The sequence below is a fragment of the Pipra filicauda genome, unplaced genomic scaffold (assembly GCF_003945595.2).
Source record: "Pipra filicauda isolate LSUMZ 115617 unplaced genomic scaffold, ASM394559v2 scaffold119_size3216105_pilon, whole genome shotgun sequence".
Taxonomy (NCBI): domain Eukaryota; kingdom Metazoa; phylum Chordata; class Aves; order Passeriformes; family Pipridae; genus Pipra; species Pipra filicauda.
The window spans coordinates 722,179-850,435 of NW_024103651.1; the positions used below are offsets into that span (position 1 = coordinate 722,179).

Sequence of the window (128,257 nt, forward strand, 5' to 3'; positions counted from 1 at the left end):
CGCAGACACCCCAGAGCTGGCCCATATTGACTCAGGGGCGAGGAGGTGCCGCATTTTACTCCCGTAACAGCTTCGTGCCTCAGTTTCCCCACTAGTGATAGTGTTCGCTTTGTCCCGGTGCTGTTCTGAGATGCCTCGGCAGGGCAGCCTGTAAAACAGAGGTATGACCTGCTTATTGCCATGCTTTGCACTGCTGGGAGCACCTGGAGCCTTGGGCATCGCCAACACGAGCCTGCCAGCACCTGGGATAGATAAACTGACTCCGCTGGGCTCATGTTCGTGCCAGTCTTACGTGGATTGCGGGATAAAAGTAGAGCTGGGTATCGCACTTGGGTGGAGTGGGGTGAGTCGCCCTCATCGGGGTCTCACCTCCTCCACGCGCGGAAAAGCTGCTGTGCTAGAGGGCCGATGCACACGCGTTGCATCCTCCAAGGAAAAACTACGCGAATCCCGGGTTTTCCCGGGCTTTGCGTGTGTTTAAACGTACTTGGCCCCGCAGAGTGAAACCGGCGCCCTTCCCCGCCTGCCAGCGGCTCCCATCCCGCCGCCGGCAGCGGGAGGGAGGGACGGAGGGCACCGCCCGCCCCCGGGGCTGCCCCGCGGGCCCGGGGCGGGGGGCGCGGGCGGGACGCGGGGCCGGGGCGGAGCGGAGCGGGGCAGCCCCGCCGCAGCGCCGGGAGGGAGCGGCGAGCAGGGCTGGGCGAGGGATCGCGCGGAGGCGCCTCATCCCCTTCATTCTCCCCGCAGATCTTTCAATGGAGGCAGCTGGAGAACCTCTATTTCCGCGAGAAGAAGTTCTCGGTGGAGGTGCACGATCCGCGCAGGTGAGCGATGAGACGAGCCGGGATGAGCCGGGCTTTGCGGTGCCGAGCCTTGAGCCGGGTCTTGCGGAGCCGCGCTGCCCTCGCTGCTGTGCCGGGGCTCGCTGAGCTTGGGAACCCGTAAGAGAGGGACAGCGGGTGCCAAGCCGGGGGCTGCTGCTTCCTTCCAGCGGGACATTTCTTGTTCGGGTGGGTGTTTTTGAGGATATGTTTCCCCTCGGCTCCCAGCGGTATTTTTTTCTCCTTCCCTCTGTTTTGGCACCTTGTGACCCCCGGGACTGTGCAGCTCCAGTGCCCCAGCTGCGGTTCCAGCAGCCCCTGTGAGTTTAAGGGGGTTTTGCCTTGTCCCCGTGTTGCACTCGGAGCTCAGAGCTGGGCGCCAGATTTTGTACTCACATGCTTCCTTGTAAATAAATATTCAGTAGTGCAACTGAAAGGAATGGCACGGAACCAGAGGTTTACCGGCAGCCTGGATGAAAGCCCATCTGTCTTTTTGGCACAGGAGCCTTGTCTTTTCTTACTTTAGAAACCTGAGAGTTAGTTCAAGGGACTGTGCTGCATCTCATCAGAGTATTCAGCACCCCTTGTGTGTTTGCATTAGTGGATGGTTACTGCAGTGACCAGTGTGAATATGGATCTGTAAGTGTTTCTCACTAAAAGCAATGTCTCACTTGTAAGTATGATACAATTGGTGGAGACCAGCTCTGTTCCCAGGCTGATTTGATGTGCTGCTGGTAGTAGTGTGTTTTGCTGATCACTCAGCTGTGATCCTGTTTCACCTGTTTCCCATGCCTATCTGTGTACTAATATATGTACTTTTGTTAGTGGAATTTTGCATGCAGTTTCTGTGCTTATTTATCCTGATATGAACACGATCACACCAGTACAGTGGTGCCTGTCTGCAGAGGTGCATTTTGTTAAAGCAAAACCAGAATAGAGCAGCTCATATCATTGTGCAGCTCTAGGTCGGCAGAACCTTGAAGCATCTGCTTAATATTAAGCACATAAATAGTCGCATGAAATCTAGCAGAGCGAATTCCCAAAGTCGAGAATCCGCTGGGAGATCTTCCAGCAGCGGGAGCTGGGGGTGGTGCACTCCTTCCCTCACCGAGCCTCCAGAGGTGTCAGAAACCTTGCTGCAAGCAACCAGCAGCCAGGAGCCCCTAAATGCCCTGAGTTATGGCTGTTTCCTGCAAGGAGCAGTTCCAAGGAAAAGAAAAGAAACAGCTCAGGGACTTTAAGAATCATGATGATACTTGCAATTCAATGTCATGCATGAAACGTGACCACACAGAGGAACCTCTTCCGTTTCATTCGTGTTTAGATGATAGGAATTAGTGACACAGAAGAGCTTCCGCTTTTTTATTCCATTGCGTTTTTTCTCTGAATCAACACCGGGAGGACAAAGCCCTGTCCCAGGTTGTCAGCCTGGTACTTTCTCGCTACAAGGGAATTATTGTGGCTGGGTTTTTGATTCGTTTTTGCATTCAGAGCACCACCATCCAGGTCGAACTGGTGCTCTGGCTGTAAAGCAGCACGGCACGTTGCAGTGGCGTGGTGGGAACACAGCTCGGTGTGTAGTCTCCTGGCCAAGTGGGATGGACTCCTGCGAGGAGTTGTTCAGCATGTGGAGGCGGAGGAGTAGCCAACACAGTGCTCTCTCCACATTCCTCTCTGTGTAGCCAAACCAGAGCCTGAGTCAGCGAAGCCACAGTCAGGAGAGCGAGCGCAGCTCCGTGATTGTGGCCAGGGCTGGGCAGCACAATGTATGTTTTTAAACCCTGCCTCTGCCCATGGCTTCCTGTCCCCAACAAGCCATTTAACCTCTCTTCACTGCAGTTACTTATCCCATAAAGGAGAAAAATTATACATTTTGGGGGGATCAGCAGGGTTAATTCCATAGTGCACGTAGCATGCATGGAGGGAAGTCATGTAAAAAACACCCATGGGCCACCTCTCTCAAGTCCTCAGAAGACAGCTGTGAAAAACAAGTCCACAGCTCTGACCAGCAAAGTCTACAGACTTTTGGGGTCTGCAGTTCTGATGGGAAACATGTACAAATCTCAAAGAGAAAAAAAATTGGAAATCACTGCTTTTATGACGAGAAGAGGAATGGTTTGCAGAATATGTTTCTAAGAGTTCTTGGAGTAACTACATTTGAACTGAATAAGGTTACATCAGAATTAAGGCTTCAGCCCATGTTCAAGTGCCTTAATGCCTTGCATGCCAATGTGCTACAGTGGTTTGTGTCCCTTAAACCAACATAAAGCACTCAGAGTTGGATCTCTTTCTCTCTCTAGCCTCAGCTTCAAGATTGTCTCCCAGCACAGCCTTCATTCCCTGTCCAGTGACAGGAATGAGGCAGCTCAGCAACCATCCTCATTAGCACCATCAGCCGGTGTCCTGTTGTCTCCAGGGAGAATTTTGTCATGAGAATAATACTCCTAAATGGGACAGTTGCATGGAAAGGACTCAGCGCAGGGTAACACTGAAACCTGAGATCCCAGTTGTCTCAGACCCTGTTTGCATTGGCCACTGCTGTTTTCTCAGAAATTTCACTCCGATTTGTACCTTCATAATTTGACTTTAACACATTTTGAAGCACTGAAAAGGCCCTGAGACACAAGAGCTGTCAGTCCTCTCCCAAGCTGAACATTGCCAGCAGTTCTCATTTTGCTGCAGAGTTTTGGTTTTCTTTCACTCTTGGCACTGTGTCACAACTTTCTTTGACTGTGTGCCTCCCCTCACCACGTTCACCTCCAAGTTTGGACAGGGCAGTAGCCCATAGGCACCAGAGGAGAGGTAGCCACTGCAGGTGCAGGAGGTGGCCTTAGCAGGCTTGAGGACTTCTAAGTGCCGGTAAAAGAGTCATCTGTCTCTTGCACAGCACAGTGGAGCTCCTGGGCCCTCCTGCAGTGCTACCTCCACACCTGCATGGCACAGGGTCCCTGCTGATGGTGGCAACCCCACTGTAGTACACCTGCTCCCCAGGCTGTCTCTCACTCTGGTCCCTCTTCCAGCATCCACATCCCTGCATAAAAGGGACAAGTGTAACGTTTCTGAGCGAGCCTCTGTAACCATGTCACATCATTTCACGTTGTACTCCACCACAAGACTCTTCTTAAACTGGAGAGGAGGCCCTCATTTGTTTGGGGCTCTGTAGATTGGTGGCGTGGTTTATTCCAGCCAGCTCTCTATCCCTGCAGTGGGAGGAGTTCTGCAGACCAGGGTGCTGTGAGCCTGGATGTGCCAGTGTGCTGGTGTCAGGGGCTCTGCTGGTGGAGTTGAAGTTGAGGGATGGGGAGGAATAATCAAGCAGTTCCGTACAGCTGTGAAAGCACGGGGAAACCTAATCTGTGGGTTTTTTGCTATGTTTGAGAACAATTGGGAGTCCCAGAGAGGAAACATTTAGCTCTTATTTTTCCTGTTTTTAAATTCACTCAGCTAATCATTGAGTACCGTTCTTCTCTCCAGGGTACTGGGCAGCCCCCTCCAAGCCTCACAACTCCCCTCTCCCATACACTTGGCAAGTCCTGCTGTATCTGTTCACAAGGTATCTGAAAAGTTTCTCCCACATTCCCTAAAGTAGCTATCGTTCCTATGGATCTTTAGTTGCTGTGTGGGTCCTAATATTTGAGAACCTCTGTCCAAAGCCAGAGTTAGTGGAGGGTGTGAGGACTTGGCCTCAGGTGTCTCAGCATGTAATGAGACAGAGCATTCACACCTGCTTTGGCCTTGGTGACACCCCTGGCATATGTAGCAAGTCAGCACCAGCTCAGCCAAACCCAGGAGTACAGTCAGAACTGGACAAACTGGATCATCTTTACTGTTAGTCCTCTGGAGCTTGCTGTCTTGAGGAGATACTTAAAGTAAATGCTCTCCTGGCTTGATTAGCTATTTATTGCTGTTTTCTAAGCATTCTTCTCATTAGCACAAGGGCGTGCACAGTAAAGACAGCAGCTTTTACCAGGAGATCTGTGGCAGGGTCTGCCACAGAAAGAAATGCTATGCAGCCTTGGTGTAACCTCAGTTCATTCTTTTCTCCTCTCCAGGGCATCTGTGACCAGGAGGACTTTTGGGCATAGTGGCATCGCTGTGCACACGTGGTACGCCTGTCCGGCACTAATAAAGTCTATCTGGGCTATGGCCATTAGTCAACACCAGTTCTACCTGGACAGGAAGCAAAGCAAGGTAAGCATGTTGGAGTGGGAAATGCATGTTGTGGTTGGTGAGTCCTTCTCACTCCTCACAGTCTCAGCAAGGTCAAATCCAGGTGGTGGCTCCTTTCCTGTCCTCCCTTTCCACCTGAGATTGGGAAAAGGCAAATTGACCCAAAATATCTGCTAGTTTTGGCCAGATTGAGAAAATTGATACTGAATTCATGTCTGTGGGAGTAAGAATTGAGGAAAAAGCTGTACTGAAGTGTGGCCAAATTGGAGGAGCCAAAGTTTGCAAGAAGATAGGGTCACATCCCTGTCTGGATGTTTTCCATGTCTTGAACTCTCTCAGAAAGTTAGGGCAGCTCCCAATAACTGAGTTCAAAGTAGCTTCACAATTTACACCTGTTTCTGAATCTTTCTTGCTGTCCCTTGCATTTTACTATCGTATTTTCCTCGAAAGGAGGGGTAGGGATATTATTTTAGGAGAGGGGCGGGAGGCTGACAGCCTGGCCTTACAAGGAACTGTCTCAATCTGGTGCTGCACAAAGGGCCACGCAGTACACAAAAGAAGCCACCTTGAAACCAGAGGAGTGTGTGTTGTATAATTCCTTTCATCAGTATTTTTAGGCATACCCAGAGCAGCAGGAGATTTCTTTGATCACTTTGAGATCACTTTGAGACAGAGGGGAGACTTCTTGTGCAGACTTCCCTCTCCATATGAGCACACTGGTATAAAACTTTACAGAGAAGACAGAGTCAGTATTGAGTGGGCATGTGCATTGTCCCCTCATCTCTGGAGAAAGGGCAGAATGTGCAGGTGATGTTCCTCCAAATGGCTGAAACCGTCTTAACATCTTGCTATTGCTGAAAGCACCGGGGGCATTTTCAGGCAGGTCCCTATCAGATCCCTCCATGGGCCAGTTCAGCCCCCTAAACTGGCAGGGAAATATTTCTTTTTCCTGCTTTTCTTTATTGCATTATTTTTTCTGCTAGTTAAATGAATTGAACTGGCTTGATGGAATTTTCTGAAGGGCCATCGATGTGCTGTTAGTCCCACTCTAAACCCTTCTGACATTGCTTTCCCCATCATGAGCTCTGTGCTTTATTGCAGAGTGGGTAGGACTTTTGGATGCCCTGGGCAGAACACGCGGTTGCACTCTTTGGCCATGTCCCATCTAATGGAAAAATCCAGGTTTCACCTCAGCTGCTGTGAGCTGTATTGAATTTAAAGACGTAGCCAACTTCCCACCCCTGCCTAAGTGCCAGCTCTGAATATGGACAGAATTGCACGCTCACCCAACACCACAGGATGCTTTCCTGTCCCCCTTCTCTGCTCAGGATCATCAGGGCAGTGCATAGTCTTCTCTGTTAACTCAGCAAACAAACAGAAGTTTATTTTTCTTTACTTTTAGCCAGATGGATTTGCTGATCTAGCTGCAAGGTATTTAGGTCACAAGCAACCAACAAACAAAAGGAGTTTCCCTCCTCCTCTCATTTCTTTGGTAAGAAACTGGGCCTCTGAAATGCCCAGGACTTCCCTTCAGTGACTTCTTTTGTTGTTGGCAGATTGTGTTTCAGTCTGATCTCCCCTCTCTCACACTCCTAGAGACAGCACCACCCACCAGCCCTCATTTGTCAACCTGTCACGTCTGTGACCATGTCAGTGTGCTTTGTCACAATAATCCCGGTGGTCATGCTGAGGCTTTGAAGTTAAGACACACAAATATTTTTGTCTCTTTCTCTAAAAAAAACTGGTATTCTAGTCAGATGTCCTCATCTTTGGCATGACACTGTCAATATTGATAGATCCATCAATTTTAATTGATCAGTTCGTCCTGCTGGTCACTTCAAGGACACTGTACTCATGTGGGCTTCACTTTGGAAAGCCAGTAAATCATATCCCAGAGTGGGGTGATGTGAAATGTCTTGGTTTCAGCTCTCAGGGCCTAGACAAACATTTATTTGAGTTTCAGGTCACATGGGTTTGCAGCCCCTTAAATCTCAGGCCCCACTTCAATTGAATCCCCAACTTCAAAGCAGAACTTAGATATTCCTTCCTTTCATGTCCAAACTTGGCATTTCACATCATTTTGACAAAAGAAAGAAAAATAAAAACAAACTTAGAAGAAAAAGCCTGCTGGAGCTCACTGCAGCTGAGCCTTTGCTCCAGTGATGTAGATTAGATGGCAGAAGATGTGACATAGTGATAAAAAAAAGCTTGAACTCTGTTCTTCACATAAATGGGCACCAGTTGGATCTGGACCTTCTGCATAGCTCCACTGGAAAAAAAACCCCTTCACTTGATTTTAAAAAGAAATAAAATCAGCTTTGCCTCGATTCTGACCCTTTTAAAAGTGAGGTCCCAGCCACCTTTGCAGCCTCACTCTGTGTTGAAGTCCTGCCAGCTCTGGGTTCCCAGAGTCTCGCTCGCTGCTGATCCATCTCTCTCTCCCTGCAATCGAAGCTTTATGCAGAGACTGAAAAGATCCCCAGCTTGCAAGTAAACTTGTCAGTGTGCCGAACTCCTGTCAGCTTCCCTTTTTTGGGGGGAGACAGATACAGCAGGACTTCAAGGCATGTCTTTGCTCTGTTGACTGCACTGAGTCAATCAAACGTTTGGCCTAGAAACCTCGAGAAGTCCCGTTTTGTGGGAATTTTCAACAGCACGTTCCACCAAGTGCAAGGCTTTCTGGCTGAGTGAACTGGTAGAAAATAGGCCACGGTTTTCAAAAAATCACCTCTAGCAAAGCCTCAGCACCTCAGAAAGAGGGATAAATTCATCCCTAGTGTCCATCTACTGCTGCCTTTCACTTATGGATTTTTCTTCACCCTCTGACCCCGTCAGAACAGTGCTGCGGATCTGTTTGGCCTCATGCTTTGAAATGACTCATGAATGAGCCAGTCTCCCTCCATGTAAATGAGACTTGGCAGGTCTGCGCTAAGTGCTTTAAAATTTCTGAGCCTGGAGGGACTGCAGGGCTCGGGGGAGTGCTAATGGGGTGTAATCCAGCTTTTCACCCTTGTCTGCAGCACACAGCCTGCCCAGGCCTCGCACTGGCTGTTGCTCAGTGGCCTGTGTGGAATGAGCTGTTGGGCTGATTCCTGCTGCTGCTGAGAGCCTGTCCAAAGCACGAGACCACCCGATGCTGATTGGCATTGCTGTAGGGAGCAGAGGCAGCATGGAAAATTAACCCTATTCTTTTCAGGAGATGCTACATCCCCGCTGTTTAATGCAGGGCACCGTAAGCACAACTGCAATCAGGTCTAAAACTTTCTTCTATGGCTTCAACAGGTTTGAATTGTACCCTCTGTAAGGGAAGCTCTCTCTGCCCTGCTGATCCTATCTGCTCTCTGCTGGTTCGCTTTTCCTCTCTCTGGCTCCAGGGGTGCCAGGCCTTTGTCTTACATTGTTTTTCCATTTGGCCTATGTAGGGCACACTTCCAGCCACTGCTGGCTTGGTGTGCTAGCCAGGACCACAACAGCACCCGACAGCCTCATTGCCTTCGCTCAGCAGTTTGGTTGGGGCCCAGCCAGACAGGTAGGGCCAGAGTGTACCCCAATTTGCATTCTGGATATGAGTGGAAATAAACCATCGGGCTTCTCGCTGTAACTATCCTACAAATACAGGAAAACCACTACCTCACAGAGCAGGAGGGATGGGTCTGTCTGTGCAGACTTGGGATTTGTGCCTTCCCAAGACATCTGCTGCAAGGACTCAGTGTATTGGGTCAGGCAGACATTGAGTTTGATCAGTATGGCTGTTCCTGGGGTTATACAAGGTACACATAACCCTGCATCCGTGTAGGGTTACATGCAGCATACGTACACCTGCAGGGGATAAATCAGCAGGACAGAGGCAGTCAGACCTCCAGAGGTCTGGATTTGCAGCAAGAACAGCTGTTCATGCTCAGGCTCCTTATCAAGACTTCGGTAGCAGGAAATCTTGTTAGATAAAAGTAGTAACTTTCCTCCTCACCTAGAACAAACCTTCCAGCGCTGTTTGGAGAACATGTTTCACAGGCCTTGTTTCTGACCAGAAACATCTGATCCAAGAAGTTAAAGAGTGCTGTCCTTCTCCTGAAGCTGATTTTAGGGAGGAACTGCTGGGAACGAGAAGTGTCTAACTGGTTGCAACATTAGCTGAAGAGGGTCAGAACTGGTTGACTGATCTGCTCTGACATCTTGGCGGGTATTTCAGCCTCTGCGCTCCAATGAGTGAGAACACACGCCCTATTATTGGTGTTGTTGTGGAAATAGGCTTGTGAGGCATTTGTGTACCTCGGAATGGTAATGATGGAGCCTATAAATACCCAAGAATATTAAATTATTATAATACTTCTGAGGGTGTTTTCAGCGCAAGGCTTTCCCAGTGCTGTCTTCATTTGCAGTCTTAAATCAATCTTAAAAGTACAGCGTGCAACAGGGAGACATTTTCCTTCCCTTATTATTTCACTGATACTCAAACAGAGGCAGGGGATCACTAAGAACTTAACCTTAAGTGTCTTACCCAGAGCCCCACAGCACATCAGTAACAGAGCTAAGAAGCTCAGTGTAGCAAGCACTGAGCCATCAATACAGCCTTAGTTCTTGTTGAAATGGTTTCTTCTTCCTAAGAATGTGAAGTAATACCAAAAATCCCATCATGGCAAGCGTTCCTTGTAATCCTGCTTCATGTCACTTCCAGTGGGAACAGATCACACCCTGGTACATGGATGTCAGTCAGCTTCTGATTTGTCAGCACTGTGATGATGTGCCCATGGCCTGAACTGTGTGGCTGGGGCTGAGTCTTCTCTGGCCTTGAGAAGGTGCAGAGGTGAACACTCAGGTGATCCTGAGCTGAGGCTTCACCACTCTTCATGTGGTTGGAGAGCCTTGGCAAGATGTACCAACAGCTTTCTGCGTTCTGGGAAATCAAAATTACAGGTCAGTGGCCCTGTGAGGCCAAGCTAATTCAAGCTCAGCAGCACAAGGCTTGTGAGATTTGGGTGACGGGCTGAGCTCCAGCTCCCTCCATCCGTGACTGAGGGGTTCACATGAGGGTCGGCAGCAAGAAGCAGATTTCCAGGTTTGGAGATAAATAGCAGTTACTTTGTGTGCCTTGGTACAGACAGCCAGCTTCTCCCTGGTTGTCAGTTCCCTCCTTGTTAACGTGGTGGTTTGTTACCTGAAGTGACTTCAACAACATAAAATAGATACATAAAATAGATGCATAATACATAAAATAGAGCTCAGAACATAAATATCAGTTCAGAAGAGGCAGGAGGAAATTTTCCATGTGGACAGATAATTCCACAATGAAAAGTTTCCTTACTTTTTAAGTTCTTGGAGATAATTCAAGTCAGAAATGAGACAGAGGACTAGAGAGGGTTGTTCTGATGTGGCAGTTGCTATTTTAAGTTGATCCTAAGGCTGTATTGGTCAAAAAAAGGACTGAAAAATTCTTGTGGCCACCCAAGACCTTTGTATGTTGGGTTCTTCTTCCCAGTAGTGCTGGAAGGGCCATCCTCAGCAACTTTGATCAATGTTCTTGATCCTCTTGTTCATGTTAAGCACCTGCTAGAGGCTGTCAGGAGAATGGGCTGGAGGTGGCTGGTGAGTTAGTGACAGTGGGGTTTGCATGGCAGGGGCAAGGCAGCCACTAGGAAGGACTGAGTGAGCCCAACCCTGGAAGCAGTTGCCATGCTCATTTCAGTGCTCAGGGCTGCTGACCCCCTTGCCCTGAACATTTTCTTCCTTTGTTGGCTCTGGAGACATGACCACATCTGAGCTTACTGCTCAACAAAGAGAAAGTTCTGGAGTTATCTCAACTTTTCAGGCATCATCTTGTCTCAAATCCTTCCATAGCCAATGGAAAAAGAGTGACATCTTAGGAAGTCCACTCATTCCCTCCTAAGATAGGAGGAGGACTAGATAATAGCTGGAGGTCCCTTCCAGCTGAAATTATTCTATTCTATTCTATTCTGTTCTGTTCTGTTCTGTTTTATAGGTTTACACACTATGCATGTTTACTTTTTTGTAATTACAGACTACAACTATCTTGTTGACATTTCGTGGTGAACAATGGGTAACTCCCTGCCCTAGTGTGGCCAGTTACTGAGGTGGCTGGCTCTTGTTTCTTACTGGAGTAATGTTAATACTTTGAAGAGGTCCCTCACAACAGGGGCATTGAATGCAGCTTGTTAGTCTGGACAACAAAACCTGAATGTGTTTTCCTGCTAGTATTTTCTTCTAGCTTCTCATGACAGCCCTTTTAAACCATGTCCTCACTGTGTCTTGGTCCAAAGCTCATTGCAGATTTTTAAAAGCCCCTCCTGGCTTCCGTTAGATGCTAGAGATGGTCTTTAGCCTTTGAGCTTTTCAGGTTATTATGCAGGCATTTCTGAAGGTTTCTTATTGTATGTGGTAAAACAGTGACTCCATACATCTTTTGTTTAAGAGGGAAAAATGTGCACAGCAAAGCAGAGAAAAACCCAAACAACAGGAAGCAATGCCAGAATTGTACCCACTAAAGAATGTAAAAAGTGCGGCAATCTGTGCCAGATTGCTTCTATTCTTGTAAAATAATCCAAGTTTGCTTTGGAGGCCTGTTTCCTGCCACAGCGAAAGGTCTTTTTCCTTCTGTGAGCTTGAGAGAAGTGTTAGATCATTACTAACTCCTGTGTCCACCTCCAGTCCAAGATTCATGCTGCAAGAAGCCTGAGTGAGATTGCGATTGACCTGACCGAAACTGGAACGCTCAAGACCTCGAAGCTGGCCAACATGGGGAGTAAAGGCAAAATTATCAGCGGCAGCAGCGGGAGTCTTCTGTCATCAGGTAGGTCCTTTATCCTGTAACTAGAGGGAATATGGTGGGAAGGGCCACGGTCATGGTGTAATGGGGAGCAGCCAGAAGCTGCGCTGCAGAAATGAAAGTCACTTCCCTTCAGCCTTTCTATATGTCCGGGTGTCAGTCTGTCTCTCAGCATGTTGCTCCACAAACAGCACAGGCAGCAGCCTCCCCTTCTCTCTTTACCACCACTTGTTTCCTCCAGGATGTCATCTCCAACCTCTCAATTTCCAGCTGAAACCTGGTGTCTCTTCACAGTTTCTACCCTGACCATCTCTTGGCTCCCAGCTCATCCCGAGGCAGATGGGTTTGTGAAGGAGTGCCCAGCCAGCAGTGAGGAAGCAGTGAGCCAGTGCAGCTCACGAGGGAAGCTGAGGCTGGGAACTGGTGGTGTCCCTCAGCGGTGTTGAGGCAGGGTATCTTCTTCACAGAGTGCACATCTGCTTTGCCTCTCTGTTGCTGGACTTTGGCTGGTGTCCCAGGCCCAACAGAGCTATTCCCTAGCACTCTCTACCGAACCAGTGGCAGAGAGCTTGAAGCTGCTTAGGTGAGAAGGTATTCAGGAGAGCAAGGTTGCTGGTATCACTATAATTAAGAGTTTCAGTCAATTAACCTTCTGTTAAACGTCACATCAAGTTATCAAAACCAAATGTGTTGAGATGTATAACAGCAGAGAAAAACCTTCTCGTGCTTGGACAAGGGGAGAGCCCATATAAGAATGCAAATGCTTTAAAATTGAGCCCACACTGGTGTAGTAAAATAAGCTTTTTATCACTGTATCCTTCATGTCTCTTACAAGCTGCACTTTCCTGCTTGGAAAATGTTCAGCAAGGGGTTAAAATGTGCGATACTTACAGAGCTCCAGAGCTGCCTGCTGTGCAATTCCTTGCCTTGCCTGCAAACAGAGTTGCCTTTCTGCTCCTGAGGTCTTCCTGTCAAAGTATACAATCCACTGTGTGTGCCTCCCATCGCTTAGGGAGTTGCAGTAGCTCAGCAGCTCCCAGACTGGTGTCGGGTTGTTGGAACTCTTTGTTTGTTTGGCATTTTTTCCAGCTCTCCTGCTGGAAAGTAAATAACGTTAAGTACCCCAAGAAAGTTCTTAAGGTCTATCCAAGATCCCAGCCTCCTGGGCACCATTCCCAAGTTTGTGAGAGCTACTTGGTAGTAATCCTGTTTCCGTGTTCATACACTGTCTTTTTGTGTTCCTGGAAAAAAACATGAGGGTCTGCTTCTGCTCTTACACCTGGGGAGAGCAGCAGCCAGGTGAAAGCCAGCAGAAAATCAGGCCCAGAAAACCTACTGTAGGGCCAGCACCTAGCAGGGTTATGTGGTTGGAAATTCCAAACTTGGAGCTGCCCATGCTTTTATTTCTATATTTATGTGCTCCTTCCTCAAATCCTTTCTAGCTGAGCACAGGATTTGTAGACTCAGCAGAACTGCAGTAGTGACTAGGCCCATGCAAAATTCATTGACCAGGTGAGTCATTTCTTCAATCCTGGGTGAATGGATCTCTCTACCTGGATGCCTGAGTAGGACTGTGTGAACCCCTGTTTCTGTCGAGGTGCTGCTGGTGTGCCAGGCAAGCACCAATGCTCCCCTTGGGTTCCTGTCTTCAGAGCTGCCTTTTATGTCCTACCAGCACTGAGGACAGAGCTTTCCACAAAATGGTAAGGAGAGCTGTGGGGTTTGCTGCTGCTGTGTGTCTTCCAGAACCTACAAGCAGCTGGAAGGAAGTATTGAGAGAAGACATCTGGAAGAGGGCAGATACCAGGGAATTGGAAACCTTGGATTGCTTCCACGCAGTCACTCAGACCCCTCTGCTCCAAGAGCCCCTTCCCTCGAGCCTGACTGGCAGAGGTGTCCCATCCCTGTCCCACTGGACAGGAGGGGGCATTCACTGCCTGTCCCACTGGGCACAGTCACTGGCTCTGTCCCAGCCTTTGTGTTTCCTCCCATTGTGCCAAAGATTATCGGCGCACAACCACAACAATGATGGGTTATCGCAGTACAGCCTGCACAGTGGAGAGAATAAGTGCAAATGATTAAGTGGCCACAGTAGATTTCCAGGCTATAAATACCTCAAGTGACTCGAAATCACAAGGGCAGGACCGAGCCTCTGTGTGCCCCCGTTTTCCTACTGTTTTCAGTCCTTTTTTTTCCTGAAAGTTACTTGTAGTCATTTCCTCCCTCCATCTCACTCGTCCTCACTGGAGGGGCTGTCAGCACCACGAGGAACATGCCAAAACTGGCATGTCTCCCCTGGGTTTGCAGCAAGTCTGCAAGGAAAAGTTTGTTGTTGCTTCCAGCTGTCACACTGTCTGGCAAAGATCCTGCCCCACGTCACTTACAGTCTGAAGACACAGCCAAGGGGAGATGGAATCTTACGCTGGGGAGTAGCTTTCTCATGATCACAGCAATTCAGGGCCAAAGCCTCCACTTCTCCGTGTTTCCCAGGTCCTTGATCTCAGCCTGTCCACTGCAGAGTTGTAATTTTGATACCTGATGCTCACAAGTTAATTTCTGACAAACTGAATTTGTAACTTTTGTCCTCATTTTGGATCTGAAGTGGCCTCCTTAGAACAGTGGGCTGCTGTGATTTAGCCAAGGGATCTTCTGCTCAGGATCTATGGGCCATCCCTGGACAACTTTGATTTGTCTGTGACTGAAAGCTTTTACACTGGCAGAAACCTTAATCAAAGCCAGCAGAACAAAATGAAGTTAGGTCTAAGGTGGATTTTTCCTATGGAGCAGTTTGTGCCATAAGAGTTCTGCAGGGCTCTGAGCTAGTGAGGAGTCCTGTAACCACTGGGTTACTGTTGGACTGAACTCCAGACCACCTTCTTCATCACCATGGTCAGAGGAGACACCACAGAGGAGCACCTCTGCTTTAGCTCTGCAGACACATTCAAGGAGCCTCCGGTCCCTGAGCCCCGTTCCTTCAGCAGCAGTGGAGGTTTCCTGTGCAGGGGCCTGTTTAGGTTTGAAAATCCCATGACAGAGCCCAGCCAGCCTTCCCAGGCCCCCACCGCTCCATCCGGCGAGGCCGTATCCCGGCTGGACCGCCCCGGCGGGTGTCGGAGTGGACAAACAGCACCCACATGGTCTCCATCACAGCCCGTGAGCGCAGGGGCTCGCAAAGACGAGTCGCCCACAGGATATCTGAGCGCATCCTGTGCGGAGCAGCTCCAGCTGGGCTCCCGCGCGCCGCGGAGGATATCCTATGTGTCGGGCAGAGACAGGAGAACAGCAGATAGCGGCCGTCTGAGGCTGTGGGCTGTTGTGCACTGACATCCTGGCACGGTGAGTCAGCCTGAGCTCTGGCACGGAGCAGGCGTGGGGGGAACTTCCCTCCCTGCTCGGGGAACAGCCTTCCACGGGGACCTCAGACAAATGCCAGTGAGCCAGAGCCAGCAGCTGGATGTAGCATGGAGGGTTTGCCATATTTAGATGTGTTTTTCCTGAAACAGGAGACTCCCAGAATGAGAAAGAGAAGAGATGCCTGAATGCTTTTGCCTTGCTGCTCCTCGACCACTTTGTTGCATCTCCTCTCCCCTCACAGTTACTACCACCAAGACTTGGCTCCCTCTGCTCTTCACATCCCCTCTGTCCTCCGTGCTTGTTTTCAACCTTCTCATTTATCCCTTTTCCAAGCTGACTCCACTCTGCTACAACAGGTGGAGGAAATAGGGACAAACAATGAGTCACTGGTAGGGCTTCCTTCTGCAAAGTGGTGGCTTGTATTGCTGGTCTCATCCCTTTGACAAGCTTTAAATCAAAGCTTGTCTTGGAGCCAACATCCAGTAGCCAGGACCCCAGCAGACCTGCACAGCACAGCACTCAGTCAGATCCTTTGAATCACTTGCTGGATGTCCCCATCAACACCATCAAGACTGTCCTGACCTCACCAGTGTTGGAGCAATCAGACACCAGCCTGTTAGCACCGATGAGGTTCAGCCATGAATTCTGGTGGAGAAGTGAGTTGGATAGGGAGGACCATGTTTCCCCCTGTTTCACAGTTCATGTTCTTCTGAATGTCAGTGGATGGAGAAATTGCCCAGAGAGGCCAAATGGGTGGCAGATGATGAGTGGTGTTTCCACAAACTAGTAGGGTATTAAGTAAACGTTTAGGTCACCAAGACTTGTGTTCCATCCTGTATGCTAAGGAAGAAAGGGCACATACACATAAAAACAGCCCCTTACTGAGCAGGTTCCTGGTGCCCACCAAAGAGAAGGCCCTGTACTTACTACCTAGTGTGTTTTCATACCTCTTTCAAGGACATCAAATGTGTGTTAAAATGCAGAGTTTGGTAAATCTTTGCACAGCAAATGAGAAGGAGGCTGAATAATAACTTTCACAGAAAGGTTCAAATGTTGTCCGAGAAAATTACCTATTTCAGCAACATTTCTCCTGTTTAGTGTATTAAACAATTGTGGGAGATAGAATACCTGAGAAAGCCTCCCAGTCAACCATTTCTATTTGCAGCAGGAGTCTTGTGTTAGGACTGATCTTTCAGGGCTGATTTTTCTCTGTTGATGATGCCCTTCAGAAGGCACTGGGCATCCGAAACTCAGTGAGCATCATATTTAATAAGACTGATTTAAGGTAGTATCTGCTTCATTGATTTGGTTTGTGCTGGTCTTTGGTTATTTCTTTGGTTGTTTTTATGGTTATCTGATTTGTCCTGACATTTTTGGGTCAATTGCCGCTGGGTTTAGAAGTGGGTCTGGGGTCACAGCCTTGCTCAAGGCTGAATTAATACATATTTATAAATAAAGAGCCTCTAATGGAAGCTGTAGGCACCCAGCAATACAGAGCACTGTTCTCTGCACATGACTGTAATTCTCTTGGCTGATCAAGTTTCCATTTGCTTTTTACTTGTGAGAACAAGCAGAGAATCCAACCCATAAAAATCTAATAATACACCCCAAAATAGTTCAGCTTTTAAATAAAACAAACAAACAGTAGTGCCAAGGAGTGGTTGACCTTGGTTTCAGCAGTATCCCCACTGCTTCACTCAGGATGCGACAGCACACTTCCAGATCTCCCCCAGTTCCTTTGCTTTCTGGGAGGGGTGAAAAAGATGGCAAAATGTGCACTCAGTGGGCACTGCCACCGACGGCATCAGGGGTGAGACCAGTGTGGTTCTCACACAGGGTAAGCACAGCTGGAGCAGATGCTGTGAACTGTCTGTGCTTGACTTGGGTCTGTACCAGCTCAACCAGCAGCCGCTCGTTTCCTTCTTGTCGGCATACCCCAAAGCAGCACAGGCGCCTGGCCAGGCTTTAGGCTCTTCATATGCTTTTAAATGTTTGTATGTAGCTGCTGTGGCAACCCACAGTGCAAAAACGAATAGCTTTTAAAAATAAATTCGAGGCTGGCGTGGAGGTGTGGAGCAGAGAGAGGAAGGAAAGGGGAAGAGGACTTGAAAGGAAAACGTAGGTCATTAAAGTTGTCATAAAAGAAAAAAAAGGTTTGAAACATATGGTGGAATCATGAGCAACTTTTTACCAGGACTCTGCAGTTTGTTGACAAGTCTGTGAAGAAATTCAGCAGTTCAGTTTTGCTAGTAACTGCTCACCAGGGTTACTATTAAGAATTACTAAATGCTGGAGAGGGCTTTCCCTGCCAGTGCAAATACAAGGCTCTGCTGGAAGATCCCATCAAGTTCTTGCAGCACAGGCGTGTGTGCAGAATTGAGTGTTATTGCTCTATGAGGGCAAACCCAACTCAAACAAGGATGACTACAGCAACTAAACAAGCATCTTACCATGAGGGTCTCCTCATTTGTCTGATATTGCTCAACCTGGCTGACCTTTAGAGAGACCTTTTCCACTGCCCCCACCTCAGGACAGCCCAATAAAAGATGTAACAAAGCAGGGTGGTGTTTCATAGAGTAAGTGCCAGCTGTCTTCCTACATGAAAACTGCAGAAAATATTGGTGGGAAAGACTGTGAGATTCTCTGCTCCCCCTGGGCCAATGCAGAAGTGTTTTGTGGCATTTTTTGCCTCAGTCCTCTTTCAGTTTAGCTTTAATGGTCTGCTGGAATAGTAGCAATGAAAGATGAAGCTAAAAGCACAAATTTCACTGTTTTGCTGCCAAAACAAAGAATTGTTCCCAGGTTCCTTCCAAAGCTCTGTGAAATAACAGCTTTTCCAACCTCCTTGGGCTGAGTGTTTTCACTGAATGCTTGGCAGCCAAGCTGCAAATGTATCTAGGAGCCCCTCTCACCCCCACCTGACAGGTGCACAGAAAATTTCATGTAGCATCCCATTGTATCTGATTCCTGCAGATAATAAAGGTCTGCTTTCTCTGCTTCGTTGCTCGAGAGGGGTAGGAGAGCCCCCCAGAGTCACCCTGGAACAGCCTGTGCTGAGTCCACTGAGGACTAGGAGGAATCCCTTTGAAAGCATTGCCAGGTCAAAGGCTTTTCTGCAGGCATAACCCTACAGCATTACACAAGAAGTGTCTACAAAGCACCAAGAACAATCCAGCTGCCTTCACATAGGTGTCCAGTGCCATTTTAGGTAGGTTAGAGGATCCAAGAGTGTGGGTCACACAGGGTCCTGTATCATGCCTGCAAAGGGAGCAATGGTACAACTTCCTTCCCAGTTTGGGTTGGTCCCTTGGGTTGGAAGGGACCTTCAAAGATCATTTAGTCCAACCCCTATATTAATACGTAGCAGCCAAAGGAGGGGTAAGGAGAATCTCCATCCTTTGCTGGATGTGGGGAGAAAGGATAAAGTTACTTCATCAATAAGTTCCCTCAAAGAGATGAAATTAGAAATGTCACAACATCTGAGCAACAGTCTGACTCAATGCATGGACTTACGTCAGTGGAAGTTTCTGGGTAGTTGCCACTTGAAAAGTCAAACCATTTGGACACGCAGTTTAAATCTCTCGACCTACGTCTTCACAAGAAACAGCTACTATCCCAGAAGGACCTATAGTTGTTGTTGTTTCAGTTTGTTTTACAGGAATCTTGCTAGGTAATTTTGTTCCATTACAGTTTTTCATAGAACAGGCCCCATAAGTGGATTGAATTACGTGTTTGCTACCAGGATAATTGCAGTTCTTAAGAAGTAGGCTGTATTGTCAAATGGCTTCTCTTAGGCTTAATTTCCCAAAAATGCGTCTCCAGGGCTTTGTAAACTGTACTGTTACTTGCCATTGGGAACTTTCATGGGAATTGTACGTGTTTTTGTTCTAGGATCTTTAGATGAATAATTTTGATGCTTTTATATTTCCGGATAATGATTGCAAATGTCTTAATGTGCTCCACTGTCCAATCTCTGACTGTTCACTTAAACATTAAGGATTTGCTGTAAACAATCATGACTGGGGAACACCTGCTTCATGTCGTAGTCCAATTTCTTTTTGGAAGGACTGCATCCAGGCTTTGGTAAAATTACAAGCACTCCAGATGTGTATTCTGATGTCAGCTGGCCTAGTGAAATCATTGTTTATTGACAGGTTCCCAAGAGTCAGATAGTTCTCAATCTGCCAAGAAAGACATGCTGGCTGCACTGAAATCCAGGCAAGAAGCTTTGGAAGAGACACTGCGCCAACGCTTGGAAGAGCTAAAGAAACTGTGCCTGCGTGAAGCGGTAAGCAATGGACATTTTATAACCTGTAACACTTTGTTGTTTGCATTGTTATAGCATGCTTCTTGTTTGGAGGTGGCGTGGGGTCAGGAGAAGAGATACCTTCCACAGTCACCTCAGGAAAGTCCAGTTGTTTCAACTCCAGATTGCAATGTCCGGGACATTTTCCCCCTCAGAGAAGGGGACCCCACGTCAGCTGGGTACCCAGTTGGCCTGGGGCTAGGAGGGAGCTCAGTATCCATGTCTGCTGTTTGAAATTGTTCAGCCAGGCTTCTTATTGACTTTGGTGGGAATATGCTGCTACCTAAATGGCAGGTTAGGAAGGACGTCTTATGTACTGGTCATCACTTCTCAAATGCTTTTGACTCCATTTGTGAATAAAAAAACCAACCCAGGCTGACACACCTTCTTTTTGGAGCTGGCCTGACTTTACATGCTTTGCTTCTCCAAGCACAGTCCTTCATACAGCACACAAGGTCTCATCTGCTCCCTGTAGATTCCCTTTATCCAATAGGCTCTGGCAGTGTGGTGGCAGACCTTGCAGAGGAACCACTGTAGTCATCCCAGGACACGCGGGACGTCTCAGGAACTCATAACCTTCCGACTCACTTGCCAGTTCATTTTTGGAGTACACAGGAGGCCATTCAGAGATCCATTTAATGTTTAGGGAAATCACAACCCTGCTGCAGCTGTGTGTGTAGATTAGCAGCAGAGTACTCTTGGGTCATTCAGCAATCTTCCTATGTTTACCAGGGCTGAGTATCTGAATTTAACAACAAATCGTGATGTGTAACACAACAGGAAGCTGGCTGCAGACAGTGGCACGCAGATCTTTCAGTTCTTGCTTAATATTTGATGTGTATCTCGCCTTTGACAAAAATGGGGAAAAAAGGTCACTGATTCAGCTCTCACTGCACTTTGTTTCAATTAGTCTATAGTTTTAATGCCAAAAAGAGTAAGTTGTGGAAAATACCTCTCAACCAAGAATGTCAGAGGAAATCTCTGCTACCCCAGTTCACACCCTTTACTCCACATGAGCAATCCTTTCCCATCTGCAAAGCCCTGGTTGACCTCAGCAAACAACTTGTGCTGATAAAGGTTGCAGGACCAGATCCAGTCTGTAAGTCCACTGAGCTGAGATCATCTGCAGGAAGCAGTCACAGCTCTTCAGGAGCTGATGGTCAAGGTCTGGAGGGCTCTACTTCTCCCTGAGGAATTTACTACCCTAAGCTAACACTCCCTGACAGCCAGTGACTAATCCTTGCAGCAGCACCACATGCAGGGGAAGATGTGCCTATGCCACAGTTGCAGGAGCTCACAGCCCAGTGCCTTCCCTTTAACCCCAGTCCTGTCTTCAGTGCAGCCTTAGACATTACACAGGCAACTGGGATGCAGGCAAAAGCCCCACTGAGGCATGGAGCTGGGGATAAGGAGCAATATCTCTTTAGTGTGCTGCAGCAAGGCTGGCCAGAGCCCATCTGTCAGCACCTTAAGAGCTGGTAGAAAGTGTTCATGCTTTCCGTAGGTAGTTGATGGACACTTGGAATCTGACCCCGTCTTGCAACCTTACAGCTCATCCATCAGCAGCCAGTAGTTGAAAGTATTTCCTCTCAGGCTGCCCTTCATCCTTTCTGCTTTGGCATGGGAATGGCCAAAACAGAGGGAGAAGGCAGCAAACCAGGAGATAAAAAAGGGTTAAAAGTAGGGGCATAATCAAATAAGCATGGCCAGAGCCATTCATAACACTGGCATCAGGTTACTTCGGGCCATCCCTACTCCAGTTACTTATTAATTTAGATTACATTTCACAACCATGCCTGTGAATACTTTTTAGCTTATGGAGGCAGCGTGGTAGCCCACATTAATTTTGTCCTGCTCTGATCTTGGGCATTCTACAGAAGATATTAACTCTTTCACCACTGCCCTCCTTCATATTACCTTAGGAGTTACAAAGAAAGTATCCCTGTTACCCTCGGGATAGAATACAGGAATATGTGACTTGGTGCAGTGCTTAGAGCCAAACCTCAGTAGAAGGAAGACATTTTGAAAGAAAAGCTGAAGTAACCCCACAGGGCTGGAGGGGCGATGCAGAATGGGATTCTGAGACATTGCAGCAGTGCCTCCTGCAATACGAGGCTGAGCACATCGACACAGAGCAGTGCTGCAAACCCGTTTTGCTGGGAATTGCTTAAAGGGAATTTTTGAAAAGGCCAGGTCCTTGTTTCCTGATGACCTGAAAAGAGTAGAAAGAAAAACCCCATTAGGGAGCCAGGGAGAGGCCAGGGCAGGCAAGGACTGGGGCTGTGCACCCACATGCACATTGAGGTCAGCTGCTGTTCTTTGGGATTCAGATGATTTAGGTTACTCTGCCAGCTGGATCCTCTCAAGGCTGATGCTAAGGAACACAAAAGCCTTTTGTCCTTCATGGGGAGACTTTTGAGTACAAGGAGTCGGGCTGTGCTGGTAGTCAGGCTCCTGCCTATTTCTGTAGCCATTTGAATGCCTTCAGTTCGGATCTGTGTGGCTGTATTGTGTAGTCCAGGAGAAAAAACCCACAGCATTAACATCAGTAGTGTCATTTGCTGCTTCCTGTGTTCCAGATATTCCTCAGTTCTGTAGGGTTTGCTTCAGATTTTGAACAAGTTTTTGCAAAAAACCCCATCAGTCTGACAGAGCGTCAGCTAATAATTGCTCCAAAGCTGCCCGTGACATCACTGGGGTTTGGAAGGGGCTCTGATACATGAAGTGTTATCAGACAGGTAATGAGGTACCAGGCACTGCTTTTAGTGGCCGTTTTCACTGCATTCCTCTCAGACACATCATGAATCAGGTGGGAATGTTTTTCTGTGCAGGTCATAACCCGCACAGCTGTTACCAGTGTGGCTTTCTGACTCAGCAGACCTGCATCCTGCAGGAAGGCTCTCTGATCTGCTCACTCCCTCAGAAGTAGCTCAGCAGATGGGAGCTTTTGGTTCCTGCTTACCCTGCAGCAGAGATGAAGGCTTTGTGTGCTGCAGCCGGCTCAGCCTCAGGCCCTGACGCCCCAGGGATGGGCACCACTTACAGACCTGCCCAGGGCAGGCCACGAAGGTCTGTATTCATGCACAGGTTAAAGAAAAGGTTCCCACCCTCAGTGGCAGGTTCTGAGTTTGCAGGGCTGGGCGCTCTCCTGTGTGGTTATCAGGATATATTGTTAATGAATGCCTGTCATTTTAGGGTCATACAAGAGCAGTGTTGTGCATTGCTCTGCTGCAGGATTTCCCAGAGCACTAACAGCATTTTCTGCTTACAGGAGCTCACAGGAAAGCTGCCACGAGAATACCCCTTGGATCCTGGGGAGGAGCCACCTATTGTGAGGAGAAGAATAGGAACTGCCTTTAAATTGGATGAGCAGAAAATCCTGCCTAAAGGAGAGGTGAGGCTGTGCCCTTCCCTTCCAGACCCATGTCCCTACATTAGGTCTCTAAGATGTCCACTGTGCATCACACAAGAGCCATCAGTACCTATGGTCATTTTTGCTATAAATTACTGTAATTGGCCTTTTATTTTATATTCATCAGAATGGGGAAGGAGCAAGAGAGTTGATGGCTTGCTTTCAGACTCAGAATAAAGGTGAAACCCTCGAGGTTCACCCTGCCTTTGCTGGAGGTAACAGAAATAGCCTGGGTGACCAACTGGACCATAGCAGTCCAGGTGCTCTGATGACCAAGTGCAGTGATTTGTGTGAGCAGGGAGCACACCAGGAGCCTCCCTGAGCCATATGAGCCCTGCTTTTGCCTGTGTTATTGCAAACAGCCACTTGCTTTCCACTTCAGTAGCAATCCAAATTCAGGATTGCTAACCAGGGAGAAAAGCATCACCATTATCCATCTTAGCCCTGCCATAGCAAGATAAAAGCGTTTTGCTCCCCAGTCCTTAAACAAAAGAGCCTTCATCCCTACCTATGGGGAGCTGGAGTTACATTTTTCTAAGTTTGCCAGGGAGTGTTTGTTCCCTTCCCTTGCTCCCACAGTGTGCTGGGTCAGTGCCCTGAACCGTGGCTGTGAAAACAGGCCTGCAGCAGCTGTAAGGCGGGACCGGATTCACAGAACAGCCATTGTCTGCGGAGACGCATTTGCAAGGCACTTGTGTGTATCCCAGTCTTGAGTTTCCTTTTTATTTTCGTAGGAGGAGGGACTGAAGCTGGTGTGACTGTGTGGTTTAAGGCTCGGTTCAGCCAGGGAATTAACTGTTTGTCGTTTTGTTGGCGTTTTCCTTCTGCTGAAAAAATAAACAGCTGGAGCTCTTTAGTTTTGTCTTCAATGGAGCCTGGGAGAGGAATTCCAGCGAAGTCAAATATTCATGAACTAGCACATTTAATTAAGCTTTTCAAAGGGAGGCATGGCTTAGCTGAATTACTCCTAAAACCCCTGCAGTCTGTTGGCTGCTCAGTTATAACCTGATCTCCAGCTTCCCCAGGTCTTATTGCTGGAAGGCAGCTTTTGGGGCCAGCGGGTGAGGAATCTCCTTACTCCAGTGGCAGGGTTAGGTGGTGAGAGCAGGAAGGTAAAGCAGCTCCTCCCCATTGCAGGCACTCAGCCTTTTGGCACCAGCAATCCAAACATGCTGACTCAGTTCTTCTCTACCTCCTTTCTCATCTGTCAAACTTTAGGACTATGTTGAAAACCATAAATTTCTGTTCTCGAAGAACGATGTTGAACTGTGTTTGGCTGCCAGTTTGAGAGCATTTAGAGAGGCCAGTGATGATTTTCATGTGTTTTTCAGCAAGTGCAAACACTGGAAAATCAATTTAAAGCAAAAGATGAAATATTCCCTCAGCCACGTAAATCCAGGACTGAAATTACCAACTGTGACAAGGACCTGAAGCAAGGCACTTCCATCTGAAGCCAGATGATAACTCTCATTTCCTAAGGCTTTATTTATAGGGGCCTCACTGGAAGAAAATAGACAATTATGGCCGTGAGGAAAATTAATATGTTTTTCCTATGATATACTGAATGATTTAGAACTGAATCTGTGAAGGTCTGAAATGACAGCTCACATCAAACTCACCGTACCTTCAGCAAGACCTTTGTCAGTGCAAGACTTGCAGGGAAGGGTCCTGTTGTTTTTCTTGGTAATCACCTTTACCTGGCCTGTAATTCCTGACTGTGGGAAGGATTTTACCAGAAGATGATGAATCAGGTTTCAGGCCTTAATACTTCATGGTGTTAAGTTCACTTTTAATAAGTCTGGCACTGATAGAGCTTATAAACTCTTCAAAGCAAAAAGGGATCTGTTAAAAAGACAGGGGGTGGGTTCAGTCTTCAGTGAAGTGAGGGAAATGATAATTATAGTTTTAAGGCAATGCTGACTCATTACTGATAGCAAAGGGATTTTTTTTTTTAAGCCAGAAGCCCAGAATAAAAACTTCAGAGAATGTCTTCAGTCTGAATAAATCCCACAGCATCAGCTCATACAGCACATGCTGCTGCTAAACAAAGAGAGGATTTGAATTTGCGTAATGGGGATCTCCATGAATATGAGGCTGTCCCACCGTTCATTAAAAGCAAAAAAGATTGTCATTTTTTCCCTAATTTGCAATGTACTGTGTTCCCCTTTCTAGCAGACTTACTCCATCCAGCTGGGGAAGGGAGCCAGATCCATTTCAGATTAGCAAGTACCTTTGAAACTCACAGCTTGGAGTCCCAGTGCAGACTGGGAAGCTCAATATCAGCTTATGCATTGGCATAAATTGGCCTAAGTCCCTTGACTTTGGAGGATAACCAAAAGTTGTAGGTAGCTTCCAGGGTACACCTACTTGCATTTAAAAACTCATCTGAGACCCTGCAAGGACTAACTTTGAAGGCACTGGTTCTTTTTGGCATACAGAGAGCTTGCTGTTACACACTGCTGGCTCTGGCTCCTGGCTTGTAACGTGAGGAGACAATTTTCTGGTGCAATCAGTTGCAGCAGCCCATAATTACATCAGCTCATACTCACCTCTGGATTTTGACAGCCATATACTGGGGATGAGTTAGCCCATCTTTGCCCTTTCTACCCCAAAGTGTTTGGTGAGTGCCAAGCAAACCTGTCACGAAGTTTAAAGCTGTAGCTTGGGATCAATATGTAGCACTGATATCAAATGGGACTCAAATATGGAGATAGGAGACAGGGGGAAGGAGCAAGTGGAAGGCAGGTGTTACCCACAGATGGGTGTAAACACATGAATGTGTCAGCAGGAGAGCACAGTTGAACTTGGCCATATTGAACTGCATGAAAAGCCAAACAGCACAGCAGGCTTTAGGGCTGGAGCGCACATGTCCTCTTTGAGTGGGTCATCCCTTCCCCCAGCTGTGCTTCCAGGCACTCATGTGAGCAGGTGAAGTTGTGCTCAGGGAGGCCCTGAGATGAGGGGAGCAGCATGGTTGTGTATGCTTTGCTGATGGGGAGCCTTGATTGGAGGCCACTGGTCAGGTTCAGGAGAGCTTCCCCATAGATGGGCTGGAAGAGTTTGGTGGTAACCAGAATCCACTTGCCTTTCTCCCAGGAGGCAGAGCTGGAGCGACTGGAAAGGGAATTTGCCATTCAGTCCCAGATCACGGAGGCTGCCCGGCGCCTGGCGAGCGACCCAAACGTCAGCAAGAAGCTGAAGAAGCAGAGGAAGACATCCTATCTGAATGCACTGAAGAAGCTGCAGGAGATCGAGAATGCCATCAACGAGTATCGCATCAAATCAGGAAAGAAGCCAACCCAGAGGGCCTCTCTGATCATAGATGGTAAGTGGGACTTGGCACCCACGGCATCACGGGGGGTCTGCAGAGCACGGGGAGCAAAATTCTTGCCCTGAGGCACAGATTTCCCCTCCCTCCTGCTCCCTCTCCTGTCTGGAGGGCTCCAGGGGTGCTGTCAGAGGGGTGCTGGGGTATGTGCCATGCGTTAGGGATTTGCTGGGTCATGGCACAAGGAGCAGGGTCACACCGTGGGTGACAAACATGTCAGGAGAGCAGAATGTGGCTCCTTTGTTCACCTCTTAAATCGCTCTGTTAACGTCTCCTCTGGAGCGGTTCTGCACAAATGTAATTAATGTTAGCAGATTGGGGTGAGCTCTCTAGCTGAAAGGCATCTGTGAAATCAAAGTGGGAGCAGTGTCATTGCTGTGTTCAAATACTTTTCTTTTTCTTTTTTTTTTTTTCTTTTACAATGTAACTCTCAGGGCACTTTATGGTTTACTAGGTTGTTGATTGGTTTTTCATGAAATCCATTAACTTTCTGCTGTGGTTCTTTCTCCCTTGTGGATTTTGCCCTTTCCCTTTAACTTGCAAAGCTTTTCTCTGTGCCTTTGTGGCAGGAACTGAGATTAGAGCTGCTGTATTTGTGACCTGGGTACCAAATTGCACCGCAGTCAGGGATAACAGAGAGCCATGAGGACATGGGATGGGGGAGGCAGCTCAAACCTCTTCACACCAAGGACCTGTGAGCTTCTCATGCTGCTGCAGAGGATGCTCAGAAAGCCTTTCCCTGAGTTCCACAGAACTGGTACTTAGTGTGAGCCTTTAGTTAGCAACAGGATAATCATTTTAAGAAGGTGGATATCAAACCCAGAGTCCTTAAGGCCCGAGATTTAAATCTCATAATGGCACCATGCCATTTTGCATCCTCTGGGGATCTTAGCTCTCTGTTGTGACTCAGTCTTAATCCCCATTAATTGAAAAGGGTTAGCAGCTCCTTGAAAGGCAGCCTGCTACTGAGAGTTCTGGCTGCAGCTCTGCCCTCCCAGACTGAGATTGGGCTGAGTCAGTTGTTTATAGGAATTCTGTGAGGAGGAAGATGTGGGTGACTGCTTAAGGCTAAGACTCGGTGGACAAAGATCATGGTGCAGTTCAGCACGCAGTCACTGCGATTCTTGGGACCATCTGAGCAGCTTTATATTTTCTTCCTTTCAGAAGGAAACATTGCCAGTGAAGACAGCTCCCTCTCAGACGCCCTTGTTCTCGAGGATGGTATGTTGGCTGCTGTATGTTCTAGAGAGCAGGGAGGGAGGTGTGAAGTCCTGGTTGATACTCAAAATGGAATAACTGTTCTGTATAGTAATCCACTCACACATCCCAGTAGCAAAATCACTTGGTTTCCCCTGACTCCACCTTGTAGTCAGGCATCCGACCTGGAGCAATGAATATTGCTGTGGTTACTGAATTATCTCAAAGGACAGTCCCAGAATGCTCCCTTATTTTCCTTTAAGGTTTCAATTGCTTTAATGCATCACACACTCTTGCTGGCCGTTCTCTCCCAAAATGGGAACGTCAGCCAGTGCATTTCTGAAAGTCAGGTCTTCAGCTTGCTCCTGAACACAAGCAGGAGAAGGAGGGAAAGGAAACAGGCTCTGGAAATGTGATGGTGTCTCTCGAGGTTGTACTTCCATTGGAAGTATCACACAGCCATCACCTCTCTCCCTTCTTCTCTTCACAGAGGATTCTCAGGTCACCAGCACAATCTCCCCTCTCCAGTCCCCACACAAAGGACTCCCTCCCCGGCCGCCGTTGCACAACCGGCCTCCTCCTCCGCAGTCGCTGGAAGGGCTCCGCCAGATGCATTATCACCGCAACGACTATGACAAGTCCCCCATCAAACCCAAGATGTGGAGTGAGTCATCCTTGGATGAGCCCTATGAGAAGGTCAAGAAACGCTCCTCGCACAGCCATTCCAGGTGAGCCAGATACCTCGAAGCTCCATCACGGAGGCATTCTCTGCTCTCAGGAGGGACGGGTGTGAGCCCTTTCAAGATTTACAAATAGGTCCCTTACCAATAGGTGAGACTTTAGGTGTTTTGGCCAATATGCAGGTCATAAAGACAGGCTGCAGCCACACGATTGCTGTGTGGTATCTCAATGCTATTCTACAAAACATTTAAATGGGAAGGATGGTGGATCATCTGAGGTCTTTGAGAGTTGACCTCTGGCTGCTGTAGAAGCACAGGCTCTGGGATGCAGCTTAGAGCATGTGCTGGTTTAAGAGTTAACCAGCAGGGGAAATGAACTCAACTCAAAGGAGAGATTATAAGTCAGAATAACAATTTACTAAAATAATACAGTAAGTACAATCATACAAACAAACAATTGGTCTTAACCCACAAAACCCACATGTATAACCCAGTACCCTGGGGCATGAACAACGTGGTGTTCCTTGGGCCCCGCTTGAGTCCAAAGTAAAGGGAGAGGGGAAGAACCTGCTGGTGGGAGAGCTGTTGCAGTCTAGTCAAAAGTGGTGATTGCAGTGAGATGCTGGGGGAAGAGCTGTTGCAGTCTGGTCAAAGTGGTGATTGGAGTCCAGTATAGGGTGGTGGTCCACGTCTGTTTGAGAGCGATGAGCCGCAGTCCTTCTCTGGATCCCACAGAGTGGTTAAAAATGTTCCAAGACTCCAAGATTATATATCCTGCAGTTCAGGCAGGAATGCTCAGCACTTCCCTCAGGGCGGGGCGTTCCACAAAGGGTGTGAGGACAGGAGCATCCTCCTATCTCACAGGCCTCTTAACACCTAGTTTATAGCCTGAGGAGTCAGGTTCTATGGGCAGATGGTGTAAATGGTTCATTGATAACAGTTTCTGGGAAATGGCATGGAAGGCTATAGAATACACAGTTTTGGGTTACACCCATACCCTGATGAACTGGTCTCAGTTGTCCTAACTAGGACAGAGCAGCAGCTGACCCAACTCCCACTCACACCCACAAGATCCCAGGCACATGCCTGAGATCCGGAAAGACGCATGGGAGTCACTTCCCCAAATTCCTGACGGGAGCTGAAGTGGATGTTTCCTCTGCAGCAGTCACAAGCGGTTCCCCAGCACTGGGAGCTGTGCCGAGGCAGGAGGGAGCAGCTCTCTGCAGAACAGCCCCATCCGGAGCCTTCCCCACTGGAATTCCCAGTCCAGCATGCCGTCAACGCCGGATCTACGGGTACGCAGTCCGCACTATGTCCACTCCACACGGTAAGTCTTCCTGGCTCCATTCTCTTTTGCATACCTTGAAATAAATATTCCTTGCTTTATCCTTTCCCCAGGGTATCAATTAATTCCCAGTTCAGGACAGGACACAAACCAGCCCTGTTCACATAAGAGGCTCGCGTACTGTTGCCAGTAGGGAATCTCTCCTGAACTGAGATCCTGAAATCCCTTCAGATGAACACGATCCTGCCCCTCATCCCTCCCTCAAAGTGATCAAGCTTTTGTTCTGCTGAGACCTTTCATCTCAGGGGCTGTTTATAGGCTCTACAAACCCCAAGTCACTTTTAAAACACGTGTGGTGCTGCTACTGCTGAATTCTGCAGTAAATTCTTCCATGGATCCAGCTGGAGAGAACATGTTGTTTCCTATCTGATGCAAAATGTTGGGTAGTGTTAATTTTGTCTCACAGATAAAATGTTTGCATGTGTGTGATGTCATGTGGAGAGGGAGAGGCCGTATAAAGCAATCCACCTGGGGATCCAGGTGGCAGTGGATTAGCCCAGGGTTGACAGAGGAAAAAGCCGAAGTGCATAAGGGAAGTGATTTGATGTGTGTGGCCCAATTTGACTCCAATTTTTAGCAGGATTTCTACAAACTGTTCAGCTTCATTGCTCTTTTGCTTTTGTGGCAAACTCCGTGGACACTGCAGGGAGCAGAGCTGAGCCAGAGCTGTGTGCTAGTTGGTGTCCTGCCCTAAGGGGAAGTACCATCCTCATTTAGCTCAGCATAAATCAAGAGTTGTGCCAATACATCAGCCTCAGGCAGAGACAGTACAAGGCATTAAGACCCCGGGTTAAGTTTGTTACAAGTTATTGGCTGAGAGTACCTTTCAAGAGTGCAAAGTCTGTTAAGTACTGGAGCCAAGCTATGTGAGAAATGAGCCTGGCATAGGGCTTGAGAAGTGACCTTGACCAGGTAGGGGCCATTTGGGTGTCTGAAACAACCATTGCTCAGTCTGTGGCTCATTCAAGAGCTGCATGCCCTGGCCTTGACCATCTGTCATGGGGATGTGTTCCTGTTCCTTGAACGGATGGGTGAAGCTCTTCTAACAGTCGGGATGAATAGAGACCACCCAGACTCGGCCATGAATCAAGCCTTGTGAACTGTGATTTGGGGTGGTTCCCTGGAGGGCTGTCGCCCTCTGACAGTCCTACATGTGCCTGTGGCTGGGCCCCAGTAAAACCGAGCTGCTTGACAAGAGGTGATTTTTTAAACGGCATTCTAGGCTAAGTATGGGCAGTCTGTCTGTCTGTCTGTCTCCCACCAAGTGGATTGTACCTGTACAGGGTATTCGTGGGCCACTTGCAAGGAAATCTCACCACCTTTGGGGCCTGAGGTGTTGGGATTTGCAGAGGTGACACAAGGGGAACCTGGTAGCACAGGGACGGTGCTGATCCAAAGAGCTCTGCCATGCAGCTGCACCAGCAAAGCCAGGGCTTGAGGTCCCCAGGTTTCACCCCTCAGACTGACCCTTTCCTAGGGTGGCAAGCCACAGAGGAATGGAGCTGAGTAAGGGTTTATGTCCCTCATGGTGCTGCAGACTGAATGTCACACCAAGGAACTGGAGAGGAACAAGAATAGGACCTAATTACCCCAAACCCTGCAGCAGGGAAGCAGTTGCATTGCAGACAGCAGCCCTACGCAGTCCTGGAGGGATCCAGGTTTTCACTGCCTCAGATTCCTTTGCCTGTGTGTGCAGGCAGGGATGGGCAGTGCTGTGTTCTGTTGACTTACCAGCCTGTTTTTTTTTTCCTGGTACCTGCAGGTCAGTAGACATCAGCCCAACCAGACTGCACAGCTTAGCTCAGCACTTTAGGCACCGGAGCTCCAGTTTGGAGTCACAAGGAAAGCTCCTCGGCTCAGAAAATGAGACAGGGAGCCCCGATTTCTACACCCCAAGGACTCGTAGCAGTAACGGCTCTGACCCCATGGACGACTGCTCTTCCTGCACCAGCCATTCCAGCTCTGAGCACTACTACCCTGCTCAGATGAACCCCAACTACTCCACCCTGGCAGAGGATTCCCCATCGAAAGCCAGAGAACGGCAGAGGCAAAGGCACAAATCAGCAGGCAACCTGGTCTCTTCCAATTCAGGGAGCATGCCCAACCTGGCTGCGAGGAACGGGACGGGACACCACCGTGTCTACCTGCACAGCCAGAGCCAGCCCTCCTCCCAGTACAGGATCAAAGAATACCCCCTGTACATCGAGGGCAGCTCCACGCCCGTGGTGGTGCGGAGCCTGGAGAACGACCAGGAGGGGCATTACAGCGTGAAAGCACAATTCAAAACCTCCAACTCCTACACGGCGGGGGGGATGTTTAAGGAGAACTGGCACGGAGATGAAGTGGACTCGGTCAGGCTCACCCCCTCCCGCTCCCAAATCATAAGGACTCCATCTCTGGGCAGGGAGGGCCACGAGAAAGGCTCGGGTAGGACTGCGGTGTCGGACGAGCTGCGGCTCTGGTACCAGCGGTCCACGGCCTCCCACAAGGAGCACAGCCGCCTCTCGCACACGAGCTCCACCTCCTCGGACAGCAGCTCCCAGTACAGCACATCTTCACAAAGCACCTTTGTGGCGCACAGCAGGGTCACGAGAATGCCTCAGATGTGTAAAGCAACATCAGGTGAGAGTCCGGCCTGGGAGAAGGGGTGGGAGGGATGGGGGCCTCCTGCAGCCCGGATTCGTGCCAGGCATTACACCCCAGCTGGAGAGCAGTGCCAGACCACAGCATGTTATCTGGCCTTCACGTGCTGCTCGCCAAGCCTGGAGGTATAACACTGGGGGGTAAGCCTTGTCCAAGACACTCATTGAGTGGGAATGTTTTTCTGTGGAAATCATCACTTTGCAATGATAGGCTCAAAAGACAGGGAGGGACTGAAGCCTGGTTATTGCCAGATCTTTCCTCAGAGTTTGGGGTTTTGGGTGAGGGCACTAGGGGCTGAAGGTGATGAAACCATGAGGAGCATCACTCTTCGTAATCACAGGGGAACGATGAAGCAAGCAGGGGTTCAGCACAGAGTAGGAGAATGTGTGTCTTCAGTGAGAAAAAAGCATGAGAAAGGTTAACTGGGGGCATCCCAACCCCTTCACCCCCCACAAAAATGTTTGAGTGATGACATCTTTGTGCACTGCTGAGACTTGGTTTTCCCATGCAGTTCCAATAGCTCTGCTAATAATATCCTGAAAATCAGAGTGATGAAGTTTGTGCAGTATTATGCCTCTGTGTCATGTACAGACCTTTGCACTCTTCTGTGCTGTTAATATTAATGGTAAGAAAACAGTCAAATTCATTACACTTAGAAGGCCACAGTGTGCTGTGAAACAGTCCAAGGTTAAATATTTACTGGCTATCAGTCACCACTGGACAAACCAGTGTGGACAGATCAAGGACTGCTCAAAACCTGAGCCACACACCTCAGCCTTGGCTTGCCACTGGCCCTCATGGCCTCTCTGGGCCAACCAGTGTCCACCCATGCTGGCTCTTGGCTCTCAGACATCTCAGCGTGTCTCCTGGTCCATGGTGACCACCACACTGGCACCAGTGGGGCCCTGTACTCTCAGCCAGCTCCAGAGCTGGTTGGACACAGGCTCCTCATGGGCCACTGACAGCTTCCTGAGAAGAGGCTGATTTATGTGTGGTGCCAATGCTCACAGGAGGACCAGGTGTGGCCCAAGACATAACTGAGCAGCTGCTGGAACCATCCTATGTCTCCCTATGAAAATCTGTCTTCTTCCCTTTGGTTAATGGGCAAGGAATGCAGCAACAGAAAATGCTTGAACACTGGAAAGCTTTGCCTTGGTGGGCTTTGGAAACCTTACCAGTTCAGGAAAATGTGGGATTGGGGTGAAAGAATGTGAAAATCACTGTTAGTCAGTCCATTCCCCCACCCATCTGGGTCTTTAAACCTAAATGTGATATCTGGGCAGCACAGGGGGAAGTGTGCTCAGTAATCACAGCTTGTCCTGACCAGCTGGCAGCATAGATTGGTTTTGTGGATAGAGTCCATTCTCAGTCACAGCTCTGGGAGAACACTGACCTTAGGGGCTGTCAGCTCCAAGGAGCAGATTAAAATTTGGTTTTCACTTCCAGTGTCATTTGGCAGCAACTAAAGTATTTAACAGCACAGAAGGGGATGCCAGGTAGAAATCTCCACCATTTCAGCTGATCAGCCCTAGCTGATAGTTCTACTGGACTGCACACTGTCCTTCAAAGAGGATCAGACTTCTAGGCATGTGTTAACTTCAGAGGGTCAATACTGTGTGGACTTGAGGAGGAGGAAGGAGTAGTCAGGTGGATTTACAAGCTGGATCCTCACCAGGGAAACTCCCTCAAGAACCGCTGCCTATTTTTAGTCCAGTTTGCCTATGTTTTCATTGGAGTAAGATAAGCCTTTCTGTGGTCCCACAGTGGACTGTCAGCAAAGCCAAACTTCACCTTTTACAAAAGCATAGTGAAAGGTGGCTGTAGCCTTTTGAAATCTTCAGAACTGCCTTCCTCCTTTGCACATGAAGCTGTGTACTTGTCCAGACTCTAGCCACTGCCAGCCCTGACTCCTAGGGACACAGAGCATCTCCCACCATCCCTGGAAGCAGGAGGCTGAGCCTGACAGGCTGAGCTTGTCCAGTTCAGGACCCATGGAGTCCAGGCATCAGGAAATCCAAGCTTCCATGCTGCGAGAAGTGTGGTGTCTCCCAGGCAGGCTCAGGAGAGTCAGGGTGGCTGTATTGAGCTGGAGGCCAGGCTGAAATGCAGCATTCCTGCAGAGCTGGGGCCATATCCAGCCCGTGACACGCAGCAGTGTCAGCAGTAGGCTGGTGCTCCTGTGCCATGTTCGGGCACAGTCACCCAGGAACAGGGTGAGGTCTGTCCTAGGCTGTGTTTACTCACAGCCAGACATGTTTCTGCTGGTCTGACCAGATGATTCTTCTGAACCACCCTGACCCTTGTGCCCTCTCCTCACTGGTTGTTTTTCTCCACCCTTGGTTGTTTTCCAGCTGCCTTACCTCACAGCCAGAGGAGTTCCACGCCGTCGAGTGAACTTGCAGCCACGCCGCCGGGCAGTCCCCACCACATTCTCACGTGGCAGACTGGGTGAGTGTCCGAGGGATCAGGTTAGAGAATCCACCTCAGTGCCGGTGGGAAAAACCTCCCCACACACAAGCACAGGGAGAGCACAGATATGGGGAATATTTTCCATAGCCTGCACCTGCACAGAGCATTTCCAGTCTCCCATCCATGCTCTCTTGGTGGTGGAGCTCTGGTTTGGGCTGAACGAGACGTGGCTGTGCCATCCACACCCAGCAGCACCGCTTCAAGCAGTGCTGGGTCCACAGGGAAAGAAGCCTTGCAGGTTCCTCCTGCTTGGACAGTCTCCTTCCTCCAATTGTCATATGTTGAAATAGCTGATATTTCTTTTTTAGCAGCCATCACGCTGGCTGTCTACACCAAGACCTTGTTGTAAAGGCAAGGTTCAGTGCCTGCTGTGCCTGTGTGTGCAGCAACCAGGTTTTCCTGCTCAGTTTTCCCCAACAATGGGTCTTCATGACTGTTAAGTGTGTCTTTTTTCAGCTACCTCTAACCTGAAATGCTTCACCAAAGTGTGAGTCATTACACAGAGGTAGCCATTACTCATGTAAATATAGTAATTGGGTTCTTTAGCACCTCTTTGCAAGGCAGGGAGTTCCAGGAGTAAACAAACAACCATTTGCAAGCTCCCAGGGGTATTCTCTAGCAATCGCCTGTAATTCTGTCCTGCCACATGAAATAAAGGTCATTTCCTGATCCCGACTAACTCAGCACATCCCAGATTGTGGAATGAGATTTTGGTGAGATCAGCTGGAACTGAGACTACAGTCCTCAAAATACCCTAATCCCTTGAATAGGAAAAAGGATCTAATCACCCGAGTCATGAATTGAGACTGGTAACTTTGCAAATATTTCACTGTGCAGCCACTGTGCTCTTTAATAACCTGGTCACCTATGACCAGGCTTGACCTCTGGCTTTACTCCAGCACCGCTTATGACTGCACTTTAAATTGGAGATGAGGAGAACCATAACCACAACCCCTTAGGCCTACTTGGATTTTAAATTCACATTTGACATCCAGCCGCACATGGTCTTTGCATGTGCTTTCAGCTTGAGAACAGGAAAGAGTTCCTGGTCCCATTTCACAAAAAGTCAAGGGATGGCAAAATGGCACCTACCTTTACCATACATTGAAATTTCCACAAGTAAGGGTTTGAGTCTAGACTCAGATCTTAGTCTCAGTCTCCATCCCAATCCTAATTCTTGTAAACATTTCCATGATGATCAGAAGTAAAACAGGTGAGCAGCCAGCTGAGACATCTGTTTGGATAATCCCAGCTTTTCTTATCTTTCCATTCAAGATAAATCCTGCACCCTGTCTCTCACAGCAAAATTGCATCAAGCCAAATTCCCAGCTGGTGAAAGTGAAGTTATCTGGATTTATAGTTTAGGCCCTCTACCAACAACCAGTGCAAAAAGAACTGGAGACAAATCAGCACTTATTTCATGGCTGAGCATAGCACGCATGGCATGTGTATAACTACAGAGAAGCAGGCACAGTCTGCCATTAGATGTACAGCACAGACTCCCCCACTGCAGGGTCAGCTGTGCCCACCTAGCACAACTCAGCAGATTGACAGTTATCCTCAACATGTTTTTGTGTCACTAACTATTTCTAAAGATGAGTCATCAACTTGTTTCCCCACTAGATTAATAAGCTCTTAACAATGTCTGTGTCATTTCTTTTCTTTAACATTTCCTCTCTCCTCTTTCCTCCTTTTTTTGCTCTCCTTTGCTCAGAGAAGCAACAGACAACTCACCCACTATGGATGAGTCTCAGTCTCCAACCCACCAAAGTACTGATGAATAGAGGTATAGTAAGGGAACGTTTTGTTCTTTCCCCCTTCTGCCTTAACAGTCTGTGAGCACAGTGGGAATAACCGGTGTCCCACTGTCCCACCAGAGCAGCCCTTTAATTCTGTGCCCATTTGTTTGCCAACAAGTCTTCCTTCAGCTCTTGGAAGAACAACTTGGAAGCATCTCGAAGCCGCTCTCTGTGCCTTTTCAGCAATTCTGCTGCTGTGGCACTTTCCCCTGTGAAAGGGACTTGGGGCCAGCCTGCTCTGTGCTCCTGCAGGGGCTGCACAGAGAGCAGTGGGGGGTGACAAATCTGTGGCTGGGGACAATTCAGAGCAGGGTGGGCAAAGTGCTGTGGGGACAGTCTGGGAGCAGTGTGGCAGGGAGACGAGCTGGGGTAGGTGGGAGCCTCGGAGGACCTGGCCTGAGCTCCCAGCGCCCCTTCCTCCCTCCTCCCTCCTTACTGCAGAACTGGGAAACTGAGGCTCTAAGCAGCGAGGTTTCCTGGAACAAGGAGCAACCCTGGCCCCGTTCCTGTGGGAAGACAGGAGGGGGGAACGGTGGAGGGAACAAAAAAACCCTCAGAGTATTTCTATTTTAATTAAACTGCCATCTCTGTCTGACACTCTCATTTGAATCTACAACCATTCACAGCTGACATCTGTCAAGTATTTCAAGCCCAACTTTCTAGAGATATAAACCTCCACACTCCAGCACAGTGCTGGGAAACAAAAGGCTTTTTAATATGCAAATGGTGATGCCCTTGCTCAGGTTCCCCTCAGACCAATTCCAGGGAAACCAGGTGGAAAAGAGGGCAGAGGAAGCAGGAACTGAATCAGATGAGAACAGTCCTGTGAGGTGGGGAGGGAGCAGAGGAAGGAGTGAGAATCCCAGAGTACACAAAAAGAAAACACATCTCCCACTTTTGGCCTCAAAACAATCTCTAGCTTAGAAGTCAGTTCAAATCGAAGTGTGAGGGAGAGACATCAATTCTGGCTATTGCTGTGCAGATGGAGCAGTCACTTTTCAAAAGATCCAGATTTTGACCTCAGTGCTTTCCTCTGGCAAGTAGCTCCACAGCCTAAGCCAGGAGCTGATCCTGATCAGAGCTCTTAACATAAATAGCAAAGAAAATTCTCGTGAACTGTCTCATGTGCTCAGTAAAGGCAGTAGAAGAAGCAGTAGCTTGTCAGGAGCCTCGAGTTGAGGACTAGGCTGTCTACAACAGAACACAATCCTTTCCACATCAGACCTGGCACGCTCTCATTAGTTGCTTCCTGGTTCACCCTTGGAAAGCCACATAACTCTGGGATTGCCAGGTGATGCACAAGCCTCTGCCCAGAGCAGAAGTGCTGCAGGAAAGCATCACCAACCACCCTCCTCTTCCCACATTCCCACTGGATAATACAGTACATGGCTGAGAGAGCTGCACTTAGAACTTGCTCCCTGGGGAGCATCCTACCAAAAACCTCCTTACGCCAGCTTAGTACTGGGCAGGACAGCAAGGCAGAGCCCTCAGGCAGAGCCCTCAGGCAGAGCCCTCAGGCTGGAAGCACAGCAGCTCTGCCTGTTGCCATTCCTGCATCCAAATGTCAGGCCACCCTGGCTGTGGAGAAGCTGTCAGAGCTCAGCTTTCTCTTGCCTCCTCACAACGAGCGGGTTACTGGGGCAAACGGGACCGCTGGGCAAGATCAAACTGGGTCAAAGCAGAGTCCTGCACGCTGAGCCCATCCCAAATATCAGCTTGGGAATACCTGCAGAGTGCAGTGGGGTCTGAATATCCTGCATTCCTCTCCACCCACAATACAATGTTTAATGCTCATGGCTGAACTTCTCAAGAGGTCTCACTGTCCTAACAAAGTTTCATTTCTCCTGCAGGAACTACAATGATAGCTGTTTCCTGGATTCTCCCCTCTATCCAGAATTAGCAGATGTCCAGTGGTATGGGCAGGAAAAAGCCAAGCCTGGGACTCTAGTGTGAACCCCTGACCTCAAGTTAATCACATCAATGCCATTCTGAGATCACCTCACTGCCTCTCATTTGCCTTACCCAGATGCACTGTCACCCAGCACCAGCTTCAACTCTAAGCACTTTTCTCACGATGCAATTCAAGGCGACATTTATGGAACACTGGCCCTGAGACATCCACCGCGGCAGCGACGGAGCACAGCACATCCCACGGCCAGGCAGGTGCCCGTCCCCCCCACCGCAGTGGGTGGAGAGGAGCAGACACCTGAACAGCCAGTTGGCAGTTTAAAAATTGGTTTTCCTTTGAAACAATGGAAGCCTTTCAAGGCTTACATCAAATCTTAGTGTTCCACGGCAGGTAACAGCAGTAAGAGTTCCATGACCTGTGAGCTGAAGCCAACAGAATTAGTTTTAAGGGGGTGGGGATGGGACAGAGGCTGAGAAGTGGATACCATAGTCCTGAGAGTGCATCTGTTCTGAAGAAACAGCAACATCCCATCACTGCAGCGATGTGTCAGTGTCACAATCAGATCAGCACTGCCAAAAATCACCACACCACCGCTTGCAGGACAAGTTTGCTCCCAAGTTTCAGCTACAAGAACATCCCCCTCCTTTTAACTCGGTGGCAGACGCGGCCACCTCCTGTAAAATGGCATTTCCTTCTTCGCTTGGAGCCCACCTATACGCGAGTAAAACAACCCCCTGCGCTGCAGACACACCAGAGGCCTGGGCTGGTATCACAGCATCGCTGTCTAAAAGCTACTGTTAAACTGGACAAACATGGTTTACAAAGGCATCACCTAAAGCAGAGGCAATACTGCACTCACAGCATCTCTGTGGCTGGCACAGGGTGCCCACCAACGCACAGAGAGGTTGGGGGTTGCGGCGGTTTTTTTGATAAAAGATAAAAATTGCCAAAAAAAAAAAAAAAAAAAAAAAAAGCCTTTCTGCAAACAGATACAGCCGATAAATTCAAATCGATTTCTGCACAAAGCGTCAAGGTGAAGTCAAAGGGAAAGCACATCGCAGTCGAATCGACACGGTAGAGCTGCGTCAACATATCGGTTCCACTCATCTTCCCTTTGTTAGCACCCGTGTAGCAAAGGGCTCGTCACCCGTGTGCTGCTGTGTGGGAGAACCGGTCTGTCGGGAAACAGGAAGGCTCCGCGGCGGAGCGGGGTTGGACAACCAGCAGACAGGCAAATCTTCCCACTGCGAGACCACAAGGAAGAGAAGCGACTGAGGGAGGCGTTGGACACGAGCGAGAGCTGCCTGCTGACACCAAAAGGAATCGCACGAGCGCGTCATGGAAGGAGCCGCAAGTTTACACATACTTTTGAGCAATGCTTTATACATGTCAAGCCATGGAACTTTAAAAGGCCTCAAAGACACTTTTGTAATGAACAAGTGCACAATCTAGGTGGATGTTGAAGCTGGCACGTCTAGTCTTCACTGCGGTGCTATGCTGTTTTTATTGCCACTCGATGGGGGGAGGCGCCCGGCCTTCCCCCGTTTGTGCGTGCAAACGATGATTTCCTATGGGAAAGGCATTAAAAGAAACGGCTGGAGGGGGTTACTTTGTGAAAAGCAGAAACTGAAGTTAGCTTTAGTTTAAGGAAAAAGGAAAAAAAAAACAAACGTGTGAGTGTGTATGTGTGTGTTGAGAGTGTGTGTGTGTGTGTGTGTTCCAAGAATAACAACAGCATCTACCAGACAAAGTAGGGCGAAACGTTTCAAATTAAACACAGCGACTTGGGGGGCTGCCACACCTTTTGGTATTAAAATTGCTGGAAAACTGCATTCCAGGCTTTAAAAGAGAAGGGTTCTACATAATTAGGCTTTGAAAAACAATGGGGTTTCTAAATATTAATACCTTTCTGCAACTCACACCAGAAATGTTGGCTTCAGTTCCCTGCGGTGCTGCCTCGCATGGCTGGTAAGGCAGGGGGGTGGCCTTGCAGAGATGAGACGATGACAGGCAGAAAGGCTGTTTATTTGTCCAGGGAAATCCAAGGCAGTCAGGATTGGATGAGGCAAAAGCCCAAGCTGGATGGGGCTCTGAGCAACCTGGTCTAGTGGAAGGTGTCCCTGCCCATGGCAGGGGGTTGGAACGAGATGAGCTTTAATGTCCCTTCCAACCCAAACCATTCTATGGTAAGGAGACCCTTTCATGTTCATACATGAAGCATAAATGAATTACTCCTATGAAAAAAAAAAACCAAAAAACACTGGCCAGGGGTTTTCAAAGGTGGCCACACAAACCTTGTGCTTCTGGGCCTCCTTGAGGCATCACCCTGGGAGTGTGACATCCTGTGACAGTAATTGAAGCCTTGTGTCCAATTCTGGAACAACAGCCAGGGATGAGATTGCACCCTTTATCTGCACATGCAAAATGCTGTTTTCACCATCTCTTTGTGCTCTGGGGTCTTTAACATGGGAATTATTTCAAGCTCCTAATTGGATTTTTAGCTGGATAAGAGATAGTACTGATTAATGACATTTGCTGATAAGATTTGGAAGCTAAAGTGAAAGGATTAAATAAGGACCAAATTAAGCAGCAGCAAGTAATTTAGCCCAAGGATTTTTAGGGGCTCTGAGCAACTGTCTGTTTTTTTTTTAATTTCCCTGGTAAGTGGTTTGGGTTGGTTTTTTTTTAATGTGTACCTTCTTTTAATTAAAAAGAATTCAACAACAGCGGCACTATGAGGCCTCTGGGCACTACAGGAAGAAACATTAATTCCTCCAAGACCAGCTCTGCAGTTTTGCAGCAAAGGTTAAAAGGTGGCAGCCCTGAAATTGGGGGGGGGGAGGAAAAAAAAAATGTTTAGCCTGAATTGCAAACAGGCTGGAGTGGAGAAAAAGCTTTCTAGAAACGGATTGAGTTTTGCTTTGTGTTCTGCTTTTCTGGTTTGCAATCAAGGCACACGTGAGCAGCCAGTCTGGTAGTAAAGACAGATTAAGTAAAACAGGTTTTACTGTTTAGCTCAATTCAATTAAACACAAATGTACATAAAATGTTAATCATATGAGATTAACATATTTAAGTATAACACGGAGGGGTATATACATAGCTATTATAGACAAGCACTTGACTACCAACTTAACCCCTCCTTTACTTTTTTTATTTTTCAAGGCTCCATCTGCCATAAAGCCACAACCGCGTTCTTCGTCTCCGTTGTCTGACGCTCCCTCTGTGTGGGCAGGAGCCAGTGGACAGTCCATGCACTGGGCTGTGCTGGAGGCAGGGTTTATTTTTAAATGGTATTATATGCAGTCGAGTGTTGAAAATGTTGAAACAGTCCAATTTGTTTTCACTCTGTATTAGTTTTAGTTTCAGGCATAGCCAATCCCCATTCAGGTGCTATCAGATGACCAGTTACTGCTTAGTTAACTAGATGTAAAGTTTTACATATATATTAATGTCAATAGTTTTATTACAGGTTGTGTAAAATGGACTCTCTAGTTTAAAAAAAAAAGGAAAAAAAAAAAAAGAAGAAAAAAAAAATTAGGTCTCTCCCGAAATTGAACTTTAGAGCATGGAAAATGATTTTACTGGATTCTGTTCAACTGTAATCAAGGAAAAAAAAATATGTATGTTGTAGAAAAAGTCGCAGAATTAAAAAAGATCTGCTTTTAATTTATTCTTTTTGTATTAAGAATTTGTATAGTTACCTTTACATTTTGCAAAACGGTGTTGTCAACACTTCCTTATTAAAGCATTTTCAAAATGAAACCTTGCCGTGGTCTCTTCGGGAGGGCACAGCACACGGGCAGCTCTTACCTGCTCTTAACTGCACTGCCACCACTGTGAGATGCTGGCTCCAGATGTGTACACAGCTGCCCAGGGTGTCCATGAGGCTCCTTGGCTGTCAGGGGGCCTGACTGCAGGAAACATTGGGCATCCCCCCCAGAAAATCCTGTCCTTTAGAGATCCTTTGGGATTCAGTGCTTGTGCTCAGCAGATCCGTGCTTGCTCTGCTGTGTGTTCTCCCGAGCACAGGTCGCGGGAGCTCGGGAGAAGAAACGGTGTGATGGACTTTCCACCACCACGGGAAACAGTCATGGATATAATCCTTACTTCCAACACACATAACTTGAGATTACTAAAATTAACACTCACTTGTATGAATTGAATGCCAAATTGCTGCAAGGCCATTTGCAGCAATGCCAACAGCTGTGGGACTGGCTTGAGCACCAGCACGTTCCCCAGTGCTCCAAGGAACTGCCTGCTCCTTGAATTCCTTAGGGACCACCCCCCCCAGCAGAGGCTGCTCTAGCTCAGGGTGGGGCTTTGCCGGCAGCAGTGACCCCTGCACAGGGTTAGGGATGTCACTTAATACCAGTTTTCCCCTCTGTGGGCAGCAGTGACCCCTGCAGCCACCCACCCCCGTCCCAAACTGCAGACAGCCACACACTCACATGGGACCCATCCACACTTCCCAGCACAGTTGCTTCCTGCTCTTTCCTTTTATTCCCACTGTCCACGGAGCCTCTTCCCACCTGATCCCCCACACACCCCACAGGGAGCCACCAGTGGCATCAGCCCAGAGCCAGGCAGCCCCTCCAGCCATCACCTGGCATTGCTGCATGAGGGACCTTCACAGGCAGCAAATCCCCAGAAGGGTTTGGGATGGACAAAGCAGCCATGATCAAGGTTTCAAACACCCCTGGAACTCTAGGACCTTAACTCAGATTTATCGCCAGTGGCTCCATAGTGCTGCAGGCACCTCCTCCAGCTCCACATCGCCTCAGGAGCAGCTTTTGGGACAGCCTGTTCCAGATCTGACACCAGCACTGCCACTCTTGTGCCAGCCCTCTTGGAAGGCACTACCTTGTGTCCTCATCCCCTGGGTCCAGAAGTTGGAGCAGTCCCTTCCCCCCTGAGAAGTAAAGCCTTTTACATCCCAACCAGGTTTATTCTTTGGGCAAGACTGGATTTATGGTAGTGATTCTATGGCAGCCAGCAGGAGCAAAACCCAGTTCCTCCATCAAAATAAACTGATCCCACATATGCCTGCCCGAAGAGCCCTTCCAGCACTAACAGACAAACAGCAAATAGGGAGTCAAAGACATTTAAGTAGCATCAGGCACAATAATACCATTATCAGGTATTATCTCAAACCACATACCTTGAGAGTTCACCTCACACAGCCCCTTCCACCACCAGGGTTGGGGTCGGGGGCTGCAACAAATGACTGGGGCCACTGAAGTCCCAAAACCACTTCAGACACTGCTATGGCAAATGCATGAATTCATCCCAAGGCTACAAGTCTTCAGATTCAGCCGAATTATTTCCGCCTAATGCAGGAATTATCAGAAATAAACATCTGGAGAAGCCCATAGGGAAAAGTTCGAATTGCTAAACTGAAACATACCCTCCCCACAAAAACCGATGAGCAATGTGACAGCTGCACCACACCCACTCGTCCCTAAACCAGACTTGGGTGGGTTTGGGATTATTTTGGCTGAGAGGCATTATTAACTATTTGATCACGGTCTGGTAGCTGCCATTTGGGGCCATCCGGCTGCAAAGAGCCTCCAACCGGTGATGAAATGCAGCTGCTGTAACAGTGTCCCCCCAGCTCACAATCCCACAGGACCAGGGCTGGCTCTCACGTGCCGGACAGCTGGAAACTCTTACACGGATCTGCCGTGAGAAAGTACTCCTCAGTTCCTCAGCTCCCCGTGCAGCACCATTCCACGAATTGCAGGGGGATAAAGTTCTTCCGTCATGGGATTCATTCGAGCGAGGCGGCTGTATTTCAGGGACTGTCAGCCAGCAAGGAGGCACATTGCTTGAATTACATTCTTTAAACCCTGATCAGACTGAAACATTCCAACCCCAAACTGACATCCCTCCAGGAGGCGCATCCACACTCTAACCGGCACTCAGGGTACCATTAAAACTCTGCTCAATAATTGGCTCTAAAAAAGGAGGGGGAAAAAAATCTATGTAGTACTATTACAGATGCCCCAAGGAATCCACTTCCCCCTAAAGCAGACGACAGAATGCTCCTTAAACCATCCCCTGGCTACTCATTCGCTGCAGTTTCCAGGGAAATTACAGCTCTTCTGAACAAGGGACAATATTGTCCCTCAATTATTTACAGAGTTCAAAACTAAGGTCAAGATGAAGATTTAGAAACAGCTCAGGAAACCGTCTGGGTGGGGAGAGGGATAAGGTTGCGACATTACACGTTTCCCGTTGTAATAAAGCCTCCAAAGAATATCTGTGCAGAGAACTGCAAAAAAAAAAAAAAAAATCACCAGACACCACTGTTAATGAAACCCTTCCATGCTCTTGACATCTGCCCAGCTTCCCCCACAAGCCCCCACCTATACCCCAAAGGCCCCTCCCCGAGCACTGGTGAGGTTTTAGCAGCCTCACTTTTATTACTTCTAAACTGTTTAAGCTCTTGACATTTTCTCTGGGGTCAAACACTCCAGGCTGAAAATCTCCTGTGTCCAGAGAGGCACTTCAGAACCTAAGAGTCTCCAGAAGAACCTGAAGTTCCTAAGGACACTCCTCCAAACTCGCTACCTGCACAAATCCCCCAGTGCCACATCTCACTGGGATACTGGAAACACCCACAGAAGAGGGGGTAATTCCTTGAGAAGAGGGCACCAGCTCCTGCTCCACACTGCCACTCAAGGTGAGGACCCAGACAAACCCATACACTGGAATGTTGACACATTTCTTCAGGAAGTGGTTTTGCTAAAAGCTAACAATGTTTTCAATGTTTCACTACTTACGCAGAATTGGACCATCATTCCCGTGAGTTTCTTCACCATTCCCAGTCAAGATGCACAATGGTAAAGATTTGTGGCTGCTAGAAATACTGTTCATGGTCATGGGAGGTCCTAATTATTTTCTCTGCAATGCCCTGCAGACTGAAATTTTCTCCAGATGTATAAAAATGGGATTTGAAAGCCCCAAGAGCCATAAGATTACGTTCCTCAAGCCCAGAAGGTTCATATTAAAAATGTCATTACCAAAAAAAAAAAAAAAAAAGCCAAATCAGATGCATTCAAGATCAAAAACTCTTTGCACTGAGGCTGAGAAATATACAAACCTTTTTTTTTAATTCCTGATAAATACCACATGAAAGATTAGCCAATAAAGTCTTTATATTTACAGAAATAACCAAGCTTCAGATTCAACTGCTTCCCTCTAATCATCTCCCCACATCAGTCTCCAATGCAAAAGCAGCCAAAAAAAAAAAGCTCCACATATGCTCCTTGCAGGGTTGTGTCTCAACTAAAGCTCTAAAATATGGGAAACAGTTCAGTCTGAATAACAAACTGAAATAAAAGCAAGGCTCTTGTCCACTGTCCCCTGGTCACTGTCCTGCTCTTAACCTCTTCAAAACCCACCCCCTTTGCTGTGTATTGGTTGTGTTCAGCATAAAGCATAGATTTAAAAATAAACCTAAATAAATGGGGCTTGTAAAAAGGAAGCTGTAGAAAATCTCCCGCTTTCTGCTTTTTCACAAAGTTCCTCTTGGTGTCCAAGCACAGACTCTGCCTCTTCCATCCTCTCTGGGTCTTGGAGACCAAAATATGAGTCATGCCTTGGCCCCTGCAAAGCCTCACAAAGCGTTGTACTCCACACACTTGGATGGGTCTGTTGGGAAGTGCTTCTGGCAAATGGTCATGAGCCTCTTCAGCCCCTAGGAATTAACAGAACAAGGACAATTCCATAATAAAGCATCTGTAATAAAGCTGCAGCTGTCAAATAAACATAACGGCCTACAGTATTTTTAAGCTTAACAAGAAGAATTAAATAAGAATAGGCTGCTATTTTGGGCTTGGGATCTTTTTTGGGGGGTGTTTTTTTTCAATTTAACTTTTATTAACCTTTCTCCCTGCAAATGGTCAAGTTCTCTCCGAAATAAGAGAAGTCTGGGGCATAACCATAGAAACATGGTAAGATTCATAGTGAAGGATCACAGAAATGCTTTAATGCCTCTTTATCACCAAGGGAGAAAATGATATCACAACAAAATATATTTAAAAGAAAGTTGAATATTAAAAGTAATTCTAAAGAGTAAATAGCAACTTATGAAACCAAAACAAGCTGCACAGCCAAGAAAATAGAACCAAACACTTCTCAGGAGGAGAAATGTGGTACCACACGTGACACTCCAAAGGCAAACTGAAGAAGCAATCAAGGAGAAAGACAGAATGTGGACTTTTCAGTTCTTTCAAGGCATCCGCTGCCAAAAACCAACGTGACAGAAACCCTGTGATTATTTTCTTTCAAGTCATACAGAAAAGTCTAACAAAGAAGAAAGCAAACTGCTGTGGTGGAAGTGTAATTTAGCAGTGACATGTACTCCAAGATGGTAGAGTCCTGTCCCTGTCATTAGACACTCATCATGGAAGGCAGTTCTTCTGATTCAAAAGAAGATGCTTTGGTCTTTTCAACACAGGCAAGAATGGAAAGTATGTCCCAGCACCAGAACAACTCCTTGTTTGGGATGTTATGATCCCAGGGTCGCTGTAAATCAGAAACATGTTAGCTTCACATAACTGCTGGGAGCACAGTGACAGGACTCGAGGGAATGGCCTGAAGTTGTGTCAGGGGAGGTTTAGGTTGGATATCAGAAAAAGATTCTTCCCCCAGAGGGTGGTTGGGCACTGGAACAGGCTCCCCAGGGAAGTGGTCACAGCACCAAGCCTGGCAGACCTCAAGAAGTGTCTGGATGATGCTCTCAGGTATGGTGTGACTATTGGGGAGAGTCCTGTACAGGAATAAGGGTTGGACTCGATGGTCCTTGTGGGTCTCTTCCAACTCAGCATATTCTGTGATTCACAATGATAATTTTTCAGGTTATGATATTGAAAACTATAGTTGAAGAGAAAGCAAAAGTTATACTTGTAGCCCCAAAACAAAGAGACTCAGAGCAGAAAGGTGAAGTTGCATTTTGCAAGCAATTTTCTTCCAAACATCTGCAGAAGATGAAAAGCAACAGGAGTCCTGCCTCTTCATCGGGAAGACATTTCTGTAAACCTCCCCTGCCAGAAGCTCTGAGCTCCAAGATGCTGCTCTGGAGGATTCAGAGTTAAGCCAGAAGGTCTTTATCTCAGCAAAACTGCAACTAGCAAAAGGCAAATACATTTAACAATACAAGGAGAGAAGAATTGTTTCCTCAGACCTGTCCAACCACTACGCTGAAAGGTCAGAGGAGAAAAACAGCACTGCTACAAATTCCACAACCAAAAGTTCACAACACGACTATGAAGATGCACAGGAGGAACTAAACCTGGAATTTTGAGCCCAGATTGTTAGAGAGACATGTTTGAAAACTGAATTAATTTATGAATGCATTTATCTAGTTGCAGAAATAGTCAGAAGGACTGTATTTCATAGAATTAAATTCTGTGCATGGTGTTTAAACCACGAGTTAAGCAGTGAAGGACCTCAGGAGAATCAAGCATGATTCACAACTGCTTTGGTGTTCAGAAAAACCCATTACACTGTTCCTGGCCCAGAACTGAAGAGCCTTCAGGTTCAGGATGAGCTACCCATTAAGTGGATGTTATTCCTGAGCCAAACTAAACCAACTGTTTCCAGGGCTCTTTTACCACACCACCTGAAACTAGTATTTCTCCAAGATCCCCCAACTTCAAAAGCAAACCTGTTGGATTTCCAAAGCCAACATTACCTGTATGTATTTCCTCTGGGTTTCGTCGTTCAGGACATGCGCTACGTGCTTGGAGAAGATCTTCTCCCGTCCCGTTCTCGCGTGGATGCCGACCATGGTGACACCGATGGGCCAGGGAGCGTTCCCAATGGCCATCTGGAGATAGGCATCGTTGGCCTGAAGAAGTAAGTGCAGGCACTCTCAGCAAAAACAGGAAGAGCAGCAGGGAGCAGAGCATTTTTGCATTGCCAGACACAGTAAAACACCCACTCCAGTCTCCCTGATTTGGGTTTCCTTGCACAACATCAACCAATTACACAACACACCTTCCCAACACGATTCGTGCTGAAATCTGAGGGAAGCAAGGACTATGGACTTGACTGAGGAAAAAAAAAAAAAAGCACTGGATATGGCAGTCTTACTACCTTGATTAAAACTGGGTTTTATTTTTCTGGGTTTTATTCACTTTTTACTGGGACTGTTTTCAGCTCGGCCATCTCGGGTTAAATAAGCACATTTGTGTTTATGACCAGAGCCGTAGCAGCAGTAAATCAATCTGAAATTTCCTGATCAAGATAGCAGATCCCATTTCTAAAGCTGTAGCAGAAAACATCCCTGGGGAAGAATAGGGATAAAACTCAAAAGGAAAATTAACTGGAAGAAAGGGAGAAAGGAAGAGAAATATTGAGCTAAAAAAAAAATCATGCCAACTTAGAAGCAGCAAGTGAGGACAGACACTGGGTTTATAGATACAATTACACAAACAACTTCAAGGATGTGGAGCAGGACATTCCTTCTCTATTAGAGAGCAGCTACAAAACTCACTGATAAAGAGTTCATTTATCACCTCCTATTCAGAAACTAGACAATAAGAAGTAGCAATCATGACCAGTGGGTGTAGATTCTTTCCAATTGGCACTGAGCAAACTGAGATGTGAATAATGAACAAGACAGGGGGCTGCAGACAGAGCTAAAAGTAAATCTAGAGAAGGGACAGGACTTAGTCACCATCTACATGAGGCAGAATCTGAATAGTCTTAGTCAAACACCTACTTGCTGAATTAAATACAGTTTTGTCACGAAACACAGTATGTGAACATGCAATTAAAGACCTCCAGGACTGTCACAACAGGGTTAATTAAGGCTGAGTGGGCAACCTGCATTCTGGCATTTGCCTGCTGTCAACACAAAATTAAAATCATTCAAGCATTTCAACTAACAAAGCAGTAAGAATTTGTTGCTGGCAGTATTCACTAGGATGCACAAAGCAAAAAGCACAGAAGACAACAGCAGGCAAAAAGAGACAAGTCTCTCAAGAAGCAAAATGGAAAATTAGCCTAATTTAAAAAAAAAACCAAAACACCAAAACTTCCAAATGTGCACTCAAGTCCTCCAAAATCTGTGACATTTACTTAAAGCCAAGCACTTCCAGGAAAGAGGAGTACAGCCGATTAACCCAGAGATATACCACATTCCTGCATGCTCCTTACTTTGAGAAGGCATTGGAAAGGGAATTTCCATCTAATGATGACAACCAAAAGAAAAAAAGATGCCCCAAAACAAAACCCCTCTATCTATCCCACACATTCACTTCTAGTTTCACATGATTTGGATTAAACTTGTCTTAGGTCATCTTAAATTATTTTCAGTATCATAAACAGGTTTGCTTGATTACTTGAATAAAAAGAAATACTAAAAATTTAAAGGCAAAACACAGCTCTATTTCCTCTGCATGCATGAGCTGCTTAAGCAAATGCTACCAGTATCTGAGTTCCACTTCAGAAGGCAGCTACAAACAAAACCTAACACTGCCTTTGATCTTGTGTCCCAAGGTACTTCTGCCTCCTCCAGTGAGCAGCCTTTGTCCAAAAAAACTTTTCATTAACTTACCTCAACCTTACCAGGCCAGCTAATGTGAGCATAGCCAAGGAACGGGACAGTATCTCATATTCAGTAACTCAGTTCACCTCAATCAATTTATAATTAATTAATCAACACCTATTACTATTCATTCAATACCTTCATTTAACCTTACAATATCAGTTTTCCTATAGAGGATTCCTCTGCAACTTCAACCATCTCCCAGAAAAATTCTCTTCATGTTTGCAAAGATATGCAGTTTCACAAACCTCAAAAGATCTTCTATCGGGCTGTGGATCAAACTCTACTTGGAGCCTAACATTTATCAGCAGTTTTTCATTTTGTTTGAGTAGATGTCATATTTCCAGCTATGTATCTTCAAAATTAAAAAAATGGGAATGTTTAAGCAATAAACTCCTTCTTTTACAATCAGACAGTCCGAACATGCTGAAAGAGTGCAAACAAACGTACCTTCACATATTCTCTTTGCAACATGAATTTAATAATATCTGTTATTGATTCTTTGATGTCTGCAGGAAGTGTCTACAGGAGAGGGGGGGAAAAAGAAAAAAAAAAAAAGACATTTACTTCAGAATAGCAGCTCTGGAAAATCATCCTACTCAGCATTTATACAAAGTTTAACAACTACCTTTGCTTGAGGACTTTAATAAAGGAAAATATCTTTGTTATTTAGATGAAGGATCTGAAGCAGAAGAGATTAAGTGGTTACACCTGGTAGTTAGTGGCAAAGTGCAAAATGCAACCCCAATTCCCTGTCGTGTTTGCAACCCAATGAACAGGTGATGCTTTAAGCAACACCTGGAAAAGCAGTGGGTAGGCAGAAGGTCTCACTGATCAAGATGAAGTCAGAACTAGGCATCATGGGCTCTAGAGACAGAAACTCTGGTCAACTCGCTTCTCTCCTTCAGAGAAGATAACACTGCCTTAGGAAAGGGTACTAATGGTGGGTTACAGTGACATTTAGAGGTGATTCACCCTTTTCCGGAGTTTTCTGAAGAGTGGCCTCAGGTAGGACTCCGTCTGTTTCTGAGTGGCGCTGTTCAGCTTCCCCTGCACTCCTCGTTTCACATAATCTTCTCTGGCGTTCAGCTCCTTGGCCCAAACTCCAAGAAGAAACTGCACGGGACGAAGCACATTTGTGTCATGGTGCCATCTAGTGACTTCCCCGGCAAATCAGACGGGAACAGCGGGTTAAGCCACCACGGCAAAACTAGTTAAGAATGTAAGAGCCTCCTTCAGAAGGATAGGCAAGGAGGGACAGGAACAACCCTCCTGTCTTAAATGTATACACACACATTAAAGCTTCAACTCTTGCTGTGACTTTGATCATCGTAACAGTTAGACTGAGACTGGCTGACTCAAATGAGAGGCAACACAGGCTTCTTGTCAGGAAACAAGGAAGCAATTTTCTGCTATCCACTTGAACCTGTGGACTTTAAAATTCTCTTATTCCACGTAACAGTATCAGATGACGTTCCAATTCAGTTTGCACTGTTCCTGGGAAACTCCTCAGAAGGTTTTGATGCCACAGGACTACAGAGAGGCAACTACATAAAAGTGCCTCAATTATCACATGGAAACCAAAACTGTGTTTGTTTTGTCTGGAAAAGCAGGACCAGATTTTGAAGAACGCTGCTCTTCCAAGAGCTCTTTCCCAGGTCTAGCAGAAGTCACTGCTGTGACTAACAAAGGCTGTGGAGTGCCAAGCAGGTCAAAAACCCCACATCTTAAGCACAATGTGTGAGTTTTTTCCTCAGGCAGCTTAAACCATTCATGAAATGTATCTGCATGGTGGTAAAAATATGACACGGCTACAGAATAATTAATCCAAAAGAGTTTGTTACCTTCAAGAACTTTGTTATGATGTCCATATCATAGTGGTCATCACCACGTCCTAAGGATTCTCCCAAAGCCTAAAACAGGGGGAAAAAAGCAATTATTTCCACTTTGTCTGGAAGTTTACCACCACCACCACATCAAAGCTCACCACATTGTGAGCTGTAATAAACTCCACCAGAAATCCAAAGCACTGGCTAGGAAACAGAATCAAACAGCTATATATGCTACTGAGATTCATTTATCTATTAAAAACATTTATATCAAAAAGGCCATATGATTTACTTCTAAAAAGTCAATGCAACAGTAATTCTTCATTCGTTAACTACTAAATTATTGGCACAATTAGCAGCTGTCTGACAGCACCATATTAAGGGGAACTGTGGGTGCACAACTTTTTTGAGATCCCCAAAGCCATCAATTAACCTAATTATTTTGTTAAGCTATTTCAATTCTCTGATGTACTGGGGCTTTTTATCATTTAATTGTAACTGTGAATTTGAGGGAAGAAATCCAAAAAAAAAAAAAAATAAAAAAAAAACAAAATAAAAAAAAAAAAAAAAAAAAAAAAAAAACACAAAAAAAAAAAAAAAAAAAAAAAAAAAAATAAAAAAAAAAAAAAAAAAAAAAAAAAAAAAAAAAAAAAAAAAAATAATAAAAAAAAAAAAAAAAAAAAAAAAAAACAAAAAAAAAAAAAATACAAAAAAAAAAAAAAATAAAAAAAAAAACAAAAAAAAAAAAAAAAAAAAAAAAAAAAAAAAAAAAAAAAAAAAAAAAAAAAAAAAAAAAAAACAAATACACAATAAAAAAAAATAAAAACAAAAAAAAATAAAAAAAAAAAATAAAAAAAAAAAAAAACCCAAAAAAAAAAAAAAAAAAAAAAAAAAAAAAAAAAAAAAAAAAAAAAAAAAAAAAAACAAAAAAAAAAAAAAAAAAAAAAAAACAAAAAAAAAAAAAAAAAAAAAAAAAAAAAAAAAAAAAAAAAAAAAAAAAAAAAAAAAAAAAAAAAAAAAAAAAAAAAAAAAAAAAAAAAATAAAAAAAAAAAAAAAAAATAAAAAAAAAAAAAAAAACCAACACAAACAAATAACAACACCACCAAAAAAAACAAAAAAAACCAAAAACAAAACAAAACCACAACCAGCTGTATGCTCCAATATTCTACTTTCCTGCCAAAATCTCAAAACTGTTAATACTAACAGCAATTTTTAGAAACATTTTCCAGTAGGTATAGTTGGATTTATAATGTATTTCCATTGCCCTTACATTTCCAAAGTGAGTTTTATTTTTAAAATCTTCTAGATTGAGAGCACAATTCAGTGTAAGCCTTTATGCTCAAGGTAATGCAGCTGAAGTAGCATAAAATTAAGACTGCAGTGTTTTCAAAGTTTTTCAGAAAAAGATTGCTTTCATGGCTCAAACCAAGCCTGCCCTACTACCCCAAGAAGAGGGTATTTTGAGAACTAACAGATCAATACAATGCAGCTCCATTACAACTGATTTCCATCCTGGTACTGCAGTTATTTTAAACCAGAACTTCTGGCACCCTAACAAAAAAGCCAGACTATTTCCTACTAATAATGTATTCACTTAAGCTTTCAGTTATAAATCAGATTATTTCTTAAACACGCTTTTGGAAGGATGTTAAGATTAACTCCTGCAAAGAGTTTTGAAGATTAAGCATAAAAGTCTTCAGCTCAAGTTAATGTGCTTTTCAAAACATTACCCTAAAATACCAGGTGTTGAATGCATTTCATGGCACTCACTCTCTGCTCACTCACACAAATACTGCAGGATTCTTTCAGAACAGAGTAGCTGTTCGCACTCAAGTTCCTGGGACACATTATCTCTGCACTTCTTGTATTTCCTGTGATCTGCCTCCTGATGTTCACTTTTTTTTCCATCCTGGATGTTTATGTATCAAACATTCTTTCTGCATGTCTGTTTTTTCAGCATCCGTATTTCTTGTACAGGGATAATTCACTGGTACTGAGCTCACTACCCTCTCAAATACTCACTGGAAACACTTCAGAATTTATGACGAGGTAATGTGTTAATAAATTCTCTACCTCTGAAACACCTGCAGAAGGAATCCTAACTGCATCACTGTCTTTTGAGGCAACACCTGTCCCCTTTCTGATGAAGTGCTGTGAACAAAGACCATCTGAGTTTTCACTTGTCTACTGTGAGCCCCTACGATGCATCTCAAAGCTTAGAAACCTAAATTCCCTGTTTAATGATACTTCAGAATGCCTCAGTTAGCTGTTGAAAACAAGGTTAACTTTGTCTAAACAATCCTGAAGCTTTCTCACAACAACATGCTACATCTAAAATCCCTTAATTAAGATATAACCATCCCATACTTCTAGTTCTTCAATAGTAGTGTTCTCCTCATGGACTTTCAGGTCATTCTGGGAGTCGTCGTCTCCTGCTTCTTGGCCGCCTACAATTTCATTCAGATACTGCTGATCAATCTTATCCAAAGCAGCCTTCAGGTCATTTCTCAAGCCCTAGAAAAGATTAAAAAAATGACTAATTTAGGAAAAAACCCTGAAGTAAATAAGAGCAGTTCAATACTGCCACTGTGGGCATTCAACTGCTGTTTAAGAAAAGCCAAATTCTGTAAAAACATGCACTAAGGGTTTAGCCTTGTTATCTGACTTTAAACTAAATTCCAAGGATTGCTTCAGCACTTAACAAAAAGCAGGTGCATGAACTTCTGCAATGTTCATACCTATCAAAAAGACTTTTTACAGTGTTTTTGCCAAAAAAGCACGGAGGACGAAATCAGCTTCTAGGACTTTCTTTAAGACATTGTCTCCAAGCAATGGACTGAACCACCCCAACATAAACAGAAAACAGACCATAACCATCATCAGCTCTACAAGTCTTTAGATCTGTCCTAAAAATAGCTGAAATAAGGTAACACTCTGTCATGGTTTAACACTCCTTCAGTACTATCACAGAAAACATTTATGTTGTTTCCTTTTATTACAAATTATTTAAACATACCAGGGTGTTTTATATATATTAAGTGTTTTAAAGCCTCTAATATAGAATAGGTGATTACAAAACCAGAATCAGTTTAAAACCATATATACAAAGTTAAAAGCTGCTTTTAAATAGAACAAGAGACTCGCCTTAGACACAGTTGGGGGATTTGCATTCCTGTCTTGAGACATAAAATATAAAGCTCCATAAAGGAGTATGACAGTTCTTACCCTCAGATAAATTCAGCCACTCCACAGGGAACGGATATGCACAGTTATTTCCCCTCTTCCATCATCATACTTGGCTGTCTGGAACGTTTCTATTAATCATTCAGTAGTCTAAAAACGTCTGAACCACAAACTGGTGGTGACTAAGCAACATACAGAATCCCCTCCAGACAGCAAAAGGAGTGGCTGAAACATGTAACACACAAATCCAATACAGTCCTATTTATGAACTGACTATTTCCTAATACATCTATTACTGTCATCCGTGCCACTCAAGGGGAAGCTTTCATTAGCAGAATTTTTATTTTTAAACATTCAGATCTGTTTATTTTAAAGACTTGAAGAGGAAAAGGCTTTCCTTTTATGGGCAGCTCCAGCAACAACATTTAAAACAATTCAGGTTGCCACAAATCAGGGAAGAAAATCCAAAACATCACTCTCTTGGTAGGGTTACAAATCTGGTTAACAGTAAATGCAAAGCAAACCCCAACTGCATCTCCTCACTTAACTGATCATTTTTTAACAGGAATAAATTGGTTATATCTTTTAGTCAGTTTTTGAACTGATGGCTACTTAAAAGGGAAGGTGGAAAAACTGAAGTTTCTGTAACAAGCTATAGCTCTGGAATCCAGGGATTTGAAAAATCGTTTATATGCCACACAGACAGGATGCAGTCCTGCTCTTCCTTACCTGTAGCTTCTCAGGGATGCACATAATCACAAACACAGGATTGTTTTAACAGTAAATGACTGTTCTCTGCTGGTTAAAAACAGGAGCAGCACAGGCTGGGGTATTAGTGTCACCTGAAGGCCCCTTTTCCAAATGACAAGGGCCTGGAAGGTTTCTGGGGTTGAATTCTAATGTAATTGTAATTGTGCACAAAATTCTGACATTTAGCATAGTTTCTCAGGCAATGAGATAGAGCAGATAGTTCTCTTTGCACTGTATTATCTTTCTTTCCTAAAAATTAAGTTACTTAAACTGATTTTCAGTAACTTTTATTGGGTTACTCATTGATTATCCCACTACAGCTAAGTAAGTAAGAGCCAGTCTTACCTTGTTCACTTCAGGTGCAAGAATTTCTATCTTCCTCAGACGCTGAAATGCATCATAATCTGTTTCTCCAAAGAGCCTGATGGGCTCACCCCTCTCTCGTAACCTCCTGATAACCTGAAAAGAATCAAAGCATTCCCTGAAGCATAAAGGAAGCAAAATAAAACCCAGAATGATAGATTTATTTACTTTGCTTAGAATAACAAGCTGAGCTGGACTGCAGAGGAAATGGCAGTATTTTAAGCAGTAGAAAAATGTTCCAGACACTTTACAATCTAAATATAAAATTCCCACGGTATTTCAGTGAAAGGTCATTCCAAATATTACTGATCTAAATTTTGCATAAAATCCCAGGCTGTTTGACACAGCCTAACTTCTTCCTGCTCTGACTTGTTTAAACAAATACACAAAAATCATCCCTCTAGCAGAGCCTAAAGACCGTTTTCAAAATCACAAAGGAACTTGATGATTATCTCACTCACTTATTTGCCTGGGCAATAAAAATACCAACTGGGGTGCAGGTTGTCCCAGCACAGCTACAAGATGATCTGCTGAAAACTCCCATCCTTAAGCATTAGGAAAATACGAAGTCCCATAACCTAATGGTTACTACTAAAAAGGAGATATAAACACAGGTGAAAAAAGCCTCCCTCAACGGATTTGCAAAGTCACAGACAGAGCCAAAAACTGAACTTTATTCTCCCAATTCCTTATTTCATGCATTGCTCGATAAATTTCTGTATACTTACCATTATTCACAGATTCATAGAATGGTTTGAGCTGTAAGGGACCCTAAAGATCATATGGTTCCAACACCCGGGCCACGGGCAGGAACACCTTCCACTAGACCAGGCTGCTCAGAGCCCCATCCAACCTGGCCTTGAACGCTTCCAGGGATGGGGCATCCACAGCTTCTCTGAGCAACCTGTTTCAGTACCTCACCACCCTCAGAGTAAATTTTTCTTAACAACTAATCTAAACCTACTCTCTTTCAGTTTGAAATCATTCCCCCTTGTCCTGTCACTACCGTTCCTGGCAAAAAGTCCCTCTCTGGCTTCCTTGTAGGCCCCTTCAGACACCAGAAGGCTGCTACGAGGTCTGCACGCAACCTTCTCTTCTCCAGGCTGAACAGCTCCATCTCTGAATTAACCACTGAAACTAAACAACTGAACTAAATTCACTTAGTCTATCAAACAATAGGCTAATTGATACAATTGATAATTGGGCTTACACTTCATTTCATGTCACCACCTCACTATGCAAACAGACTGGTTGGACAACAAGAAACTAAATTAATATTGAGACCTTATTTCGTTTATTCAGTCTGGGTGTCTTGCTGTATGCTGGCAAACATTTAACTTGCAAATGTATCCAAAACAACAGGGATGGAAAGAGCTCTGGCACAGCAATACCTAAACCTGCACCAACACATGCACACCAAGTGCATCAATAGCAGAGAGAAAGTGTGTAAATAGGACGTACAGACCACACCCCAAACCAAACGTGAACCCAACAGTCTGTGTTACAGCTCTTGTAAAAAACAGTGAGTATCCTGCAAAATTAAGGGGACACGTGACACTCTTGGATGACCTCAGCTGTGAATTTCAGTACTTCCAAGATTAGAGTTAATTCTGCACTTCTGAACTTCCTGCTTTGGGGTATGGATCTGTTTGTGAACGTACATCCACACGGGCATTTTTATCCTCAGAAAGGCAAAGAAAACCCCAGCTGCTCTGGCTTCAGGACTGTTTCTTCTAGAGGTCAAGGTGAACTTCCAAAACTTAGTTTCTAAATTTGGTTCAGACCAATATGCTACAAAGAAAAGAAGCTGGAGGAAAAAAGTCTTGGAGAAAGTCAGCATGCCATCATCAGTACTATCCAAGGATAATGCTAATATTCAGAATACTACTCCAGAAGTCATCTGAAAGAGCTGTAAAATGTTATAAAGCATCTGTGTAAATCCATATAACAAAAAGGCTCTACCCATCTGTATCTCCCCATGCATTCACTTGGAGAGCAGGCCCTTGATGAGCAAAGCTAATCACTAATTGCTGACTGTAAAAATGGAAGCTTATTATTTAATAAAACTGTCGTAAGAACTACAGGTCACTGGAAGAAAAATCAGAAGAAATTTCAGATACATTTGCTTTAAAGTCTAGGGGTCTGTTTATGGAGATTGATTTTTACCTCCTGTCTGGAAAGGGTCATTGGTAACTTTTCTTCTGCCAGTTCCAGTTCCAGCACTGGATTTGATGCAGCCAGTGGTTTCTCCTCCTCTTCCTGCTGCTGTACCTACATTCAACAGACATAGTTACTAATGTGTGATGGAAATAAGCCCATACATTGATGCTAAATGAGGTAAGTCAATGTAAAGATACAGAACTCCGGGACACAAACTTTAATAGGACAATATAAACCTTTAGTTTCATAGTTCATAAAACTATGTAATTGAATTTCCCAGAACAATAAAAGTTCTTGATACTATCAGTAATTAACTAACACTTCTGCAGGTTGCAGGAAGTAGTCTCTAGAGCAAACAGAAAGGACAATTGCTAAAGTCTGGTAGTCACTTTAGCAGGCAGATGCCAGCACTGGTGCCAAAAATAGCAAATCCACCTGTTGATTCCTGCCCCTGCTTCATCCTCCTTACCCATGCAAAAGCATTTGCATCGCTGTGTGATAAACCAGAGGGGGAAAATGATTCAAACAGAAAATAATCTGACGACCACAAATACAGGTACCATTCCCAGGCCACTTCACCTCCTCATCCAGCTCACCAGGCACAGCACGTGGAAGGACACAGGGGCAAGAATGAAAACCGAAGGGCAAGGAGAGAGTGGAGCTGCTTCTTCCAGTGTCAGTTAAAGTGTTTATTACCTACAGCTTCACTGACCTGAGCACAATTAGCAGCGATCCACAGCTCCTGTTGGGTTTTGAGGGGTGCTCGTTTTGGGTAATGCATCTTTCTAATAAGTTTTCCAGGTTCAAAAGAAAAAAAAAAAAAGATGCCTATAACTCCTTATAGGAAGAGGATCTCATTAACAACTCCTCTTAATCCAAAAGAAGGTCCCTGACTCAAACAGAGCATTCCTTCTTCATTACACAATATTTTAATAATGCAAAGCAACTCTTTGATCAAAGTTACTTTGAGACAGCAGCCGTGTAGCTACAGGTCCCTGTATAAGCTCAAATTCAACACTTCTGAACCAGGAGAAGATTGCTGGTGGAAATATTCCTGTAACAAGGGAATATTTCCAGTGCTCACTCACATCTTGGCTCTTCTCAGATTCCTCATTAGAATTTATTTTCCTTCCATACTTGCTAAAAGGGAAACAATCCAATTAATCCCACAGCACCCTTCAGCATTCCCTGTGCATGGGCAGCACACTGTCAGCTCCAGTCTGCATTTGGGTTGACCAGTTTGATTAATGTACTAGACAGAATTTTTTTAAAGAAGCTTTTTTATTCTTTCACGCCACCATGCTAGCCTTGCACTCAGGTGTCAGTCTGACTCCATGTGGCTGGAAAGATCCATCCCTGGGGCTCTTGCTACAAGATTCAGCCACATATCTACATTCAATGCTGTATTAGCAAACACAGAAAAAAAATCAATCCTACAAGCACACGTTTGGAACAAACAAGGAAGTACAATCAAATCAATGTTTAACACAAAGGGAGGGGAAAAATAAAACTTCCATCAATGCAGGAAAGGGGGAATTGACAGAGGACAGAAAATATGGAAGAACTGTGTAAAAAAAAAAAGGTATATGTAAAAAGAAATATACTCCCGTGGCAGAAGGATACATACAAATTTTAACTTACAAACATTCTTGAAATCATAAAGAGACAGCAGCATTGGGGGAAAAGGTTTGATCCACTCTGTCAGCTGGACTCCAAATTACAAGCAGTATTTTTACCACAGTTATTTTTCTTTCAGTGCTTTCTTTAAGCAAGTGAAATTATTACAACTTATCAAGTCTAAGCAAAGCAAAAACGCACCTGCATTTAAAAAGAAATCAGTCTGTGTTCCACATCTCACTAACAGAGTGAAGAACAAATGCAGAAATCTGGGAGGCTCTAGAAAGGTACTAAGTTTAACAAAGTAACTTATTTTAAAATCATTTTCAGGGTTACATTTCACACCAAAACTGGTGCTGCAGCAGCACAGGTGACACCACTTTAGCCACCATGTGAGGTTCTGAGGGACTCAAGCTAATGCTCAAAAAGCATCATGCAGCCATTTCCACTTGGAAGATTCACTGAACTTCCTCATGATTATCTGCTGCAGGTTCCAAGAATGGTTTTGGCACTGATGTTCAAATATTCACAAACAGATCAAGGTTTCTGAATAAGTCACTAACTGGGTAAAGGTCACTTGAAAACAAAGCTCCTATTTGTGCCTTGTAAGAGCAAACAAGATTATGAAACTCTGTCTTCCACAGGGAATGCATTCCCCCTCCCAGACATGTCCCATCAGGCAGGCAAGGCAGGCACACACACTTGTAAATGACAACAACATTCTTTCCATTTCAGTAAACTCTTGCCCTGACACCATTACAAGGCAGATAAAGCCTTCCAGATCACTCATTTGTTGCAAAATGCCCCCGAGGTCACCAATTGTTTCTAATATTTTTGCCAGCAAGAACACAAGTGCTGTTGTTGCACAGTTCCAATGCTGGATGGTCGATGGCCAAAACCCAAATACAAACACATGAAAGTTGGCAGATCTCTTTGATGTGCACCCACACTATACTGATTTCTTTTGTACATTTTGACAAGACCATGAAAATTGTCCAAATGGGTAAAATTATCCAAATGTATCCATTTATTTCCCGGTAAGGGTGGGGAAGGTGGCTATATCAGATCCAATGTTCATGCCTAACAGCACAATTTAAAAAATAAAGGAAGACAAGCTTTGATCCCGAGCCACTTCATGCTTTCCACAAAAAAGAAATAAATAAAATAAAAGAAGAAATAAAAGCCAAACCATAACACAAACTTAAGTAGCTGCATATCATGCATATCTTTTTCCTGCATTGAAAATGGTTTTGGAAACTCATACCTCTCCAGGTGGCTTCTCATTTACAGGCTAATGTATAACATTAACAGATTGAACAAAGAACAACAATTATCATTAACAACATTGACACTAAAATTGATAATAAAATGCAGACTTTAAAGCAAACACACAAAGCCCTGGAAGAACAGTTTCCATACCTTGTAGCCACATCTCTGGAAGTAGGCCTCCTCTTCCTTTTTAGCTAACTCACTGCGCTTGAAATACTTCTTACTTCCCTAAAAGAGAGGAGAGCTGTCACCAGTTCACAGTTTCGTGTGGTTATGTAAAACCAGCTCACACTTTCTTACTTTGTTTGGTGGATTCAGCTACATCCTTTCCCAGAGACAGGAAAGGGTCTTTTCCACGGAAACAGAACTAGCTGGAAGCACCTCTGAAATCAGCAATACAGAGTGACTTTACAGGTTATATGTGTAAGCAGATTCAAACACACAATGTGCTCGCCAGCACTTTAAAAGGAACACATTTTTTGCCATGTAAAGGCCTTTGTGGTCGTTGTTGTAAAGCTTCACTTCAGATGTGCACAACTGGGCCCAGGCTGTTTAGATAAACCACATAAGAGGCATCATTTTACATTAAATCAAGCAGACAGGAGAAATAACCTTTGTACAAAGTATTTTACAAGCTTTCTTGTAGAAATGTACTTGAAGAGACATGCCAGACACACAACAGCTAGAAAAAGTGGTCACCTCAAGGTATTTTGTTTCATTAGGATGAACTGTGACTTCTTCCTTCGTGATTTGCCTGCCTGACCTACAAGAGCCTCTGATGCCAAACCCAAATTCGGACAGTGCTCTGCTTTGCTGTGGGGTTTTTAGGCACACACACAGAGCTCTCAGACCCTCCCTCTGCCGCGGACAGGAAGGACTGCGGTGAGGACACAAACCACGCTCTGCTCACCAAAGGCCGCTGAAAGAAACAACTAAACCCACTCCCAAAGGCCACAGGACACCCAAACTCCTCCTGGCTCCTGCCCGATCCCATCCTGGGCCACTCCTGCTCCTCCTTCCCAAACCTCATCCCGGGTTTGCGAATCCCCGCCCTGGGCAGCTCCGACCCCGCTTCCCGGGCCTGTCCCGCCTCACTCCCGCCGCCCTCCCGACGGACCGCGCCCCAGGCGGCTCTCGGTGCCCATCCCGGCCGCCCTCACCCCCAGGAGCTCCTTCTCCTCCAGCTGCTGCCGCTTCCTGCTGATCTCGCGCTTCAGGATGTCCATGGCGGCCCCGGGAAGTGCCGCTGGAAAACAATGACGTCACTTCCGGGGTGGGGCGCGCTGCCGCGCGGCGCCCCCTAGCGGCTGGGAGGAGCGGCGGGGGGGGGGGGGGGGGGGGGGTGGGGTCCCTTCTTCCAAGGGACGAGTGGCAGGACGGGAGGGAAAGGCCTCGAGTTGCGCCAGGGGAGGTTTAGATATTAGCAAAAGTTTCTTCAGTATCCATGTAATATCATCCACTGTCGGGAGCAGAATGTTTAAAGTGATGTACAGAGAGTATAATGGCAGTAATTATGACACAGAGCCAAAATACAGATGCTTTGTACTGAGGAATGTAGCAAAAGAGATGGAATGTAAGTTTTGCAGAGGTCTTTCCCTGTTTTAATACAGATGGTTTTATAAAGGGGTGTAACTGACAGGTTCTTTAAAGAGAGGCTTCATGCAATTTATTCAGGTGTCTTCTCTGTTTAGCTTGAAAAATCTTCGGGGAAGAGTCTCTCTGACTGTGTGTTTGTGCAGTGCCTGGTGCGATGGGCCTTGGCTGCAGACGACAGCTAATATCAGATAAATCATGGCCTCAGATATTAGGAAAAATTTCTTCACCAAAAGGGACCCTGTCAAGCATTGGAGCAGGAGGCCCAGGGAAGTGGTGGAGTCACCATCCCTGGAGGGATTTAAAAGACATGTGGATGTGGCACTTGGGGACGTGGTTATTGGTGGGCTTGGCAGTGCTGGGTTAATGGTGATCTCAGAAGGCTTTTCCAACCTAAATGATTCAATGAGGCTTGATACTGAGCAGTCATAGAGAGTGCAAATGCCACCTGGGAAGGCAGGATGCTTTCCTGGCTGCTCCTGGAGTGGATGTGACTCTGCCATCAGCCAGCTCAGTCCAAGAGGCCTAACAACACCCCAGGGGAAATCATAGCATCGTTTTAGTTGGAAAAGATCTTTAGGATCATCGAGTCCAGGTGAAACTACACCAGCAAACAGTGAAGGGTTTAACTGCAGGGTGCTCCATTATAACTTGCTCCTTCCCCAGGTGCTGGTATTAAAAACCACTGAGAAGATGGGAAAGGTTTGCACTCCCTGTCCCCTGTGCTGTCTGTGCACCTGAGACAGCATGTTGGGATTTACCCATGCCTGGTTTCTGCCTCCTTCGGGCCTAGAGGACTGAGGCAGCTGATAGGGACTGAGCTCCTCAGTGTGTATATCCCAGAGGTAAATGCCCTTGTCACCAGGCACACAGCATTTGTGACACGGTCAGTAACACGAAGAAATCTCTTGTTTTGCTTATTTTCCTGGGTTTGTCCAGCGTTTTCCATCCTGTGGCTTGTAAAGTCCAAGGGGTCCAGAAAAACTTTGAAGAATGAGTAAGAACAGCCAGTTCTCACTATGTTTTAATTTATCAGGGCCATACCTTGCTGGAAGCAAAGGCCACTGAACACTAAAGGGTGGAACTCACTGTAGCTTTAGCTCCTCTTAGGAGCAGCCTGGCTAGTGGCAGCACCTCTGTCTCCTGTTGCCACTTGCTATGGCACACAGCAACTTCTCCCTCCCTAGGTCCTTCCAGATTTTTTTTCACCTTTTGGTCCTCCCAGATTTTCTCCTTGCCTTTCCCCACTGCAAGTTCCATTGCTCCAGTAGCTATTTTGGAGGGCTGTAACCAGAGCTGGCTTTTCACCTGCTTTAGATAACCTGAGCCATGTGCTGTTCCTTGCAGAAAATGGCCTGTTGGTTTACAGGTTTTCTTTAACCCCAGGCTAGAGGGTTCTGGATTTAGAAGTAATGCCCTGCTTTACCTCAGGCTTGAATGCAATCGCTTTGCAATGAGGAAGGAGGAACAGCCCTCCTACGCTTTTTCATAGTTCTTCTAAGAGGAAATTATATGACATCTGATGGGGATAGGATCCAAGAATGTCTCAATGTGAGAGTCCCGGGGTAACATGCCCACATTTGGGTAAGGGCATAAATTGGGAGGCTGTGGAAATTCTCTGTAGTAGATCCTGCAAATGAATCCAGGTGCTGTGTCAGAGCACCAGCTCAGTTAACTGGAGAGTAGATATCACCTTAGACCTGGCTTCATTTCCTGCTCCTGTTTGACATTGGCCTGGCTTTGGCTGGGATAGAGTTAATTTTTTTCCTAGTAGCTGTTACAGTTCTGTGTGTTGGATCTAGTATGAGAATAACTGATAACACACTGATGTTTTAGTTGTTGCTAAGCAGAGTTTATACAAAGTCAAGGACTTTCAGCTTCTCATGTCCTGCCAGCGATGAGACTGGGGGCACAAGAAGGCAGGAGAGGCCAGGGCAGCTGACCCCAGCTGATCAGAGGGATATTCCACACTGTATGGCATCATACTCAGTGTATAAAATGAGTGGGGGAAAGCTGGTCAAGGGCTGCTGCTTGGAAACTGGCTCAGCAGGTGGTGAGCAATTACATTGGGCATCACTTATTTTGTATATTCTAATATTATTATTATTATTACTACCATTATTATTATTATTATTTTCTTTCTTTGCTGTTCCATTGAATTGTCTTCTCTCAACCCGTGAGTCTTCTCACTTTCACTTTCCCAATCCTCTCCCTCTGCAGTGGAGGGGAAGGTGAGACATTGGCTGTGTGCTGGCTGGGATTAAACCATGACAGACATTATATCTCATTCAAGACAGTACAAGATGAAGGAGAAAAGCCAACTCACACACAGAATTCACACGAAAGATGCAGTTACTGCCAGGTGACTCTTAGACCAAAGATCTCCCAGTTTGTAAAAACCAAAACAAACCAACAAGGTGTCAGAGAGGTGCATAAGGGACAAGGAAGCAGCTGAAAGATGTCTAAAAGTTCACTAACAATGATTCAACCTTCTACAATTGCCCTTCTTCCAGTACTCCTGGTTCTGTGCTCTCTTGCCTCCAAATCAAAGCATCCTGTAATGTAAATCTCCTCTGTTATCGAGACAGTTGTCTTGTCCTGTGAAGAAGAAGTGGCAATCTACAAAGTGCCACATCTCCTAAAAGAGTTACTGTATGGGCCATTCACTTAAGAGTTGGACTTGATGATCCTGGCTGATCTGATCCCTACCAGCTCAGAATATTCTGTGATTCTGCATATATGCAAATATGTAGATATGTTGGCATTCACCAACATATGAAGGAAAGGGAGAAAAAAATCTTTGGTGTCATCCATCTCCTCAGGATTTCTCTTTTTGAAGAGATTACAAAACCCTCTTATGTATAAGAAGTGGTGGTGTCTTCTTTTTCTTTCATTGACAGCTCATGGGGAGATCCAGTCTTGCTTCCTCTCTGATTTCCAGGATGGCACATCTGTTTGTCTCCTCTTCGCCTCGGGGTCAAGGAAGCATTTTCTGATGGACATTGAGACTGTTGGATTGTTGAGATCATTGGGTCAGGTCTCGGTTGGACACTGTTCAAAGCTCCTCTGTTCCTCAGAACATCTTCCTCAGGCCATATCTATGCTGGCAATTCATTACGGCCCCTGCCTGGTTCTTATGGATCTCTCATCCTTTGACTGTCTCCATTCACACACATTCCTTGGATGTAGGGTGGATATCTGGAGCACCACTTGCTGGACAAGCTCATGGCACACATGAAAGCTCCTTGGATCATGCAATGGAAACTGTTCCTTCACACCACAAGAGGAGTTCTCCAAGTCTCTATTGTTCTGAGGAGCCCTCAGACTGTGGAGACTGTTTAACTGTGTTATGAAAGCAGACAATTCCTTCCCTGTGCCGGTCCCACATCCAGGCAATGATCCCTTTGATGACATCACTGAATAAGATATTTTTAACGTGGTGAAATGTGTGTTTCTCCAAGCTGTATTTCAAACTATCAGTTTATCATGTATGGCATTACTCTACTCATTAGAGTCAATTAGATCACTGTTATAAATCCTAAGCTTGACTATTTGTTTTCTACTGCTCCTGTTTTTCTTTTCAGGGCAATCCTGCTGGTTTGGTACCACAATGGCTGCATCTTTCTGTCTCACATGTGATTAATAAATATGATATTTGCTGTCAGGGCTGTAGCCAGGCCTTTAAGCTCTCCCAAAACCACTTGCAGACTCTTGAGAGCTCTCGGCAACTGAGCTTGGGTCTGGAAGCAATAGTGTTACCCGTGTTTTTCCTAGATCCAGGTTTCCGCAGACCTCTGGAACAACCCCACGGAGTTAACCACAAAGCTACTTTTAAGTAATTTGCTTCATAACATTCCATATGAAATCAAGGCTGAGAAGGGAAATCTAGAAGTTACTCAAAATCTTGGAACGTTCGTAAGAGCCTTGCAAGTAACAGAAATACAAGCTTAAAACATACACGAGGTGTTTCATTCCAATTTCTTGCTGGTTAAGTGATTGCTCAGCTTTATCTGCTGCAAGCCAACTGTCAACTTACAGAAAGATTATTGAAGGCAGCTCAAATAACCCAGTTTCACTCAAATAACCCACATGTCATCTATTTGTCACAGTGGTAAAACGGATCAGAATAATTTTGGTTGCTCTCAGCTGTTGTAGTCAGTTTATATTTAGTTAATACTATATGGGCACACAGTTTCACTTATCTATTTTATATTAAAACAGGGGAAAACCCTGCCCAGCTCAGCCAGCATATGCTTTCACTTGCACACCGGAGGCAGAGCTGATGCTTTACAGCTGACCGAGATTGCAGAAGAACTCATTTCAAGCAACACAGGTCACAGATGACTCTTGGAAACCTTTTTCAGACAGGTACATGGTTCATTTTATTCATTTTCAAAACAAAAAATAAATCCAAAAATTGAATAAAATTGCCTTTAGACCATGACTAAGAAAGTCCACTTCTGGAAAAGGGAGCTCCACATCAAGCCTCGCTCCTTTCTTCTTTTATTAAAGCTTCCCTTCCTTAACTTTTGGGAGGGATTAACGCATCCAGTTCCCCATTCTCTGCCCCCACATTCACTTTGCCTACAGGTATCTCCGGCTTGTCACATTCACAGGGCATCTCTGGGTGCACGACCATTTGTTCCATCAGACTTGGCACCACATCTGCTAAGAGCTGCAAACTGCGCTTCCCTACCATTCCGACTCTGGAGATGTGCCCATCCCCTTCATTTAGTGAATCCAAACCACTCATAGTAGGTTTGCTATTTCTTATTTACCTTTCCAAACAGTAGCACACAATTTCCAGCAGGTCACAGTCTGAGAAACACTCAGCCAGAGAGAAGGCTGGGGAAGAAGCTGGGGGCAGTGCTCCACCACAGATGTCCAAATCCCACTGGCAAAGACAAGAAAAGCTCACGGGGGATGCAATGGAAGAAAAAGGTTCTCACATTTCTAATAAACAGAAGTCTCCCAAAGAGTATGACATCCGTGCATCATGAGGGGTAAAGGAAGATGCCTTTTGATTTTGGTTTGTTTCACTTTTTAAAGTATCACTCGATTAGTTCTCATGACAAGTCAACCCCTGCAGTTCCTGTCTTGCAAGACACACCTCTGTAGTGCACTGTTAAAAGAGTTAGGAAAGTAGTGACATCCATATGGATGTTACCAGTTAGTAAGGCTAGTGTGGCTTCCAGAAACATGCTTGAAATAACTGTTAGAATGATAATTAGCCTCTGGTTTTGATAAAGGAATATTTAGCCTCATTGTCTAAGTTGTCTGTAGGATGCATGGGTCGATTCCTATCCCAGCAGCTTTATTATCTGTAAAATTGAGGTGGCATAAAAACTCACTATTGCTTCTAAAAAGCTTTACATTTAAGAATAGCTAATTATTGCCAAACTGGGTGGTACAGGAGATACCTGAGGAAAATTCTGTTGTTTCAGGAAAGAGTATTGGTAGCTCAGCTCATGGCACTGTGTCATCAGAGCCCCTAATGAATCAGTCCCCAGATGCCACCAGGGAGACTGCGCTTTTTTGACAGCAGTGGTCATTTGTGGCTGTTAAAGAATCCAGAACACCTTGCAGGAAAACCATCGTGCTGCCTTTTCTTGCTGTTTTGGTTTGGGGTTTCTTTTTTTTTTTTTTTTTTGCTGTTATTGATATTTTTGTAGCTGTTCTTTCTACTACTTCAGCAGTGCGGGGCAAACGATGTAAAAACGATGTAAAGCATTGAACATACTCCTAGCACCAGCCTGCACCACAGATAGCCAAGCAGCAAACTCTTCCCAGGAGAGATGCAGCTACAGGACTAATCCCTGCAAATGCAGACTGGGTTGTCAAATTCCATGCACTGAGTTTTAAATCCATAAAATTGTCTCTTTCTTCAGTCTTCCCCAAAGCAAAGTCTATACTTAACAACCCTTGGTTTTGAGACATTTTAGCTGCATTAACAGACACCGCCACCCCAAAACACTAAATAGATTTTGCTGGATGGTAGAAAAGCTCATAAAAACATCCATTTTTCTTTCATTTTAATGTGTATAGAAGATAAATGGTTGAGCATAAAGTATTGTACTTCTGAGTTCATTAGCTTCTATTCAACACAGGCAAGAAATCTCTCAAAGTTATTACTAAATGATCATAGTTCTGTGTTGTCAGTTTGATCCCTGCAGGATGTGTCCATCTCAAAGAAAATACCCATGCAGGTGCACTGGTTGCCTCAGCAGAGAGGTCAGGGTTTGAATGGGTGATGGAGTCTTCGGTATCTACACATCTCTGAGGGTAAATCCAGGGGGGGCACGTTAATGAAAATGCTGCTGTACATATCTTACTGCTGAACAAAAGCACCATTTTCAGATGTTGTCAGTCTCTAGCCTGACAGAGATATTAAATTCACATAATCTCCCTTTAAAAAGTGCATGTGTGAGTAGATTTTGAACTCCACAGTACCTTGAAATGAAATTTCATTTTTTAGAACTGAAAAGCAGGCAGGTGGTTATGAACGTGTCTGAAGCTATTTCTCCATCCTGAAATGCAAGTACTGTTTGAAAACGTTTAGGAAAATAGAACATCTTAGTAGGAGCCGCAGCAACTTTTCATGAATTTATTTTAGCTTGCATCAGTATTCTGAGCTACAGGGATTATAATTTAGTAGAGAGACTCTCATTGGGAGAGGGGATTGACGGCGTCGAGGCAGCAGCCCTGTGAGTTGACAGGGATGCTAATATAGCCACGGCAGAAGTTTAGAGAGCAGATCAGAGCAGCTGGGTGGGCTGATAGAGAGGATCAGGGCAGCCCAGAGGAGCAGTAAGAGGATCCAAATAAGTGGATTAGTAGCATACCAAAGCACACATTACTTTTAGTTTTCAAACTCCCATTGATTTTAGTGCAAGTGCATTTACTAATGTGTTGCAGGAAAAATGGGAGAGGATCAAGGCAGAATCGAGATGTGGAGAGCAGGTCCCTGTGGCAAGCTGGAAACAGAGAGGCCAGGCTGGGGAGGCACAGAGTAATGTCGCCTCTTCAGTCTCAGTCAGGACTTAGAGGAGGGTGGCTGTTGTCTGGGTTTCTTCATTCTACAGCCTCCAGGGCCTGTCTAACGGTGCTAAATGCTATTGTTCCTGCAGCTGATGCTGCACTCACTTTCCATCCATAGCTCCAGTGATTGCATCACTGCACTCCTACATCTGCCTTGAGCAGCTGTGACTGAAGCAAACTGACACAAAAATGGAGGTATGATCAGGAGCATAACCCTTGTGGAGCTCCCTAGCTGGGGACTCCCTGAGCTGAGCTTGCTGCAGTTTGTGCCTGCAGTGCTCCCCAGAACTGGGACTGCTGACCCTTGATGTGCTCGGGCTGCCATGACTGACATCGACTCCAAACGACCCAAAGCTCAAACACGCGCCTTCCCAGGACACCAGCCTGGCTTTACACTTCATTGCTTTACACAGAGGTGGTAGCAATGCAAAGACACATCTTGACTAAAATTTCTAAGCACTGTTATTCTTCATATAGCAAAAAACCTGAAAGTTCTAGGCAAAATAACAATCGCTACTCACATTACTCTCAGCTTCCTTGAAGCCGAGGTTGAAAGGTTGTAAGGTTGAAATTTGTGCAGCCTATGGTTTCTCTATGTTACAGAGGAAGCAGAGGACATCCATGCATATGAGCAGACTTCTTTTACTCTTCCATATTCACTTTCATAAAAGCATTGAAACCTTTTCTTCTTTACCTTTTGACCACATCTATTGCTTAGACACCTTGGTCTCCTCTGCCACTCCTCCCAGAATTCAAATCCAAACACTGGTTTGTCCTAGGGAAGAGTTAATACCTTAATATCCAATTATCCCACAAGTATTGGATCAGAGTGTATGACCATCAAACTTTGACACTTAGACTATAGTGCCCTTTCCTGCAGCCTTAATCCAAGCTGCACACAAAATGACAGAGGGGAGGAAAAGCCCTTACAGTCAAAAGGGGGTTTGCATTCTGGTATGAAAATATTCAGAGGGTTTTTGACCACACAAAGAACACTTTGTACATAGATTTGGTTATATTCTTTGTTGTTTAAACAGTTCTGGAATGTTTTGGTGTCCCTGAGCCAGCAAACAGATGAAAACATTGGTCTGCCCTGTAGTTTTCTTCTTTTAAATTTATATGAGGAAGATTAACAAGCAGCAGAATGGACAAGAAGCCATTTCAAAGCAGTGTTCCAAAGGAAAATTTTAGCTTAGTAAGGATAGAGATGTGAAATGTCAAGTACTACAACTGAAATGGTACAGGAAAAACTAACAGGGAATTGGAAAACAAGCTGAACTCCTGGCTTCAGACTTCTTCAGGACATCCAGAAACCCTCCTTTGTACCACCCCAGTCCTTGGATATGCCGACCTGAAAGCCTGCTGAAAGGGAAGGTTTGTAGTAAGACAGCTCAGCATCAATGTGGCCTATTGTCACCTTGGGAACTGAGAAGTACTGCCTACATATGTCGTATGACCACAAAAACATCCCTGGAAACGCTGTCTCAGTTTATAAAATCCTCAGTGACATTCATTACACATAACTAACCAAAGAGCTCACCTATTAACCTGTCACCTGTGGAGCTCCTGGTCTCCAATTTACCTCTTCACCCTCCTGCTTCCTAACAGCCCACTGAACTTTGTCAGGCTCCAAGATGAGTAGTAATCACGGTGCCATTAACATGACAGTCAGCAGCCTCTTCCCACTTCACCCGGCCTCACACGGATTCCTTGACATTAGACTTTAAGCCTCAGATCAAATCATCGAGTTTATGAGGCTTTCTCCAGTATAATTTTTCCAACTGAAAAGCTGAAGGAGCTCTTAGTACACTCATATAATTCTCCTCAGCTCTCGGACTCTTTAGTCTTCTTTGTCCTACACCATTAGACTTTCTGAATAATAATCAAAATATTGTAAGGAACTGGACACACCTGGAAGCAGAGAAAAAGTCTGGGACATCCTGGTGTGAAGAGCACTGCTGCTGTTAGTACTGAAGTATTACTAGATTAATTATATTTAATTGGTTAGCTCGTGATCTAGCGTCCAAAATGAAAAAGCATTTTACACACCAGAAAACTGTTGGGAAAATTAATATCAGTTAGAATGGGGAGGGGATATTTTGAAAGTAATTTGCAGCATAATAAATTGGTAACTAGGAAATAGTCAGGGATGAGCTGACTTGGGATATGTTGCAAGATAAAGCCCTTATTTAGTTGGCTAATTTCATGGTATTTTGAAAAACACATTACTCAATTAATGGTTTGAGGAAATACTTTGCAATTGTTCATGAATATATACAAAACACTCTGAATTTTTCATATTTTCACCAGAAAAAAAAAAAGGAACTATGGGTTAATATGCGATAATAACAATCTGATACTGAGACATGAACTGAAACAAAAGATGAAATTAAAAGCTGGCTGCCCCCACCCAGCCAATGCACTTTATCCTAAGTCACTTGGCTGCCACAGCGATGCAGCCGGCGACTATCTCGGGACACAAGGCAGCCATTCTAACGGGATAAAGAGGACTTTCATCTCGGGATTCCTCCAGCCTGAATAATGCAATGGTGGCCTGTGACAAACGAGCAGATGAGCCCAGCCCAGTTGTAGGATGCCCACCCCAAAATGCCCCACAACAGGCTCACAACTCCCTGTACACGGGAACCTTCGAGTTCGTGTAGGTTCGTTCCTAAGTCCCAGCTAAGAAACACCAGCAGCACAGGACAGAAAGCTTGGTTTCCAGCTACCGGATCCTCCTACGTGTTGTGTGGATAACTAGAAGACTTTGACCTGAAGTCACCTTGTCCTAGTTTCTAATTCACTTTTATGCAGATGAGATGGCAGATCGGGGCCAAGATATCCATACTGGCTCATAATTTCAGAAATGAAAGCTGCAAGATTTACTCATCTGAGTGGCCACAATTAGGTTTGCTTGCAGGATCGGGCCTTATTTTGCATGTAGGAAAGGATGGACCTCTCTAATTCAAAAAAGCAAAATGAGAAATACGGATGAAAAAGGGGATGTGCTAACTCCTGTAAAACATTACTGGAAACTGCAGCATCCAGACTGAACTGTCACTTCAAACCATGAGTGTCCCTTTAAGCCAAAAAATCCAGCACAGAGAAGGAAGAAGTAAAGGGAGTAAGAGAGGAGCTGATAAAACACTGCCATCACTATCTCATAAATTAGACCCCAAAATGTTTCACAAAATTGAGTAACAGAGGAAAACAGAAAAGACCTTTTTATTTTTGCAGTACATTCCTTTGGCAAATGCAGGATAAAGCCCATCATGTGAGCTGAACTGTAAATGAAGGCCTTATGCTTTATAAAAATTCTCCTATTGTCCCAGGAAGGATGAGAATCAAACACAAGAGTTTCAGCAATGCTCTAAGTCTTGTAAATAAAGTTAGCAACAGGAATCAGCAGACTGCTTGGGGTGAGGGGGAAAAAAAAGAAAGAAAGAGAAAATACTCTTTTTGTATACAAAATTTAAGCACACTGCTACTGCATTTCGGACCCGACTTCACTGTGCTATACCAGAGATTAATTGGACCCACACAATTCAGGAAACAGCATATGACACCCATCTACCTTTGCTGCTTCAGCATCCTCCCAAAAATATATAATGCAGGATTTTAAATAGTACGTTAGCCCAGTTTCCTTTCAAAAAGTCTTACAGAGAAGTTTAGGAAAATTCCAAAAGTAGCATATTGATTGCCTCTGGGATTTTCCACTTAGCAATTTAATAGAAAATTACACCCTTACCCAATCTGTGAGGTTTCCATAACCTCCCTCATGAATTTAATTTTCCAGCATGTAATAAACTTTACCATTAGGCATATTTGCTGATATTGCTTCACCATTAAGGATATTTCCCGATTTTGCTTTTCAGAACCACGTATACTGTCTGTGTGGTGTTCGGACAGCACTTTGCACTGAAGAGTTCAGGTCTGACTATGTCTACACGCACAATTAGGGTACAAATCACTATTGTTGGTATTCAATTTGCTTTCCTCTTGCTAATTTTATGTCATTATTCCAAGCGATAGGGTCAGTCAGTATTACAGGCGCCAACGGGATTCTCCTAGGTACTCTGAGGAGACCAAGGGAAGATCTGCATTTGCATCTGTTCGAGTAGGCGTGTGCAAGTATCACATACTCTCCTCCTTGTCACAACACAGCCTGACTACATGTAAAAACACAAGATGACGATCGGAGCTGTGTTTGCAGTTATCAGTAGTCATAACTGTAAACGCCTGGGTCCCTCCTCTACAGGCAACAGGCAAAAAAGCACTCCCGGCTGTAAATAAACGCTCCACCCGCAGTGAAATTTAGCACAGTGAGCGAACTGGAAGTGTGGCTGAAGGCGTCAAGTGGTGAATAAATCAAAGCACTAATTTCAGCTGTGTTTGGGCCAGCCGTATGGCTGCGGTGACCTCGCGGTGACCGGCGGGAGGGCTGCCAGACGCCCTAAATCTCACTCCTTTGGAGAGGCAGAGACTCTTCCTCTTGCTAAGGCGATCCCGGTTTGGCTAAGGGACCGTCTTCCTCTCGCTGAGGCGATCCCGGTTTGGCTGAGGTCGGCGTCCCTCAGCCCAGCCGGGGGCTCATCGCTCTCCTCCAGGCCTCGCTCCGTGACACCAGCGGGCACATCCTTGTGGTGATTCCCGTGAAACACGGCAACAAACAGCTGTTGCTATCAGTCCCTGCGGTTTGCCCACTTTCCCGCACGCCAAGTTCAACCCCGTCCCCGCCGGACCCGGCCCGGTCCCGCCAAACCCCTCAGAGTTGCCCCCGCTCAGCCCCTCAGGGCGCCCGCGGGAAGCGCCGAGGGGGAAGCGCCGGTGCCCGAGTGCGAGAGGGCGGCGGGAGGGGGACACAAAATGGCGCTGCCCCTCAGCCCCTCGCCCTCAGCCCGCGGCGGGGCCGTGTGGCGGCGGGCCGGCCCCGGGGTGGCGGCGGCGGCTCCCGGCCGGCGGAACCGCCGCCTTCCTTCCCCCAGCAGGTGGCACCGGGGTCCCGGCGCCGGCGGCGAAGCCATTGCGGGCCGCCCTTCGCCGCCGGGCCGCGGCCGCGCAGCCGGCGGGGGGGAAGGCGGCGGCATCGCCCCCGCGGGGCTCCCCCCGCCGCACCCCGCTTTCCCTCAAAGTTCGGGGCGGGAGCGGGGGGGAGAGCGGAGCCAACTTGTCCCGGATCCCTTTATTCGCCGCCGGAGCCGCCGTGTCTCCCAACCCCCGCGTGTGTTGCTGATCGGAGGGACGGAGCTCGGTCCTGTGTCCGCCCCGCTCCTTCCTGCCCGCACCATGGAGTTCGCCCAGAGGAAGAGGAGCAGGAAATCCCAAAGCTTTAAACTGGTCAACGAAGGTGAGGCGGGGGCGGCGGGGCTTTGTTCGCTGGCCGGGGGCAGCCCCGACTTTTGCCCCGGGGGGAGCGGGGCGTTATGAAACGCCGGCGCCCCCGGGCCGCCGCTCCCCCGGCTCTGTTATTGAACTCCGCAATCCTCCCCTGGAACTCCCCCAAACCATTGCACGCCTTTTATGTATTTCATTTCTTTCACCACCTTCCCTCTTTTTTTAATTTTTTTTTCATTATTTTTTTGCATGTGTGTTATGTGTTGTTTCCACCACCCCCCCTTCCCCTTCCCCCCCCCCCCCCCCCCGCCTCCCCCAGAAAGGTGGACGTGTTTGGTTTTCTTCCAGGCAGATCTTGCACAAAATAAAGTTAGATCGTGTTTCGTGCTAAATCCTGCTTGGGCGGGGGTGGGGGGGAAGAAAAGGTAAAATCGGGAAGCGAGCAAAAAAAATAATGACACTTGAGCGGCGACGGACCTTCTTAGTATTCAACTCTTGTGGATTTATTGTGTTTGGGGTGTTTTTTTTCGTCCCCTCGGCTGTGTACATACGTGTATTTCAAAGAAAAGCTGAATCGAGGTTGCTTTATTAAAAATCCACGCAGGTAATTAATTGTACGTGGGCAGGGGAGAGCCGGCGGCGTGTAACTTGTTCGCTCGGGGTGTGTTTGCTTTTGGAAAAGAGGATATTTTAAGAGGGATCGCGAGGGGGAAATATTTGAATTCATGTCGGGGAAGAAGCACAGCTCTGTGTTTCAGTCTTGTTGTTGTTTTCTTTAATTAAAGGGGAAAAAAGATGCAGCCTCTGGTAGGCATTTTAACAGGTGGACTTCCCACCCCTAGGAATTTATTGTGGTTGGGGATTTTTCCCTTTTTCGGCCGATGAGATGTTTTTGCCCTGATGGATTTGATTCGAGATCGTTTTTCCTTTTGTGTTTTCAAGTATTGGACGGGAATATCTCCATGAAGCCCCGTGTGTGTCCTGCATGCCAAGTTCAAGGCAGGTGACTGCTTGGGTGTAATGTCACACTGGTGAAAGGGGGGACCCACATACGAGAGTGTCAGGACTTGCTGCCTAAAGAATGATGTCTTTGCAGGTGCTTGGCAAAATTATGTTCGATGGGAAGAAATTCAAAGATGAAAATAAACTCAGTAGGAATAGTAAATAATGACTGCTATATAGTGGTAGGGGGGTCTGGAGCATCACACATGCTCCCTGTTAGAAACTAGAGGGTCAGTGACCTGTCAGATGTGTCTGAAACTCTATATGCTTTAGCAAACCTATCAAGGGTTTGATTTTTGCAGAGAACAGGTTTGGTTTTTGGGTTTTTGACAGTGAACGTGCTCCTGACTGGGAGGCAGAGTTAGTGCAGGACGGGTCTGGAGCCTCAGGGTTGGTGAAAGTGAAACGTGGAAAAACAAAACTGAAATTGAAGACCTGGTTTTATTTCTGTCCTAATGGACCTGTAGAAAGAATACATGCACTATCAGAAACAGGTGATTATTTTGCCAGTCTCAGTTGCACTGCTTACAGGTTTAGATATGCTTCAGTGCATGAGACAATCTGTTTAACATTGTTTTAATAGGTAAATTCAGCTATGATGATACATTATTAGTAATTCTTATTTTATCTGGTGTCTCTTTTTGGATGTAGAATGTCAAATAGAAAGCTACACTAAAAGCACATCCTAGAGAGAAAATTACGTCTTTGTACTTTGAGAATGGAGGAGATAAAAATCACATTTTGCATGTGAGTCTGCACCCGCATACTCTTTTTCTATCACAGTTGATTAGAAAGATAATTATGTATAAATAGTTGTCTCTTGTAATTGGCCTTTGCCTCTTGCAGGAGTCATTCCGTAATGTCACAGTTTAGTGTTTACTGTTGTGAAATTGATATGGATTTTGCAGCGCCTGGACTGTGACATCCAAGGCAGAAGGAGGAAACCAAAGAGAAAAGGGTATGGTGTGCCAATTCATTGGTAACACACCATCTACCACACTGCTAATGGTGTGTGCCTGTACAATGCTTACTCTGTCCCAAAAATAACTTCAGAGCACCTTATCGAGATGATCAATAGTGACCAGATCAAGAGGAAATCCATTCCTGCGCTAAAACGCAGCCACCTCTGGGCTGACATGTGGTGACTTTAAGGCATCAGCTGCAGACCAGAAGAGTGTTGTGACCAGCTGGATGTATGGAGGGAAGTGCTAGAGAAGAAACCGTGTGTAATCTACATATCTTAGGACCATGAGTCTGTAAGTCATTTAAGTCCTAGTTTCCATGTACTTACTCCCAGCAGATCTTGGAAGCCCTTGAGAGGATGAAGGTGCAGAGTTGGTGGGTTGACCCTGACTGGCCATCAGGTGCCCCCCAAGCCACTCCCATCACTCCCCTTGCTCAGCAGGACAGCTACTGACCGTGGAAGGCAGCCCAAATCCCGTTGTTTTAGCCTTGTGAAAGGAGTCTGCACTTCCTTGATGTCATATCTCAAACTTCACCTTTACCCGTTCCACTCACTGGGTGTGCTTGGGAGGCAGAGGAGCCCTTTGTGCAGCACCTCATCGCTGACCTCTCCAACTCCCTGCTGTGGTTTTTTTCCCCTCGTTTTCTTTCCAGGCCTTCTCTTTCTGTTGCGCCACTGTGTTAGGATTGATTTTAGTTTACTTACTGGGTTGTTCCTCCTCTTGTGCCCTCGAGACAGTCGCGCTATACAAATAAACAGCACATAACAAAAAAAGTTTGACTTCAGGAGACCTTTCCAATCCTGTAGCTGTTTGGTCAGAGGTGCAGGTGTGCTGCTTGTGGGAGGACAAGCTGCTTATGCTGCCCTCTGTTTCTGTTGTGCCTTTTAAGTGAATCCCTCAAAGTGCTTTCCCATGAGTTAATCTCTGCCTCGCTTTTTGTGAGGGAAGTAAACATAAAAACCAGTTTACGGAGGGAGTAGCTGAGAGCGTTGGGAACTGGGAGGGCGTTGAAGGAGTGAGGTGGGGAGGTGGCTGTTTCAAGACACTGAATATATTGTTCGGTCTTGAGCGATTTGCCGAAGGACAAAGTGTGTGCCAATAGCAGAGTCAGAAATAGCATCCAGGAGAACTGCTTTAGACGCTTTTTTTTTTTTCCTTGGACTTACTATTCCCTCTGTGCACACATGTAAACAAAGCTCTCGTTCTGCTGAACACCTGCCTGGGGTTACAACAGAGACCTTCACAGCAAAATACTCTTTTATTTGAAATAGAAATTCAGTGGTGAATTTTATTTTTTTAATATCCTGTAACATCTCATATACAGAGATGCCAATGTTTATTCTTAGAGTCATCACAGACATGGATTTCTAGGGGTGAATATCCTAAGATGTCCCTGACCCTCCTTTCTTCAGAATTTGAAGTCTAGTGACACCGGTATGAGTCAGGATAGCTGAACAATACAGCCCTGATGTACGTTGCCGATTTCCTTACTGAGGTGAAGTTTGAAAGTTTCCCTTGGTCTCTGGGAAGGTAAAGTTTTCATTATAAATCTGCTTTCCATCTGTAAAACAAGAAGCCAGATAATTGGCATCTGGTGGGATAATTTGCTGTGAAAATGAACACAGTAATTTAGGGCAGGCGTAGCTGTTCCCTAAAATCTGTGAAATATTTGAGCTGAGTCTCTCCAGTGTGAGCAAAGGTTTTTTTAGGAGGTGCTGATACAGAGCACATTTTCTGTGGTTAATTTGATGTACATGAAATAAACTGCAGATATATTGATAAATTATGTAGTAAAACTGTAGCAATGTGTTCAGTGTTCATTTTTTCCAGATCACTTGAGTTCTAATTTTTTTTATCGTTTTCATTCCAGATTACCATCATGAGATATATAAGATCTCTGACTACAGCAATGATGTTAATGGGGAGACCAAAGAAACACAACCAGTTTTTTTAGGTATGTGCTTGTGTTGATTAATTTCCAAGCAACATAGCGTGGCCATTTGCAATTAGGGAGGAAAAAAATCTCTGTGCAAGCACAGGAAGCGCCTGCCATTGTTTAATATGACGTTCTTTTCAAGACCCTTTTATTCTACGAATTGCCAATATATCCTTTATTAACACTGCTAAAAGTTGTAATTTCAGACATAAATGTTTATTAGTGTCTACACACAGTGCTAATTATCACTCACTCGGAGAGCCAGATGCTGACTCTGCAGTTTTGCAGCTCTGTGCTCACCCCATTTACATTGCATATTCCCTGGCATGCTTCACTGGCAATAGTTTGTGTAATTGGGGTATTACATCTTTGACATCTGGATAACAGAAATTCAATTTCCAGGAAGCTGCTATTTGTTTGGTTTTGCTTCTGCCTTGGGTGGGATAGAGGATTAATGTGCTGTCTTAATGTAATGTCCTTTCACCTCTGGAGCTTGCCTGCTAATCCTGCCATGGCAAAATTAAATTAAATCAACAGTTACAAATGTGTAAAGAAAATAGAGAAGTAATATAGAGTCTGCAGCATGATACATACTACAGCATGATAGGACTGCTAGGACTGGTTATCAGTGAACCTTTACCTTTCCTATGTGCTTTTTGTCCCGTATAACTCCTCACCTGCGGAGTGCTTCTTCCTTTCCTGTTTCCCTCCTGTCACATCCAGGACCTCTCCTGAGTAAAGCACCTGTTGGCAAAAGTTTGGCAGGCCAAATTCATAGAGGTAAGGGTCAGATTTTTGAACTACCGTGACTCTGGCTGTGTGAAGTAAGCTCTTGGACACCTTGTTTGGGCTTAGGAGAAAGCACGTGCTTTTGCAGCAAGAAATCTGGAGATGTCTGCCTCTCCTTAACAGCACCAGGAGCCTAAATATTGTTGTGGGGTGATTTTAGATTTCTGTAGTCAGTGCATGTTGCCCCCTGCAGCCGGCAAGAAGCATTGGAAAGTGGGAGTCAGCACCTGAAGTCAGTCTGAGTGCAAAATGCCCTTGTCTCCTAAATTCATAGTGTCACATCCTCTTCTAGAGGTCAGCAGCAAATTGGAGATAACAGGAGGATGTTTTGGGCAGTGTGGAATCTTCTGATGATTGGAACATTTACATGGGGGTTGGAGCTGTGTTAAATTCCCTTCTTAGCTTCTCACCATTAGGATATTGAGCAAATATTTCTTCCCTACACCCCTTTCCAGGGAGAAGCAAAAGTGTTTACTGTGCTTTGTGTTTGGATTTCGTGTTCTATAAGCACTTTCAGTGAAGTCTGATAAACCTGATGGAGTGAGCTCCGCCAGAGGTTTACTTCAAATACTTTCTCTTCCAACCCTAAGTCATGATAAAGATTTGGCAAGAATTAGGCTTCAGTCTGCTTAAGCCAGGGTACTCTAAGAATGTGCAGGAGTCTATTCTTTGACATCTGTGCTGTGAGTCAGACCAAGTGATTTTGAGTTTGGTTTGGTTGTATTGTCCTTATATTTGTTTTGGGTTTGTTATTTTTTATTATGCTCAGCTTTTCATTGTGACCGATGGTGCTCTGGCATTTAAGTGCCTCAAGTTCACCTATTTCAAGAGTCAGTCAGAATTTAACCTTTAAGAATGTGAGTTCTATCAAGGATCTTCCTTATCAGGTATTGAAGCACAGAGTTGCAGTCCTGGGAGCTAGCCCTCAGTTGCTATGGAAAGGAAAAGATCGTATTTCCCAAGTGTCCAACCTTTAGATTTCCTCAAAATATGCTGGGTTTGACACTGTTGAATGACGTGTGACCGTGCAAGATTTGCAGACTGGTGTTAGGGACTGAATTTAGCAGAAAGCACTTGAAATCTGGACTCCCACTTTTTGACGGGGATCTGGTGTACGTGGCATTTGGCATTCCAGATTTCCTTTTAGAAAATTCTCATTGCAAGGGGTAATATTTCTTTGTTGTGCTTCAGGGGTGATGGGATCACAACCCTTTCCCCAGCTCTGTGTCCTCTCTGCTAATAAGGTGCTTCAGGGTGCTTCACTTGATCTCACTTTTTCATGCCAAAATTTACCCGAGGAGGATGGTTTTTTGTGACTTTTTGGTTTAGAGTCGAGTTTGTTCTCTAATTGAAGTGATCCATGGGATCAGCTGTTGAAACCTCAGTGTGATGCAGCCTTTAGCATGGAATGGATGCTAAGATCCAGCACTGAAGCTATTACCTTTGAAGAGGTGAAATGTTAGTGGCAGTGTATAAATGAGTGAACATTTATCAGGAATGGGATGTGCAAAATGTTTTGGCTGCGCAGCTGAGCACAAAGAACTCAAACTGAAGAGATGTGCTGTTGAGAAGAGCTAGGGTAAATAAGTAAATCAGAAGAATCCAGCCTGTTTAACATACAGATAAATTAAGGATCAAATGTCAGCAAAGACCTGTTAAACCTAGATAGTCTTTTTTGCATCAGCACAGGTGGGCAAAATATGGCTTTGTGTAAGTGTGGGGTGAAAACTAGAAGAAGCTTCACTGCAGTTAAAGGAACATGGTAGTGGACATGAGTTCTGATGGTTGTGATGGTGTAAATTCCAATTGTTTTTTGAAGGGAGCTTGTGAAGTTGTCTCGTGGTGGAGTGTTGAAGTGGGAGATGTGGTGGCTTGTCCTGTCCTCTGATCCTTTGTTCTGATAAGATGATGAACAAGAAGTCACATCTTTCTAGATGAAGGACATGCTTAAACACAGTCTTTAAAAATTTTTGGGGGGCGTGTAGAATATCCCCACTGCATTTTGCAGATGAGCACTGGAATGTCTTTTGTTTTGAAGGGAAGGGCTTAGTTATCTGATACCAGAAGAGGCTGCTCAGTCTGAGAAGGAAGAGGCATCCCAGAGTGAAGTGCTTAAACCTCAAACATGGACAAGATTTAAGACAGACCTGACTTGAGATTTTACTAGTTATCAGCATAAATTTCCTGTCATAGGGCTGCAGGCCCAGACTTGGAATTACAAACCCATGAGGGGACTGTGTTATGGACAGTACTGGTTAAGCTTAGCTTGTCCATTGAAAAAGAAAAAATCTTTTGCATACACCATACTGCTTTTTTTCAGTCTCAATATTTTATTGCCATCACAAAAAGGTAGAAATATAGTATACCTCCTTTTTACAATGCTTTCAACTTGAAATTCAGGCTCTATGTTTGAAAGGTTAATGTAGAAAACTAATTATATTATCCTGGTAATCAAATGTGTGATGAGACATTTGTCTGTGTAATTAACAGTGAAGAACTTTTATAGTTTCATAAAATCGAATGCTACGCACAGTGTGCTTGGAGCATTTGTTTTGAAGAGATGTCCAAAACAGAGATGTTTATGACTGATATAAAGTGGAACTGAAATGTACTGTAATGCAGGTGTCTGTGCATTTTACAGCATTTCGCATTGTTGAAGTGGAAGGCAGCAGATTAATAACTTCTCTGTGTCATGGTAAAAATAAATAATGTGTTCTTGGAGCAGGGGAGCGATGCATAAGTTACTCACTAATTTCAAGAATTTATTCTGTCCCAGAAATTATATCCTTTGCAATTTATTCACAGAGAAAAAGTTGACTTAACAAGTAACTTCACACACCTGTGTTACTGTTAATAGGATTATATCCCAGGTCTGGTGGTAGCAGTAGTGGCTTCTGTAATTAAGACTGCATAAAGTTTATTTTATTGTATCTGTGGTCTCTAATGATCTAACTTTGTAAAGCATTCCTCCTTGGGGATGAAGCATGATCTTGACCTGGGATATTTCCAAGAACTGGGGGAAGTTGTTGCATATCTATTATTACTTTTTTTAATTATATGACCCCATTAATATATACTTTTGTTGAACAGTTGCTCACTTGTCCTTTCCCGAGTGATTTAGCTGTTGCAGTGTGGCATCAAAGTGTGTAACCTGGGCTTCTGTAGCTGCTCCTGTTAGGTGTTTCTGAAACTTTTTCACCAGGCTCTTCCAAAGAGTTGTTTTGTGGTGGTAGTGATGGCTGTGCCATCTAGTCTGACCCAGCTTCCAGAGAAATAACCCCCCCCAAATCCTGAATGATCTCAGGGTCTGATCCCGGGCTTGATTCTGCAAATTGCTTTGCTTACATTAGTGTTTGTGGTGCTTATTAATTTTGTGTGTCTCATGGTAGGCAGGGTTATCAACCCATGTACTTCCGTGCTGGCTTTGGGAGTAGGGGGTCTAATTTGAGAGTGATCCAGCTTTCCTGTAAATACAATGTCAGTGCTTTGTGTGATGACATGAAGATAGGCAAGTGCTTTTAATTGATGCTTTAGAGCACTACTAAGATGCTTCAACTGAGACAGCTTAAATGTCCCTACATGTTAGCTTGGGGTAGTCAAAGTCCCCAGCTCATAACTTGTGTTGCCTGTGTGACCCTCTGACATGGTGCGTGACGACTGCCCTCCCCCATGACTTGGGGTTTAGATTTTGCATTTGCTGAGAGTGTTGTTGCCCATGTTCTTTCTTCAGTGTAGGTTCTTATATGCCAGCACAGACTAGGTATCCCTTTTTTGGGAATTTGTGCTTACCCCATGAATTCAGCTACGCAGATGCCCGATTCCAGTTATGCACAGGGCAGTTACAGCAAGTTTCCACGTGATTTAGGAAACCTTTGATCCGATAAGGAACCACGCACATGGCTCCTCTGTTCCCCCCGTGCTGACCTTCACAGCTTTCTGTTTCAGGATCATTTCTGGTATGGGATGACAGTGACAAAAATATCTTGATTTTTGAAAATTATTATTTGATGTGGGTATAGTTTTTGCTGAGAAGGGATGCTGGGCTCCCTTCTGGGATAACTGTCTCTGAAGGAAACACGTGAATACCCTGTAGCATTCCAAGAGGTGTTTGGTGAGTTCAGCCTGGCTGAGCAGCAGGGTCGTGTGCCCTGTGTGCAGGTGCCTCCTTGGGCCGCTCTGAATCAGCCCTTACAGAGTCTTCAAACGCGGCAGCTGAGTTTTGCTGGCCCCCTTCCAGGGAGGGCAGCATTCAAGTGGCATCTAATAAATTGCAGTTTAATGTTTGATTATATAACCCGTTGCAGCTATTTTGTTGTTGTTGTTGTTGTTGAGCTTTCAAGCCATATGCATCGACTTCCACTTTTTCTCACCTCTGAAGCCTCGCTTCCCTACAAAGCAGGCTGTTGTCAGCTCACATGTGCTTGTCTGGCTGCCTGTTGCTGCTATTCCTCCCCTCCAGATAACTCCTGAATTCATCCACTAATTTCAGCATAGTTGGACACAAAGATGGAAATCTGAAATACAAAACCTGATGGAGGAAAAAGCCCTATTTGTACAGTCAAGAAAAGAAAAAGTTCCATAGGAGTTTCAGCTGCCCAAACAACATAAAATTAGACACTAATTAATAGAAAAACTATATTTTAAAAGTCAGCTACCCATGAATATTTCCCAAAACATGAGAGAAACATAAATGTTAGAAACAAAGAAATTAATTGCAAAATGTTGGACCAAGAGAACATTATGGCCATTTGTTTATGTGAGTCAAAGGAAGAAAATATCTAACACAGACAATTGTCCAACTTTAACTCTGTTTACCCACTTATACACTTTAAACCACACATTATTACAGGTGTGGTTACCACTTCTCTGATAGTGGGATAAAAGTAATATTTGAACATGTGGGTACGGTTATATATCATTTTATAATTCTTTGCAGTGCTGTGATAATATTTGACAAACTATTTGGGAAAAGTGTAAGAACTTGTTGGTAGGCGATGTGCTATATCTAGATTTGGTTTAATAAACATAATAGTGAAAAGATGGACAGTCATATAGAGGCAAAGAGTGTAATGAATTATTATTAATATTTTGTTAACTGCAGTTGTTTACAGGTCTATTTCTTCAGACAGCTGCACACTTAGCAAGTGGATTCTACTACATCCTGGGACAGTTCTGGTTTACATTTGTGCCTTTGTAATTTTATACATTTTTGCAACTTTCAAAGCAGGAAGTTTTTATGTTCTCTATACTTTCAGCAAGGAAATAGATTGAAACGAATTTTGTGAAAATTACTTTTCAAAGTGTAGCTTTTATTGAAGAGCTTTGTTTTACTTTTTTTGTTGTTGTTTTATAAGATTACAGGTCAGGTCATGTGGAAAAAAGTGGGTTGTGTATAAGGGTCCGTTATAGAAACACCTATAACAGTAACTATTAAAAATTGTTATGTTTTTGTTGTGACAATTACTACCTGTATATACAGCCCTGAATAGGGCTGTACCTTGTCATGGTTCTATTTTGAGTAGCATTTTGTAAATATTTTAGTGTTTTGCAAGTAACTTCATTGGTTTCAGATAAAACCCAAGGGTTTACGTAGGGAATCCAAGTGGCAAATCCTGTAGCCGCCCCTTTGAAGGCATTCCCATCTCCCTGGGAATAGTGAGGACTCCTGGTATATGTACAGGGAGAGGCTGAAATAGGCACCACTCTTCTCAGGCCTTAACATCTATCTTGGAAGGCTTTTCACAGATAGGTAATGCAGATTTCTGTGTAATAAACTATTTTTTTTCATATTGATTATCCTATTCAGCATTTAAAAAGGAAGGCTGGCTCTTCTGTAGGACTAGCTTGAGTAGTTCTGTTTTCTCTGTGCCCCATCTTTCTTTTTTTTTTCTTTTTAGCTTTTTAAATTACATGTTTATTATCTGTGAAAATTATCAGCGGTGGAATAGCTGATAACAAAATGCTATCACGGGGCTCTAGAGCTAATAGCCAAATGAGATAACCAGGGAGCAAGAAGTTAAATCTGTTTAGTTAAATCTGTGTTGCTCCTGTCTGCAGGTTCAGATGGTGTAACATCAGCTGCTTTCCACTCCTGTTGGGCAGGATGCTGCTCTTCCTGGCCTGTTACAAGCTAAAGCTGTAAAAAGTCATGACTGGGAAAGGAGGGATGTAAATTTGCACTGAAGACTTAAGTCAGGCTTGTAGTCCTGTAGGACTCGATGATCCTGATGGGTCCCTTCCAACTCAGCATGTTCTATGATGGTTTATTGCCCTTCCTTGTAAAATAGAAGGCATATTTAAAAACCAAATCAAACCAACAAAAGAAACCCAAACCACCACCAACAACAAAACAAACAGAAAAATTCCTAAAAAAAAAACCCCAAAACGCAAACCCCAACAAACAAGTTTACAAAAGGGGACTCTCCTTTAAGTAAGGATTTACCTAAAGTTCAGGGTTTGTTTTAACATAAATTTAGGGGTTTTTATTTGGAGTTAAGTATGCTCGTGTCACTGTATAGGAAGACTTCTATATGAAGGAACAAGGGAACAGAATCAAGGCTGAATAAGCTCAATTAACATTAATATTTTATGTAATTGGGTAACGGAAATTTAATCTTTCTAACAACATGTCACCCGACCAGACATGTAGCACAGTCACTGCACCCGGCAGGAGGGGGTGGGTGGGAAGCTGTTCTGATACTCACCTACATTTTGCCATTGAATACAAATCCAAATTGCCAACATAAAACTCTGAGAGCCTGGTGTAATGTTAAATGGTACAACAGTAAGGGTTTGCTCCAGGCTCCGGTGTGGTGGGAGTGTTTGGATCTGGGCTATGAACAGGTACAGCCACGTACAGGAGAAAAGGCAGTCTGCAGTGTACGGGTCTGAGTGCCTCAGTAATTGGAGTCCGGCGGTACTCTGCAGCCTCTCAAGGCTGGGAACTGCAAACAGCCAACCCCTGGCTGGGCTGAAGCCAAAAAGTGTCATTTTAAAGGAATTGGTGCTGTGATTTGTTAATTAAATCACACCCGCACACATAAACCTGCGGGCAAACCAACAAAATAAATAAATACAGCGCAGAACTCCCTTGCAGAGGGTTTTTCTCGCCGCTTTAGCTGGAGTGGAAGCGGTGCTGGAGTGTCGCTGTACGGAGTTGGCAAATATTTTTCTAAGTTTGGACTGGAAGCTGTCTTGCAATCCACCCACTCTCCTCGCTGGATCGGGGTGGGCTGGAGCCAGCTGGCACCAGCCCAGGGAACCGGTGCGCCAGGTCAAGCAGGAGATGCTGGGATCCAGCAGAGGCTGGAGTGGATCGTAGAGCTCCTGTTCCCTTCTGCTTATTCGCCTCCTAGAGCAAAAAATCCCTCTTTCAGGTGCTGCACATCCCTAGCTATGCCGGGCTTGCAGTGTGTCCCAGCCACACTGAGCTTGGCCTGTGCTGGGGAGGGGTTTGCTGCTCTTTCATCTGTCTGGTGTAGCTGCTCGTAGGCATGCATCTAAGTTTAAGGAACTTATTAGAGCTGTCAAGTTGATAAAATTGTTCACCTGCCTCGAATTAGCACACTTTCAAATAGCTTGTTAAACCAGAGACAACACACCTTGCATCTTGGATTTTGGAGAGTTGAGGTTTTGTTCTTCTGAGATTTCCTTTGCACTGTAGCTTTGCCAAAAATAGGTTTATTTTGGGAAGCACGGATGTCAATTGACTAGAGGATACCAGACATTACTGTATTAAGAATAGTACAGAGGAAGGTTGATTCGTCAGTTTCTACATCTTCGTTTTCCCATTTGCTTAGGGTGTTTCATTTTTCTATTACCAGTAAAAAAACCAGCAGCTTCTTATTTCAGAAGGGGCAATGAACACTTCCTTATTACTCCTGAAATATAATGTATGCTTTAACGAGCAAAATAGCTGCTATCTGCCCAAAACACATCTATTCATTGTGCAATCAGCAGTTTCATATGTAAAATTAATACTTAAATGGTGCCAGGAGTATTAAAGTGTATAACTGTTGTTATTTAAATGCCCTGAATTTATTTGGAACAGTCACATTTTTCTTGTGTATATTTTCATTTTGTCTTTATAATCTACATTTTCCAGACATCCAGCAGTTCAGCTATATACAGTTATACACGTTAGCTACTGTTTAATTTATTCCTGTATAATCCAGTATTATTAAATTCTGTAGACTAAGGAACTGATTCTGTTCATTAAAATCAATAGATGCAGTGTTGGTGTGTGCCTATGTGTGATGTGGTGCTTTTTGTGTTAATTTTTTTTTTAGGATCTATCCTTCAGCATACAGCAAACTGATACATAAAGGGTCTGATCCTTTAGGCTTTACTCGGGGAAAATATCCACTGATGTCAATACCTGAATAGGATCAGTCTCTTAAAAGGACTGTTTATTTGAAACTGCTGTAGCTATTATTATTTCCTTCTGGCAAAAAATAATCTCACTCATCAAAGCTTTAGAAACAGCATCAAGAAAGCCAAGTTCAGCAGGTCTTTCAGCCACGAGAGCTGTCAGCCATGGCTGTGTGAAAGCGTAGCCTGGTACATCCCAGCGACCACTCAACCATCCCTTTTCTTTCTTGTCTTTATTTATTTAATTCTGTGCTCCAACTCTTTTTGGTATCTAAAATCACTAATCTCTACCCATTGCTGTTTTTGCTAATTTACAGTGATAACTGTGGCTCTGTTTTCATTAGGAGATGAAAGCCGGGAAATTAAAAAACAAATTACAGGGATGAGAAGATTACTGAATGACAGCACTGGAAGAATCTATCAACGAGTTGGCAAAGAAGGAGAAAAACTGAAGGAGGAGCCCCAAGATTTAGACTTAGCCTGGGCCCAGCGCCTGAATCCCCCTGCAGAGTCCCAGGCGAGCCTTCATCCTTCCCAGAGCAGTGCATGGAATGAATTATCACCCCAAGCCAGCCATTTTTCAGGGCAATACGGAACTCGATCCAAAACGTTCCAAAATCAGACTCGAACTGTGGCATCCAATGGTATGATCTGTGTTAGATACTGAGAACAGTACTTTTTTTTTCCCCTCTCCTTGTTCTGTACTAAATATCTGCCTTTGTTGTGATGATATATTGTACCACTGCACTGAAAGTAGTTACAGTTCAGAGTCTACAAAATGAGCACATAGTTATCACTTCAGAAAGGTGTGAAAGTGGGCACAGTGCGTTCTGCTACCATCTGTCTTAGCTTTTAAAATGGTTTCCTGGTGATAGGACAGAATTACTCAATGCTTAATTTCTCTACAGTGCTTACTAAAACAGCTTTTGCCATTGTTATTAAGTTCATGGGTAATTAAATGTCAACCTCTACCACTCCTCTTTGCCATGAGTAGTGTAGCGCTGTTGTGACACCACTCGTGGAGCAGGATTTTACTGCCTTTCACGAGGGGATGGCATCAGCCTTATAACAGGCCACTGAACTGCAGGGACAAAATTCTATCACAGCCGTAGGCTTTTGTTCCTATGAGACCATTGGAGAAAAGAAGTGATGAAGTCTACCTGTGAACAGTGTGTACTAGAGCGTGGCCCTTCTAGTACTGGCAGAGGATTCTGCCCTGAGGTAGATGGCAGTGTGCCTTTAAGATGCCTTTCTCTTGTTGTGTTAAGTCCCAGAGAATGAAAGTCTTGCTACCACGTTAAACTGTGCTGCCAAAGTCCCACCATAACAACCTTCTAAATATGAAAGGACACAAAATTCATCACACATCTGCCTCCTTGCCCTGAGAGGCCCTGAGCACCAGCAGGGACAGTTCTCTGCATGCACAGAAGTGCCCAAGCCTGCACAGATTAGGTGCCTGGTTCCCAAATCCAGAAAGTGGGTGGAGCAGCACCTCTATCCCCTCCGGGGCCTGATTCAGCATGTGAGCTAAAACACGTTGACAGGATTTGGCCCCATATGCAAGAAAATGTCAGTGCTTTGATTTTTTTTTTTAATATGAGAGGAAGGGTTCAGCTGATTTATGATACCTTACAGGTTAGAGTGGCCTGTGGGACAGTGAAGGAGTTGGGTTGAGCAACCCCCTAGGCTGGACAGGAGGAATGCCCAGGCTCCCAGCTCTTGGGGAAGTGCCCCAGGAGGCACCTCCCTCTGCAGCTGTCCTGCTGCAGAAAGGAATGCAATCTTTTGGGTTATTACATAAAGATGGGTGTGGGCCCTCTCCGCTGGCCACCTTTGAAAAGACAATCTGCGTAGCAATTTGGTAAGAGGTGTCTGCCTACAGTGAGATGTTGTGATCAGGCTGGGCAGTTTTGCTGCTTTGGCTCCGAAGCATGGACTCTAGGAAAGGAAAACTTTAGATGAAGTTCTGGGCTATGAGCAAGAGCTCTAAAACTGCTTTTCACCCAGCATACAGCTCTTCTGGGCATTGTGACATGCCTGATTCCCCCTGTCCCGTGCATTGAAAGCATTGAAAGCCTGAGCATCTAACTCAGCATTTTAGATGTTATTCAGCGGATGGACAAAGGCCCTAAAAGCTGGGTGTAGAGATGCTGAAAAATATCTCAAGGGAGATACTCCTCCTTGGTACTTACCATGGTGTTTAACTTACCAGAGCAAAACTGTTCAGGCCTGACATAAGGTTGTTTGTTACCTGGGGCTGTCAGGCTGAGGTCATCACTGGGAAGATGTTCAGGTATCTGTAGCAGGTGATCAGAGTCCAGAAACTTTCTGTCCATTGTGGATAGATACTATTTAGGAAGTAAAGGTACATCCTGTAGGCCCCCTGAATTACTCAAATTTGGATGCAGTAGGCACATCAAGTCCATCTCACTAGTAAGTTACCTACTTATGGGATGGATCAAGGAGAGGCTGGAATGGATGTTTAACAGAAGGCATTAGTGAGAAAGGTACTGACAAAAATAGAGCAAAGGAGGAATGAGGGGAGCCTAGACATTGCTGCAGCAGAGGAATGAGTAGGAACATACCTGAAAAGCAAAATGATTTACTCCAAGCCAGACTTAAGGTGGCAGTTCCACAAGTCAGGATGTTGGGTAGACACGTGTGACCCACTGCATTTAGTGGAAGCCCCTTGGGGCTAGAGTGAGCAACATGTCTGCCCTGTTTGAGACAACAGGCTCACAGAGTCTTTCTAAGACATTTGAGTTTCTTGTGTTCTGTGGGAAATCCAGCAGTGATGCAGCAGCTGAATTGCTTCTGGGCTATATCAGGATCATTTTCAATGGGTAGTACTTGCATGCTCTTCAAATATAAACTGGTAGCAATGTTACAGCAGGGGAATTCCCTCTCAGTAGATCCAGCTTCAAGAACCGCTGTTCTGGGCTACTTACTGCTCACACAGGGAAAGCAGCTGATGTATTTGTGTCATCTCCTTCTCTCAGTCATACAAGCAGGTATCAAATTTGCCTGCTGGCTAGCTTCCAAAAGAGAGGGAGATGGCTCTTTAAAGACTCTTTCATAAAAATAAAAAGTCTGATCTCCTTTTAAAATTAAAAATTGATTTATAACAAGAAGAAAAGGGTTGCTTTTGTCCTCTAAAAATGATAAAGATAGTGCTTGGAACAATGACTGAGAACACTCTACAAGATGTTTCTTACAATACAATAACTGATCAGAGGAGGGAGGATAGAAAGAAAATAAAAAACCTTCATGAATATGTATGGAGTCAGTAGAACCCTGCTTTGATTTGAAATATTGGTGGTCTCTTTTCCCATTCCCAGTACCTATGGTAGATTTACATGGGTAATTTCTATCAATTATAATGGGGATTGTAATGTAAATCCCCTATGCCTCAGTGGGAAAATAGACCTTTTGGTTTTCCATCAGGAGCCTGTGTGCTTTCATTAGGAACACGTAACATTGCAACAGGAAAGATGTACAGGTATTTACTGATACAATTTGTCCAAGTTTTCACATGCAGTTTACCATGATGTAAAGTTTTTATTAAGAAGGAAACAAAAGCCACCAGCCCTGGTTCCCCATTATGGTCTTTTAAATACTGTTTCCGGAAGCCCACTAGAATATTGGATTCTGATCAAGAGAGAGGGCTGGGTTTATCTTGAGAAGCTGACTAGTCTTTAAACAACTGAGAAAGCACTGAAGGAAGGATGTTCTATTAATAAAACTCTCCTAATTTCCTGGGACTCCCATTTCGGGGGTACCTGCTTGTCTTACTGAAAGGTACAGAGTTATGCTATTAAAGTAGTCTTGAAATTCATCCACCTAAAAGTCTACCTCTAACAGGTGGGTAAAGGGTATTGGTGGAGTCAAGGTGAGGGATTCTGAGTAATCTGCTGTAAAGCTAAAGATAACATTATTTTTTTCCCTCTCTCCCTATAACAATAGGCTAAACACTTTATGGACCATTGAAAAGGTAAAATCCTATCCATGCCCCAAGGAACTTCCAGTGAATAGACAGTGTACAAAGGAAGGGTGAGATCAAACTAGGCAGAGTCCTGCTGAGTCAGAAACCTTTTTGTTTCAATTGGAGACTCACAGCCTGTTTTCCAGATAACTTCTTAGTTCTAAAAGGTTGTTTTATTTGCAGCTGAAACTTCAGAGAGGTGAAGCCAGTGGTGCTATTGCATTTGTATTTGCTCGATTTGCAGAGATTTTTGAACTAGTCCATTTATCTCAGTGCAGTTTTAACATGGATGATATCTTAAAATACCAAAATTTATAGTGTGGACAGTCTAAATATCTGAGGAAAGGAGGAGAGTGACACCCAGAAGATGTCAACAATCTTTAAGGGATACATCAGTTCAGCTTTACAAGTAGCTCACTTTTGGTGCACGACCATCAGTTTGCTCAGGTCTGATAGATGTTGCTTTAGATCTGAAGGACTGAATGGAAGGAGGTAGAGAACAAGTGCTTGGGAAGGGAGATGTGAGGATGGAGGGACACACTGGAAGAATTAGGAAAGAATGGTAGTGATTTAGAGGTGGCCAGATTTTCAGCCATTTCAAGTGAGGATTGAAGTCAGGGGATCTCTGTGGGTCTGACATCAGGGAGCTCTGATGAAAGAGCACTAACCCAAACCTAAAATGATATTTGGCTGGTTTGGCTTCAGAGGAAAGCAAAAGTAATAACTAAAAATGGGAGGATTTATGAGTGGAGATTAAATGAGTTGCTTATGTTCACTTTATCTGGGTAATGATTAAAGGGCACCTGATAAGTGTCAGGCTATGGAAGAAAAAGGAAAATACACTCTCTGAAGTCCACATGTGACACCAAGTGAGGTGATTCTTGTTAGGTCCATTTGTACCTGTCCTTGTAAAATGATCATCCCTCCTCTTGCATGCTTTGATGAGCAGTAAAATACCCATCAATTTAAATGACTGTAAGCATATTTTGAAAGGAAGGGAGGTGCATCCCATCTGGCCTCAGTTTCAGCCAGATACTGCTAGGTGTTTTGTTGAATTTTGAAATTTTTATTTGCAGCATTAAAGCTGGGGATACAGCTATTTTAAATTAAAGTGCAGGATACAACTATCCAGATAAAGCCCAAAATCTGTCAGCTGTTACAACTTGTCCTAATTCAGGACCTACAATGCAAAACTTCTGGAAAGCAAGGCAGTAATAAAGGCAATGCTGAGGACTAGAAGTATGTAAGTCAAGCTAAACCCTAGTAAGAATTACTAGAAAAAAAGAATGTCTTGAACTACTGTATTAATTTTCAAAGGGAAACTGTGGAAAGCCCATCTTGTAGGTCACAGTGCTGGAAAACATATCATAGAAAACAATCCCACCCTAGCAAACAGAAGGGCAGATTTGAAAGCTTTCTTTGCTGGTGGTTCTTTTCTGTCCTGTTTTTTTGGGTATTTTTATTTTCATTCTCAATTGTTCACATGGTAAAGAATCACATGTAACATTCAAGCAGTTTAAAAATTCCTAGACCCTCATTTGATGTACAGTATTTTATTACACAGAGTGTCTTCATTCTTTGTAAGACTGTTCCAGGAGATGGACTTTTTTGTATGTGTGTGATAAAGTGAGCATGTTTATAATGAGGTTTGGTGCTTTTGTTATTCAAGATGAACCAGCCTGACAATAGAGAGCCCTGCTGTGAGGAGTGCATTGTATTCAGGCTTTTCTCCAGCCCATGTAACATTGCATCCCAACTCTATATGATTGCACATGTTAGTAACTGGATAAAAACGAGTGGCCCTTTCCCCTGAAAAGGGACCATGTTGAAAATTACTTGCTTTCTTGCTTTGGATCTAGTTTCACAATCTGGTATATTGATAATAGTTTCAAACACCTGCAGCTAATTGTTGTTTGGGTGGTTTTGTGTGGGTTACATGATCTTTTCCCCATTTCATTCCTCTCTCTTTCAGGAGAAATCCCAATGGTGAATTCATCAGTTGGACCAAACTGCTGTACATGTAATTGCCAGTCAACCCTGCAAGCGATTCTTCAAGAGCTCAAGACCATGCGAAAATTGATGCAGATTCAAACAGGTACAATGTCCCATATGTGTTTATCTGTGACAAGCATCTAGTTGAATATGGCCAAGCTCGTTGCAGGGGTGTTGAACTAGATGATCTTTGGAGGTCCCTTCCAACCCAAACTGTTCCGTGATTCTATGATCTTCCTCTTAGGGAATGGTCTAATAAGACAGAAGTCTGTGTGGGCACTCAGGAAAACTTGGGACTATTTCCTGCTCTCTTGACACGTTGTTCAAAGTCAGATTTTCACAGGTTTCTTGGAAATGTAATTATTAGTTCTCAGATCCTTACCTGTAACATGGGATTTTATCTTACAGGAATCGTTTAAGGCTAAATTAAAAAAAAAAATCTAATGTGATTAGATACTCTTGTAATGAGAGCTCAGTGGGTAGGTCAATATGCCGTAACCACCCCCAGTTTGTTTTCACAGTGCTACTTAATTTGTGATTTGCTCACCAGTTCACTAATCTGAGCAGTAAGAAAAATGAAATTGGAATTGTCTAGTTTTCTGCTACGTTGGGAGCTGAAACAGAACAGTGCAGAGCCAGAAGAGCTCTAGAGCCAGCAAGATAATGAGACCATGGCAGGTAGGAGCTAGGTAGGTCATCATAGGCTGCTGGGAAGCTAAAAATCACTGTTAATACTAATAAAGAGTTGGACATGTTGGAGATTTTTTCAGTTGACTTGCCCATCCAGCATAAGTGATGGGGAGTGGAGCCATGGCGGTTTTTCTCTTAGAGTGGCTGGGTAAGACCTCTGTAAGAAAAGGGAGTGTTGAGTAATTAACTGAAACATGGGTGGAGTGAAGGGCTGACTAAACTCCTTGTCTCCACGGTGTGTAATGTTTGAGTGAGTGATGGGAAGGATCAGACAGGTTTTGTAGTATCAGTTGACATGCATAAAAATGCTTTTCTAGAAGTCATCAATTTACAAAGAAGCACACAAAGGCCCAGTTTTACAGTCTTTGCTGGGACGTGGGCTTCTTTATCACTCCAATTTCATTGAAGTTACATTGTGATTGAAAATGTCTTGTGAGTGACAGCTATAGGACTGGGGTTTATGCCAAAAGAGCTGGCTCCTCAATAGCAGGAACATATCTTATTTATTATGTATCTACAGAGTAAGTACCTTGTTAATTCGTGAAGCTCTTGATTCACTGGGAGTGCTTCATATTTTCTGAAATTATAGTTTTGCAGAGGAAAAAAAATCATTTGGCATTTTTGTTGCTAAAAGGAAAAAAAACCTAAAATGCAAACATGTAAGCTAAAGTGTAGTAACTTGTTCTGGTGTTCAAACACCCTACTGTCTTAATTACGAACTACACATCACAGTCTTGTAAGTCCTTGCCAGAAATTAAATATTCCAGAAATCTTTTAATAAACAGTATTGTAAGGTTTGTTTTTTTCCTCAGGCTTTGTAGATGAGGACTTTTTGTAGCCCACTCATAATTTGAATGAGTGTGATCTACATGTGAAGCACTTCTGGCTTTTTTTGTTTCGACCTTGATTTTAGTGATTTATCCACACATATAATTGTATCTTGATAGCATTCTGCTAGTGAGTGAGTGAGGACTCACTCACATTGATTCAGGTTCAGGTTCAGGATTGGTGCCTTAATTTATTGTGAATACTGGGAAATGCAAAATATTGAGATATATAAAGTATGGTTTCTTATATTTCAGAGGTAACACGTGTCAGTTTTTGTGTATGAGCAAAACAAACCAATGCAACTTTGGGTTACCTTTTTTCCCAGAAATTAAACTACTGAATAGTGTTTTCACTCATTCTTGACATAATGGTACTTGAAATGTTCTTGCTGAGCTAATTAACTTGGAGACCACAGTCATAAAAATAACTGTAATTGCATTAGCACTTGTATTATCTTACTTTATCAAGAAAAGATCTTCAAAGACAGTGAGATTCTCAGTCATTCAAGAGGGTATGCAAATCAATCATCACTTAAGTGCTTCATGTCACCAACCACCCAGTGGTCACTAGGAGAAAGAACCACGTATTCCTAATTTTCCTAAAATGCTATTTATCACTATGTCTTGAAAAGCCTCATAGTATAGCTCACTGTCATTATTCCCATTGTGCAGATTGGAAAATTATGCCAAGGTGATAAAATGTAAGTGTTTCCCCTGCACCAGCAGTCCTGGAAGCCACACCACTTACCCAGAAAATAAGTTCAGTGTGTCGGCGGTTTAATGGTGCATCTCTGTGATTATAGCTTTGCTTTTGTCTATAAAAGTAATGCATTACTTTCTTTCACTCAGTTGGGACTCAAAACAGACAGCAGCCTCCTGTTCCTCTGATTTGTGCACAAAAGTCAACAATATCAAGAAAGAGAAATAAAAAGAGAAAACTGCCCCTCAAAACTATTGAACCAGTTGCAATGAGTAAGAAACCCAGCGCTGCAGAGAATGAAAAGAAGCTTTCAGCAAACTCAGAACGACTGAGTCTGCAAGCGATTGAACCCGCCCCAAAACCAGAAGGCCCCGTTTCAGGATTTGGAATTATCCTTGAATCGGCTTCATCAGATGTAAGTTCAGGTTTTAATGCACAGGATCGCAGGATTTTAAAGCACTAACTCATTCAGGAGAATCGGTACTCAAATCCCATTGATGTCTCTTCCCACTTTTTGTTAGAATAAATAAGGAAATCTTGGGTAGGGGTGAATGGAGATGTTAGGGTTAGATGAGGGGAGTGCTGATTACAAAGGTTGGGGTTTTTTTCCAACTTTTATGAGTGTATAGTTCTTCCTTGAGTTCAAAGCTCCAGTTCTTTGTGCTTGTAGTGGGAACTTCATCTCTCCCACTGCCAAGAGCCACCGTGAGGTGAGGAGCCGTGAAAAGTGCTGGATGTATGAACCATTCACAGCCAGTCATTGCTGTTGAATAGTAACACGTGTGCCTTTATCCTGCCAAGGGGTATTTATGTGCTCTCATGCCTGTCTGATCCCACTGGCTTTGGGGCACTCCTCACCTCTGTAAACTTCATATTCGGTCTTTGCTGAATCCGGTCATTTAGTCTCCATCACTGTGGTTGCTGGATGAGGGCCTTGACACTGTTGATGATGTCGATGATGTGACTAAAGGGGCCAAAATTTGCCTCTCTAAAAATGTCTTCTTTTCCCATGTAAAATTGCAGTAGGCATATTTCCTTGATTCATGTACACAGTGATAGAAATTTCATGTATCTGGTGGCTGATTGGCTTTGTTTAATGACTAAATTGATGTCATCCGAACCAGTTCAGCGACAAGTAAACTGGTCATTACTTTCTCTAATATATTTTTAATTTTGAGCAGGCGCTTTCCAATTTCCTAAGTACTATGAGCTAGAAAAACATAATTAAATTCAGTATTAATAAGCATAAATGAAAACAATGTAGCAGATAATGTTCTACCTTTCTGGAAGAGGGAACTAATAATAAAAAAGAGCTGTCATAATAATTCAGTTACAGAGATGCAAGCCACACCGCTAATTAGGTTGCAGTCTCATGCCACAGAGGCAGTGTAGTGATACAGAGTAACTAGTTTGATGCTTTTTCAGAGGTTTTCCTTTTGTAGTACTGGGCTTAATAATGTTTGAGGGAAAGGTTTGGGGAGGGACTGGTAATTTATCTCCAGTCTGCAATTTGTGCTTATAATTTTTCTTTGCTTGTGGCACTCTTGTCAGCTTGAAACACGGTTTTGAAAACAGTTTTGTACTTGCGATGGAATTTAATTTGGCTTTATGAATGTGTTCCATCGCTGGACACGATTCTTTGTAGTTGCCAATTTGACCTAAGGAAAAAAAGAAGAGAAAACATGTGGCTCATAAATCAGGCCCTCATCTGCCCACCCATGCTTGGGCCCCTGCTTGCCACAGTAGTTGCTTGGCTAAATTTACAGAGCCAGAACCCTGAGAGAAACAAATTGATTTTGCTTTGTCTTTGGAAAGAAAACATTTGAGTTCTGAAAACAGATATATTTAATGTGAAAATAAAATGTGACCCTAAACATTTTGAGAAAGCTAAAGAAAGTCACTTCTGTCAGAATGAATGGCAGCATTATCTTTTTCTATTTATTCATAAGTATCTCTGGTGTGCTCATGACCAGCATGTCTGAATGCCTGAAAAAACTGAAAGACACTTTACACAGCACCATGTTCCCTTGAGGATATTCCATGGGTTGTCTGTAGTGTGTGCTGTGTCATGCACCACCACTGCTGCCGCTCCTGTTTTGCCAGCGCTTATTGAACTTTAAGAAACATCCAAGTTTAACGGGTATAAAATTGGAGCTGCCAAAACGAGTGCAATTAGTTCAGACCTGCTGTGATGAAATACTACTGCTTACAAAGATGGAAAAAGTCTTTGTGAGACCAACCCTTAATCTGGCCCATGGATCAGAGAACCTGCTTTTTAAATGTAATGATCTGTTACTCTTAGTTAAACGTTCTTGTGTTTGTTCTACTGTTACAGTATTTCATTTATAACCTAATAATTTTTAATCTATGTATTACAACCTACTAAGAAGTCTAGGATTAAATATAATTCACTACCTGTTAATTTTAGCACAGCAGAAGCCTTTGGCATTCAGGTCTCATTTGTTTTATTGTACATGAATAGTTTACCCACCAATTCCTTAAGCATGATCATTATCTACTAACAAGTGCTTTTTCCTTGAGAAATCGTATTCAAAGTGATCATAAAGTTCAATTAGTTACTGATTGTCTTTGATTGAAGAGTGGTTTACTACTAAAGGGAAAACAAGAATAAATCATGTTTTTGCCTCCAAATTATTTTAGTGATAAGTTGATTCCTATATTAAGAATAAAATAGCCAAACTAAAATAAAGCTGACTCCTCCATTCTGGTGCAGTGTTAAGGTTTGAGATGTATTTTATGACTGTATTACGGGGTGGTTGGTAACCTGTCAAAGCCTAATGCAGATGTTCTAAAGTGAACTTAGGGAAGACAGAAACCTCCCACAGAGCAGAAGGGCAAAAGCTTGCTTGATCTTGATTTTTCGGTCTGAATACAGGCCATGACAGTGGGGCCTCACAATCATCCTGGCTTTTTGGGATTTAAGCAGGAGGTGTCAGAAAAGGTACCACAAGAGTAACTGGCCTTTGGTGGTTGCATCAATGGTGTGACCAGCAGGACGAGGCAGTGATTGTCCCCCTGTGCTCAGCACTGGTGAGGCCACACCAGTCCTGGGGTCAGTTTTGGCCCCTCACTACAAGACACACATTGAGGGGCTGGAGCATGTCCAGAGAAGGGCAGTGGAGCTGGGGAAGGGTCTGGAGCACAAGTGTGATGAGGAACAGCTGAGGGAGCTGGGGGGGCTCATCCTGGAGGAGGTTCAGGGGTGACCTTGCTCTCTACAACTCCCTGACAGGAAGTTATAGCCATGTGGGGGTCCATCTCTTTTCCCACATAGCAAGCAACAGGACAAGAGAAGATGGCCTCAAATTGCACTAGGGAAGGTTTAGATTGGATATTAGGAAAAATTTCTTCCCTGAAAGGGTTGTCAAGCACTGGCACAGGCTGCCATGGGAAGTGGAGGAGTCACTATCCCTGGAGGTATTTACTAAAGGTGTAGATGTGGCACTTGGGGACATGGTTTAGTGGTGGGCTTGGCAGTGCTGGGTTAAACATTGGACTTGATAATCTTATGGGTCTTTTCCAACCTAAACAATTCTATGATTAGTGAAGATGGTTTGTCTATCCTGGGTGTCTGTCATCCAGGTCATCTTAGATGTCTCCCAGAAGACCCAAGTAACAGACCAGGATACCTTCATCACCATGACAACTACATTCTGGGTTTTGATGAACATGAAATAGAATTTTTCCCAAGCTGTAAACTTGGCCCACATTTATTTACTCTTGAAAATCTTTTCTGTCACCAGAAAGTTTAGAAGTAACATATTAAAAACCCACCTACATCAGAGTATTGTCAGATGTCAAATAGAGTAACTCTGACTGTTTTGCTGGATCCAGCATTTTGAAAGTTCCCAAGGTAAAAAACAACTTTTCATCCAGAACAAGCTGAGAAACTACATGCTTTTAAGATTTTTTTTGTTGTTGTTGTAATCTGCATGTTTTAAGATTCTTCATCCTGACTTCCCAAAGCATTGTAACCTTCATGACTCAACACATATCCGTATCTCATGGTAGTACATTCTTTGAAAGTATCCTGCTTGCTATAACTCTCTTGATACTGATTTTTAAAAATCCATGGGAAAAGAGTTACACAGCCAAATTGTTCTGAGGTTGGCAGCCCTTTCTTCTGTCTAGACTCAAGATGTTTGCAGGTGATTTGATGGGAGATGGCACTTGCTCTTGCTCTGTAAACGTCTTTGAAAATGCACCATCATTGGTGGATATATTTTCATGTAGGAGAAAAAAAGCAAGTTCTTAGGAGCAAGGCTGAAATATTGCCTTATTTTCATCATGACCACAGATTTTTTTCCCTCCTTGCCAGCTTCCAAATAATATTTTAAAAATTTTAGTTTATTCATGAAAAAACATAATGAAGAAATATAATTATTCCATGCAGAAGTCTTACATAAGCATTACGAAGAAAATTCTGCAAATACTGTTCATGTAATTTCTGATATGTACAGACAGGGGCAGCAAAAAGGCTCTTGGTAAGAGGACTTCTCAAAGGCCTTATCTGCTTTGACCCAGAAAGTACTTGAGAGAAGATTCTTGTGAAATACAGTATTTCTTCCCCTCTGTCTCATTTGTAAGCAGTCCTGTAAATCCCTGAGATTTCCTGTTGAGGATTTCTGTGCTGAAATAAGCTGTCTGTCTGACATCATCCTCTTCTAAGGATGCATTTTGGGAATATGAAAAGGAGAGAGAAATGGATGCTCAGCAAGGGTGAGCTCCAAGGGCAACTTCAGACTCATCATCCACCTCTACTCGTATGTGCCATATCTGCACTAGAAGCCCTCCTGGGAAACCATGTGGAACGGACCAGTATCCCTGCATTTGTGCTTCTTGGAAATGCCTGGCTGCCCCACAGCACTTGGCAGTGAAACAAGTCCATTAAATGGTTAGATACATGTCTAAAAGGCGTCTCTTAGGAGCATTGCCCTGGGATGATCCTCTGGGTTGCCATTATTACCAAGTATTGAAAGATATCTCTTGTCTTTTTGTTAGCTGCACACCTAGAAATAATGTCAGTAATTGTTAACTGTTACAGAGGCCAGACAGATTATTTGATTTGCCTTTTAAGGTGCTTATTCACTGATGGGGTTTGATTTCAATGAATTAGGCTGCTGAGGTCCTGAATAGCTGGGAAAAGATCCGTGGTTTGATGACGTGATTGTAAAGTCTCATCAGATGCGTGATTGAAATAAAACAATGTCTTTGAATGCTCGTTTAATTAAAACATTTATATTCTTTTGGTAGCCAGAAGTGCAACTTGCAGAAGGCTTTGATGTCTTCATGCCAAAATCTCAGCTGGACTCTATACTATCAAACTACACTCGCTCAGGAAGTCTGCTCTTTAGGAAGCTGGTCTGTGCATTTTTTGATGACAAGACTTTGGCTAACTCTTTACCAAATGGCAAAAGGAAAAGAGGGCTCAATGACAACCGGAAAGGACTAGACCAAAATATTGTGGGTGCAATAAAAGGTATGTTTTCTGCTTTCTTTCACATGTGTAATTAGAACATATTCTCAACTAAGAAGAGTGTAAGGAGATTAGAATTTCTGACGTGTGTTAGGTCTATTAAAATATGCAGTCTTATTTTTATTCCCTTTCATTCACTTGTTAAAAATAGCTTCTACGGGGACAGCTTGTGTTCATTTTAAGCCAATGATCCTGGTTTCTGAAGTCAGGCTCTAAGGTTAGAAACTCAATGTTCATATAAGATAATTACTTTTTTTCCCTGTGTATCAGAGATGCCAAGAAATCTTGAAAACGTAATGACAGTGTAACTGATACCCTTCAATCAAAATTCCAAGTCTTGCACTGCATCTGACTGTGTCTGCTCTGTAAATTGTTTAGTAGTGGGTGGCTGGATTGGGGAGAGATGGAGGAAGGTAATGCTGGGGCTGAGATGAGTTTGATGCTCATAAGAACTGGTGGTCGTTCTTCTCGGGGAGCACATTTCTTGGTCAGTGTGAGCATCCTGTGCTGGGTGGTTTTTCTTAGTAATCACTGCTTTCTAGCTTCCAAAGAACACAAGTACCTTCAAACTCTGTGATCACAACATATAAGGAGCTAGTATTAGACCAGAGGTTCTGAACTGGATTCTATTTATTTCGAAATACCCAACTTACCAAAAAATAGTCTATGTTGCAAAGCGAAGCTTATTTTAGAGGCTGTGACTCATCCTCAGGTACAGATTGCTTACTTAGGAGACAGAGGGCAATGAGAAGAGTTTCTGTAAGTGTGTTGGCAGCAAAAGGAGGCAGGAGAACTTTTTGCAACCACCTCTCTGCCAACTTTCGGACCCCTCTCGCCATGAAAGAAGGACATTGACATACTGGCTTGAGTCCAGTGGAGGGCCACCAAGACTTACAGTACTAAAACAGGGAAGTGGTGAAGAGTCACAGGTGGAGAGGCTGAGAGAACTGGAGAGAAAATGATTCAAGAGAAATCTTATTGCTGTCCACAACTACCTAGTGGGATGGTGTAGAGAAGATGGAGTCATACTCTTCTCAGAGGCACAAGAGGCATTGGACATATGGAAAATTGCAATGTGAAGGCTGGACATGAAGGCCTTCAGAGGACCCTTCCAAGCTGTTTATTTCTGCAGCGAAGTGTATGTTGTGCCTATGTCTTAGCCTTATACATTTTTACAGAGTAGCTGGCAGTCTTTCTTACAGTTATGCTTGTAATCAAGTTTAAGTCACAAACATTTTTTTGTACCTTCCTTTCTTGAGCTCAATAATCTGCAAAAATCTGAGTCTGATTTCACTCTATCTCATTCTTCATTAAAAGCTTTAATAAATAAGTTAAATGGAAGAAAAAGCATTCAAAATTACTTTTTTTTTTAAATCTCTAATTTGAACAGCACTTGATAAAAGAAATGTTTTACAGTAAATGCAGCAGCACTACTAAAATAGCAGCCATCACCCCCTGCAGGGAGCAATGTTTCTCAGTAGCTAAGCCCATATTAGTGGAGCAAATTCCGAGGCTGCTCTTAACCTCTTTGCTTGAGTTTGGGAGAAGAAAGAGGGGAGTTGTAGTTCCAAGAGACAAATTTCGTTTGTAGTGATACTACTAGGAACTGCTGTAATAACAGTGATCTTTATTGGCATTTACAGTATTGCCCAAATGCTGCTGCCTGATTCCTGATAGGGAAGCCCATCCCTAAAAGCTATGCTGGAATAAGATGCCAAGAGCTGACGTCCTGTGGATCTTTACTCAGTCTGGCTCCAATAGCACCCTTCTTCCCTCTGAGGAGCTGGGCTGTCACACACTGTGGTTTCATTTATTCCAAGAAATAACTGAACCAGTATGAAATCTCTGCAGGAACAACATCATGTTGTTTGCATTATTATCATTAGCACATTCCTCTACCACGTGCCCAGATACCCTTTATTGGCACTTCTAGTCCTTTTCCATCACAGAGATACAAAAGACTACATTCACGACAAAAAAGTGCAGGGAATTTGAAGGAAGGACTGTTTGCTTGAAAATTGCTCTTCCTGTCTGAAAACATTTTCACTGCCATCCTTACAAGTAATTTAATGCTTCTGCAACAGGATGATTAGCCAGGGAGCAATTCTGTCTTTTGACTTTGGGTATTCAGTGGCACTTGTTGAATCAGTTGCAGTGTTTTTCCTGGGCAATCAGCTTCCCTTGTGTGCTGCACCAGTCTTTCACTCAGAACTGAGGAAAAAAAAAAGATGAAAAAATAATCAGAAGCAGTTATTTTTCCTTTATGTTGTTGAGTAGGAATTCAGCCAGTGAAATCCTTCCCTGCAGAAATCAATGAGCTGTGTTCAGATATATAAGTGTGATGTATCCCTCAGGGATCCATACTGGAACCAGTACTATTCAATATTTTCATCAGTAACACAGACAGTGGTTTCTAGGGCACCCTCAGCAAGTTTGCAATGACACCAAGCTGAATGGTGCAGTTGATTTCCTAGAGGGAAGGGGTGCCATCCAGAGGGACCTTGGCAGGCATGAGGAATGGGTCGATGTGAACCTCCTGATGTTTAACAAGGCCAAGTGCAAGGCCTGCACCTGAGTCAGGGCAGTGCCCACTGTCAGGATAGACTTAGGGATGAAGGGATTGAGAACAGCCCTGCAGAGAAGGACTTGGGGATACTGGTGGACAAAAAATTAGATAGGAGCCAGCAATGTGTACTCACAGCTAGAAAGCCAACCATGTCCTGTGCTACATCACCAGCAGCGTGGGCAGCAGGTCAAGGGAGGTGATTCTGCCCCTCTACTCCGCTGTGGTGAGACCCCACCTGCAGTGCTGCACCCAGCTCTGGGGTCCTCAGCACAGGAAAGGCGTGGACCTGTTGGAACGAGTCCAGAGAAGGGTCACAAAGATGATCAGAGACCTGAAGCACCTCTCCTGTGAAGACAGGATGAGAGAGCTGGTGTTGTTCAGCCTGGAGAAGAGAAGGCTCTGGGGAGACCTTATTGTGGCCTTTTAATATAAAAAGGGGGCTTGTAAGAAAAACAAGGATGGATATTTTACCAAAGCCTATAGTGACAGGACAAAGGAGCAATAGTTTTAAACTGAGTGTAGGTTTAGATTGGACATAAGGAAGACCTTTTTTTTGTTTGTTTTTATGATGAGGGTGGTGAGGCACTGGCAGAACTTACCCAGAGGAATTGTGGCTGCCCCTTACCTGGAAGTGTTCAATGTCAACTTGGCCAGGGCTTTGAGCAACCTGATGAAGTGCAAGATGTCCCTGCCCATGGCAGGGGGGTTTGACTAGGCAATCTTCAAAGTGCCCTTTCAACTCAAACCAGTCTCTGTTTCTATGACAGAGCGATTGTTAACACTGTGCAGCTCAGATGGACTAGAAAGGGCAGGTCACACTTCTCCTGCCTCCTTGCTATTCAGTTCCCATTCCTTTTTGTCCACATTGGTCTTCCCTAACCACACATTGAGCAATCAAGGCTCTTTTGCCTTTCATTCAAGAAAAGAACAAACAATTTAGAGAAGAGAAGGAAGTTAACATCCTCACTCTCTAAGACTGCCAGCCTCTGGCTCACTATGCAGGAAAGGAGGGGCAGGAGTCATAATTCCCACAGTGGGCACCCGTGGCAGGTGGCCTGGGGACAGCCTGGTGTCACGGATTGTCCCCAGGCCCTGGTCACGAGCAGGAACTGCAGTTGCAGTCATAAGTCATTAATCAGGTTCCCGTTGTGTCAGGTACCATATGGATTCAGAAGGGAAAGGTTATTTCTTATTTCTGCCTTCAGAAAGATGGTGATTGTTGCAAGTTGGACACTGTGAATGTGTGGGGATGTACTGACTTCTCTAGGCAGCCCTCAGAGTTGGTCTGACATCCTTGCAGATCAGACTGCAGAGGAAAGTATTGCTAATGCCTGTCATGCCATGGTTTTGTGAAGTTGTTAACATGGAAGGAGTTTGCAGGGGGGTATTGCTCTTGGTTCCTTTATACTTAGCAGCTGGCACTGCTTCAAAAGTATGTGTATAAAAATGCTAAAATTGTCCTTTTTTTTGCTGCACATTTCCCCATCCCATTTGTGTGACACTTATTCTCAAGGATTACAAATTCCTTGAACTGGGACCAGTTTTCTCTCTTTGTTTGCCAGTCATAATTGGACACTGGGCTCTGAGACCTCTGACCAAGACTACAGTAGCAATACTAACAGCAATAATATTTTTTCTCTTTCTGCTCTTGTTTATTTTTTGCACACCTCTCAGTTGCATGATGAAAATCAATTGCATCAGTTTCACTCCTTTTATAATGTTATATTTTTGGTATAACATTGTTAGGTTTGCTGTAAATATGGATTTAAAGATAATGTTGACTCTCTCTGTACCGTTTTTACAAAATACAAAATCGAACCTGTAGGATGTTTCTTTTTTCTCTGTAATGGTGCTTTTTTTTTTAAGTAGATTTATAAAAATTCTGTTCTGTCTGGTTTGGCAATATAAAAACTATGATTTCCACAGTGGTAAGACTTCAGTCCTTCATCACTTTGCCTGCAGCCTTAGGAACCTGACCAAGAGGTCACCAAATGACCAGATCTTCAGCTCTCTACCTGTACCATATGGAAGGCAGCATTTACAAGTGCCTGCCACACCTGAGACTCAGTTCAAAGTTCACTATTATTTTTCTGTGATCATTTTGTGTGAAATTCATGAAGACATCAGGTGTAGAACATTTCTCTGTGACAGGCTTTTACATGTAGTAACTGTGGCATTATTGTGATATTTATGCACCCAAATGACTTCTGAATTATGAACTTGTGAAATGCTGGGTTAGGCTTTATTCCCACAGTCCTAGATTTGGCCATTAAAATTCTTTTTGATAAGTGAATAATTTGATATATATATATATATATTACAATCCTCTCCAGTTGCCATTTCTCCTTTCTGCTGGCACGTTTCAAAAAGGTGGTATCTTTTCATTTCAGTCTTTACAGAAAAATACTGCACTGCTAACCATGTGGATAAACTTCCTGGTCCTAGGGACTGGGTCCAGATTCTTCAGGATCAAATTAAACTGGCAAGAAGACGATTAAAAAGAGGCTCAGGTATGTATAAAAATATGAGGAACAACGTGTGAGTGTAAGATTAAAAGCTTAGAGCCTTGCTATCCACAGAAGTGTGTTGTACTTGTTCACTTTATGAAAATTGGACCTCTAACACTTTGGCAGGTTTTTATGTAGTGTTTCCTTAGGTTTGGTATGGTAGCAAGTTTAGGAGCTGTCTTGGCAGACAAGTTAACTTTGCATCTTTCTCTAACTCCTTTCCATTAGCACCCAAACCCTTCTTCCCAGAAGTCTAAGTCCTAAACTAGCTGATCTATCCAGGGTTGCAAGTAGAAGTTTTATAATTCCGTCTTTTTTGGTCTGACAAACCACTCACTGCAATGTTAAGACATAACCCAGCTGACCTTTTTTCTAAACTATGTGTCTGGAAGGATAGATGAGTCTTCTCAAATTCCTTGTGAAAGAATCAGCATCACTATAGCAGAAAAACCACCCACCCACCCTGGTTGTGCCAGCAAGGTTCTGCAATACGTGAGAGGCAGCTTGCCAACAGTGAGTAACAGGTAATCTAGGCAGGCTTTTGCAGCAAAGCTGCTCAACTTGGGCTGGGATAACCTGGATGCTTGGGGCTGGGACCAGCCTTCAGTGGAGCTCAGCACTAAGCTTTCAGCTCCAGCCACGAACAACAACGTGCAGTCTCAAAATCCCCAGTAGAGTTCTGGGAGAGCAGTATCATGATTGAGAGACATGTAATTATCTTATAAACCATAACTAGTCTCCTTTCCGTCTTCATGCCTCCAATCCTAGAAGGGGCTTTCTTCCTACAAGGCTTCACTTACTCTTCCTCACCCTGCTGTTTCCCTAAGACTGTCTCAGGGTTGTATTTCTTGCCCTTCTCTCCCTCAGCGCATCTGACACTGTTGTCTGAGGCAGGTCACTTGTGCCAACCTCATTAAACACGGTCCTTCACTGTTGCTGTATTTAGCTGCCTGCCTTTTCCCCTCTTCCCTGCTGCCCATCACCACAATTAAGAGCCTGTTAGCCTCTGTGGGCTGATGGGTGGGGAACCCAATGGCTCCACAGGGGATGCTCACCCCGTGGTCCCTCGTGGTGAGTGAGACCACAGGAAATGTCCTCTCCAGCTCCCTGTCTCACAGAGCCACTATTTTCTGTCCAAAGCTGCATCTCTGAAACACACACTTAGGCTGGCATCTGAAATCATTCTCCACAACGTTATTAATGCCAGGAGGGAAAAGCATAAGACTGAGGAAAATGAGAAACACCCAGAGACAGAAATAACACAGGGGGAGGAAAAAAGTGCAGATTATTCAGTAGCATAAGCTTCCCTGGGTAGAGAAGCAAACCAGCACTGGCCTTAAAAAAGGTTTCTTGTGTGTGTTGGGGGAGGGAGGACAGAGGGATACAAGATAATCTTGTTAAAGGCAGTGTCAGATTACTGGTGCTGTACAACAGGATTGCTTTCTACCCCTTCCAAGGCTGCCTGTCACCCCCCAGGACAGGAGGGTGGAAGTGGGATGTCAGGCTTCAATAAGGTGAAGGGTGCAGTGCAGGATGTGGTAAGCAAAGGGTCCTTGGGCTGTCTGCAGACGATCCCTCAGGAAAGAGGATTGACCTAATTTTGTTTTGATTTTTATTTTCTTTCATCCTTTTTTATTTGCTTTTCTTCGTGCCTCTGCAGGATGTTAATTAAAATGACAATGACATTCAGCTTTTGCCTTTCAAATGGGGCCACCTCCATCTCTGGTCCATGCTCAGGATGGGAGATTCTAAGCAGAGGATATTGTCTCTAAGCTAGCAAGACTGAAGGAAAATATGTGAAGCTGAGTATAGTGTGACAGAATCAGATAGGCTCCACTGTCTCTGCCTGCAAAGGGAAGGTAACTTGTTCACCTGTACGTGGGTGAGTAGTGAGCAGCAATGTACCTGGCAACCTCTCAGGTTTACTTGCTGAAAGAAACCTACACAATCCCTAGATTGGTAGAAAAGCTCTTTTTTTTGTGTTGTTTAGTTTACTGGCCAATCCCTGAAGCGCCATGATTTCTCTTCGACTTGCAGCCACAGGGAGACATGCTCATTTCAGTGTAGCAGAAGTGACTGAACACACCACTTGGCCATCTGCACCCTTCCGTCCACTGCCACCTCCACTGGTGGCTTAAGTTTACCCAACCTGACCTTGCACTGAGGCAAAGGAGATGTTTCCAAGGCCTTTGTGACAGCAAAACACTAGATCTGAGCAGAGAGGCAGGAGCAGACAACTGGTTGCAGTAACGTCCTCATCTTGTTGAAGTAAGATTTGTTAGTATTTTTATGTTAAAACTGTGAGCTTCTGATTTGAGTAATCTAATGCTGATGAGGCGACAGATCCATCCAGTCCCATATTTTGTGTCCACAGATGGCTGTTAGCAGAAGCCGGTGGAGGTCTATAGGACTAGTTGAAATGTTTGCTAGCCTAATCTTTCAGCCCTCAGCAGCTTTATCCTGATGTAAAACTGCACTATTTAAGTATTCATTTTGAAATCATGCCAAAATTGTGTGTAACTTACAGAGACCAAAACAGGAGGGGAGGGCAGGCATGGAGGGAGGGTTGACCTAGGAGAAGCTGTTCCAGGGCTCTGTGTTGCAAAACTTAGCTTTTAGGAATCTTAAAACTGTGGGAATTGCAGCCACCGGGATGTGGGATTCATCACTCTTCTGGCTGAGCTGTTGAGTTCTTCCAGGCTGCCTGTGGGTGGTGGAGCAGGGGCTGAGCCTTCCTGAGTGAGTGTCCTCATGTGCACACTCACAGATCATTCCCTTTCACTTTTATCTCTGCTTGCTCACTGAAACATGAGCTGAACCTGTAGGTATAGACTAAGGTGCCCAAAGAACAGATCTGAGCCAGCATTAATCTTCACCCAAGACTTTCTGAGCCAGTGTGTCTCACTGCTGCTTGATCACACTTATTTATCTACATCAGTTCCTGGTTTGCCATAATGCACAGGCTTTATATGGAGAAAGCTTAAGATGATCCATTTATTTTACAGAAGCCACAAGACAACTTTTTAGTCAGCACTATGTTGAGCTAAATTTTAACAGCAGACGTATTTAAGAGAGGAGGGGCAGGCTTTTCATCCTGCTTGCCTTCCCCTGAGCCATCCAGTACATCCTCTGATTACTTTTTCATTTCAAACCAGACAGTAAGACACTGCATTCATGAGCAGACCTGTCCACTTTATCCTGTGAAACATTATTTCAGTCTGAAAACGTAAATCCTGCCCTAGCTTTCAAGGATAATTTCAGAGAATCCCAGCAAATGAATGGGGTAGATCTGCTTTTTGTACCCCTTTCTATAGGGTGTACTCCCATGAGTGTTTCCAAATTAAATGAAATCATGATCACTGGATCATAGATGCTGCCCAACTTCAACCTTATTTACGTGTTTGGCTCATCTCCTAGAATTAGGGACTGAAAAAGGTCCCTACTTGGAAAGCTAATCAAAAAAAAAAAACTACTTAAAAATTCTGCTTTCTAGAAAATAGTTCCCCTGTGTAGATTTTGAAAGGTTGTTATCCTAAGCCAAATAAAAATTCATTTAAGTTCTGAATCAGTGACAATATTTTTCATAGCTGGAAATACTCTTTTTTTTTTAATTTATTTATTTTACTTTGGCTTTTTCTTAGTTCTTTTAGATTATTGCCTGAGATCTGAGACCTGAGTAGAGTTTTTTTTTATTTGTTAGATCTGAGAATAAAGCTGTCACTGCCATTAAATTTTTATTGGCCTTGTTCAGTCTTTTCAAAATTTCACAAGTTGGCTGTCACAAAGGGGAGAAGAGACTGCGAGGTTAATGTTACAAGCAGATGTTATGATTAAAATTAAAGAGTATGATAATATTGTTCAGCCTTGACTACTGGTCCCACGTCATGCCAACAGCACAGTGCACTGTAGCTTCGTAGTGCCAGGTCTGTCTTCTCCCAGGAAAGGAGCTGAACAGTTTTGGTGGATGGGATGGGATGCAAAATGACCCTGGAAAGGAAGAAGTCAAAGGATGAGGCAGGTGGATAGGTTTCCTCTCTAAAGCAGCATGAATTACAATGCAAAGTGCCTTTTAAGAGGGATCTTAAAACGGGTGAAATCAGAAGGAACTGACTGGCTGTTCCTGTCACTTCTGTGCCAGACACAGCATTCCAGCCTTTTCATTACTAAACTCTCCATCCATTAATAAGCAGCAGGTCAGGGGCCACACATCTGCCACAGTAAGTTCTTCCTCCCTTTTTATGTTTTGAAGAGCCCATGAGCCTTTATTCCGTAGCAGCTGTCCATGGTGAGACAGGAAAGCTGATGCTGTGTGGGTAATACGTAATAACAATATGTAAATAATCACATGGTGGAATTCTTGGGGCTGTCCTGTGCAGACCCGGGAGTTGGACTTGGATGGTCCTTATGGGCCCCTTCCAACTCAGGATATTCTATGATTTTATTCTAATACTGCCGGAGTTACACAGGGTAGGAGCTGTTCATGCAAAGTGATTACCTTGTGCATTACCTGGAAACTTTGGATTGCCCTACTCCTTCAAGGAAAACATGGCACTGTTAGAAAACATGCTGAAAGTTTTCAGACAGTATTAGTTAAATAAATTACATGCTGTGGCACTTCATTCTTGAATTGTTGTTTAAAATTAGCACCTTGTTGCAGTGTAAAGTAGTGGGAAAGAAGGGGAAAAAAAGAGTTTACTTTTTTCTTGGAAATATGCCTTTTCTCCCATGTCCTTGTTCAAACTACTGCTTCCATTGTTTTACATGAGCTTGGGGTTTTTTTTTCTTTCTATTTCTCTTCTAATTCCCTGGTTTGTGCTTTTGGCACAATATCTACATGCTGCACGAGATCAGCAATATACACAGGGCCAAGGAAGGATGTAGGATGAAGTCCAGCATGTGGTACAGTGTGTTTATGACCAGTATTTTAGATAAAAACAGCGATATTGAAATGAGTAACTGCTGTATTCAACTCCCCAGCCCTGGGCACACATCTACGTCTGTCCAAGGAGCAAAGCAGCAAGTCTACTCTTAAGAGGCAAACCTGTGCGTCAGAAGCTACGCAGTTTGGGGGGAATCTAAGGAAACAACTACCAGGGAGGTTTTGCAAGAGCTACTGAACTCTGTCTAAGCAAAGGACAGACAAGAGGCTCTGAATTCCCACAGTAGGATCTATTCCTGCTTGCCTTGTCTTGCAAGCTGGCTCAAGACAAGTGAGGTTTGGCTGACAGTCTGTGGGTGCGGTTGTCAAAGGCAAACCTTCTTTCCTGCTTGGAATGACATGTGAGAAGCTGGTGTTTTATATCCATGTTTGGAGGTCAAGGTGTTTGTCATTCCTTTGTGTCGTACTTCACCTGGAGCTGCAGTTACACATCTAGTTTGATAAAACAAATTCTGGCAGCTGCTGAGAAGAGTGAGTAGCTCCCTGGGCATCTGCTGTGCTCCCACTCCCTTTCTGGCTCTGGCACAGGCATTCCTGTGGCCATGTTGTCAGTTTTTAACTGGATCTGGTCTTGGTGACTGTTTAAACATTTGTGCTGGCATGAGGAACGAGACTGGAACAATTGGTAGAGAGCTGAACCTCATCTATCAGATACCAGATTAAAATGGCCAGGTATCTTCTGGTTCTGCAAAGCTGGAGACTCGAGTCTTTATCTTCTGAAAGCAAGGTAGTTCCTCACTCCTATTTGTTTCTTTCTGTATTACTGCCTTCCTCTGAGTTCAGTGTTAGCCAGGTGTAAGAGCAGTCAGGCAGAAAGGTGACCACATCTCTAGTCCTACCTCAGGTGTCGCTGCAGAGATTTCCAGAAGAGCTGTCGCTTGAGTGGGCAGCCTTTGTTGGCACCAACCCTGATATTCACAGAGGGAAGGCTCTCCAGTCCACTGCCAGCACTCAGATCCGGCTTCCCCCATTTTCATAGCTTAGGTCCTTTTAACCCAAGGGGCCAGATACAGCTTTGTCTCTTGCATGTTGAGTTGCTGTGCCACAGAATCAGCTGGTGCCGGTAGTTCTTCACAACATAGCTAGAAGTTGGCCTCAGGCTGACACTCCAGATTTTTTAAGATGTGTATATCCTGCTGGCTGATTCTCAGCTGCTTGTTGCACCGTGCTGTCTCCTCCCTTGCACATCCAGTCCTTCTATCACTGAGAGTCTGGTCCACATTCAAACCAGCTCTTCCCATTTAGTGAGCCACCCATCCCTTCCAAAATTCAGCGTTTTCACAGGGAGCTGTACTGAATTTGTTTCTACCTAGCGTGCCACCTTCTCACAAAAAGCAAAAAACAGGCATGGATTCAAGGCATGGAGTCGCAGGTCTCTGCCGTGAACTTGTCAGGGCTCTGCATTTAAACCTCCTTCTGTGGGAGGAAAGCTGCTTAATGCTAGAGTTCCTAGTTTGTTTATGTTTTCTTTAGTTAATTAATTTTGCAGAACTGAGTAGAGACCATACAACTAAAAAGTAAACTAACATCCAGGCACATGGGAGACACAGCAGCCTCTTGGTCCAGGGGTGGATTGCCAAGGATTGATGAATTACATTAGGAAACTGGTGTAGACTAGGATCTGGATTAGTTCTTACAATGTCATCATAAAGGCAACAACTCAACATCCTCACGTGCAGAACCATGGTAAAGATGACCAGGACACTTATCTAATTAGTTTCAAGTGGGAGCTGAATTGAGTTGCTCAGGACATCTGCAGCGGTGGTCAGATTTGATCCCTATGGATATTGTGCAGTGAATGGATGTGAGTAGATGTATATCCACCACACTGACCATGTATAGTGTAATTGATAAGTTTAAACTAAAAGAGGATTGATTTAGATTAGACACGAGGAAGAAGATTTTACAGTGAGGGTGGTAAAACACTGGAGCAGGTTGCCCAGAGAGATGAGAGATGTGCCATGCCTGGAAACATTAAAGTTCAGATTGGACAGGGCTCTGAGCAACCTGATCTAGTTCAAGCTGCCCCTGCTCATTGCAGAGGAGTTGGACTGTGTGACCTTTAAGGTCTCTTCCAACCCAAACCATTCTATGATTCACTAATAATGGGCTTGTCCTTTACGACCTCACCTAGTTTGCTGAAGATCTCGCTGTGCTATGAAGGCCTTAAATATCATGCTGCAGTGCAAAAGACAAAGGTAGTAGGATTTTGGATAGGGCTTGCGTGGGTTAGGCACCAATTTCCTATTACACACCTATGACTTACTCAGAGTTCACATGCACCATCCTGGTACTACAGCCTGACAAGTCCCTGCACATCTGCTGAGCGCAATGAGCTATCTTTATGCATACCCTTGCCCTCTGGCAAATGGGAGATGAACAAATTAGGCTTTTAGCCTTCCTTCACCGTGGGCCAAATTAAGTCAAATGGTCTTGCGTAAGCCGTGGGTTGAAAGCACGTGTGTGTACATACACAGTAATTGCCTGCATGGTTACGTGCCTCTTTTAATTACACTGGGCACCCACCTGTGTCTTTGAAGACATTTTGCCCTAGTAAATCTGGCCCCTGCAAAATGAGCCTGCTTGTGGCCACAGGAAGTCTGGGTGCAGAAATGGGGGTGTTCAGGCTTTCCCTGCAGGCATGGGGTGACGACAGCGGTCGGAGGGTGGAGTTCCAGCCTGGGAGGCTCTTCCTCCAAGGTACCGCTGGGGGGTTTTCTTGTGACTTTATCAAACAATCGCAACTCCTTTTATCATACAGATACCCTGAAACCTTAAAAAGAGCAAGTGTTGCTCCATCCCATTGCTGGCAAAACTGCTTCTTAATACCGACCTCCCTCTTCTGAGTTTGCATTTTTATTATATGACCTTTTCCTCCAAGCGGTGAGTTTTTAACTGAGTACTTGCAAATTGCAGCTGAGGAAAGCAGATAGAAAATGCAAAATCACTCTACAGTCTGTAGCTTTTTAATCGCATTCCCCTATTCAGTGAAAGTAATGAGATTTCTTGTTTATATTTGTAATCAGCAGAGGCAACTGACTGTGATGAGAAGCCGGACATTTCTCTACTACAAACAGGTAAAATGCATTAAAATTTTTATCAGCCTCCAATATGTGTATTTGTTTATTCATGGCACAGAAGCAGTTTTCAGTAATCCTGGCTTGCCGTGTACAGCTGGGTAATTGCACACAGGACTCTCCTATCTAAAGTTTTGAGTGGCCTGTATTAAAAAACAAATGCATCAGAATCTTAACATTTTCCCCTCAGTTTCATATTCATAAAACCTCAAGGTGCATGGGAGCAGCTAAGCTAATAAGGCCAGTAAGTTACCCTTCTTATGCCAGACAGGGACTTGTGCTCATCCCTGATATTTCTGGGAGTACTTTTTATTTTTTAACAGAGTTATCAGTAGGGACAAACACAATAATTTGTAATGTGTTCAGCATCTGTTCGGTTGTCCAAGTTATTAGCAATAATATCTTGGACTCACAGAAGGATTGCAGAGATATTTATATGCTAGTTAAGTGTTGGTTTACTTATTCTTGGAAGTGCAGCCACCCTGCCTTAAAAGCTTGACAGTTGCTAAACAGCAGCTTGGCTTTGTAGCTGTGTGGACTGGGAAATAACATATTTGTGCGCTGTTGCATTTGGTGTTGAAATCAAGACAAGCCGAGACTGAAATTTGAAGCACCCTCTCATTAAAAGTCAGTCCATCTATAGGTGCCCTGATGACAGGAGCTGAGCTGCCATCCTCTGAAAATGCAGTGGGGCCAGAGTCTGGGGAGATGGTCATTTCCCTGCATTTCAGAGTCATTTCCCTGTAAATTCACTGAGATGATGCCCCTTATCCCTAAAGCCAAATTAAAAGGAGGCAAGGTCTTAAGCAGACAAATAGAGTCAAGGATTATACTGCAGTTTTATGCTATTTCTAAGGTGCAACAATGAAGAGTGGTTGGAGATGAGCGATTCCATTGCTGTGAGGAGCAGGACAGGGGTGATAACTGGGTTGCTGAGCACATGGCACAGTACCTGACAGCTGTGGGGAGGACAGACCACCAGTAACCATCACAGCATCTGTCTCTTGTGCAAGGGCTCCCTAATCCCTAATTGCCTGAGGGCTGGAGAAGGAGCTCTCACACACCGCGGCTGTGTGCAGGAGCAGCAGCTGCCAGCCGTGGAGCGCTGTCGGAGCACGTGCAGTTACTAAGGAGTAGGACCAGCGGAGCAGTTGGGAGGACAAGCAGCTTTAGTCTGGTTCTGGCATGGTCCCAGCGGGGGCTGGGAGCACGCGCTGCCTGGGATCTGCCGCGCTGCTTTCCTGGCCAGCCGCTGAATAATATTTCAGGGTGAGCTCCTGATAATGGATGCAGGAAGCTCTGGCTTGAAAGGTCTCTTCCAAGTGACATCCTGTTCGTTTCTTTTATCAGGGAGGGAAGCAATTCCGCTGCGAGAGGACCCTCATAAAGGTTGCTAATGCGACGCAGTGTTATCTTTTCATCGCTCTGGTAATCACATTAAGGAGCAGAAGTAGCGGTTTGCTGCGCGTTTCTTTGAGCGCGGCTTCTGTAGTTACTACTTGTGTCGCTCATCAGGGGTGGAAATGAGGGTGCTGAGAGGGTTGTAGTAGAGAAGGCGACACCCTTTCCTCTCCACAGCAGATCACCATTGTGGTATGCTTGCTTGTGCACCTTTGAGCATTCATGCATGCAGTTTCTCAGCTGGAGCACTTGTTTGTGATTCGTACTACTCCATAGTACCCATGGAAGAATGCCTAAATAAACCACACTGCAGATTGCACTGGGGGGGAAGTGATGCTCACAGGCTGTAAGCCAAGTGTTTGACTCACACCCATTATTATATGTGTGCAAGTGCCTCTTTATAGTACATACCCCTGTCATATCATACTGTTGTTGGAAGCAAAATATCTAAAGTGATATACAGACAGTATAATGACAGTAATTATTATGAATCAAAATACAGATGCTTTCTATCAAGGAATAGCAAAAGAGGTGGGATATGACTGTTACAGAGGTCTTTCCGTGTTTTAGTACAGCTAGTTTTATAAAGAAGTGTTACTGACAGATTCTTTAAAGAAAAATTCATTCAGGTGTCTTCTCTGTTTAGCTTGAAAAATCTTCAGGGAAAAGGCTCTCTGACTGTGTGTTTGTACAGTGCCTGGTGCAATGGGCCTTGGTTGCAGATAAATCATGGACTCAGGAAAAATTTCTTCTCTGAAAGGGTTTTCCAGCATTGGAACAGGGTGCCCAGGGAAGCAGTGGAGTCACTGCCCCTGGAGGGATTTAAAAGGCATGTAGGTGTGCCACTCGGAGGCATGGTTATTGGTGGGCTTGGCAGTGCTGGGTTAATGATTGGACTTGATGATCTTGAGGGTCTTTTCCAACCTAAATGATCCAGTCATCAGTGGTTAACCTGGTGTGTTGGTACAATAAAACCAGAGTGAATTGGGTTGCTTGAGGGGATCTTGCAGGAGACTGGATGGGGAGAAAAGATAAAAGCTACCTGTGAATGGTTGCTGTCTCGATCTTCTGTAACTGAAAAGACTTGTGAAGGAAAAGCACCCTAGAGAGAATTATTTGAATCAATGGCAAATGTTGGTGACAAAAAAAATGGAAAAAATCAGATACCTTTAATCTGCGTTTCTGGCTCTGTCAGTCCTGCCTATGGCACTGGTGGCATGAAGACGAAGATCTGGATATATGTGGAACAGAGATGCTGAAATGCCTCAATCAACACAGTTTTGGATCACACCCTCTGGCTGAGACTTCATTTGGGACACCTCAGTGAGAGGTGTGGTTGCTCTCAGCTCTCTTCATTATTGGTGGGAAGAGGACTGCTTCCAAAGGGAGGGGAGGGTCAGCTCCAGTTGCATTTGGAGGTGTCTCTCCTTTGGTGCCAGCAGGACCGGGCTCTGAGCGCAGTTCGCTGGTGCAGGTGCACACAGCCTGGTTTGAACCAGCTCCCTCTGAGCCCACAATTAGCAAAGTCCTGGGCTCTGAGGAGATCAGGGGGTGTTTTGTTTTCAGAACTCTCTTTTGGAACTCAAAAGCCTGGTAAAAAATGGAGATGGTATATCCTCATAAAACCGAGGAAGACACTTTTTCCCAATTATATTTTAGCACTTCAGAGCAGAAATGATGCTCGCATTGTAAAATCACCCTCCACACTAAGAGGGCCTTGGCTTTAAAGGCTGTTGATTGAAGGATGTTTAAAGTAAATTGCAAAAACTGTGGCAGTTAAACTTGCTGAGAACTTCGGTCCTTTGACAAATAAATCTCAAGAAAATACTGGAAAAATTTTCTGTAACAAATGTTATCAAAGCTCAGGTCTTGCAGAGTTCCAGCTTTTGCACCTACCAAAAGCTGAAGGCTGCATCCAGACCTGAGCTGAGACAGAACAGACAACTCCAGGGGTAATTATTGCAGGCTAAATGGGAAGAGTGAGTAGTTTCCTGGTGATACAGGATACCTAGAAGGTGTGAGATAGATCTTTATCAGGATGACAATGTGGCAGCTTTTAGAATCTTTCTGTCTAATTTGGTATTGCAAAAAGGCTCATCTTATTTTGGTCTGCAGTTTCTGTGAAGGATCTGAATTTTGTATTTGAAAAGGAAGGCATAACCCATAAGTTCTGCATGTGGAAGCAAATGTAAGCCAGCTGAAACACCCTTTTCTTGAATCCTTATCTCAAAAATTCAATTTGAAAGATATAGGCAGATATAGGACCATGAGGGAGCCCTCCTTGGACCACAGCTGAGCTGAGAGTTTGTGTAGTTTCTCCACGCTGGGGTTAATTTCAAGATGAGAAAGAATTTTGATATCCCTAAAGGAAGCTGAAACACTAACATCCCAATCCTCAGGTCTAGGGGTGATACAGCTTTGTGAAAAGATGAGAGCAATCTCTTGGTAAAGAAACAGATGATAAGAAAACAGCAACAATCCAATTCTATACAGGTTGTCTCCTTTTCTCTTGAAATACAATATCAAGAAAACGAAACTTGGAGGCGAAAAAAAGAAAAACCCTTTTTGAAACCTTAAATATAAATCCTTTATTGTAATATAAATCTTTATCCTTTCAATGTGTGATTGTATGAGTCTTTGCTTTTCATTGGGGTGTATTTGCCTCTCAGGCTGATTGATGTCTGTCTTCTATTTGCCCTGTGTTCTTAGCGCTCTTGTCGTAATTCTTCTGTCCATCTTTTCATTGTTCTGTTTAGAAAAAGCATATTCTTAAAGTGCTTTAAAAAAGATGGGATATAATCATACTGTGCACCTTTTATATATATATATTAAAAAATATATATATATATGTATTCTCCCATATGCATTTAAACTGCTGTGGAGTGTTTGGGGTTTTTTTTCCAAATAAGATCTCGAAGTACGTAGTCCAGGTTTAAAATTCATGTGGTGCTTTTTTCACTTCTTCAGAACCATAACTTCAAAGGGGTGAGCATCACAGTGCAGTTTGTGCCAGAGCCTAGTGCAGCGCTGAAATGGGCTGCACTGTGTGTTGTGTGAAAAACTTCGCTGGCAAATTTTGTATTCAAAAAAATCTATTTAATTTGCTTTTATTTAGCCAATTGAGCTCTACTCTAAATGGAACTCAGCAGCCGCTGCCTGTGTGCACACCAGCAGTTCAGCCCCATCACAAAATTAAAGTTAAAACTCAAATACGTAATTTCCATAATTCTAAAATATCAACTTTTTTGTTGCAAATTACTGATATGTTAAATTTTTATGGGTGTTTAACCTATTTCTTCAAACTCTTTCTCCCTCCAGGTAACCTTTTTGACACCACAACAGATCATCTGCTAGATGCAAACCCAGATTTTTCAGTCTGAATTTCACATCAGTGTTCTTAGCGGATAGAAACACCCTCTCCTGTCAATAACATTCTCGCAAGCTCGGCATGAGAACTTCAGCATACTGGAGGATATGGACATCCATACAGTTTTCCTTACAAGTTTGTGTTGTTTCCATGCGTTTTCCGTGTAAAACTGCCAGATTGCTTCACTGTTCTCCATCTTAATTAAAGGTGATTTCCCTCCATATCCAATGCATTACTGAATTAGCGGGGTATCCACTCTGAAGTCGTTCTCTTGCCTTTGTTTTTCCTCCATGATTGTATTTTTCCACATGATTGTATGCTTGCCAGCAGTGTTTCATCTTAAGCCACGCAGAAGTGGTGACTCTTCCTGCCCCCAGGGACCAGGGTAGCATCTCTCTCCATCATGAACCCTGGGGGCTCGATGAGCACTTGATTTGCCGAAGCTCTTTGCTTCTGCAGACCCACTTTTCCTTTCCTGGCTGCTGCGGTACCAATGACCAGTCATACACAGCTGTGATTAAAAAGTCCTTGCTGGATTTAGGTGGAAATAAAGCCAGATTCCTCCTAGCAGTCTCCTAGTTACAGCAAGGAGAAGCTATTCCTCAATTTCCCCTACATGGTCCTTGTGCAGTGGCTCTCGAGCATCTTTGTAGAGCAGATTGCTGGAGGTGGTCATTCTCCCCTCACTGTTCCCCCCAGCTTGCCCTACCACCTCAATCTCAAAATGTGTTAATTTTTCAATTTCCAGGAAGCGAGTCTGCTCACTGTGATTTTTCAGCCACTTCCCTTGGTGACAATATTCACCTGTTTTTTTAAAAAAAAGTCACCTTTCGACTGGCACTGTGTTGATATCTCAGCAGCTGAGTGAATCGATCAAGAAATTGCACTACCCTCTTAGACATGGAAAGGGTCGGTCCTTTCAGGTCAGGGCTGAGGTAAAACTGTACACAGCCCTCCATGCGAACCTTCACTTCTGCACCTTTCATCAGCACTAAATTCACTTTAAAAATGTTGGGAAAAAATCTAGACAGTCTTGCCTGCAACACCTGTCGATCACCAGGTAGTTTGAGCATGTTTGCTGGAATTCGATGGACAAGCGCGCTAGAGCCTTTACCATTGTGTTTCCTTTCCCTGTGTGTATCTTAGGTACATTTGTTTTTTTGGAAACTATTTGGCCTTTTGAGTGTCTCAACAGAAGTGCTATTACAAAGTGGGATGGTTTTCAAAATACTTAATCTTTTTTTTTTTTAACAACCCTAAAGCTCGTTTCTCGGATGTTGTAGAATACCCACAAATAACACTGAAACCAACGGGAACGGTTTGTTCTCTTGGCACCTGAGAAACCAGGCTCCCAGCCCTTCCCCACCCACCTTCCATGGACTTTTAGGAATGACCATATTCTCTCTGAAACTGTGGAATAGATTGAATGTGCACTGCAAACCTTAAATTTTGAGTCTTTCCTTCCTTCGTGGCTTGGAATTGCCTGCTTTGGGCAGGGGGCTCCAGTCCGTCGTGTCCGTATCGTAACCCTTCAGCAAGGAAATCAGCATTTTGTAAATTTGGAAGATTGCATTTGTGTTTACTTACTGTGACTACTGTTCAGACTTTCTTCAGAAATCTTTTTATAGGGTTTATTAGAGAGAAGGAAAAAAAAATCATTCCATATTTAGGTAAAAATGTCTCAATCTTCTGTATATATGTTTTATTAATATGTAAATATTTAGATATTTTTAAATTACTATGTTCTTAATAAAGCGACAAGGGACTAGTTGTGAAATGGTGTATAACATTGTGTTGTGTTGCCGATCTCTGGGAAATCCTCTTTGTCAGTTCAGAAAAGAAAACCTACAATAAATAACTTTAATTGCATGTGCGTTCCTGTGTTCTGTGCTGGATTCACATATTTTAGAGGAATTATCTGGCAATTAGTGGACTACACAGGGAAAAGTCTAGGAAAACCTTAAAAGTTTCCACCACAGTGCTGTTTTTCCAGCTGGCTCAGCCGGAAACCATGCTCCCTGCCAATCACAACAGCATCTATATCCAAACACATAATAACTCTTGAGTATTAAGTACAGATATGCTTGAAGTCTAATTTTACTTGAATTAGGTGCCTTTGTGATCTGCACTTAAAAGGTTAAGCTCTGCTTCTATGGAAACAACACAAGGGAAGGACAAACCAACACTCATAATTTGGAGTAGCGGCAAAGATATATGCTTGGTAATTCATTATCACACCCTCATCAAATGTTGTTTAGCCTTAGAAAATATTTCCTGCAAAAACATGTTCCTGGTAATCTTCCGTCAATTACAAGGAGCCAGTGGAGTGAAAGAGTGTCTCGCCACACCTTTTTGGCTTTATATAAGGAGTGCTAGGGAAACACTGCTGGTAAAAACTCTGGTGAGAGTTTCCTTAACATTTTGGTGGCTGCACGGATCAGCTGGAGCTGGGTGCATGTGTTGCATCCGTGTGGCATGGCACAAGTTAGTGCAGACCCTCCCCACAGAGGAGTATGGAAAGAGCATCTAAGCCATAGATCACAGGGTGGTGTGGGTTGGAAGGGACCTTTAAAGTTCCAACCCCGCTGCCGTGGGCAGGGACATCTTGCACTAGACCAGGTTTCCCAAAGCCCCATCCAACCTGCTCTTGAACACTTCCAGAGATGGGGCATTCACAGCTTCTCTGGGCAACCTGTGACAGTGCTTCACCACCCTCACAGAGAAGAATTTCTTTCTAATATCTAATCTAAATCTACTCTCTTTTCCTTTAAAATTGTTGTCCCTTGTCCTGTCACTGCAGGCCCCAGTAAAAAGTCCCTCTCTGTCTTTTTTATGACCTCACTTTAAGTATTGAAAAGCCACTATATTGTCTCCCCAGAGCCTTTTCTTCTCCAGGCTGAAAAACCCCAAGTCTCTCAGCCTGTCTCCACAGGAGAGGTGCTACAGCTCTCTGATTATCTTTGTGGCCTCCTCTGGACCTGCTCCAATGGTTTCATATCTGGGAACTCCAGAGTTGGACACAGCATTTTAGGTGGGGTCTCATCAGAGCCAGTTGGAGGGACAGACTCACCTCCCTCAAACCGCTGGCCACACTTGGTGTGATCCAGCCTGGGATACAGCTGGATTTCTGGGCTGTGATTTCACGTTGCTGAGTCATGTCCAGTTTTATATCCATTTATCCATCCATCCCCAGTCATGTAATCATGGAATCCTTTAGATTGGAAAAGACCCTTAAGATCAGTTGCAGCCACTAATCCAGCACTGCCAAGCCCACCTCTAAACCATGTCCCCAAGTGCCACACCTACACGTCTTGTAAATACCTCCAGGGATGGTATCTCCACTTCCCTGGGCAGCCTGTGCCAGTGCTTGACAAACTTTTCAGGGAGGAAATTTTTCTTAATATTCAATCCAAACTTGCCCTGGTGCCATTTCCTCTTGTCCTGTTGGTTTTTAGTGTGGAGAAGAGACTGACCCCCAGCTAGCTACAACCTCCTTTCAGGGAGTTTTAGAGAGTGACAAGGTCCTCCCTGAGCCTCCTTTTCTCCAGCCTAAACACCTCCAGCTCCCTCAGCTGCTTCTCATCAGACCTGTGCTCCAGACCCTTAACCAACTCCGTTGCCCTTCTCTGGACATGCTCCAGCACCTCAATGTTTTTTTGTAGGAAGAGCCCCAAAACTGAATCCAGGATCCAAGGTGCAGCCTCAGGTGCTGAGTACAGGGCAACAATCGCTGCCCTGTTCCTGCTGGACACACTATTGCTGATAAAGGCCAGGATGCTAAAGTGTGGCTTTGTTTGGCTTGTTTTTTTTAAACAAGGGGCAGGTAAATACACTGTTATTTGTAACATTGAAGTGGAGCACTTTAAATTGTATTTAAGCTACAATTATGAGCAAGAAATGTTGCTGTGTGCTGCAATTTGCAAGGCACTAAATCTCATCTGTGCTGCAAAGCCACCAGAATGTACTGCTGCCAGGCTGCAGTTTCACCTGTTGAAACAGCTTTAGGATGGAGCCAGTGCCATCGTCAGCACCCACACATGAGCTCCAGCCGAGCTCCAGCATCCTTGCTGGGCCATTCATCCCTCTGTCCTGTGTGCAGGACACTGGAGATTAGTACTTGGGCTGAAAAAAATCCTTCTGAAGCTGAAGAGGAAAAAGGATATCCTGGTAACATGAAAGGAAACTGGAGCCTGGGCTTTATAAAAAATGCATTAATTGCAAGACAAGAAGAAAGTCATCTCAGGTGCCTGTGACACGTTGGTTTAGAAACGGCTGGCTGAGTCTTTTGGGGGAAACGCTGTCACATCAGAGTGGTTTGGGGATGGATGGTCCTGATGCAGCCACCCCTCCAGTAGAGAAAACTTCACCCCCAAAAATCTCCCTTCTGCTGAGGCCTCACTGGGAAGCACGTCTCTCCTTTGCTGGGGAAGGGAGGGGACATGGTCCTAGGAAAAAAACCCGTGGAGCCCCCTAGAGAAACAGATGTAGCCAGGATTTTGCAAGAAAAATAACCCCCTTGTGCCTGTTCTCCCCTAAATCTAAAGGAGCAAAGTGCCTTGTAGGAGGTGCTGAGATAGCCCTTCTCCCTCCACTGGCTCTCCCACTGCTCGAGCATCCCCACAGCTGGGCTGGGGCGAGGACCTTCACCCCTTCCTGCCACACTGTCATCACAGAGAAGCACAAGAGAGGTTTGTACAAGTAGGTCAGGTATGATTTCTCATCCGTCGACTGCTAATAAAAGCCACCGATGTGAAACCTATAACATTATGTGTATAAATAATTTAGCTCTGGCGTGTAAACATCAATTCTGGGCTCAAAAAACCCCATAATAATTCCATGAGCTTTTTCTCCTCCCCTCCATGCATATGTTGTTATGCCTGACTGCTAGTGAGGGCAGAAAATAGCTGATAGTGGCGGAATTTGGAAATGGGGGGGACACACCCTTTGTGTTTCTGCACCGGCTCCTTCCTCCACCCAGATCCTCAGAGGTGTAGAGGAATCCAATGTAACTATATTTTAAAGTGTCACAACACCACAGTTGGCCCCGAAGCTACCAAACAGTATGGGGTGAAGAGCTTCATCCACCTCTGCCCAGCAAGAGCCATCAGAGGTGACACAACCACAGTGGCCCGTGGCTCCTTCTGGAGCGTGGCCGTGGGGCCAGCTTGGGGTGGCAGCCATCACCATGGCCAGGGGTGTCCCCTGGTCATTTCCATCACCGACTCACTCAGGAGAAATGTCATTTTTAGATGATGCCTGGGCAGGTCAGGGTGGATGGAAAAGGCCAAACCATGTAGCTCTGCCATCCACTGACCTTCAGGTGGCCTGGAGGACCTTCCCTGCCCCAGGGTGGTTCAGCAAACCATCATATGGACGGCACGTGCACAGACTGGGAGGTGCTCCTGCACTCCAGCAAAGGAAATCGGTCCATGAGACTTTAAAAGAAGCCTCACTGGCAGCAATGCTTCCACAGCACAGTATCCCTGCTCTGCTTTTGCCCCGTGCCCAGCACTGCCCCAGAGTCACCAGGTGAAAGTGAGTGTGGGCTGGAGAGGGACGAAGGAGCATTTGCATGTCAGGACACTGTGAGCTGTGCCAGCTGCCCGACGAGTCACCGTGAAGTCAGCGCGGATGGCTCTGGACTGGAACCAGCATGTGGCTATTGCCATTACTGCGGCTTAGAGAAAGCAAAGATTAATGTAATCATTTAATCCCGAGAGATTTCAGGATTCACCGACTGTATCTCATGTCTCCATTCATCACGGCACAGGGGATGTGTGTAAACTGCTCTGCTCTTAGCTGGACCTCTGCTCCCTCCTGATTTCCCTTTCCCTGAGCTCCTGCACGTGAACTCAGAGCCCAGCTCTCCCTGCTGCCACATCCCTGACTCCTGACACAGCTGTGGTGGGTCCTGCCCACAGCATCCGACCCACTTTTTGGCTGGTGGCACCACCCACCCTTTGTTTTCTTGACTTTTCCTAGTGATGGCTCAGTCCCCAAAGCCCAGACACCTTCACCTCCCTGATCTGATGCTGGCAGCAGCAGTAGGTTATCTGCCTCCTACATCTCCATCCGCTCTGCCCATACTGGGATGATGCTGTGGGGAGAGCCAAGGGCAGCCAGACTGGGCTGGACACCCTGCAGGGAATGGGGTTTGCCTCAGGGTTAGAAAAAACCTTTGCCTGCATAAAATTGGCCCAACCACCACATCCTGGCCAAACAACAGGACAGCATCAGTGACACCTGGTGACTTGCCATGTATTTGTCCTTTCTATCCCTCTGGTCCAGGATACCACACATGATCTGACACCATAAAGACACCCTGCTTGGGGATTCTGCTGCCCTCGCTCCCTCCTCCACGGCTCAAACACAGGCAGAGGCTTCTGAGCAGCCCATGGCTACCCTGAACACCCAGGTGCTGCTGCCAGTCCCCAGGAAGGGGAGCCAGGACATGGTAGAGGATGTGCTGCATCCCACAGAGATGGAGTTTTGGGTGCTTCCACCAGACCTCCTCCGTCTCCTGGCTCCCCTGCTCAACAGGGCATCATCTTCCTGGCTTCATCACCTGGACAGCATAGAGTGCCAAACCCCCATGCATTAACAAAGATTTTGCATTTATAATTCACTGCAGAAATGAGCTCCTTCACTGCCCTCCACTGAGGGTGATGGATCATTCCCCATCTCTCATTTAAGGTCTCCTTCGAGAAGACCTTCTGCCTTGGCCATGGGTCACCCACACACAGGCCCACAGCACCCATCCCAGAGGAGTGGCATCCCTGGGGATTGCCCTGACCGAGGTGCAGCATCTTGTCCTTGGCTTTGTTGAACTTCACAATGTTCAGTTGGACCCACTCCTCGTGCCTGCCAAGGCGCCTCTGGATGGCATCCCTTCCCTGCAGCACATCATCCACACCACTCAGCCTGGTGTCATCTGCAAACCTGCTGAGGGTGCCCTAGAAACCACTGTTTGTGTCATTGATGATGATATTAAATAGTACCAGTCCCAGTACGAGTCCTTGGGGGACACCACTCCTTACTCCTTTCCATGTGGACATGAAATGTTTGATCAAACTCTTTGGATAAGGCCACCCAGTCAATTCCTTATCCACCTAACAGCTCCTCCATATCTCTCCAATTTAGAGGGCAAAGTGTAGGGGAATGTATTAAAGGCCATCCAGAAGCCCTGAACATGAGGCTTGTAGATCATACAGGGTCCAACACTGTGTGAAGAGTAATCAGGTGGCAGCGTGGCTCACCAAGGTCTTATCTCTGTCATGGAGTCAGAGACACTCCTATCCACTGAAACCCCCTCTGTGTTGGGTCTAGGGTTGCTGTGGGGCTGAGAGCTCTTCTCCTGACCCCACAAATCAGGTGCTGTAGATGCACACAGGATGCTGGCACAGCAACACCCCAGATGCCACCTACCCAAGAGGCTCTGACCCAGGGAAACCCAACCTTGGCACCTAGAGCCAGGACTCAGAGGCTCCATGTACGAGCATGCTTCATGCTGCAAGTTTTGGTCCTTGAAACCATGAGGCAGAACACTGCGGGGCCGACCTTGAACAGCCCTCACATCTTCTCTGTCCTCCTCCATTGCTTCTCCGGGGAGTGGGGGGAAGATGAACCCACCCACCCCGACACAAACCACTTTACTTTCGTCCCCCAAGCCCTCCTGCGAGTGCGAAGGTTAATGCACAGGCAGCGCTGCCCTTACAGGGAGGGTTCGCCGCGGAACACCGGATCTCTTCCTCCAGAAACAAATTGCTCTTCAACTATTGCCATCTTGTGGCGTCTGTGACCCGTTACTTGTTCTTTTTATCTGCTAATGGTGTTGGTGAGAATCAGCAATGTACACAGGCAATTTTAAAATGAAATGTAAATGAATCAGAAATGCCTACGGAGGAGCCATTAGCATAAATCCAATCAAAGGGCTTTGTTTAACTTGTTAAAAATGACTAAATATTTAGTGAGTGTGGGTGGGTGAGGTGATTCTTGCTCACACTTGGGAAGTTTTAGAAGCAAAACTGATGCTGGCTGAACTTAAAAGCAATTTTCTACTCCGAACTCTGCCTCATTGGTCTATAACTCACTGGAATAGTGTCCCCTGTTCAAGATCACCTCTAAAACATTATCTTTGCTTCTAAGAGAGGTCAACTCACTCAACAAGGATATTTGGGCTCTTATGAGCTTTGCAGGGGTCTCCTGGCTGTGGGGAGTGCCTTGGAGCAAACCCTGCCCATCCCAGACATGCCAATGGTCGCATGGGATGCTGGGGTGCAATGCAAGGCAGCAGCACCAGCTGTACAGGACCCCCCTCCCCAACTCTGTGATGCACCACAAAGATCACCTGGGGCATCACAGCCTAGATATGAAGATATTTTTTACAATGAGTGTGGTGAAACACTGAAGAGGTTGCCCAGAGAGGTGGTAGATGCCCCATCCCTGGAAAAATTCAAGTTCGGGTTGGATGGGGCTCTGAACAACCTGTTTTAGGTGAAGATGTCCCTTTTCATGGCAGCAGGGTTGGAACCAGATGACTTTTAAAGGTTCCTTCCAGCCCAAACCATTCTGTGATTCAATGAGCAAGAGCTATTCCTGTGCCTAGAGTTTTTGTCCGAACTGGTAGGACTGGGAAGGGTTCCATGCTCTGTCCCTGGCACTTTCTGCTGAGTGTCAGGAGGTGCATGTGAAGCTGAGGTTTGGTGGCAGTTTAAGTGGCACAAGCAGACCTGCCACAGC

At 44.7% G+C, this 128,257-nt stretch overlaps 3 protein-coding genes across 18 annotated transcripts in view; 2 read left to right on the top strand and 1 right to left on the bottom strand.

The window, feature by feature from the left end:
• The window catches only part of FRMD4A (FERM domain containing 4A), a 367,626-nt gene extending 325,647 nt beyond the window's left edge, over window positions 1–41,979 (top strand). For 7 of the 9 annotated variants that reach the window (XM_027722476.2, XM_027722475.2, XM_027722477.2 and 4 more), the window contains 12 exons: window positions 748–824; window positions 4,874–5,012; window positions 11,655–11,796; window positions 19,281–19,414; window positions 22,704–22,826; window positions 25,941–26,169; window positions 27,337–27,393; window positions 27,860–28,097; window positions 29,212–29,376; window positions 31,157–32,016; window positions 34,389–34,485; window positions 38,156–41,979. In XM_027722476.2, coding sequence (XP_027578277.1) covers window positions 748–824; window positions 4,874–5,012; window positions 11,655–11,796; window positions 19,281–19,414; window positions 22,704–22,826; window positions 25,941–26,169; window positions 27,337–27,393; window positions 27,860–28,097; window positions 29,212–29,376; window positions 31,157–32,016; window positions 34,389–34,485; window positions 38,156–38,258 — 2,364 coding nt within the window. In that variant the 3' untranslated portion in view covers window positions 38,259–41,979. Of the gene's footprint in view, window positions 1–747; window positions 825–4,873; window positions 5,013–11,654; window positions 11,797–19,280; window positions 19,415–22,703; window positions 22,827–25,940; window positions 26,170–27,336; window positions 27,394–27,859; window positions 28,098–29,211; window positions 29,377–31,156; window positions 32,017–34,388; window positions 34,486–36,220; window positions 36,293–38,155 lie in introns of all 9 variants that reach the window. The other 2 variants (XM_027722474.2, XM_039386066.1) reach the window with 2 other exon arrangements.
• Window positions 41,980–45,297: 3,318 nt separating this feature from the next.
• PRPF18 (pre-mRNA processing factor 18) lies at window positions 45,298–62,193 on the bottom strand. Of its 2 annotated transcripts, XM_027722481.2 has the most exons (11): window positions 62,107–62,193; window positions 61,097–61,174; window positions 60,942–60,968; window positions 58,067–58,171; window positions 55,883–55,996; window positions 53,972–54,118; window positions 51,619–51,687; window positions 50,750–50,890; window positions 50,225–50,296; window positions 47,915–48,070; window positions 45,298–45,916 (listed from the first exon to the last, which is right to left on the bottom strand). In XM_027722481.2, exons 1-11 carry the CDS (start codon window positions 62,170–62,172, stop codon window positions 45,836–45,838), a joined length of 1,056 nt encoding a protein of 351 aa, XP_027578282.1. In that variant the 5' UTR covers window positions 62,173–62,193; the 3' UTR covers window positions 45,298–45,835. The 2 variants fall into 2 exon arrangements, with proteins under 2 accessions (XP_027578282.1, XP_027578283.1); XM_027722482.2 differs by lacking the exon at window positions 60,942–60,968 and having other exon boundaries at window positions 62,107–62,178.
• Window positions 62,194–74,505: 12,312 nt separating this feature from the next.
• BEND7 (BEN domain containing 7) lies at window positions 74,506–121,391 on the top strand. Of its 7 annotated transcripts, none has more exons than XM_039386109.1 (11): window positions 74,507–74,924; window positions 78,749–78,832; window positions 79,538–79,594; window positions 88,318–88,617; window positions 93,928–94,050; window positions 96,314–96,579; window positions 101,439–101,664; window positions 106,618–106,737; window positions 114,700–114,750; window positions 116,101–116,178; window positions 117,347–119,463. In XM_039386109.1, the coding sequence occupies exons 1-10, from the start codon at window positions 74,864–74,866 to the stop codon at window positions 116,145–116,147; spliced, it is 1,335 nt and encodes a 444-aa protein (XP_039242043.1). In that variant the 5' UTR covers window positions 74,507–74,863; the 3' UTR covers window positions 116,148–116,178; window positions 117,347–119,463. The 7 variants fall into 7 exon arrangements, 6 of the variants coding, with proteins under 6 accessions (XP_039242043.1, XP_039242038.1, XP_039242046.1 ...); XM_039386104.1 differs by having other exon boundaries at window positions 116,101–116,139; XR_005565365.1 differs by lacking the exons at window positions 116,101–116,178; window positions 117,347–119,463 and adding an exon at window positions 119,470–121,391 and having other exon boundaries at window positions 74,506–74,924; window positions 101,443–101,664.
• The last annotated feature ends 6,866 nt before the right edge of the window (window positions 121,392–128,257 follow it).

Bases quoted from the DNA above. Each gene is read 5' to 3' on its own strand.
- PRPF18 (XM_027722481.2), bottom strand. From the start codon at position 62,172: ATGGACATCCTGAAGCGCGAGATCAGCAGGAAGCGGCAGCAGCTGGAG. The intron at 61,175-62,106 runs GTGAGGGCGGCC...CCTCTCTTTTAG, and splicing joins AGGAGAAGGAGCTCCTGGGG to GGAAGTAAGAAGTATTTCAA. The intron at 51,688-53,971 runs GTATGGGATGGT...CCCCTGTTTTAG, and splicing joins CTACTATTGAAGAACTAGAA to GCTTTGGGAGAATCCTTAGG.
- BEND7 (XM_039386104.1), top strand. From the start codon at position 74,864: ATGGAGTTCGCCCAGAGGAAGAGGAGCAGGAAATCCCAAAGCTTTAAA. The intron at 79,595-88,317 runs GTAAGGGTCAGA...TGTTTTCATTAG, and splicing joins GGCAGGCCAAATTCATAGAG to GAGATGAAAGCCGGGAAATT. The intron at 96,580-101,438 runs GTAAGTTCAGGT...TTCTTTTGGTAG, and splicing joins TTGAATCGGCTTCATCAGAT to CCAGAAGTGCAACTTGCAGA.